Source organism: Triticum dicoccoides, chromosome 1B (genome assembly GCF_002162155.2).
Source record: "Triticum dicoccoides isolate Atlit2015 ecotype Zavitan chromosome 1B, WEW_v2.0, whole genome shotgun sequence".
Taxonomy (NCBI): Eukaryota; Viridiplantae; Streptophyta; class Magnoliopsida; order Poales; family Poaceae; genus Triticum; species Triticum dicoccoides.
Window position 1 is genome coordinate 428,556,243 of NC_041381.1, and position 125,107 is coordinate 428,681,349.

General features: G+C 43.3%; 1 protein-coding gene and 1 pseudogene across 1 annotated transcript; both read right to left on the bottom strand.

Moving 5' to 3' along the window:
* Positions 1 to 7,028: 7,028 nt before the first annotated feature.
* On the bottom strand, positions 7,029 to 13,365 carry LOC119306169. The gene is made up of 7 exons (XM_037582472.1): positions 13,168 to 13,365; positions 9,108 to 9,266; positions 8,645 to 9,018; positions 8,282 to 8,536; positions 7,846 to 8,173; positions 7,588 to 7,743; positions 7,029 to 7,309 (listed from the first exon to the last, which is right to left on the bottom strand). The coding sequence occupies exons 1-6, from the start codon at positions 13,201 to 13,203 to the stop codon at positions 7,603 to 7,605; spliced, it is 1,293 nt and encodes a 430-aa protein (XP_037438369.1). The 5' UTR covers positions 13,204 to 13,365; the 3' UTR covers positions 7,029 to 7,309; positions 7,588 to 7,602.
* Positions 13,366 to 17,008: 3,643 nt separating this feature from the next.
* LOC119350444 lies at positions 17,009 to 106,695 on the bottom strand (annotated as a pseudogene).
* Between the last annotated feature and the right edge of the window lie 18,412 nt (positions 106,696 to 125,107).

The window sequence follows — 125,107 nt, forward strand, 5'->3', positions numbered from 1 at the left end:
CAACGGTGGAGTGGGGGAGGGTGCGGGCCGGGGGTCGGCAGCGGCGGCCGGTGAAGCGGGGGAGGGTGCGGTGGGTCGTTAGCGACGGTGCAGTGGGGGACCGGATCTGGCGAGGTGGGATAGCGATCGAGATGGAGGGGGGTCGATATCGAGTGTCCATGAAATTTAAAAACATTCATGAGTTCAAAAAGTGCCCATGAAATACAATCGAGAAATGAAGACTACGATTTAAATACAATCGATCTTAGCTAGCTATTTGTTCACAATCTTCTTGCCCTTCTTTTTTGCAAATGGAGTTCTTCTGTGGAACGGACGTCCTTTAGGTAAGGTGGTCCTGCTTCTTCTTGTGGTGTATGCTGCTACTTCATCGTCGTCGTGATGTTCGATCTTCGGGTCGCCGTACTTGTCGAAGTCTTGCTCATTGGCTACTCCATCCATTCCGATGATCTTCCTTTTGCCTCTTCTCACGACAACACGACTGGGCTTTGACGGATCGGTAATAAAGAAGCATTGGTCTACTTGAGAAGCCAGTACCCATGGCTGATTTTTCGCGGTGACGTTTGCGCCCGCGGTCTTGGATTTGGCTTCAGGTATAACCATGGTGGTGAAATACCGGTCTTATTTTACGACGCGCTTGGCCCATCTGACACGGAACATCGGGACCTTCTCTCCAGCGTAGCTCAGCTCCCGGATCTCCTCGACCCTTCCGTAGTATCTGTCCTTGTCGTTACCGGTGTAGGATTCCATCGTTACCCTAGAGTTCTAATAACCATCGCTCTTCATGTCCTTGTCCTCGGTGTAGAATGTGTAGCCGTTGATATCGTACGCCTCATAGGTCATCAGGTTGTGCTCGGCGCCCTGTGACAAGGCGAATATGAGTTGTTCTTCCGCGGAAGAATCCTCATGTAAAGGGTACGACAGAAGCTTCTGCTTGAACCAACGCGTGAAACATGAGTTTTGATCTTTGATTATATCTCCGTCCGTCCTCTGTTGGCCTCGGTCATTGTACGTCTTCTCAATAAAGGTTTTGTGCTCTACCACCCAAGTATCGACCACGTCTATGTGTTGTAGCGCGACTAGGTTTGCTCTTTCAAAGTCGGGAAGTCGACCCTCGAAGTCGACATGCATTTCGCGGCGACCCTCACGGTGACCCCATCCAGCGAGCCTGCCGAGGTGCCTATTGACGGGCAGACCAATGGGGCCCTCGATGCCTAGATAATTCGTGTAGTAGGAGATGCACTCTTCGGTCAGAAAGCCCCTGGCTATGCTTCCCTCTAGACGTGACATGTTGCGAATGTATCCTTTGATGACACCATTCATCCTTTCGAACGGCATCATGCTGTGCAGGAACATCGACCCGAGTTGGATGATATCCTCCACGATATGGACCAGCAGATGCACCATAACATCGAAGAATGCGGGCAGGAAGTACATCTCAAGCTCTCATAGTATCACCACGATCTCTTCCTGTAGCCTTCTGAGTTGCCTCACGCCAACCGACTTCCGAGAGATGACGTCGAAAAAGTTGCATAGGCCAAATAGCATTTCACGGACGTGCGCGTCCATGATCCCACGGATTGCAACTGGAAGTATCTGCGTCATCACACGTGACAATCCCAGAAAACAGACCTCGTTTTCCATACCTTCAGCAGCGGCTCTGGCGCCTTTCGCTTCTTTCCGGCTCTGGCGCCTTTTGCTTCTTTCCCGACAGTGGGCAATATTTCCAATTTTTCAATAGTTGGTCTATTTCCTCGCCGCTCCTCGTACGCGGGCATCTTCGGGGTTCGGTTTCACCATCGAACAGATCCTTGCATTTCCTCCGCGGGTCATCGTTGCGAAGCCACCTTCGATGTCCCATGAACACGGTTTTCGAAGACCCGAGATCTCTATCTAGCTGGTGATACATTGTGTCATCCATGCACCTGACGCATCCAGAAAATCCGTGGACCACCTGCCCCGCGAGATATCCGTAACCGAGATAGTCGTGCACCATCGTGAGCAGTGCGGCTCTCATAGGGAAATATTCTTTCTATGCGGTGTCCCACGTATTGGCTGGCGTTTTCCACAGCGTGTCTAGCTCCTCTTTCAGCAGCCCCAGATACAGATTGATATCGTTCCCTGGTTGTTTCAGCCCTTCGATTAGCATACTCATGTGAATGTACTTCCTCTTCATGCACAACCAGGGGGAAGGTTGTACATCCACACAAACACAGGCCAGGTGCTATGTGTGCTTCTCTGGCTGCCAAACGGATTGACTCCATCGATGCTCGCGCCCAACACGATGTTCCTTGGATCCTTCCCAAATTCTGGGTGTTCGAAGTTCAACGCTTGCCACTGGCTCGCATCCTTTGGGTGACTCAGCATCTTGTCTTTTTTATTTATCTCCGGATCATTTGCGTCATCTTCTCGCTTCTTCTCCTCCATATCCGCGTGCCAACACAGGAGCTTTGCTACCTTAGGGTCCGCGAAATACTGCTGCAGACGACGAGTGATCGGAAAGTACCACACCACTTTTCGAGGAGCTTTCTTCCTCTTCTTGTATCGAGTGACGCCGCACACCGGACATATGGTAGACTCCGGTGCTCGTCCCGATAAATGATGCAATTGTTCATGCACACATGGTATTTCACGTGCGGTAAATCCAGAGGACACACAATTTTCTTCGCCTCCTCGAAACTGGTTGGGCACTTGTTCCCCTTGGGAAGACGTTTGTGCCAGAATGACATGTTCTCGTCGAAGCATGCGTCGGTCATTTTGTGTTTTACCTTCATCTCCAGAGCCATGAGCGTTACTTTCAGGCGGGTATCCTCGGTCCTGCATCCTTCATACAATGGAGTAACCCCGTCTATCTCCAGTTGATCCATCTTGGCTTTCTCTCGGGCGGCAGCTCTTGCATTATCCGTCTGCTTGAGAAGCAGCTCTTGAACATGAGGGTCCTACACCCAGCCCATCGATGGTCCATCGTCGTCTGCTCCGCCAGCATCTTCATCTTCATGATCATGCCCTTCGTCTGCTCCGGCATCTTCCTCATCATCATGTCCTGCATCTTCTACATGATGACTGTGTACAGCATCAGCGTCGTGATCATGTCCTGGAGATTCTTCGTCTTCTCGCCCGCCCGAGTCTTGCTCATTTCTTGCCGCCCGGCCCCCATGGACGACTTCATAGTCATCTTCATCACCTTGCCACCGATAGCCATCCATGAAACCACGCAAGAGCAGGTGGTCCCGCACCTGCCCAGAATCCGGGTCCGCAATAAGGCTCTTCAGCTTGCATCTTCGACACGGACATCTTATCTCCGTCTCGTTCTTTTGAAGCATCTCGGCCTTCGTGGAGCTCAAAAACCTATTCATGATGCCTTCGGTCATCGTGCGGACCATGGTCTCCTGCGGGGTAGAGCAAAACGATATTTTAGAACCAAGAAAAAATTTGGCATGACTTTCCCTAAAAATAGGACCAAAAAGAACGCATAGTGCCAAAATTCTCGCCGAAATGGAAATGAATCAACATTCCGGCAAAATATTGGCAACTATCGCATTTCAAATACCGGTACCTGCAAACACAAACATATATGCAACACCACAAACATATGCAACACCACGAACATACATAGATCTAGCTAGGCCACAAAAAGTGCATGTGCACGTTGTTGGAGAGGGAGAACAACATAGATAGCTTCCCCCCTTACTTACCTATCAAAAAAAGGCAATTTAACCACTTAATTTGGATGAATCTATGGTGCAAATGAGGTGAGGAGGAGGAGGCAGCCGAGACAAGCTTGGAGGAGAAGGTGGAGAGAATGAAGTGGGAAAAGTGAGTGGGTAGGTGGGCTGTCCAAAATATCTTGTTGGTCCCAGCTTACTAATAGCGCACCAGATGCAAATGCGCCATTAGTAACTCTGGTTACTAATGGCGCACCCGCTTCTGGTGCGCCGTTAGAAGTTTTGCAAAAAAATAAAAAAAAAGTATACATTCTAATGGCGCACCGTGGCACAGTGCGCCATTGCTAGTTTACACTAGTAATGGCGCACTGTGCCACGGTGCGCCATTAGAATGTTTGGAAAAATTAAAAATAATTGTTACTAGTGGCGCACCTTGTGCCTGGTGCGCCATTAGTGTCTTCCACACTAATGGCGCACCACCTGACAGGTGCACCATTAGTGTCCATCCCATCTATAGCCCTTTTTCTAGTAGTGTTCTGAGGGTAAAAGGATCAAGATTTACTACAGTTGCTTCCCAACTGCATACTTGGTCCAGAAATGAAGATCATGATGGTGCACTTACATGGAGTGTCCACTTGAGCTAAAATTGGGCAAGGCAGAGTCATTTGGTCATATGAAGATGCTCACAAAGTATCATACCATTTGGCAAAGCCAAAATGGTACTTGCTTCACAAACATCTTTTCTAGACAGAAACTTGAAATAATTATGGTGATTAAATGGCTCAATGAAATGATGCCAAAATGAGTGGAGGGATGTTTTATGGGTAGAATAATGATCTGGTAATTTATCAGGATTTTTGAAGTAATATAAAATATACTTGCTTCACAACCTAAAAATAATGCCAGAAACAAAGATTTGCTCTTGTGCTCAGATAGATGATTGGATGGGGCTGCAAATGGGTGGAGGGGGTTAATATGAGAACATTAAGGAGTGTGCAAAAGTTCAACTTATTTGGGTACTCCCAGCTAGTACTTCCTTCACAAAGCCTTCTGTTTGGCAGAAACTTTGAAAATTCACTGAGGAAGATTGGCTAGGCAAATAAATTATAACTTGTGCATGAGGCAATTATTTGGACATATAAACATGACCAAAAAGGTTGGGAGTCAATAGGAGAAATATAAATTACACTTCCTTCACAAAGTGCCATTCATGGCAGAATAGGAAAAGGAATATTGGGGAATTATTTTTGAACATGGCAATGAAATATTTGATCAAGATATGACCCAAAAAAATTATGAGAATTATTTGGGAATTTTAGAAGTAAATATAGGTTGCTTCACAACCTAGGGCAATTGGAGTTATTCCTTTAACAGAAAAGGAATATTCCCAATAGAAATAATATTGGGATCTGGGCTAGGATGGAAATGACAGGGTCTAGGGATGGATTTGGGAATGGCAAGCCACTCTGGAAGCAAAGAAGAGGTCATCTTCTTCAGTTTCCAGACCACAAAGCCACGAAAAAGGAAAACTCAAGCAAAAACCTTGGAAAACCAAAAGAAAAAGAAAAGGGCCAAAAATCAGGCTGTCACACTCATGGTGCAGAGTCTCAGGCAGGTTGTAGAAGCTCATAATGAATAGGGGCAGGCTGGACACGGACGAGTTAATGAGCACCGTTCGGGCTGCCTTCTTGAGCCACCGACCCTGCCAGGGTTCAATGGGGTGTTGTAGCTTACCCACCGTGGGGTGCAGCTCAGCCACCGTGAGCCTCGTGTCGCTAATGGGGATCCCCAAATAAGTCGTGGGGAAGCTCCCAAGCTGGCAATTAATATGGTTTGCGATGCTCTGCCGCTCGTCAAGTATCCCAAGACCATGACCACACTCTTATCGAAGTTGATCCTGAGGCCAGATATCTGCTGAAAGCAGAGCAGGAGGAACTTCAAGTTCGTGATGTCTCTCGCTGAGCCTTCCACCATGATAATGGTGTCATCTGCATATTGGAGGAGGGAAATCCTATTCCCGCCTGCTAGATGCGGGACAATGCCCTTAATATGTCCCGCGGCCTTGGCTTTATCTAAGATGGCTGCCAGAGCATCAACAACCATGTTGAAGAGGAACGAAGAGAAGGGATCGCCCTGATGAACCCCACAGAATGTGGGGAAATATGGTCCAATCTCGCCATTTATGTTAACCGCGGTTCGGCCTGAGGAGACCATTTGCATCATGGGGGTCACCCATCTATCGTTGAAGCCCTTCTGGAGCAAGCATTCCCGAAGGAAGGACCAACTGACCGTGTCATATGCCTTCTGGAAGTCCAGCTTCGGGAAGACCGCCTTGAGGTGCTTCGTGTGCACCTCATGGAGTGCTTCGTGAAACACTAGGACTCCATCAAGGATATATCGGCCCTGGATAAATGCCGACTGATCAGGGTGAGTGATCCGGTCCGCTATGGGGGCCATCCTAATGGCGTACCCCTTCACAAGGATACGGGAGATGCCATTGATCGCCGTAATCGGGCGGAAATGGCGGATATCTGATACTCCAGTTACTTTGGGGATGAGGGTGATTATCCCAAAGTTCAGCCTGGTGAGGTCGACGGATCCTACGTAGGACTCCTCAAAAAGGACCATCACCTCTGGGTTAATTACCTCACAGAAGGTCTGGAAGAACTTCACCGGGAGACCATGTCTGATATGGGGAGCTCGAGCATTTGAGCTCTGGCTTGTGTTTCTTCCTTGGTGTCTCGTACGGATCCATCAATATCAAAGTTGTAATCTACATATCGTTTAACAAATTCTTGGTCAAGAATAAGTTTTGAGCAACACGCTTGCGTTATATTTTTATATGGGGAGCATAATGAGAATGGCCTTTTGGAGCTTGGCCTCCATGGAGGCCCTTTTTTCAAAAAAAAAATCAAAATTCATATTTTTTTCGGTTTCAAAAAATTCTGAAAAAATGTGTACAAATATACAAGGATGTGATGTGTATGTCGGTAAAATTTCAGGATGAAATACCTTGAGATGTGATCTGTGCAAAAAGAACAAATTCATGGACTTTTGAGATAAATAGTATCATGAGATAAAATGTCATAGTTTTGTCTTTTTTGCATAGCCCTCATTTCAACGTATTTCGTCCTAAAAATTTACACACATGTGTGTTATGCCTCCATGTATGTCTGTATTTTTTTAGAATTTTTTGGAAGGTAAAAAATGTGAATTTTTTGGAAGTTTGAACTTTTCAAAAACCGGCATCCATGGAGACCGAGCTCCAAAAGCAATTTTCGGAGATACAGAATATATGTATAAGGCATTCCAAATTAGAAATGAAAGCAAACACCGCTAAAGGAAAATAACAATAGTGCGTGATAGAATCCAGTGCTACAAACTGGTGGCATAAATAAGTCTCATTCTCCGGTCCTAACAGTTTAGATTACGAGGTGGAGGTGATACATCAAATAAACTGACTTGATCCATATGGAATCTCAGGAATATACTTTTTTGAGCTGCTTAACTAGTAGTACTTCAGATAAATCAGTGTCACAAACTACGAAATCTAGAGAAAGCTAAAAGGTTGCAAACAACTGCGTTTCCCAAGCTTTTTTCCTAGGCCAGCGGACCTCAAGTTCGTCATCCTTTTTGCAGCTATGCCCCTGTGACCACATAAAAGGTGAAAGCAATATTAGTTTTTTTTTTGTTTGTTTTCTGAGGATGAAGCAACCTTAGTTAATCTTACGACATGCAATAATCGAAATACATAATGTGTTGACCGAAATTTCGCAGGTCAACACTAGTTACTTATTCTCGGTATCAATCAGCATCACGTGCTAGGAATGACCAAAATGCATGAAAATTGCAAACAGTACATATTTTCACTGATCATAGATTAACTAGCTACACGCGGGTGATCATGATTCGGAAAAAAACTTACCTGCAAGCTGAGCCGTCAATATGGAAGCGTAACGTGCTTCTTGTGCAGTTTCTTCCATTCATTACGTGGCACATGTGCAACGGAGTATGCCATACTCATGACCCCACGAAACAGTTTTGTTATCTCCTCAACGATGAATTCATTACTCCAAGAATCCTAATAATAAAGGAGGCATGCATGTGATTAGAGGTTAGTCCTAACTAATGTTGCTTCAAGGACATACACAACAGAGTAACTTTGAGATTGAGAATAACTTACGAGCTTGAGCGCAAGAGTGTGCTCCTCGTGATGCAGTCTGAGGTTCCTTACAAACTGAACGATGTCACAATAGATGGAATTATTATACGCGCCCAAATTATAGATACGGTCGTATAGGGCACGATTGGGGTCATTTATATAGTAATCTTTGATTTTATGCCCCTGGTACCGATCCAGCAGAAAGTACATGGCATTTGAGTACTCAAGACGTTCTTGTCCAGTCATGTGCGACCACATAAAAATCTCAGCCAATTCATAACTTCCGAGTTTAGCATCAGCGGAACCCAATAGAAGTGGGTGGCCCAGTACATTTGTGTCCCAATGATCACTGAATGCAAAGAGATTGCAGTTAAAGGAAACAATTTTGGCACAATAAACAAGGAGTACTACTAATTCCAAATCCACGGTTAAAATCCACGGTTAAAAGTAATTATACCTGGTCATTGCACCGGAATTGAGAAGACAATCAAGACTTCTCCAATCATCACTTGCTGCAGCCCCGAAAAATTCATCTTCCATGAAATACTTGCTGAGATCCTTTATGTCTTGGGTAACTAGCCATCTACCTGTGTGCCGTGCTACGTTAATCAGTTTCACTGCTCCCGAAGAAACGACATAGCTGGATTTTTTGGAAAGACCATGATGGAACACCTTTCTCACTCTCGCGAAGGAAAGAACCTCTATGAACTTCCTGCAAAACAGGCCGGACAAATTAACTCATGCTGCACCTCCATGAATGTAATTGTTGTTTGAAATAACATACTCTACGGAGAAGAAAGAGTCAGAAATCTATGCTCACCTTATTGTGTTCATCCAAGACTCTGTCAATTCTGTTTTTTCTGCATCTTTAAAGAATTCAAACCCGTCTGTGTTTTCATGAAAGTAGCCATCAAACTTTTCATAAACCACAACCCATCGCTTTATCTGTTCGCAGTAAGCACTGAAATAGGCCTCCACTATCGCGTGCGAGTAATCGGCAAGCTTTTGGGTTTCCTCGACGATTCTTTGGGCAACTACTCCGTCTTCTGCTTCATCTGGTTTTAGAATTACAGCGGTCACGTCAACCTCATCAAAATCCCCAGAGCCATCTTCAATACGCATAGTCCCTTGAGCTATGGTCCGACCACGAATATACTCGAATTTAAACGATCTAACGAACCCACCAACGATCATCTGCATTTTGTAACAGCATGAGACTGTAAGCGGATATATTTTCTGAAGTATACTATAAAAACAGCGATTATATGAACGCAAACCGATACCTTCTTTGGCGTAGTGCGGCCACCCAGTTTAGTACCAGAGAAATGGGAGTCGGCATTATTCCTTCGACGTTGCTGAATTCGCGCTTGCACCACTCGAGTAGCAAACTCTTGTGCTACAGTGATGGAATTCTGAGGCTCGGGCACATTATCCTTCTTTCTCTGTATAAGGTGAATAAAGCAAAACAAGAAAGTTAACCTTAAGGAGATGCCAACTAAAGAGGATTTTTGTGAATACAGAAGCGCGAGATGGACACTAGACTGCTCTTAACTGGTCACGAAACTAATAGCTCAGCTATGTTGCTGGTTAATAATAGCCCATCAATCTACTCCCTCTATAAACTAATATAAGAGCGTTTAGATCACTACTGCTCTTATATTTCTTTACAGAAGGAGTACTATTTATGCATATGGCGTCACAATCAGCAGTCCGTACTCTGTTTCACGTGGGACTGTGGGAGAATTTTTCCTGTAACTAGTGATTTCGATTTTCCCCTCGTTGATTTCCTCAAAAACTAAAAAATAAACTCTATCTCAGGCTCTCAGCACAAATTGGAGACATGAACGACAGAGAGGCAGGTACTGCAAGTCTGCAAGTCGATCGAGTTGCAACACTTTTTTCTGTACTTTGGCATGGCATATTTTTCAAAATATTTACGATTGTCACTTACATGACATATTTTGCTAATATCGTTCTTGCCCTGGAGCTTGCTTAAATCTTTTCCATCCGATCGCAATACAGGATCACGTTCCACTACTATATCCATGCAAAAAAACAAAACTATATACTTCTCCCTCAGTTTTATAATGTAAGACGTTTTTTAACACTCCTCCGTTCCATAATGTAAGGCGTTTTTTTGACACTACACTAGTATCAAAAAACGTCTTACATTATGAGAGGAGGGAGTAGTATATAGGATATATCAAACACGCCCATTAAGTAGGGAGTGCTACGTAGAGACTGCACTGGTACATTGCTTCTACATACGATAGATCAAATACGCCCGTCATTTATGGATGACTTTGTCGTTATGATTTTGTATTTATAAAGTCGGCTATATGACTTTTCTCCAAAAGGACAGTGCTATCTACTCCCTCCATTTCTAAACGTAAGCCCTTTTAGAGATTTCAACACAGACTATACATGAATGTATATAGCGTATTTTAGAGTGTACATTTACTCATTTTGTTATGTATGTGATATGTATTGAAATCTGTAAAAATGCTTCTATTTAGGAACGGAGAGAGGAGGGAGTAGTATATTATACTAAACAATAACAACAGCTGGAAACCAAAAGTCTGACAGCCAAAGTGAAGCTCAAAGCGCCAGAACCAAGGAAAATGTAATCTCGTGGTTTTTGGGACAGCTGTGCATATCGTCCAATCAAATTTTACTCCATGCGGGAGTACTTTCCCCTTTTAGTAGAAAACAACATAATTATCTTCTACAAACAAATCAAGGACTTATCAAATATGTTATGTGTGTTGTGTGACCTTTTGATATTTCGTAAAAGGAGATGAGCAACTCGGACTCATTTATCATTTTCATGATTGCTGTTATTTATATATGTTTATATTTACACGACTCACAAACAGAACTGGGCGAAAGACCACAACCTTTTGTTACTTCTCCGGACGTCCATTCATGCATTGAAGAGTGAATACATTTGACATTCATATTCCATATAAACCCTATCCAATAAGTTCTTTTTTAACTGAACCCTATCCAATAAGTTGGAATTATGAGAAGGCCATAGATCAGCGAGCTCATTGGACATTGATTCAACGTAACGAGCAATCCCTACCACTCTTAGTAAGCGGGATATAATTATAAAATACAATTATTGCTCAATAGATAGATAGATATATGTGTTATGGATAATAATGATTGTAAGTAAATCCACATGTGTATGCATCCATATGAAGAAAAATGGAAATAACTCTGTTCCTGATAGAACACAACCTTATTGAGGTTTGTCCTTGGAAGCCAAATAAAATTGAATAAAGCGGTAGAATAATCCTTGCAATGGAAAAAGCAATACAACCATGAATGCTGTAAAATTATTTTTAAAGTGTGCGTACATATTTAACATAAATATGAAACGCGCAACGCATGCTGACAGATCATGTGATCTACAAACGATCGAGTTGAACAAATTTACTTTACTTTTGTCCTATACATGGAAAGGGATAAGGACTCCAAACTACTACAAGCACATGTTTTACAATTGTTTCAAAAAAAATGGACATAGCTGTTTCCTACAACAGGGACATTTATAAAAATTAATAACATAGTCCCTCCTTTCCCATAATGTAAGACGTTTTTTGACACTACATTATGGGACGGAGGGAGTACATTTTTTATTTGTACTCCCTCCGTCCGGTGAAAAATGTACATCTAAAATTTTCAGGACAAATTATGGAGTGGAGTAAAAAATGCATTGGGAAAGTGCAAGCCACCATCTCTCTCCTCTTTAATTACCCAACACCCAATGAGCTAGTAAGTGCGTGTAGAAATTAAGAAGACTATGTATAGAATGCTATCGGTCTTGATTACCGTGTGATGAGAGAAATTACTTTAAAATGCATTGGAAAGATAGAAGTACACTTTTTATGGATAAATTTTAAATCCAAACGTACACTTTTCACCGGACAGAGGGAGTATGTTTCCACAATTCCTCTCCAGCCATCACATCCAGCAGAAAATAACCCACATCAATTTATAAATTATAACACTACCCACGTTAATTAAGCCCTTCAAGTGTGCACGTCCATCTAAAAGAAGGAAAATACTACTTGGTTGCACATAAGACATGGAGTTCACATGAGTTTCTCTATGGATCTGATGTGTCATATAGAACAATGTTCAAGCTAGAGCTATGCAAGAATACTAATCTATGAACAATTACTGGGTAAGAGAATCTGCAAACTACTATAATATTGGTGAAGCAACACAATACTTGTGAAACAATGCAGAAATATATGAAGTAGTCTTACTATCTCAAAAGCCTACGTGTACATTTGTTACAGTTACAAATTTAAACTTCCATATGTATACAAATAAATCATTTGACTAGGACTAACTGAAGGAATATAATTTCTTTAATAAATAAATAATACTGTACATGTTGTTTAGAATAATGTTCCAAAAATGTGTGTTGTATTTTTTCTGTTTGTTTATATAACTTTCATCTCTACTTAATTAGAGCATATTCTGAATAAATATAACCATTTGGTTTCTAAACAGGGAAAATATATTATGTGTCAACAAACTGTTTTTACACACAATACAACAAAACAGACATAAAAAAAATACACACAAGTTTTAGTATGTTCTTTTTTTACGGAAACAAGTTTTAGTACATGTCCATGTCTGGTTTCTTGCGATCTTTCAAAGAAAAAAAAATGGGCATCTTTTTCATTGTCTTGTTCATGTGATGTTGGACTTAGTTCAATATTTTTTATTCATAGATATGTTTCACTCATTATGGTGTCGAAATAATTGGTAATAGAAAAGCAAATTAGCGTGACATGGTCCAAAACAAGACACGGACCACTGTATTTCGTTTATCACAAGTCAAGCATCAAGTAATGATATGGTGGCTACTTGATATACGTAGGTTAGAGAAGAAAAGTATATCCAACAAATTTGGTTTCACAAACTAGAAGCTTGTTAACCCAGAAAAAAGGTGCCAACTGCCAACACTCCTCTTTTTTGGCGATCTGTAAATGTGGGTTATAATAACGAATGTTTGTCGCGTTTCAGTTAAATTGGCATGTGTATGTGCTCATAAAGAATAGGAGAAGACCACTTTCTTGTGAATAGAATGCGGGTTTTCATTAATTACTTTTTGAGGGGGGCACGGTTCTCCTGCGGGGCTGGGTTTTCATTAACTTTGACCGTGGAATGATACAGTGTAGGGCAAAAAAAAAAAACTAAAGAATGCAACACAATCTATTGAAAAGAAATTAAGCTCACGTGCATTTAACATTTCCACTCATGAAGTATATGCAAACCAATACAAATGGGGAACCCCATGTGTCCACAGATAGAAAATCTCACCCCACGGGACGAGGAGGTGCCTGTCGAGAACGACATGGAGGCGCTGGCGAAGAAGCACTGCAGGCGGGGCGGGTGAGGGAGTGGAGTGACGGCTTGATGGTTGCACTCCTCCAAGGCTCCAAGTAAGCTGGGTGGGAGAGCTGAACGAACAAGCCTCAGGAAGACGAGAAGGAAGGCCGCTCCCCTCTCCTATGCGAATGGTGGCTGAGAACTCCAAGTTTCCTACTAGCCTACCACCGATATTTAAGCCCTGGAACTCTCTGAGTCGTCGTACATGAAGTAGGCACGCACAGTAAATAACACTCTATGCTGAAGATATGGACAGACTGGTTCAAGCGAGAGAGAGAGTATGTGACGTATGGCAGTGTCCAATGGATGTTCAATGTGTAAAGAAAGAGCGGGAGAAAAAGTTCTAGCAACACGCAATTTATGGTGAATGTGTGTGTGGACTGTGGAGAGAGAGAGAGAGAGCGTATGGCATCCAACGGGCAACAGATGTTTCAATGTAGAGAGGGAGGGAGGGGAGAGAGAGAGAGCTACAGCAATGCCAGTGTGCTTGGTGTGTGTAGAGTATGTAACGTATGTCAGTGTCCAATGGATTTTCGATGTATAAAGGCAGAGAGAGAAAGGTATATCAATGCCCAATGGATGATGAATGTCTGTAGAGCGAGAGAGCACGAGTATGTTCAATGTGGAGTGCGAGGGAGGGGGAGGGGGAGAGAGAGAGTTATATCAATGCCCGGTGGATGGCGTGTGTAGAGAGAAAGATGAGTTATGGCAATCTCCAATGGATGGTCAATGTCCGTCTGCCCGGAACAATAGGCCTAGTTAGAGCAATTCCAAGGCGTCAACCCATTTCGTCCGGAGGCGTCCGTTTAGCTCGCCGCGCATAAAAAAGTCGGCCCAATGCGCTGACCCAAACGGACGCGCGTTCGTTTTTGGTCCGCCTGCCGACCCATTCCTGACCCAATTTTGAGCCTCATTTGCGTCTGCGCGGACACGAGGCGGATGCACGCGCCGCGTGCCAACTACTCCCACCGGCCCGCCAGTCGGTGGCAAAGCGTCCACCATTTTCCTCCACTTTCCCAAAACCCCCCGCCCTCTAGCGCTCCCGGCCGCTCGCCATGGACGACGCCCTCAATGCCGCCGCCGGCCTCGCCTCCCTAGCCTCGTCCGGCATCACCTACGTCCCCTCCGGCAAAGGCAAGCCCCGCACCCCCGGAAGACCGCTGACGTCCGAGGAGCGGGCCGCGGAATCGGCCAAGAGGAAGGGCCGGAGGCACGCGGCGGGCGCAAGGGGCGAAGCAGCGGCCGCGGACGCAAGGGTCATCAACGGGGAGGAGAAGTTCAAGGCGCAATATGCCGCCCTCATGGTGCGTAGGGGGAAGAAAGCCGTGAAGGAGGTTTGGGAGGGCGAAAAGCCATGGTCGCGGGGGAAGACCAACTCCAAGGAGGTGGACAAGCAGGATGCGGCGTCGATCGCCTTGCTCGCAAGTGTGGAGGGCATGATGACCAAGAAGGACAGAAGCGACGGCATGACATAGAAGAGCAAATGAACGCCTTCATGGAGATTCAAAGAAGGAGGCTTGAGAGGCGGAGAAAGCCAGCGAGGATGCTTGAGATGGAGGTGGAGAAGCAAGACAAAATGCTCGAGATCGAGGCCGCCAATGCCAAGACCAAGGCGAAAGAAGTGGCTCTCGCTAGTATGATGACGGGGGTAGAGATCATGAAGGTGGACCTCAACACCGTGTCGCCGAGAAAGAGGCCACGATTCGAGCAGATGCAGGCCGATATGCTCAAGTTCGACGACGAGTGATCTATGGCAACGACCGCCATCCCTTTTTTGTATGCCGACAAGTGTGTTGGCATGATCGCGTCCGAGATGGTGTGGTTGAATTTCTCGTCACTTTTTGTGTGTTTTCATGTGTGCCGGCCGCTGGCAAGTGCGCCAGCATGAACTGTGTGGTGTTTTTCGGAGGCTGGCATTGTATGTTGACCACTGCTATAGTGTCGGCATGAACTTTGGGCAACAGCATGGCCGTTGTCCTGATCTATGGCCGCGGGCCTTTTTAGATTTGTGCGCGAACATGAAATGGGTCGCAGGCGTTGAACGCATGGGCGACCCAATAGAAAAACAGGACGGACACCGAGCGACTGCTGACCTAAATAAAAAAAAAGGATAAAATCACCATCCGTTTAAGTCGGTGCGTTGGAGTTGCTCCTAGGCTGGGCAAGCTGATCTGCGAGGGGTAGGCGTTCGAGGCGTGTTCAATGCACTGTGAATGTGTGTAGTGTAGAGAGAGAGAGCGCGAGTATGCCAGGGTAGGCGATCGAGGACCGTAGAGAGAGAGAGAGAACGAGTATGGCATGCCCACACGGAGGATGCAGAGGGTGAGAGACGCGCGCGGCAAGTGGGCTGGCTTTTGGTGGAAGAATGGTGCTGTGTGACAAACCAAATGTCTCGGACACATTAAAACAATTAAAACAATAGGGAAGCCGTTCATTCAACCACTGTATCAAGTGTCCACCTTAGTTCAACCAGACAATTAAAGAAAACTTATGAAATTCATGGAGTTAATTGCAAGAAATTACCACATTTGCAGTTAGGTTTGCAGAAAAACATCAAGTCGCTAATCCATTGCAAAAAACACCGATATTTCTCTAATCTTATTGCAAAAGGCATCAATCGGATGATTTGGTCTGTTTGATCGCTTTCGGACAAGTGGGGTCTTATTGCAAGGAGCCGACATGGCAAAAAATTAACACACACTCCTGAAACAAATAAGAAAACACAATCAACTGCCCGCTCCCGAATTTTTGCTGCCCAAGTAGAGCAGCAACACGCGGGAATGGGGCTCGTCGCCAGGGAGCGGAGGGCATGGGTAGAGTCGTGCGGCTGATGTGGCAGTCGGCGGCGGAACTGGCCGGGCGGGCGGGCCGCGCCTCATCCCTACGGTTCGTGCCCTGCCGCGGCGGCTCGCCTCTGCTCGCTCCAGTGATGCGCGCCGCTGCTTGCATTGCCGCACTGCACGCCACCGCCCCGCTTCTTGCGCCGCCGCCCTGCACGTTGTCGTGTCGTTTCTTGATGCAATGATGTGCGCCGCCACTAGAGCTCGAGCTACGCGTGGCTCGCTGCTTGCACCCTTGTTGCGCACCCCCGGTACTGCTTGCTCCGCTTCTGCACCTAGAAGAAAAGGAGGCGGCGAGCACCTTGGCCCAGGTTGTGGCAGCGATGCAGTTGGCCGGCGAGGGCTTGCGGGAATTGCGGCGAGGGCCTGCAAGAACAGCCGATCCCGGTTGGATTGGCGTAGGAGGATTTGTTTTGGGAGGGAGTTTTATTTATGGAAAAAGACCAGTGTTGACTAAGTTTTGTTTTAGATTCCATGGTGTTTATGTCAATTCTTTGCCAAGTCAGCTCCTTAAAATTGGGTCCCACTTGTTAGAAAGCGATCAAACGGACCAAATCACCTGATCAGTGCTTTCTGCAATAAAATTAGAGAAATTGTGGTGTTTTTGCAACGGATTAGCGACTTGGTGGTTTTTTGCAAACCTAGTCGCAAATGTGGTAATTTCTTGCAATTAACTCAAATACAAACCAGACAATATCTGTTAAATTCCGATAGATTACAACCAAAAGGACAAAATTTCACAAAGTTGAGCTAAACTAAATGAAATTTAAAGTAAATTTAAACTAACCTAAGCAGGGTACCGAAGGGTGACCTCATAGGCATGGTATTTGAGGCCGACCCGTCGTAGCCCTCCCCATCACCATTGCCTTCGTTATCGTTGTCGTCAATGTCCTTCTAAGGGCGGAAGGCCTCCTAGGGATCGCCGCAACACGCTAACAGTGTAGCCGCTCAGCTTCCTCTGCTCCCTGGACCATGTCTGCCTGGACGCGACCGCCGGCCATGGACATGCTCTTGTCCTTGCCCTTGTCGGCGAGGGCGACGACGGTGTGCTCTGGCTCCTCTAGCCTCACTTTGAGTTTGAGGAGCTGGTCAGTGATCCGGATCCGGCGGCGAGTGGGCATCTGCACACTGGTCCTGGACCATTCCTTGGCTCTGGCCAACACGATGTCCAGGTTGGCGGGCACCTTGTCCGGCGCACTGAAAGTGCAACTGGTAATTCATAACAACATGTAGCTCATTCAACTAATATCTGTTCAAGTTAAATATTTCAGAAAGTTCAATGATTGGCATGGCATGGACTAGAGATGTGGGCCCCTCAAAATGCTAAGGACAAAGATTGGCAAAGGCTCAAGACTCTTCATTTTCATTTTAGTGATCCAAGATCACATTGAGTCCATAGGAAAGCCAATACTATTAAAAGGGGACGAGGCATTGCTTAATGGTCTACTTTCTCAAAGTGCTTAGTGATATTGCTCCAAAACCCTCAACCACTTTCTCATTTCCACATTTGTCCAAAACCTAAAGTCAAACTCGCCCCAAAATTTGATCTATCCAGAGCCACCGGGTTCATTTGACATAGCCATAGCCAGAAACCCTAATCAATTCGGTCTCACCGATACGGCTCTCGATCTCACCCAGATGGCTTCGCAAACTCTTTGTTTCCCTTCATAACATTTCGGTCTCACCGAAATAAGCGATCGGTCCCACCAAGTTCGCATTGCAAACTCTATGTTTCCCTTTCGTAACGTTTCGGTCTCACCGGAAGGAGCGATCGGTCCCACCGAGTTTGCTTGACCAACTCTCTGTTTGATCAATTGCTGAAATTGGTCTCATCGAGTTCATGTGATCAGTCTCACCGAGATGTGGTTTTGCCCTAGCCCTAGCACATCGGTCCCACCTGATGAGGACATCAATGCCATTGTTACAGCCACAACCCCTGCCGCAATACATGATGGACCAATTACTAGAGCCCGCACACGCCAAATAAATTACCAGGTACTTTCGTTTCAGTACTATGAAGACACCATAATGAGTGCAAGATGTCTTGGACGAAATATACAAGATGCCACTTCACAAATTTCGTCCAGAGGCTATTATATGTGCTGCGTCAGCTTATTATTGGTCCAGGCCCATGTAATTTCTAAATACATAAGTATAGGCTGTTTTTAGAGTCCGTATGTGTGGGGAAACAAGAGATAGGGTTGGTTTTGGACCCCTCTTCCAAGGGTCACGAAATTCCCCCTACTCCTCCATATATACAACCTTTAGGGAGTCGTTTAGAGTTTGGGTTTTGTTAAGATTAAAAGTTCTCCATAGCTGCAACATCGTGTACTTCGTTTGTGTTCAACGACCAGACAAAGGTATCACAGAACCCCGTCTTCATTAATAAAGCTTTCCTATTATATTCGCAATATCCAGATTGCAATCTCAGTTTCTTGCTTGTTCTTCGTTTGCTTACAGGAAAACAGACCCTCGTGGTCAGGTTGATCGTGCTCCGGCGTGGTCAAGTTGGTTTAGTGATTGCTAAAGCGCGACATCTCGCACGTTCGTAGTCGAATCATCAAGGTCGACTCCCACAGAAAACGATATCCACCATATCATCAAAACATCGAGACACCTTCGCATATATCAAGTGGTATCAGATTTCCAGGTTGCTCGGTGAGATTTTACAGTTTTTTTGTAGTTTAGGTCGAGTCTGTTCTTCATACCTATAGTCCATGGAAAAGCCAAAAAATTAGGGTTAGTTCATCATATCTGAACCAATCTGAGCCTTTGCATAATCTTTTTAGGGTTTTGCATTGTTGAATTTGCGGTTGCATCGTCGTGTCTAGTTGCCGGTCTTAGTGTCTAGTCCTTTAGAGTTTCGAGTTCTGTTCACAAGTTGTCACACCACCGCCGCACCATCGTCATCACCGCTGCCATATACCACCATCATCATCACCGCTGCCATATATATACCACCATCATCGTCACCGCTGCCATATAGCACCATCATCATCACTGCTGCCATGACCACCATCGTCATCACCGCTGCCATATACCAACACCGATCCGAGTCCATATACCACCATCGACCCACTTCCATATACCAGCGCCGATCCAAGTCCATATAGCACCACCGATCCGTATCCATATACCACCACTACTCCGAGTCCATATCATATTAGGTTTACTTCTGAGATCCATCTGTTTCCAGATTTGTGTTTCCTTGTCTATGTAGGTTTCGGATTCCATCAATCATTTGCCGTTCCGTAGAAGAGGTTGGTTTCCAAAAAAAGGTCAGGAAACCACCCTCCGTTTAGGCCCAAAATTTTGCGAAAATACACTTGTCAAAAAAATTCTGGCTGTCCTATTTTTAGGTGTTTCTGAGTGTTTTGAGACAGGTGCCATTATAGAATTTTTTTGAGCCATTTCCAGTTTTTGGTCCGGGCAGTCAAAAAAAAGAGCAAAAAAAATCAAAGATTGCTCCTCCCTTGTTTATGTGTAGTGTCGTGATTTTTTAGTGTTCTAGGTTCGCGTCTCTAGTACGGTCTAGCCTAGGACCAGCAAAGTACCTTCGGTGAGCGTTTATTCAACTTTGCATCTCTGAATTGATTATTGCTGACCCTTTTTGCTACCATATCATAAGCCTTCCTAGCTCCACATATATCTATGTCGTGTGTTTGACTCTCCCTGGCCACTGCTCTATCCAAGCTTTAAGAATTTTGACTACAACGGTTGCCGATCACCACCTGTTGCTGGGTAAGAACTAGTAAGAATTTGAGATTTGCTTGACGAATTTGTGAAACACCACCACCACCACCACTTCCTAGCAGTCTGTAGGATCATATTCTTGTGTGTTTCTATTGCTGCTAACCATGGCAGGATCACAAGCCGATGAGACTGATTGGGAGAACATGATGAACAAACAACTACATGATAAATTTCAGCAAATGATGAGTGGACAGGTGCAAGATGTGCTAAAAGGATTTGAAGAGGCCATGGAGAAGATAGATGGCATTGGGAAGACGTTCGAAACAAAGCTCGGTAACAAGTTCAATGAATTGCTCACGCGTCTTCCACAACCATCGCCGGCTGCACTTGTTGCACCTCTACAACAACAACAACAATGACGACGTCGCCTTCAAAATAAAATGGGACGAGCACTGTGCGTTCCCCTGGTCAAAATTCTAGTGCTACTGCACCTACTATTGATGCTTCTGTGGCTCCTGTTGCTTCTGATGAGGAGGACGTTCATGAGGGCAATTACGAGGATGAGGTTGATCAAAATCAGCACTATGTGCAACCACCAGCACCACAACTAGGCCGTCCTCATGCCTATATTCATAATGGTAGGGCTGCACCACCACCTCAGGTACGAGATTATGACCATGTTCCTAAACTGAAATTGAATATTCCACCATTTGAGGGTCGATACATTCCTGATGTCTATCTTACTTGGGAGTTAGAAACTGAACAACGTTTCACATGCTTACAATATCCTGAGGATAGACGTGTTGCTGTTGTTGTTTGTGTATTCACTAGCTTTGCTTCTATTTGGCGGTCTGAACATTGTAGATTATATCCTATTCCAGCTACTTGGGCTGCTTTGAAAACTGCTATGCGTACTCGTTGGGTTCCACCATATTATCAATGTAAATTGCTTCAAAAATTGCAGTGTTTAAGACAAGGAAAAAATTCTGTAGAAGAATATTATCAGGAATTACAAACTGGCATGATTAGATGTGGTATTCTTGGGATAATTAAGCTATGCTTGCATGTTTTATGGGTGGATTAATAAAAGAGATTCAGACCATTCTAGAGTATAAGGAGTATAATAATATCACTCATTTATTCCATCTTGCTTGTAAAGCTAAATGTGAAGTGCAGGATCGACATGCATTGGCGCGACCTAATTTTTTCTGCAGGTCGATCTTCATCATGAACACCACGTACATCCTCCACTCCCACACGCCCTACTGCACCACCACTGACTTCAGCCGCCAATTCCAACCGAGATATAAGAAAACAGGCACCACCACCACCATCTGCCAGGAGTACACCTTCCGGTTCCGCATAGAGCTCTTCTTCATCCATGGCACCAACAGGGTAAACACATGATATTATTTGTCATAGTTGCAAGGGTGGAGGTTATTATGCGAGAGAATGCCCATCTAAGCGTGTGATGATTGCTACTGAGGATGGTGGGTATGAGTCCGCTAGTGACTATGATGAGGAGACTTTGGCTCTTATTACAAGTGAAGAACACGGTGGAGATGATTCTGATCATGAGATGCAATACATGGTTGCTGAAGATGTTGACATGTATGAATGTTTTGTTGCTCAACGTGTTTTGAGTGTGCAGGCCACACAAGCTGAGCAAAATCAGAGGCATAATTTGTTCCATACAAAGGGAGTTCTGAACGAACGTTCTGTCTGCGTCATCATTGATGGAGGGAGTTGCAACAACTTGGCTAAGATGGAGATGGTGGAGAAGTTATCTCTCACCACAATACCACATCCACATCCTTACTACATCCAATGGTTCAACAACAACGGCAAGGTTAAGGTAACACGTACTGTTCGTGTGCATTTTAATATCTCTACATATGTTGATTATGTTGATTGTGATGTGGTACCTATGCAAGCATGTTCCTTATTACTTGGTAGATCATGGCAATTTGATAAAAATACTGTATGCCATGGTAGAAACAATCAGTATACTCTTGTTCATAAGGATAAACATATTACTTTGCTTCCTATGTCTCCTGATGCCATTTTGAAAGATGATATTAATAGAGGTAATAAAGCAAAACAGGAGAAAAATAAGAGTGGAAATCACATTGTGGCAAAAGAATTTGAGCAACAAATGAAGCCTAATAATAAACCGGCTAGTGTTACTTCTAAAATTAAAGTGAGAAGTGCATGTTTACTTGCCACCAAATCTGATATTGATGAGCAAGATTTCAGCAAATCTGTTTGCTTTGCTTTTGTGTGCAAAGAGGCATTATTTTCATTCGAGGATGTGCCTTCCTCTTTGTCTCCCGCTGTCACTAACATTTTGCAGGAGTTAGCTGACGTCTTTCCACAAGATGTGTCACCGGGATTACCACCTATTCGAGAGATTGAGCATCAGATTGACTTAATTCCCGATGCATGATGCCTGCTTAAACTACGTCAGTATTTCCCCAAAGAGGAAGGGATGATGCAGCACAGCGACGGTTGGTATTTCCCTTAGTGATGAGACCAAGGTTATCAAATAAGTAGGAGAACCAAGCAACACAATGTAAACAGCCCCTGCACACAAATAACATATACTCGCAACCCTTTTGGGTAACGATGCCTCAAATTTGCGATAAGACGTGATAAAGTTGTCATAGATAGGATAAATAGATCCAAAATAAATAAAGTGCAGCAAGGTATTTTTGTATTTTTGGTTTGATAGATCTGAAAATAAAAGCAAAGGAAAATAGACCGTAAAGGCAAATATGATGAGAAGAGACCCGGGGGCCGTAGGTTTCACTAGTGGCTTCTCTCGAGAAAAATAGCAAACAGTAGGAAAACAATTACTGTTGGGCGTTTGATAGAACTTCAAATAATCATGACGATATCCAGACAATGATCATAGGCATCACGTCTAAGATTAGTAGACCGACTCCTGCCTGCATCTACTACTATTACTCCACACATCGACCGCTTTCCAGCATGCATCTAATGTATTAAGTTCATGGAAAAATGGAGTAATGCAATAAGAAGAATGCCATGATGTAGACAAAATCTATTTATGTAGAAATAGACCCCATCTTGTTATCCTTAATAGCAATGATACATACGTGCCGTTTCCCCTTCTGTCACTGGGATCAAGCACCGTAAGATCGGACCTATCACAAAGCACCTCTTCCCGTTGCAAGATAAATTGATCAAGTTGGCCAAACAAAAACCAAATATCGGAGAAGAAATACGAGGCTATAATCAATCATGCATATAAGAGATCAAAGAAGACTCAAATAACTTTCATGGATAAAAACATAGATCTGATCATAAACTCAAAGTTCATTGGATCCCAACAAACACACCGCGAAAAGACTTGCATCATATGGATCTCCAAGAGACCATTTTATTGAGAATCAAGAGAGAGAGAGAGAGAGAGAGAGAGAGAGAGAGAGGAATCCATCTAGCTACTAACTACGGACCCGTAGGTGTACAAAGAACTACTCACGCATCATTGTAGAGGCACAAATGGACATGATGAACCCCTCCGAGATGGTGTCTAGATTGGATCTGGTGTTTCTGGAACTTGTGGCGACTGGAATTGATTTTCGTCGACTCTCCTAGGGTTTATGGAATATTGGGGTATTTATAGAGCAAAGAGGCGGTTCGGGAGGCCACCGAGGTGGGTTGTGCTCCCCTCGGAGCTCTCCTCGGGTACTTTCTTGGCCCACTGGATGTCTTCTGGTCCAAAAAAATCAACAAAAAGTTTCGCTGCATTCGGACTCCGTTTGGTATTGATTTCCCACGATGTAAAAAACAAGCAGAAAACAACAACTGGCAGTGGGCACTATGTCAATAGGTTAGTACCAAAAATGATATAAAATGACTATAAAATGATTGTAAAACATTCAAGAATGATAATATAACAACATGGAACAATCAAAAATTATAGATACGTTGGAGACGTATCAGCATCCCCAAGCTTAATTCATGCTCGTCCTTGAGTAGGTAAATGATAAAAACAGAATTTTTGATGCGGAAAGCTGCCTAACATGTTCATCACATTTTCTTTTCTTTGTAGCACGGACATTGGGACTTTTATATGGTTCAAAGCAATAGCCTAGTTTTGACACGAAGACTTTACTACTCAAGCATACCAACAAGCAACAATGTCTTTCAAAATATCAACACTGAAGCAAGTTATCTCTAGCCCATTATGCTCAACCATTGATCCATTCATGAAACACACTCGTATATTAGATACACCCAATGCTCAAATATGATCGTAGTGCCCCTTAGTTGGTGCTTTATAAGAGAAGATGGAGACTCAAATTCAAAATAAAAATTTCATAAAGTAAAAGAAAGGCCCTTCGCAGAGGGAAGTTGGGATTTGTAGAGGTGGAGAGCTCAAAGCGAAAATTGAGAGATAAAAACATTTTCAGAGGCATGGTTTTCCCACCAACGAAAACGACTTAGAGCTCCCAACACTTTCCATGCTAGATACATCATATGCGGTTCCCAAATAGAAAATAATTTTATTCCTTTTTCCACTTTTAATTTCACTTTCCATGACTAACAGTATCCACGGGGGCCCTCCATACCAACACTTTCCAAGGTATTTATTATTTGACAGCATAAAGTAAATTCATTTTTCATTTCGGGACCGGGCATCCCTAATACCTTTGCCGTACTCTCATGCAATGACAAGTGAATAAACACTCATCACCGCCTCGTGAGCGGTACGAGCACACAGAAGAGAAATTTATTTTGAAAATTAGAGATGGCACATGCAATTTTTCTTAGAACGGCACGGAAATACCGCATATAGGTAGATATAGTGGACTCATATGGCAAAACTGGTTTAAAGGGTTTTGGATGCACAAGTAGTGATCATACTTAGTGCAAAATTGAAGTCTAGCAAAAAGATTGAGAAGCAACCAACCAAGAAACAAAAAATAGCGTACCCAAGCATTAAGCATAAGTAACACCGAATAATGCACCACAAGTAGGATATAAATTTCATTGCATAACTATTGACTTTCGTGCTTGCATAAGGAATCACAAACCTTAACATCAATATTCTCATTCTTACAAAAGCACAATTACTCATCAACATGACTCACATATCATATCATCATATCTCAAAACCATTACTAAGAATCAAGTTTATTTTATCCAATGATCTTCATGAAAGTTTTTATTATATCCTCCTTGGATATCTATCACTTTGGGACTATTTTCATATGTTGCTTTTGATAAACTCAAACAATTTAAGTGAAGAACATGAGTATAATATTTCTTTCTCTCAAAATAATCCAAGTGAAGCAAGAGAGAATTTCTTAAAAAAATGCTAACTCCCAAATAAATCTAAGTGAAGCATGAGAGCATATCTTCAAAAATAACAAAGCACACCATGCTCAAAAAGATATAAGTGAAGCACTAGAGAATTCCATGGCTCTAAAAATTTAAGTGAAGCATAGGAGCAAGCATAGCATAATTTTTGGCTCTCTGAAAAAGGTGTGTCCAGCAAGGATTCAAGACTTAAAACACAAAGCAAAATAATAGAAGACTCATATCATACAATACGCTCCAAGCCAAACTCATAATATGTGACGAATAAAAATATAGCTTCAAGTAAAATACCGATGGTTGTTAGAAGAAAGAGGGGATGCCACTCGGGGGCATCCCCAAGCTTAGTTGCTTGCTACTTCTTGAATATTATCTTGGGGTGCCTTGGGCATCCCCAAGTTTATTCTTTTGCTAATCCTTATTCCTTCATCCATCGTAAGATCACCCAAAACTTGAAACCTTCAATCACACATAACTCAACAAAACCTTCGTGAGATCCGTTAGTATAAGAAAGCAAACCACTACTATAAGTACTGTTGCCAACCCATTCATATTTTATTTTTGCATTATATCTACTGTATTTCAACTTTTATTAGCAACCAACTTCATAAGAGCATCAACTTTTTCACTCAAAGAGTTAATTTCTTCTCCCGAATTGACCTTTTTACTAGTAGGAGCTCTTTTGGTATGCCATTGTGAGTAATTGGCAACAATATTGTCTAGCAATTTAGTAGCTTCACCCAAAAGCAATTTTCATAAAAGTACCCTAATGACCCACAAGTATACGGGGTCAATTGTAGCCTTTTCCATAAGTAAGAGTGTCCAACCCAAACGAGGAGCAGAAGGAAATGACAAGTGGTTTTAGCAAGGTATTGTCTGCAAGTGCTAAAATTGTAAGTAGTGGAGTAGTTTGATAGCAAGATAATTTGTAATGAGCAAGTAGCGATTGTTGGGGAACGCGGTAATTTCAAAAAAAAATCTATGATCACGCAAGATCTATCTATGTGATGCATAGCAACGAGAGGGGAGAGTGTGTACACATACCCTCGTAGACCGAAAGCGGAAGCCTTATGACAACGTGGTTGATGTAGTTGTACGTCTTCATGATCCGATTGATCTTAGAACCGAACGTATGGCACCTCCGCGATCAGCACATGTTCAGCTCGGGGACGTACCTCATACTCTTGATCCAGTTGAGACCGAGGGAGAGTTTCGTCAGCATGACGGCGTGGTGACGGTGATGATGAAGTTACCGGCACAGGGCTTTGCCTAAGCATTACGACGATATGACTGAGGTGTGTAACTGTGGAGGGGGCACCGCACACGGCTAAACAATGTCAACTTGTGTGTCTATGGGGTGCCCCTGGCCACGTATATAAAGGATGGAGGGAGGAGGAGGCCGGCCCTCATAGGGCACGTCCAAAGTGTGGAGTCCTACTAGGACTCCCTAGTCCTAGTAGGATTCCACCTCCCACATGGAATAGGAAAAGAGGAAGGGAGAAGGAGAAGGAAGGAAGGGGGTGCGCCCTTTCCCTAGTCCAATTCGGGCCAGTCCATGGGGAAGGAGCGCGACCACCCTTGAGGCCTTTCACTCCTTTCCCGTATGGCCCATTAAGGCCTAATACGAACTCCCGTAACTCTCCCATACTCCGAAAAATACCCGAATCACTTGGAACCTTTCCGATGTCCGAATGTAGCCTTCCAATATATTGATCTTTACGTCTCGACCATTTTGAGTCTCCTTGTCACGTCCGTGATATCATCCGGGACTCCGAACAAACTTCGGTCATCAAATCACATAACTCATAATACAAATCGTAATCGAATGTTAATCATGCGGACCCTACGGGTTCGAGAACTATGTAGACATGACCGAGACACATCTCTGGTAAATAACCAATAGCGGAACCTGGATGCTCATATTGGCTCCTACATATTCTACGAAGATATTTGTCGGTCAAACCGCATAACTACATACGTTGTTTCCTTTGTCATCGGTATGTTACTTGCCCGAGATTCGATCGTCGGTATCTCAATACCTAGTTCAATCTCATTACCGGCAAGTCTCTTTACTCGTTCCGTAATACTTCATCCCGCAACTAACTCATTAGTCGCAATGCTTGCAAGGCTTTATAGTGATGAGTATTATCGAGAGGGCCCAGAGATACCTCTCCGAAACACGGAGTGACAAATCCTAATCTCGATCTATTGCAACCCAACAAACACCTTCGGAGACACCTGTAGAGCACCTTTATAATCACCCATTTACGGTGTGATGTTTGGTAGCACAAAAAGTGCTCCTCCGGTATTCGGGAGTTGCATAATCTCATAGTCTGAGGAACATGTATAAGTCATGAAGAGAGCAGTAGCAATCAAACTGTAACGATCATGATGCTAAGCTAACATATGGGTCATGTCCATCACATCATTCCTAATGATGTGATCCCGTTCATCAAATGACAACACATGTCTATGGTTAGGAAACATAACCATCTTTGATTAACGAGCTAGTCAAGTAGAGGCATACTAGGGACTATATGTTTTGTCTATGTATTCACGCATGTACTAAGTTTCCGGTTAATATAATTCTAGCATGAATAATAAACCTTTATCATGAATTAAGGAAACAAATAGTAACTTTATTATTGCCTCTAGGGCATATTTCCTTCAGTCTCCCACTTGCACTAGAGTCAATAATCTAGTTCACATCACCATGTGATTTAACACCAATATTCACATCTGTATGTGATTAAAACCCATAGTTCACATCATCATGTGACCAACACCCAAAGGTTTTACTATAGTCAATAATCTAGTTCACATCACTATGGGATTAATACCCAAAGAGTACTAAGGTGTGATCATGTTTTGCTCGTGAGAGAAGTTTAGTCAACGGGTCTGTCACATTCAGAGCCGTATGTATTTTGCAAATATTCTATGTCTACAATGCTCTGCACGGAGCTATTCTAGCTAATTTCTCCCACTTTCAATATGTATCCAGATTGAGACTTAGAGTCATCTGAATCGGTGTAAAAGCTTGCATCGACGTCACTCTTTACGAAGAACTCTTTATCACCTCCATAACCGAGAAATATTTCCTTAGTCCTCACTAAGGATAATTTTGACCGTTGTCCAGTGATATACTCTTAGATCACTATTGTACCCCCTTGCAAAAACTCAGGGCAAGGTACACAATAGGTCTGGTACACAACACAACATACTTTATAGAACCTATGACTGTGGCATAGGAAATGACTTTCATTCTCTTTCTATCTTCTATCGTGGTCGGACTTCTTCTTGGACTGATCCATTTTGAGTTCTTTCAAAAACTTGTCAAGGTATGTATTCATTGAAAAATCTTATCAAGCGTCTTGATCTATCTCTATAGATCTTGATGCCCAAAATATAATCAACTTCACCGAGGTCTTTCTTTGAAAAACTCTTTTCAAACTCTACTTTATGCTTTCTAGAAAATTCTATGTCATTTTCTATCAACAGTATGTCATTCACATATACTTATCAGAAAGGTTGTAGTGCTCCCACTCACTTTCTTGTAAATACATGCTTCACCGCAAGTCTGTATAAAACTATATGCTTTGATCAACTCATCAAAGCGTATATTCCAACTCCGATATGCTTGCACTCGTCCATAGATGGATTGCTGGAGCTTGCACACCTTGTTAGTACATTTAGGATCGACAAAACTTTCTGGTTCCATCATATACAACTCTTCTTTAAAATATCCATTGAAGGAATGCAATTTTGACACCCATTTGCCAGATTTCATACAATATGGCAACTGCTAACTTGATTCAGACGGTTTTAAGCATCGCTACGGTTGAGAAAATCTCATTATAGTCAACACCTTGAACTTTGCCGAAAACCTTTTTCCAACAAGTCGAGCTTTGCAGATAGTAACACTACTATCAACGTCCGTCTTCCTATTGAAGATCCATTTATTTTCTATGGCTTGCCGATCATCGGGCAAGTCCACCAAAGTCCACACTTTGTTCTCATACATGGATCCTATCTCAGATTTCATGGCCACTAGCCATTTCGCAGAATCTGGGCTCATCATCGCTTCCTCATAGTTTGTAGGTTCATCATGGTCTAGTAACATGACTTCCATAATAGGATTAACGTACCACTCTGGTGCGGACCATACTCTGGAAGACCTACGAGGTTCTGTAGTAACTTGATCTGAAGTTTTATGATCATCATCATTAGCTTCCTTACTAATTGGTGTACGAATCACTAGAACTGATTTCTGTGATGATCTACTTTCCAATTCAGGAGAAGGTACAATTACCTCATCAAGTTCTACTTTCCTCCCACTCACTTCTTTCAAGAGAAACTCCTTCTCTAGAAAAGATCCATTCTTAGCAATGATCTTGCCTTCGGATCTGTGATGGAAGGTGTACCCAACAGTTTCCTTTGGGTATCCTATGAAGACGCATTTCTTCGATTTGGGTTCGAGCTTATCAGGTTGAATCTTTTTCATATAAGCAACGCAGCCCCAAACTTTAAGAAATGACAACTTTGGTTTCTTGCCAAACCACAGTTCATAAGGCATCGCTTCAACGGATTTTGATGGTGCCCTATGTACAGTGAATGCAGTTGTCTTTAATGCATAATCGCAAAACGATAGTGGTAAATTGTTAAGATACATCATAGATCGCACCATATCCAATAAAGTGCGGTTACGATGTTCGGACACACCATTACGCTGTGGTGTTCCAGGTGGCGTGAGCTATGAAACTATTCCACATTATTTTAAATGAAGGCCAAACTCATAACTCAAATATTCTCCTCTACGATCAGATCATAGAAACTTTATTTTCTTGTTACGATGATTCTCCACTTCACTCTGAAATTCTTTGAACTTTTCAAATGTTTCATACTTGTGTTTAATTAAGTAGATATAACCATATCTGCTCAAATCATCTGTGAAGGTAAGAAAATAACGATACTCACCATGAGCATCAATACTCATTGGACGACATACATCGGTATGTATTATTTCCAACACGTCAGTAGCTCGTTCCATTGTTCCGGAGAACGGAGTTCTAGTCATCTTGCCCATAAGGCACGGTTCGCAAGCACCAAGTGATTCATAATCAAGTGATTCCAAAAGTCCATCAGTACGGAGTTTCTTCATGCACTTTACACCGATATGACCCAAACGGAAGTGCTACAAATATGTTGTACTATCAGTATCAACTTTGCATATTTTGGCATCAATATTATGAATATGCGTATCACTACGATCAAAATTCAATAAACCATCAACATTGGGTGTATGACCATAGAAGGTTTTATTCATGTAAACAGAATAACAATTTATTCTTTATCTTAGATGAATAATCGTGTCGCAATAAACATGATCTTATCATATTTATGCTCAATGCAAACACCAAATTTATTTAGGTTCAACACTAATCTCAAAAGTATAGGGAGTGTGCGATGATGATCATATCAATCTTGGAACCACTTCCAACACACATCGTCACTTCACCCTCAACTAGTCTATGTTTATTCTGTAACTCCTGTTTCGAGTTACTAATCTTAGCAACCGAACAAGTATCAAATACCCAGGGGTTACTATAAACACTAGTAAGGTACACATCAATAACTTGTATATCAAATATACCCTTGTTCACTTTGCCATCTTTTTTATCCACCAAATATTCAGGGCATTTCCGCTTCCAATGACCATTTCCTTTGCAGTAGAAGCACTCAGTTTCAGGCTTAGGTCTAGCTTTGGGCTTCTTCACGGGAGTGAAAACTTCCTTGCCATTCTATTTGAAGTTACCTTTCCTTCCCTTTGCCTTTTACTTGAAACTAGTGGTCTTGTTTAATCATCAACACTTGATGCTTTTCCTTGATTTCTACCTTTGTCGATTTCAGCATCACGAAGAGCTCGGGAATTTCTTTCGTCATCCCTTGCATATTATAGTTCATCACGAAGTTCCAGTAACTTGGTGATGGTGACTAGAGAACTCTGTCAATCACTATCTTATCTGGAAGATTAACTCCCACTTGATTCAAGTGATTGTAGTGCCCAGACATTCTGAGCACATGCTCACTAGTTGAGAAATTCTCCTCCATCTTTTTAGGCAAAGTACTTGTCAGAGGTCTCATACCTCTTGACACAAGCATGAGTCTGAAATACCAATTTCAGCTCTTGGAACATCTCATATGCTCCATGAAGTTTCAAAAACGTTTTTGAAGTCCCGGTTCTAAGCCATAAAGCATGGTGCACTAAACTATCAAGTAGTCATCCTATTGAGCTAGCCAATCGTTCATAACGTCCGCATGTGCTCCTGTAATAGGTCTATCACCTAGCGGTGCATCAAGGAGATAATTCTTTTGTGCAGCAAGGGGGATAAACCTGTCAGGACCCCGACTCAATGGCACACTGATCTAGCATGTAACACCTTATATCACTTTTCGGCCTCACGCACGGTATTCCCACAGGTGTCTCCTTACCGGGCCCGAGACCGTTTGCGCCTTTTGTCACACGTATATGATAGTGTCGCTAGCATCCATATGACAAGGAGCCCGGGCTGACATGGCTAGTCGTGAACCCAAAGTGGCACTAACTTACAGGGACAGGCATACATGACCCAGCAACGAACGTGTTGGTCATCAGCGAGTGAATCCGAGCTGTAGCAACTGGGCTAGCAGGACTCCGGTAAACCGGGCTGTAGTGAGCTAACAGGACTCCGGTAGACACCGCATGGCATTTACCCGAAGGGACAGACACATGAACGAAGAAGGACACATGCCGGCCAGCCTAAGTGTTCCGGAGCAGTAGAAAGCTACCAGGGCTCAGTGGAAGCACTAGGAGACATTTCCCGGTAACAGAGGCTACCAAGGATAAACAACTAGATAGTTAGATCCCACACATACCAAGCATTACAATAACATACACACAATATGCTCGATATGTGCAAATACAACATGGCATCACAACATGACTCTACAACCCAAGTATATTATTCAATAGGCTCCGAGGAGCGAGATATTACAAACATGGGTCTCATGACCCAACATTCAGAGCATACAAGTCAAAGCACAAAAGGAAGCTTAACATGTCTGAGTATAGACATCTACAAATGAAAAGGCTGAGAATCCTGACTATCTACCAGATCCTACCGAGGGCACAAGATCGTAGCTGAGGTAACAAGCTAAACGTCGAAGTTCACACGGAACTACTAGCGAGACTGAAGTCTCTCTGCAAAAACATAAAATAGGCAAACGTGAGTACAAATGTACCCAGTAAGACTTACATCAGAACTAACTACATATGCATCATTATCAACAAAGGAGGGGTGGGGTTTAACTCCAGCAAGCCAGCTTTGACTCGGTGCCTATCCTGAACTACGACTGCAAGTAACTCTTTTGAGGTGGCGCACATGAGTCCACATATTCACCATATCAATACACCACTATGGATCCGCTCCCGTCTCCCTACGAGAACACCATCCATAGCACTCATGCTTATCTTGCGCATTTTACAGTATCCACTTTCACTTGTCTATGAACTGTATAGGCAACCCAGAAGTCCTTTACCGCGGACACGGCTATTCGAATAGATAATGATAACCCTGCAGGGGTGTACTTCTTCACACACGCTCTCGGCACTTACCACCATGTACACGTCGTGTATCTCAGCTACCTTCAAGCGGAAGCCTGGCGAGGGATTCGGCGACGACCTGACTAACCACACAAGTCTCTCGTCTAGGTTTATCGCCTATTCGGGTTCCAACTGCAAGGAGATCCGGCCGGGGTGTCGCTCACGGCCCCAAATGATGTGTGCAGGGTTACCAAGCCCACCATCCGGGTGCTACTTGGTACACCGGGCCACTATGCCTAGTCTGTCCCAAGCCCACCTGTACCGGGTGCCACTTGGTAGACTACTAACACTACCTACAAACACCATAAACTAGTTGCGACTCCAGGACAAAGATCAAGTCGGTTAATAAGTCGAGAGAGTCAATTAAGGATCCCAGTGTGTGGTAGTAGCTATTCATGGATCACAAACATAGAACTCAGTTCCTAAGGACGGCTTCAATGAGACAACCCACCATGTACTCCTACATGGCCTCTCACCGCTACCGTTACCAAATCGTGTTCTCACACTTAGCTCACACACAGTAGGACATGTTCACACTCCTCCAATTCATCCCCGATGAATCAGACCTGACTCAAACCTAAGCAGTAGCAGGCATGACAAGCAAGCATGTGTGAGTAGGCACATCACGGCTCAAACAACTCCTACTCATGCTAGTGTGTTTCATTTTTTTACCGTGGCAATGACAGGTCATGCAGAGGAAAGGGGTTCAGCTACCGCAGCAAGTAACAAATATGTCGTTGTTGTCCTAATGCAGTAAAAGAGAGCAGGAGCGAGAGAGTGGGATTGTATCGGAATGAACAAGGGGGTTTTGCTTGCCTGGCACTTCTGAAGATAGTATAGTTCTTCATCGGTGTCATCGATCACATCGTCGGTACACGTCTACTGAGAGGGGACAAGCACCGACAACAAAGAAGAAACATAATCAATGCAATGCACAATATGATGCATGATCATGACATGGCAATATGCTGTGGTTTGAGCTAATGCAACTAGCAGTAGGTTAAATGGAGTTGGTTTGAATCTAAGATTCAAATTCAAACTCCATATGTGGATATTTAAATGCCATTTATATGATTTGTGCTAAACAGCAGCTATAAGTTGTTCTAACATGCATGAAAATAGTACAGATGGATAGACTAGATTTTTCTGATCATTTTTCATATATAAATTATTTCATTATGAGCTACGTTTATTTTTCAATGATTTTTAGGAGTTTGGGTATTTTCTGAAATTTATAAATCATTTCCTGGTTTATTTTACTTCCAGAAATACTTTACTGCGTCGGCATGACGCCTGTGTGATGTCAGCAAGTCAACAGGGTTGACCAGAGTCAAACCTGTCGCGTGGGACCCGGTCAATGCTGACGTGGCCAAGTCAAACTGACCGGTGGGCCACGACATTAGCTTAAACTAAGAAGGGAGATAACCCTGTGATTAAATAAGGGCATGGGGCCCATTTGTCAGTCACCTAAGACTATTAGGTTAGCGCCTAATCTGCAGTTAAGCCGGCGTTTAACCGGGGTTGACTCACCGGCGAGGTGCCGTGGCGGCGGGGTGGCTTGGCAATCGCCCACAGGGCACGGCTTGCGACGCGGTTGGGTTCTACGGCGAGCTGGGGCTTGTGCGCATCCAGCGGTGGCAGAGATAGGGCGCGAGGTGGTCTGTAGCGGCGGCATCGGCGAGTTGGGCGGCGGCCAGAGCTCGGGTGTCGACGGAATCGATGACACGACGCGCGGGAGGACCAACGGTTTGCACCTACGTGATCTACGAGAGCTCCCAAACCCAACGGAGGCACGCACGTGACCATTTGTTCACCAGAGCCTCGTCGGCGACGAGCTCGTTCGGCGGCGGCATACGGGACTCGCGGTCATCGGCGTTGCAGCGAGAAATCGACCAAGGGGAGAGCAGGAGATGATGGCGGGGCTCACAAGGAGTTGGATGGGCGACTCGTTTGGCTCGGGGAAGCGTCAGAGCGAGTGGGCGGCGAAGGGGATCTCCGGCGCCCCGAGAAGGAAGAAGGGGTTAGGGACGTCGTCACGGAGCTCCTGGCGGTGCCTGGCTTGGTGCAGAGGATGCGGGGGTCAAGGCGGACCTCGTGGCATATCCGGATGGGCGCGGGGAGGTCGGTGGTAGCGACGAACGGCGATGAACGGCGACGGTGGCGGCGGCTCTGTTCGGTGGTGGGAGATAGAGGTCCAGGGGAGAGGATGAGGACGAGGGAGAGCGAGAGAGCATCAAGGGTCGCGTGGCGTCCTCAGGGCGACGGGGAGACATGCAGGGAGGCAGGAGGTGGCCGGCGCATGGCCAGCGCGTGACGAGCACGCGCCCCTGCCTTCTGGCGCGATAGGGGGTGACTGGCGCTGGCCAGTCGGCTGGGCCGGCACAGTGCCAAGCCAGCAGTGGCCCAGGTAAGTTTTCCCCTTTTCTAAATTGTTTCTGTTTTCTAATTATTCTGTTTTGTTTTGATTTGGTAAAAATACTAAACCATTTATTTACTTCTGTAAATTATTGTATATGGACAAGTGGTATTATTCCAGAGCCCCACAATAATTTCTAAAATTATTGGACATGTATTTCTTTTATAACAGAAATAAAGACAATTCAAATACATTATGATTTAACTCAAAGGCCCAAAATAAATATTTTTAAGCCTCCAAAAATATTGGTTTGAATTTTATTCTTGCCAATATTTTTTAAGGTTTAATAGGAACATTTTCTTGGGCTTCTTTGATGAGATTTTAATGTTGGTTATTTCTGAAATTGTTTCTGAGGGTTTCAACTAACCTCAATTCAACTTTCAGAAAATAGACATGATGCAAGATGCTCACTCATGTAACTGATTACAACCAACATTCTAGGGATGTGACAACTCACCCCCACTAAGGAAGAATCTTGTCCCGAGAATCAAGACGTGAGGTAAGAGGACAAAGGGGACACAAACTAACAGAATCTTCATGATCCAATTGCTCTTCTCGAAGATGTTGATTCATTACAACACCTTGATCTCGACGTTTTGCCTTGAGAACTACATCCAACATGACAATGAGAAGAAAGGGAGAATTTTAGAAGAGTCGATCTTCTTGAAGATCGAGCAAGTCACAGAATGAGACATAGAACCATCTCTCGAGTTGAGACACAAAACACACATCAAGAGGGGTGGAAAGAAACAGATGACGACAGTTCACTAGGTAGACAACAATTCCACACTTGAGTAAGATGGTGCATGGTTGCAAAGTAGCGAGGAGATAATTGTCATGATTCCATAACGGGACACCTCAGGGGAGGTGACTCGTAGAATTTTTCTCTTAAGTGGCAAAAGAATTACTTTGATCCATAGATCATTGAAACTCTTCATACCAGCCTGAGGCAATCCAAAATTGATCGACTGAAGGAATTCGAAAGAATGGCATACCCAGTTTGGAATGGAAACTACGGTTATAGAACAACTCGGCAAAAAGGAAGGCACATTCCAATTGATATCGAGGATATAACCTAGTGTCTGAGCATGCCCTCAAGAACTTGAGCATTTCCATATTCATCAAGGTTTTACCAATATCTGTGTCAAGGATCCTGGCAACACAACGTACTACCATGATGAATACCGGTGGAAGATGTAGATGCAAAGGAAGATAACACCTTCTTAGACTTCACCTTGGCGGGGCCAAGGAAAACAAAATCTGGAAGATCGGCCGAGAGACATTTAGCACTCCGCTTCTAATGTTCTCCTTGATGTGCTAGCGTATCCCATTCATTGAAATGGTTTGGTAACTAGACCATCAAGTAAAAGGTCGGACTTCGGGAGCACAAGAATCCATAAGGAACAATTAGAGAGTAGTTCTAATGAAGTCCTTATGGGGAGGTGTCCAACTTCTTCAATCAAGATATTACAATAATGGGTCTTTCGGCTGGGTGTGTTGGCCACGACATCCACTTTACCGGGTTACAGAGAGACCAATATTATAGTTCTTGGGAAATGTTCCAACCATCAAGGCTGCCTGAAATTCAGATCTAGTTGGTGTCAGAATATTCCAGACTCATCAAGTCTAGAAGGAAAAACGAAAGTTTGCAACACAATTCGACGAGATGACGTTGCGAGATTCTCAGGGGATGAACTATGATAGCAAGCTCCAAAACATGAGATGGTTCTGCTAAAACATGTGATCACGTTGTCCCAGACAAGCATGACCACATGGTAGTCTCATAATGAAACACTACCAAGTTCAGGTGGGGAACCATCTTCGAGGATATCAAAGTCTTTACGCAAGTCAATGATTAGATCCCAAGCATAGACTTCTCTTCCTTGAACAAGTCAATCAGTGGCTTGGTGTGCTAGGGACACATATACAATGGAGGTAGCGAGCCTATCAAACCATAACATACTTTGCACATGCATGACTGACTTGAGATGGTTCCAAGGAAGCAACATTGACTTTATCGAATTCACGGCGGCAACTTGCATCAAATGCACATGAATGAGAGGAAGTCACTTCTTTCATACAAACATATACTTCATGAACAGGGCATGCAGAAAATGCTTACAGAAGTTTCCAACACCAGCTGGATGTTCAACACAAATCATGGTGGAGACAAAATGCCACTGATGGGCTCAACAACAACTCATCGGAATTTCCATATCACTGGACTTCCACCATTATGTGAACAATGCGATAGTATTGGTCAGAACAAAAGATGTAATGGTGTATGCTCGAGGAATCAACCACGAGTAAGACAACATTACGAATATCGTTGGTTCTAACTTGATTTGACGATGGCCCACACTCAAATCAAGGTTTGGGCAAGACGATAGGTCCAACAACTGGTCACGAGGATCAATCGATGAAGATATCATCTTTCTTCAACACACATACAAGATATCCCTTAAAATGAACTAAGTCGGACAAGCTTTCATCTTCCAACTCTCCAATTTGTTGTTTAGCCTAACCAACTCGCTCGGGGTATCCGACACCGATTCTTAGGGAAAGGGTGGTTTACAAGAAAACCAACTTGATCACGAACTCAACATAGCAGTCAGGTGACGACTTGGTGATACTTCCGAGAAGATATTCAGAAAATCACGAACCACCGATATGTTAATAAGCTCGAGAACAATCTTGCCTTTTAGAGAAAGATGATATGATCAACTAAGCAAGGATTGGCACTATTCTAACTCATTGATCGAAAAGTGCACCGGAAATAAGGACTAGGTAGCATGATCAGTCTTAGAATGAGGATTCAATAACCAACACGCTAAGAACGAAATTATTGTACTTTAACTATCAAGCAACAAGGTTGCTGGGAGTATTGGTTTCACACATCATAGTTCACCTGCCGGCATTCCGGTTGCAACAAGACGGGAGCCGAGAAATTAATAATGAAGGCGAGGAGTATCACTGTATCAAGAGTTCATAGGAGGGTGTGCAATTCCCGTGATATTCTTGACATAAATATTGTAACACTCCAAGGTAGAATGGATCAAACACTGGATTGGCATTTGATCTACAAAGTACAACCATTTTGACCCAATCCTGGATATGGATGAGGTACTGGAGTTTGTTTCTCCTAGTCATTCCGTAATAGAATGGACTGACGGACCTCAAGAGTAAAAGGCAACGATGAACATGAATGCACACCTACTCCTTACTATCAACTGATAGACGAAGGTTAGAATACAACTAAAGAGGGACAACTCAAAATAACATATGATTTTCTGAGTTGTGGAGGCATAGGTTAGCATGTCGAACCAAGTTCAACAGGTTTCTTCTAGAGAACCCATGCAGAGAAGGTAGAACTGGCAGAATATCAACATAGAATCGAGTACTCATCAAGAGCACTGTGGTTGTGATCTATCGGTTCAAAGAACTTCTGCCAAGAATGGTTCATGGTATTTGGAAGAACGAAATACCATGGCCTCGAGGACTATCGCAAAGGTTACTAATAACCTAAAGGAACTAGCAAACACTATCAACATGAAATAAGTAGGGTGAATCTCGGGTTCAGAAACCCAGGAGTAGAATACCTACTACTAGGTAGCATCACAGGATGCTTTCGAGAATGATGGCCAGAATCATCACACTGGGAACACAAAACGTGGCTAGATTACCTGGTGATCCTCTAAGACACCTAGGGTCAAAATACCAGCTCCAACATATATGTCGAGGAAATAGAGTACCTCAACTCAGCAATTTAGTGTGGTTAACCTGGCCTAAAAGGCATCAGAACGAAAAGAAGGGATTTGCAAATGCATCAGACTATTTAGAAACCTGGGATGACTCGAACAGCATAACGGCTGTAAATGCTCAAAAAGATTTGAGACATCCTGCAAATGGTGGCATAACCACTCGATCATCACAATATCAAGAATCTGAGGCCAGCTATGAATACACGAAAGTAGTAGCAACTGAACTGAGGCTTGAATCTATCAATCCTATAAGTCTACGGGTTAGTAACACATGATCCTGATAGAAAGAAGAGGAAGCCTAGTTCCTTAACCCCGTAGGGAAGATAAGATGACTCAGATCAGAAGGGCATGAGGTAAAGGAGTAAAAAGAGCCTTATGTTCCCATCCACAATCAATTCCCTTATATAACTAAAGAATTTCTAGACTCAACTTCGACCGGTTTGGCTTGGTAATCCTACAGGCAGTCAAGCTCTGATACCAAAGCTGTCAGGATCCCGACTCAATGGCACACCAATCTAGCATGTAACACCTCATATCACTTTGCGGCCTCACACACGGTATTCCCACGGGTGTCGCCTTACCAGGCCCAGGACCGTTTGCGCCTTTTGGCACATGTATATGATAGTGTCGCTAGCATCCATATGACAAGGAGCCCGGGCTGACATGGATAGTCGTGGACCCAAAGTGGCACTAACTTACAGGGACAGGCATACATGACCCAGCAACGAACGTGTCAGTCATCAGCGAGTGAATCCGGGTTGTAGCAACTGGGCTAGCAGGACTCCGGTAAACCGGGCTGTAGCAGGCGAACAGGACTCCAGTAGACACCGCGTGACATTTCCCCGAAGGGACAGACACAGGAACGAAGAAGGACACATGCCGGCTAGCCTAAGTGTTCCGGAGCAGTAGCAAGCTACCAGGCCTCAGTGGAAGCACTAGGAGACATTTCCCGGTAAGAGAGGCTACCAAGGATAAACAACTAGATAGTCAGATCCCACACATACAAAGCATTTCAATAACATACACACAATATGCTCGATATGTGCAAATACAACATGGCATCACAACATGACTCTACAACCCAAGTATATTATTCAATAGGCTCCGATGAGCGAGATATTACAAACATGGATCTCATGACCCAACATTCAGAGCATACAAGTCAAAGCACAAACGTAAGCTTAACATGTCTGAGTACAGACATCTACAAATGAAAAGGCTGAGAAGCCTGACTATCTACCAGATCCTGCCGAGGGCACAAGATCGTAGCTGAGGTAACAAGCTAAACGTCGAAGTTCACGCGGAAATACTAGCGAGACTGAAGTCTCTCTACAAAAACATAAAGTAGGCAAACGTGAGAACAAATGTACCCAGCAAGACTTACATCATAACTAACTACATATGCATCATTATCAATAAAGGGGTGGTGGGGTTTAACTGCAGCAAGCCAGCTTTGACTCGGTGGCTATATCGAACTACGACTGCAAGTAACTCTTTTGAGGTGGCACACACGAGTCCACATATTCACCATATCAATACACCACTATGGATCCTCTCCCGTCTCCCTACGAGAACGCCATCCATAGCACTCATGCTTATCTTGCGCATTTTAGAGTATCCACTTTCACTTGTCTATGAACTATATAGGCAACCCAGAAGTCCTTTACCGCGGACACGGCTATTCGAATAGATAATGATAACCCTGCAAGGGTGTACTTATCCACACACGCTCTTGCCACTTACCACCATGTACACGTCGTGTATCTCGGCAACCTTCAAGTGGAAGCCTGGCGAGGGAGTCGGCCACGACCTGACTAACCACACAAGTATCTCGTCCAGGTTTATCGCCTATTCGGGTTCCATCCGCAAGGAGATCCGGCTGGGGTGTCGCTCACGGCCCCAAACGATGTGTGCAGGGTTCCCAAGCCCACCATCCGGGTGCCACTTGGTACACCGGGCCATTGTGCCTAGTCTGTCCCAAGCCCACCTATACCGGGTGCCACTTGCTAGACTACTAACACTACCTACAAACAGCAGAAACTAGTTGCGACTCCTAGACAGAGATCAAGTCGGTTAATAAGTCTTGAGAGTCAATTAAGGATCCTAATGTGTGGTAGTAGTTGTTCATGGATCACAAACACAGAACTCAGTTCCTGAGGGAGGCTTCAATGAGACAACCCACCATGTACTCCTACATGGCCTCTCACCACTACCTTTACCAAATCGTGTTCTCACACTTAGCTCACACACAGTAGGACATGTTCACACACCTCCAATTCATCCCCGATGAATCAGACCTGACTCAAACCTAATGCAGTAATGAGTAGGCACATCAGGGCTCATTAGGGCTTTAGCAGGCATGGCAAACAAACATGTATGAGTAGACTTTAGCAGGCTTGACAAACAAGCATGTATGAGTAGGCACATCAGGGCTCAAACAACTCCTACTCATGCTAGTGGGTTTCATCTATTTACAGTGGCAATGATAGGTCATGCAGAGGAAAGGGGTTCAGCTACCGCAGCAAGTAACAAATATGTCGTTGTTGTCCTAATGCAGTAAAAGAGAGTAGGAGCGAGAGAGTGGGATTGTATCGGAATGAACAAGGGGTTTTTGCTTGCATGGCACTTCTGAAGATAGTATAGTTCTTCATCGGTGTCATCGATCACATCGTCGGTACACATCTACTGAGAGGGCACAACTTGCGACGTGGTTGGGTTCTATGGCAAGCTGGGGCTCGTGCGCATCCAGCGTTCACAGAGATAGGGCACGTGGTGGTCTGTAGCGGCGGCAGCGGCGAGTTGGGTGGCGGCCGGAGCTCGGGTGTCGACGGAATCGACCACATGACGCGTGGGAGGACCTATGGTTTGCACCTACGTGATCTACGAGAGCTCCCGAACCCAACAGAGGCACACACAAGACCATTTGGTCACCGGAGCCTCGTCGGCGACGAGCTCGTGCGGCGGCGGCATACGGGACTCGCGGTCATCCTCGTTGCAGCGAAAAATTGACCAAGGGGAGAGGGGGAGATGACGGTGGGGCTCATAGGGAGTTAGATGGGCGGCTCATTTGGCTCGGGGAAGCGTCGGAGCGAGCGGGTGGCGAAAGGGATCTCCAGCGACCCGAGGAGGAAGAAGGGGTCCGGGATGTCGTCACGGAGCTCCTGGCGGCGCCTGGCTTGGTGGAGAGGACGCGGGGGTCGAGGCGGAGCTCGTGTGATATACGAATGGGCGCGGGGAGGTCGGTGGTAGCGACGAACGGCGACGAACGATGACGGTGGCGGTGGCTCCGTTCGGTGGTGGGAGAGAGAGGTCCAGGGGAGAGGATGAGGACGAGGGAGAGCGAGAGAGCGTCAAGGGTCGCGTGGCGTCCTCAGGGCGACGGGGAGATAGGCAGGGAGGCAGGTGGTGGCCGGCGCGTGGCCAGCGTGCGACGAGCACGTGTCCCTGCCTTCTGGCGCGAGGTAGGGGGTGACTGACGCTGGCTAGTCGGCTGGGCCGGCACGGTGCCAGGCCAGCAGTGGCCCAGGTAAGTTTTCCCCTTTTCTAAATTGTTTCTGTTTTCTAATTATTCTGTTTTGTTTTGATTTAGTAAAAATACTAAACCATTTATTCACTTTTGTAAATTATTGTATATGGACTAGTGGTATTATTCCAGAGCCCCACAATAATTTCCTAAATTATTGGACATGTATTTCTTTTATAACAGAAATAAAGCCAATTCAAATACGTTATGATTTAACTCAAAGGCCCAAAATAAATATTTTTAAGCCTCCAAAAATATTGGTTTGAATTTTATTCTTGCCAATATTTTTCAAGGTTTAATAGGAACATTTTCTTGGGCTTATTTGATGAGATTTTAATGTTGGTTATTTCTGAACTTGTTTCTGACGGTTTCAACTACCCTCAATTCAACCTTGAGAAAATAGACATGATGCAAGATGCTCGCTCATGTAACTGATTACAACCAACATTCTAGGGATGTGACAAAACCTTAGATCATTGCTACTATCATCTTTCAATATAGTTATCTCTAGGAACATATAAAAAACATAGGGAAGCTATAACGCGAGCTATTGATCTACAAGATAATTTGCAAAATACTATCAGGACTAAGTTCATGATAAATTAAATTTCAATTAATCATATTACTTAAGAACTCCCACTTGGATAGACATCCCGCTAATCGTCTAAGTGATCACGTGATCCAAATCAACTAAACCACGTCCGATCATCACGTGAGATGGAGTAGTTTTCAATGGTGAACATCACTATGTTGATCATATCTACTATATGATTCATGCTTGACCTTCCGGTCTCAGTGTTCCGAGGCCATATCTGCTTATGCTAGGCTCGTCAAGTTTAACCCGAGTATTCTGCGTGTGCAAAACTGGCTTGCACCCGTTGTATGTGAACGTAGAGCTTATCACACCCGATCATCACGTGGTGTCTCGGCACGACGAACTATGGTGCATACTCAGGGAGAACACTTGAACCTTGAAATTTAGTAAGGGATCATCTTATAATGCTACTGACAAACAAAGCAAAATAACATGCATAAATGATAAACATCACATGCAATCAATATAAATGATATGATATGGCCATCATCATCTTGTGCCTTTGATCTCTATCTCCAAATCACCGTCATGACAACATCGTAACCGGCGTGATACCTTGATCTCCATCGTAGCATCGTTGTCGTCTCGCAAACTATTGTTTCTACGACTATCACTACTGCTTAGTGATAAAGTAAAAACAATTACAGGGAAATTGCATTGCATACAATAAAGCGACAACAATATGGCTCCTGCCAGTTGCCGATAACTCTGTTACAAAACATGATCATCCTATACAATAAAATTTAGCATCATGTCTTGACCATATCACATCACAACATGACCTGAAAAAACAAGTTAGACGTCCTCTACTTTGTTGTTGCAAGTTTTACGTGGCTGCAACGGGCTTCTAGCAAGAACCGTTCTTACCTATGCATGAAAACCACAACGATTTTTCGTCAAGTTTGTTGTTTTAACCTTCAACAAGGACCGGGCGTAGCCACACTTGATTCAACTAAAGTTGGAGAAACAAACACTCACCAGCCAACTATGTGCAAAGCACGTCGGTAGAACCAGTCTCGCATAAGTGTTCGCGTAATCTCGGTCCATGCCGCTTCATCCAACAATACCGCCGAATCAAAGTATTACATGCTGGTAAGCAGTATGACTATTATCGCCCACAACTCTTTATGTTCTACTCGTGCATATAACATCTACGCATAGACCTGGCTCGGATGCCACTGTTGGGGAACACGGTAATTTCAAAAAGTTTCCTACGATCACGCAAGATCTATCTATGTGATGCATAGCAACGAGAGGGGAGAGTGTGTCCACATACCCTCGCAGACCGAAAGCAGAAGCGTTATGACAACACGGTTGATGTAGTCGTACGTCTTCATTATCCGACCGATCTTAGCACCGAACGTACGACACCTCCATGATCAGCACATGTTCAGCTCGGGGACGTCCCTCGTACTCTTGATCCAGTTGAGGCCAAGATAGAGTTTCGTCAGCACGACGGCGTGGTGACGGTGATGATGAAGTTATCGATGCAGGGCTTTGCCTAAGCTCTATGACGATATGACTGAGGTGTGTAACTGTGGAGGGGGCACCCCCCTGTCCACGTATATAAAGGATGGAGGGAGTAGGAGGCCGGCCCTCATAGGGTGCGCCCATAGTGTGGAGTCCTACTAGGACTCCCTAGTCCTAGTAGGATTCCACCTCCCACATGGAATAGGAAAAGGGGAAGGGAGAAGGAGAAGGAAGGAAGGGGGCATCCCCTTTCCCTAGTCCAATTCGGACCAGTCCATGGGGAAGGGGCGCGGCCACCCTTGAGGCCTTTCTCTCCTTTCCCGTATGACCCATTAAGGCCCAATACGAATTCCCGTAACTCTCTGGTACCCCGAAAAATACCCGAATCAGTCCGAACCTTTTCGATGTCCGAATATAGCCTTCCAATATATCGATCTTTACATCTTGACCATTTCGAGATTCCTCGTCATGTCCGTGATCTCATCCGGTACTCCGAACAAACTTCGGTCATCAAATCACATAACTCATAATACAAATAATCATCGAACCTTAAGCGTGCGGACCCTATGGGTTCGAGAACTATGTAGACATGACCGGGACACATCTCCAGTAAATAACCAATAGCGGAACCTGGATGCTTATATTGGCTCCTACATATTCTACGAAGAAGTTTATCGGTCAAACCGCATGACAATATACGCTGTTCCCTTTGTCATCGGTATGTTACTTGCCTGAGATTCAGTCATCGGTATCTCAATACCTAGTTCAATCTCGTTACTGGAAAGTCTCTTTACTCGTTCCGTGATACTTCATCCCGCAACTAAGTCATTAGTCACAATGCTTGCAAGGCTTTATAGTGATGAGTATTACCGAGAGGACCCAGAGATACCTAATCCAAAACACGGAGTGACAAATCCTAATCTCGATCTATGCCAACCCAACAAACACCTTCGGAGACACCTGTAGATCACCTTTATATTCACCCATTTATGTTGTGACGTTTGGTAGCACACAAAGTGTTCCTCCAGTATTCAGAAGTTGCATAATCTCATAGTCTGAGGAAAATGTAACGATCATAATGCTAAGCTAACAGATGGGTCATGTCCATCACATCATTATCCTAATGATGTGATCCCGTTCATCAAATGACAACACATGTCTATGGTTAGAAAACATAACCATCTTTCATTAACAAGTTAGTCAAGTAGAGGCATACTAGGGACTATATGTTTTGTCTATGTATTCACACATGTACGAAATTTCCGGTTAATACAATTCTAGCATGAATAATAAACATTTATCATGAATTAAGGAAATAAATAATAACTTTATTATTGCCTCTAGGGCATATTTCCTTCAGCGATAGTCGTAAAAAAGTGCAGCAAGGTTGCCCAATCCTTTTGAGGGAAAGGACATGCCAAAACGGTCTCTTATGATAAGCAAAGTGTTCTTGAGGGTACACGGGAATTTCATCTAGTCACTTTCATCATGTTGGCTTAATTCGTGTTTGGTACTTTGATAATTTGATATGTGGGTGGACCGGTGCTTAGGTGTTATTCTTAATTGAACAAACCTCCTACTTATAATTAACTCTCTCGCAAGCATCTGCAACTACGAGAAAAGTATTAAGAATAAATTCTAACCATATCATTAACTTTTGGATCCAATCGGTCCATTATGAAATAGCGCATAAACTATGGTTTAAGCTTCTGTCACTCTCACAACCCATCATATAATAACTACTGCACAATGCATTCCCTTAGGCCCAAATATGGTGAAGTGTCATGTAGTCGACATTCACATGACACCACTAAGAGAATGACAGCATACATATCATCAAAATATCAAACACATATCAAGTTCACATGATTGCTTGCAACATGATTTCTTCCACGACCTCAAGAACGAAAGTAACTACTCACAAATGATAAACATGCTCAAGATCAAAAGGGTATTAAATAGCATAATGGATCTGAACATATAATCTTCCACCAAATAAACCATATAGTAATCAACAACAAGATGTAATCAACACTACTAGTCACCCACAAGCACCAATCTATAGTTTTGATACAAAGATTGAACACAAGAGATGAAATAGGGTTTGAGAGGAGTTGGTGCTGTGAAGATGTTGATGAAGATAGCCCTCCCCAAGATGGGAGAGTTGTTGGTGATGATGATGATGATGATTTCCCCCTCCGGGAGGGAAGTTCCCCCTGCGGAATCGCTCCGCTGGAGGGCAAAAGTGCTCCTGCCCAAGTTCCGCCTCGAGGCGGCGGCGCTTCGTCCCGAATGTCCTCTGATTTTTTTTCTAGGTCAAAATGACTTATACACCAGAAGAAGGGCACCGGAGGTGGGCCGAGGAGGGCAGCACTCACCAGGGCGCGCTTGGGCCTCTTGGTGCGCCCAGGTGGGTTGTGCCCACTTGGTGGCCCCCATCTGGTACTTATTTGCTCCAATATTTATTAAATATTCCATAAAAAATCCTTAGGAAGTTTCAACTTATTTGGAGTGGTGCAGAATAGGTTGCTTGACATAGCTTTTTCAAGTCCAGATTTCCAGCTGTCAGAATTGTCCCCCTTGGTGCATACCTTGCATATTATGAGAGAAAAGGTATTAGAATTACTCCAAAAAGCATTATTATACAATAAAACAACATAAATAACAGTAGGAAAACATGATGCAAAATGGACGTATCAACTTCCCCAAGCTTAGACCTCGCTTGTCCTCAAGCGAAAACCGAAATCGAAAAACATGTCCACATGCTTAGAGAGAGAGGTGTCGATAAAAACAAAAATACGGACATAGCAGCATCATGTGACTTATTATAACACTAACAAACTTTAACATAAAACTTTTATCATAGAACTTTTATCATAGGCTTATCATGAACAAGTGACAATTCATCACAACATCAAAGTATAAAGCATAAACTCTATTGGAAACCAGAAACTATGTACTTAGTCAATTTTGCAACTACAATTCATCATATTTTCAGGAAGGGTCACGTATCGGAGTCTTTAGGCAAGTCCACATACTCAACCATCATTTAGTCTTCTATGATTGCTAACACTCACCACATACACATGAGCAAAACGTTTCAACCGGACACAAAGAAAGATAGGGGCTTATAGTTTCGCCTCCCAACACACTCACCTCAAGGGTGATGTCAACAATAATAACTCATGCTACCCATATTCAATTGGACATATGTGCCTAGATCTTTCCTCACCAAATGATGCTTGCCAAAGGAGAAAAATAAAAGGAATGGAGGGAAAAACTTTGCCTCTTGCATAAAAGTAAATACATGAAAGTAACAGATAGGCCCTTCGCAAAGGGAAGCAGAGGTTGCCATGCACTTTTTGTTTGTATGCTCAACCCCTTAGTGTAAGAGAACGTCATGTTATATTGCCCCTTGTGATGCCAACCTTTATTATGCAGTCTATCGCTTTTATTCTTCACCATCACAAGTTCATACAACGCTCAATTTTCCCTTACACTAAATGATCTCATATTTTTATAAGCAATTTGTATTGCCCTTTTTTCACCGATGACAACTTACTTTAAGTATCTTACTCAATCCATAGGTAGGTATGGTGGACTCTCAAACAAGATAGGGTTTAAGGGTTTTGGATGCACAAATAGTATCTCTACTTAGTGCAGAGTTTTTGGCTAGCAAAGATAGGGGCAAGCACCACATGTTGAAGGATCTATGACAATATAACTTGTATGTGAATATGAACAAACATAAATCATTACGTTGTCTTCCTTGTCCAACGTCAACAATTTTAGCATATAATATTTTGATGGATGCTCAGAATCATAAAAAATTTCCATGATAGTATATTTATATGTGAATCTTCTCTTCCCTTATTAATTCTTTCATGTGTTGCATCATTGACCAACGCTATGTTTGTCAATCTACAATAAAATTTTCTACTTATACCTTTCCTTGTGTAATGTCATCACTTACCATAAGATTAACATATAACCTTTTTCTTTTATTTCCTTTCTTTTATTGAAACAAGAAAAGTAAAGAAGGAAAAAATCAAACTAAACTTTATTATATATCTGGCACACGATTACAATGATTGATCACTAAGAAAACTAACAAAAAGAAAGGATCGAACTAAACTTTTATTCATCTAATAGAAAAATATAACCATGGATCCAACTAAGAAAGTAAAGGCAAAATATAGTGGAGATGATATGATACCGGGGCACCTCCCCCAAGCTTGGCGAAAGCCAAGGGGAGTGTCCATTCCCGATAATCATTTTTCTTTTGGTGGTGATGAAGAACATGTTGGTGATGAAGTAGAAGCAATACGGTCTTTAAGGACCAAGAGGCTCTCCAATACTCGGATGACTCTTCACAGGGAAGCAATGTGCTCCATATGTAGAATATTTTCATGATTGAGATACTTATTTTGTGTATGAACCGTATCAATGATCCTGAAGGCTGCAATCTCAGTGGGGGTAAGATGAGCATATTAGGGTTGAAGGATATCTTCCTCTTCCCCATCAGCGAGCAAGGCTTGCTCGTCCATCGGCACTTGATCTCCGGTGGCCTCCTTGCTCTTATCCTCCTTAGCTGCTCCAACGGGGTCTTCTCTCTTCAGCTCGATCTTCGTCAACCAAGCATCCTCTTCCATGCGATCAGAGGGAGAAGAAGACATGATGCCTGGCTCAACAGATCTGATAGAAAACAGCAAGAGAAAGAAAACAGGAGATTTCTCCGTGATATGGAGGTCAACAGGTTCAGGATGTATATAAAGATTTTTTTTATCTTGGGGAACAAGTAGAACAGAAGAAAAACAGAGCCCGAAAAGTACCTGAGGTGGGCACAACCCATCTGGGCACACCAGGCATGCCTGGCGTGCCCTGGTGTATCATGCCCACCAGGGTCAGTTTCCTAGATGTTTCTTATTTTCCTAATTTTCTAAATATTCCAAAACTGACAAAAAATATTTTTGCGGATTTTTCGGAGCTTGTTTACTTACCGTATCATGCACCTCCCTTTTTTCATTATTCTGGAGTGTTCCGGAAGGTCTCCTTTATGCGCTCTTCCAGTGTCAAAGTTTGGATAATATTGCTTTAAACATTAATGGGCGTACCTGAGATATAGTGTTTTATTCGTTGCCCATTTACAACCTTCGGGTTAGTACCTTCAGAATTATTTACTTTGATAGCTCCGGATCAATAGACCTCCTCGATGACATAGGGTCCTTCCCATTTGGAGAGGAGTTTTCCTGCAAAGAATCAGAAATGAGAGTTGTACAAAAGAACATATTCTCCAACCTTGAACTCACGCTTTTGGATTCATTTTTCGTGCCATCTTTTAACTTTTTCTTTGAATAACTTAGCATTTTCATAAGTCTGGGGTTCTCCATTCATCTAATAAGCTAATATCAAATAGCCTCTTTTCACCAGCAAGTTTGAAGTCATAATTAAGTTCTTTAATTTCCCAAAATGCTTTGTGTTCTAACTCAAGAGGCAGACACTACTAGGGAAAACCTTATACACAGAAGCTTACCAGCAGCGCGGTCTAAAATGAGACGCTACTACTAATTCGTAGTAGCGGGGGGTATAAAACCCACGCTACCACTAAGTTGATAGTAGTAGCGAGGGGTATAAACCCGCGCTACTACTAAGTGATCTCCACCATACCCCCCAGGAAATACCATAGTAGTAGCTAGGGGTATAAAACCCGCGCTACTACTAAGTTGATAGTAGTAGCGAGGGATATAAACCCGCGCTGCTACTAAGTGGCCTCCACTTTTGCACCATCCACCCTGGCCCGAACCACTCCCACCCCATCACTCTCTCTCTCTCTCATCCCTAGAAAACTCTCTCATGCCGGCTCCTCTCCCCATGATCTCCTCGCCGCCACCGCCACCCCATCCCCCCTGCCCCTCATCTCTCTTTCTCTGTCTCGACAACACTCGAGCAAATCTCCAACGACGGGCCTCCTTGATTTCGGCGGCGGTGGAGGATTCTGGCATGCGCGGCGAGGCATCCGTCCTTCCATGACGGCCTAATGGGCGGAGCAAGGTGGCACATCATCCACGACATTCACCCCCAGCGGCGGCGTGCGTCGAGGAGTCGGGGGCTCTAACATGAGGCGCGGTGCCGCTCTCCCCTGCACGGCGGCAGTGGCCTCCCACCGGTGGCAGTTACGGATTTTCTCACGGCGGATCTGAGGTCAGCGAGTCTCCGACGCTGCGGGTGGTGGTCGCGGATGCCAACGCAGGGGATGGTCCGGGCTGCGCGTGGTGGTGGTGGACGATGACGAGCTGCGCTCTGGTTTGTTTTCTCGCCAATGTGGATCTTGCTGCACGGACTGCCCAGCCCAGGCGTTGGCGAAGTCTCGTGTCATGGCAGCCACTACTTCTGCTGATGCGTGTGTGGCCAGGTATTGCCACTAGTTTCTCATGATAGCATTTGTAGCGTATAGACATTAAAACCATGACGGTTCACCACTACTTCTGCCTCCCATTTTAGTGTCAATTGATGCTGGTCCGTGATAGTAGTCTTGGGATAGTAATTGATTTGGGATTTTGGATTTGATTCACTATTGGATTGATGCTACTTTTTCAGTTGTGTAAAAACAGAGCAAATTATCACCAACTGACATGGCAATTTTACAGTCTTTTTATAGCTATCATCTTTTTTTAGTAAAACTAAGCCAATGCCCATGCGTTGCAACAGGCAGAACAAATGTTATATGGTGATACATTTAGATGATGCTATCAAGAATTAGCTCAACACAATACTTTATTTGGCTCTATACAACGTCATCATGTACACTGCTTGGCTGGACCTTGTGCTCACGTCCAAACTTTAGGTTCAACAAAGAAAAGCTAAAAAAGAATTTAGCTCATGCAAGTGTGACCACACAAATAGACTTAACAACTGACAGGCTAGGTCCAACATCTCAACAACCAAGCGATTCATATTGGTATTGTGTCCCTAGGAGCGTTTGTCAGGATGCTATCTGTACCCAACGAACTGTCGATTTCTTCAGTTAAATTGCCAACACCTTCAGTTAATGCTTGAGTAATCCACGACAACTCTTTGCTGCCAGTTGAAGCGTGGAAAGCTGCAAGTCGAGGTGGTACTAAGAACAAGCGAGACCTTCAGCCACAACAATCAAGCAAGTGCTAGATCACAGGCTACACTAAGCAAGTAAATAATGTGCTTCACACACACTGCCTAGTACAAAGCAAAAACTAAAGGAGAACCGAACATAACTACATGACCTTCACTTTGCATTATGTGGTAGTCGTCGTGCTTGCAGGGGAGGAGGCCAGATGAGGCAAGCCTGGCCTAGCCGCTGACGACGGCCAAGGGTGCTCGATTGAGCTCATGGATGATGTCTCGTCTCTCGACGGTGAAGTCGGCAAAAGACCGAATGACATGGTTCCTGTCCCTATAAGTAGCAGTGCTCTCTTCCTATAATTGCTAGAATGTAGATTGTATATATGTTCTGATCACCGGAGACTTCTCGACAAGTTGGTGCTGTATGGCCTGGTCATCCAGTTCCTCAACCCCAAAGGTCTGTTATTTATTTCCTTCATGGTTTCTCTGCATACTCGCTGCTTGCTTCTGCTTACCATGTGGAGGTGCAGATGGGGAATACTGACTTGTTTGTGTCCTATTTTCTGTCGATGCAGTGGAAGCGTCCATCACCGCAAACACATGGGTGGTCAGCGGGACTCCCCAGACCAAGAGTACGGATCCATCTCACTTCTCTATCATTTGGCCATGATGATGATGATGCAATTTGTAACATTCTTAGATTGGATTTATGGATGTATCGCTTTAATGCAACAACTAACCCTCATTCGCATCCATTCAAGCGAGATGCACTGGTTGTTATTCCTTAATTATCCTAGTCAATCTGAACAAGTTTATAACATCTCTCTATGCACCCGAATTAGTCTTGTATCCCTGAAGCCATGCACTTTAGTTTGCCCATTCATGACATGCCTGCATCGAGCAATTGAGCAATTGAAAATCATCCTATAAGATTTGTGCTGTCCTATTGAGCAATTGATCTGATGGGTTGTGAGCTTTTTAGCTGTCCAGCATCACCCTATGGCAGATAATCATTTCTATTATGTGTTAATGCTTTCCTTTTAAACTACTTAAAAAACAAAGAAATTGGATTCTTTTAGCCGTATTATCCTTTGAACATCTATATGAAATGATCTAAGTTTAAGTATATTTAGTTTTGAAGAAAACTAAAGGCAATTAATGTGAAAATTAGATATGTCCTATTACATGGAAATATATAGTTCATCTAGGCTAGGTTGGCAATATATATTATCTAGACATTAATTTCATTTGTTTGTAGCTATTACATAAGCGATCTCTTGTTAATAGAAATCACTCACTTTTTTGTTTCCGTATATTTATTCCCATAGCTACTGTACATCACAACATGCAAGGAAATATATGTCTGCTGAAATTTAATTTAATTTGTTCTTTGCTCTTTACATAAATATTGGGTTCATAATGTTGGAAATATGCCCTAGAGGCAATAATAAATAAGTTATTATTATATTTCTTTGTTCATGATAATAGTCTTTTATTCATGCTATAACTGTATTATCCGGAAATCGTAATACACGTGTGAATACATAGACCACAATATGTCCCTAGTGAGCCTCTAGTTGACTAGCTCGTTGCGATCAACAGATAGTCATGGTTTCCTGGCTATGGACATTGGATGTCGTTGATAACGGGATCACATCATTAGGAGAATGATGTGATGGACAAGACCCAATCCTAAGCATAGCACAAAGATCGTGTAGTTCGTTTGCTAGAGCTTTGCCAATGTCAAGTATCTCTTCCTTTGACCATGAGATCGTGTAACTCCTGGATACCGTAGGAGTGCTTTGGGTGTATCAAACGTCACAACGTAACTGGGTGACTATAAAGGTGCACTACAGGTATCTCCGAAAGTATCTATTGTTTTGTGCGGATCGAGACTGGGATTTGTCACTCCGTGTAAACGGAGAGGTATCTCTGGGCCCACTCGGTAGGACATCATCATATGCGCAATGTGACCAAGGAGTTGATCACGGGATGATGTGTTACGGAACGAGTAAAGAGACTTGCCGGTAACGAGATTGAACAAGGTATTGGATACCGACGATCGAATCTCGGGCAAGTAACATACCGATAGACAAAGGGAATTGTATACGGGATCGATTGAGTCCTTGACATCGTGGTTCATCCGATGAGATCATCGTGGAACATGTGGGAGCCAACATGGGTATCCAGATCCCGCTGTTGGTTATTGACTGGAGAACGTCTCGGTCATGTCTGCATGTCTCCCGAACCCGTAGGGTCTACACACTTAAGGTTCGATGACGCTAGGGTTATAAAGGAAGCTTGTATGTGGTTACCGAATGTTGTTCGGAGTCTCGGATGAGATCCCGGACGTCACGAGGAGCTCCGGAATGGCCCGGAGGTAAAGATTTATATATAGGGAGTCCTGTTTCGGCCATCGGGACAAGTTTCGGGGTCATCGGTATTGTACCGGGACCACCGGAAGGGTCCCGGGGGCCCACCGGGTGGGGCCACCTGCCCCGGGGGGCCACATGGGCTGTAGGGGGTGCGCCTTGGCCTACATGGGCCAAGGGCACCAGCCCCAAGAGGCCCATGCGCCTAGGGAACCCTAGAGGGAAGAGTCCTCAAGGGGGAAGGCACCTCCGAGGTGCCTTGGGGAGGATGGACTCCTCCCCCCCTCTTGGCCGCACCCCTTTCTTGGAGTAAGGGGCAAGGCTGCGCCTCCCCCCTCTCCCTTGCCCCTATATATAGTGGAGGGGAGGGAGGGCATCCACACCTGAGCCCTTGGCGCCTCCCTCCCTCCCGTGACACCTCCTCCTCTCCCGTAGGTGCTTGGTGAAGCCCTGCAGGATTGCCACGCTCCTCCATCACCACCACGCCGTTGTGCTGCTGTTGGATGGAGTCTTCCTCAACCTATCCCTCTCTCCTTGCTGGATCAAGGCGTGGGAGACGTCACCGGGCTGTACGTGTGTTGAACGCGGAGGTGCCGTGCGTTCGGCACTTGATCATCGGTGATTTGAATCACGACGAGTACGACTCCATCAACCCCGTTCACTTGAACGCTTCCGCTTAGTGATCTACAAGGGTATGTAGATGCACTCTCCTTCTACTCGTAGCTGGTCTCTCCATAGATAGATCTTGGTGACGCGTAGGAAAATTTTGAATTTCTGCTACGTTCCCCAACAGTGGCATCATGAGCTAGGTCTATTGCGTAGATTCTTTGCACGAGTAGAACACAAAGTAGTTGTGGGCGTTGATGTTGTTCAATATGCTTACCGTTACTAGTCCAATCTTGTTTCAACGGTATTGTGGGATGAAGCGGCCCGGACCGACCTTACACGTACTCTTACGTGAGACAGGTTCCACCGATTGACATGCACTTGGTGCATAAGGTGGCTAGCGGGTGCCAGTCTCTCCCACTTTAGTCGGAACGGATTTGATGAAAAGGGTCCTTATGAAGGGTAAATAGCAATTGGCATATCACATTGTGGTCTTGCGTAGGTAAGAAACATTCTTGCTAGAAACCCATAGCAGCCACGTAAAACATGCAAACAACAATTAGAGGACGTCTAACTTGTTTTTGCAGGGTATGCTATGTGATGTGATATGGCCAAAAGGATGTGATGAATGATATATGTGATGTATGAGATTGATCATGTTCTTGTAATAGGATTCACGACTTGCATGTCGATGAGTATGACAACCGGCAGGAGCCATAGGAGTTGTCTTTATTTTTTGTATGACCTGCGTGTCATTGAAGAACGCCATGAAACTTACTTTACTTTATTGCTAAACGCGTTAGCCATAGAAGTAGAAGTAGTCGTTGGCGTGACAACTTCATGAAGACACGATGATGGAGATCATGGTGTCATGCCGGTGACGATGATGATCATGGAGCCCCGAAGATGAAGATCAAAAGGAGCAAAATGATATTGGCCATATCATGTCACTATTTGATTGCATGTGATGTTTATCATGTTTATGCATCTTGTTTACTTAGGACGACGGTAGTAAATAAGATGATCCCTTAAAAAATTTCAAGAAGTGTTCTCCCCTAACTGTGCACCGTTGCTATAGTTCGTCGCTTCTAAGCACCACGTGATGATCGGGTGTGATGGATTCTTACGTTCACATACAACGGGTGTAAGACAGTTTTACACAGCGAAAACACTTAGGGTTAACTTGACGAGCCTAGCATGTGCAGACATGGCCTCGGAACACGGAGACCGAAAGGTCGAGCATGAGTCGTATGGTAGATACGATCAACATGAAGATGTTCACCGACGTTAACTAGTCCGTCTCACGTGATGATCGGACACGGCCTAGTTGACTCGGATCATGTGATCACTTAGATGACCAGAGGGATGTCTATCTAAGTGGGAGTTCATAAGATGAACTTAATTATCCTGAACATAGTCAAAAGACCTTTTGCAAATTATGTCGTAGCTCACGCTATAGTTCTACTATTTTAGATATGTTCCTAGAGAAAATATAGTTGAAAGTTGAAAGTAGCAATTATGCAGACAGTAGATAGCTTATGTCCTTAATGCACCGCTTAGTGTGCTAAACCCCAAACGTCGTTTGTGGATGTTTCGAACATCGAACATACACGTTTTGATAACTACGTGATAGTTCAGTTAAATGGTTTAAGTAGAGGCACCAAAGACGTTTTCGAAACATCGCGGAACATATGAGATGTTTCGAGGGCTGAAATTGGGATTTCAGGCTCGTGCCCATGTCAAGAGGTATAAGACCTCCGACGATTTTCTTAGCCTGCAAACTAAGGGAGAAAAGCTCAATCGTTGAGCTTGTGCTCAGATTGTCTGAGTACAACAATCACTTGAATCAAGTGGGAGTTGATCTTCCAGATGAAATAGTGATAGTTTCTCCGAAGTCATTACCACCAAGCTGCTAGAGCTTCGTGATGAACTATAATATATCAGGGACATATATGATGATCCTTGAGATATTCGCGATGTTTGACACCGCGAAAGTAGAAATCAAGAAGGAGCATCAATCGTTGATGGTCAGTGAGACCACTAGTTTCAAGAAGGGCAAGGGCAAGAAGGGATACTTCATGAAACGGCAATTCAGCTGCTGCTCTAGTGAAGAAACCCAAGGTTGAACCCAAACCCGAGACTGAGTGCTTCTGTAATAAGGGGAACAGCTACTGGAGCAGCATTACCCTAGATACTTGGTAGATGAGAAGGCTGGCAAGGTCGATAGAAGTATATTGGATATACATTATGTTAATGTGTACTTTACTAGTACTCCTAGTAGCAACAGGGGATTGGATACCGGTTCAGTTGCTAAGTGTTAGTAACTCGAAATAAAAAGCTAGAAATAAAAGGAGACTAGCTAAAGGTGAGCAGACGATATGTGTTGGAAGTGTTTCCAAGGTTGATGTGATCAAGCATCGCACGCTCCCTCTACCACCGAGATTGGTGTTTGCGTTGAGCATAGACATGATTGGATTATGTCTATCGCAATACGGTTATTCATTTAAGGAGAATAATGGTTACTCTATTTATTTGAATAATACCTTCGATGGTCTTGCACCTAAATAAATGGTTTATTGAATCTCGATCGTAGTGATACACATTTTCATGCCAAAAGATATAAGATAGTAATGATAGTACCACTTACTTGTGGCACTGCCATGTAAGTCATAATGGTATAAAACGCATGAAGAAGCTCCATGTTGATGGATCTTTGGACTCACTCATTTTTGAAAAGTTTGAGACGTGCGAACCATGTCTATTGGTATATATGCATGAAGAAGCTCCATGCAAATGGACCGTTCGGACTCACTTGATTTTGAATCACTTGAGATATGCAAATCATACCACATAGGCAAGATGACTGAAAAGCCTCGGTTTCAATAAGATGGAACAAGATAGCAACTTGTTGGAAGTAACACATTTTGATGTGTGCAGTCCAATGAGTGCTGAGGCATGCGGTGAATATCGTTATGTTCTTACTTCACAGATGATTCGAGTAGATGTTGAGAATATTTACTTGATGAAACACAAGTCTGAATTATTGAATGGTTCAAGTAATTTCAGAGTGAAGTAGCAGATCATTGTGACAAGAGGATAAAATGTCTATGATATGATCATAGAGATGAATATCTGAGTTACGAGTTTTGGCACACAATTAAGACATTGTGGAAATTGTTTCGCAATTAATACCACCTGGAACACCATAATGTGATGGTGTGTCCGAACATCATAGTTGCACCCTATTGGATATGGTGCGTACCATGATGTCTCTTATCGAATTACCACTATCGTTCATGGGTTAGGCATTAGAGACAACCACATTCACTTTAAATAGGGCACCACGTAATTCCGATGAGATGACACCGTATGAATTATGGTTTAGAGAAACCTAAGTTGTCGTTTCTTAAAGGTTTGGGGCTGCGACGCTTATGTGAAAAAGTTTCAGGATTAAGCTCGAACCCAAAGCGGATAAAATACATCTTCATAGGACACCCAAAACAGTTGGGTATACCTCCTAATTCAGATCCGAAAGCAATATGGATTGTTTCTTGAATCGGGTCCTTTCTCGAGGAAAGGTTTCTCTCGAAAGAGTTGAGTGGGAGGATGGTGGAGACTTGATGAGGTTATTGAACCGTCTCTTCAACTAGTGTGTGGCAGGGCACAGGAAGTTGTTCCTGTGGCACCTACACCAATTGAAGTGGAAGCTTATGATATTGATCATGAAACTTCGGATCAAGTCACTACCAAACCTCGTAGGACGACAAGGACACGTACTACTTCGGAGTGGTAAGGTGATCCTGTCTTGAAGGTCATGTTGCTAGACAACAATGAACCTACGAGCTATGGAGAAGCGATGGTGGGCCCGGATTCCGATAAATGGCTCGAGGCCATAAAATCCAAGAACGGATCCATGGACTTTGGTGGACTTGCCCGATGATCGGCAAGCCATTAAGATAAATGGACCTTTAAGAAGAAGACGGACGTGGATGGTAATGTCACCATCCATGAAGCTCGACTTGTGGCAAAAAGTTTTTCACAAGTTCAAGGAGTTGACTACGATGAGATTTTCTCATCCGTAGCGATGCTTAAGTCCGTCGGATTCATGTTAGCATTAGCTGTATTTATGAAATCTGGCAGATGGATATCAAAACGAGTTTCCTTACCAGTTTTCGTGAGGAAAGGTTGTATGTAATACAATCAGAAAGTTTTTTGTCGATCCTAAGGATACTAAAAGGTATGCTAGCTCCAGCGATCCTTCTAAGGACTGGAGTGAGCATCTCGGAGTTGGAATGTATGCTTTGATGATGATCAAAGATTTTGGGTTTGTACAAAGTTTATGAGAAACTTGTATTTCCAAAGAAGTGAGTGGGAGCACTATAGAATTTCTGATGAGTATATGTTGTTGACATATTGCTGATCAGAAATGACGTAGAATTTCTGGAAAGCATATAGGGTTATTTTGAAAGTGTTTTTCAATGGAAAGCCTGGATTAAGCTACTTGAACATTGAGCATCAAGATCTATAAGGATAGATCAAAACGCTTAATGGTACTTTCAAATGAGCACATACCTTGACATGATCTTGAAGGTATTCAAGATGGATCAGTCAAAGAAGAAGTTCTTGCCTGAATTGTAAGGTACGAAGTTAAGACTTAAAGCTCGACCACGATAGAATAGAGAGAAAGGACGAAGGTCGTCCCCTATGCTTAAGACGTAGGCTCTTCAGTATGCTATGCTGTGTACCGCACCTGAAGTGTGCCTTTCCATGAGTCAGTCAAGGGGTACAAGAGTGATCCAAGAATGGCTCACAGGACAGCGGTCAAAGTTATCCTTAGTAACTAGTGGACTAAGGAATTTTTCTCGATTATGGAGGTGGTAAAAGAGTTCGTCGTAAAGGGTTATGTCGATGCAAGCTTGACACCTATCCGGATAGCTCTGAGTAGAGAGACCGGATACATATAATGGAGCAATAATTTAGAATAGCTCCAAGTAGAACAGTTATTTGGAATAGGTCCAAATAGAGCGTGGTAGCTGCATCTAGGAGATGACATAGAGATTTGTAAAGCACACACAGATCTGAAAGGTTCAGACCCGTTGACTAAAACCTCTCTCACAAGCAACATGATCAAACATAAAACTCATTGAGTGTTAATCACATAGTGATGTGAACTAGACTACTGACTCTAGTAAACTCTTGGGTATTAGTCACATGGTGATGTGACCTGTGAGTGTTAATCACATGGCGATGTGAACTAGATTATTGACTCTAGTGCAAGTGGGAGACTGTTGGAAATATGCCCTAGAGGCAATAATAAATAAGTTATTATTATATTTCTTTGTTCATGATAATAGTCTTTTATTCATGCTATAACTGTATTATCCGGAAATCGTAATACACATGTGAATACATAGACCACAATATGTCCCTAGTGAGCCTCTAGTTGACTAGCTCGTTGTGATCAACAGATAGTCATGGTTTCCTGGCTATGGACATTGGATGTCGTTGATAACGGGATCACATCATTAGGAGAATGATGTGATGGACAAGACCCAATCCTAAGCATAGCACAAAGATCGTGTAGTTCGTTTGCTAGAGCTTTGCCAATGTCAAGTATCTCTTCCTTTGACCATGAGATCGTGTAACTCCTGGATACCGTAGGAGTGCTTTGGGTGTATCAAACGTCACAACGTAACTGGGTGACTATAAAGGTGCACTACAGGTATCTCCGAAAGTATCTATTGTTTTGTGCGGATCGAGACTGGGATTTGTCACTCCGTGTAAACGGAGAGGTATCTCTGGGCCCACTCGGTAGGACATCATCATATGCGCAATGTGACCAAGGAGTTGATCATGGGATGATGTGTTACGGAACGAGTAAAGAGACTTGCCGGTAACGAGATTGAACAAGGTATTGGATACCGACGATCGAATCTCGGGCAAGTAACATACCGATAGACAAAGGGAATTGTATACGGGATCGATTGAGTCCTTGACATCGTGGTTCATCCGATGAGATCATCGTGGAACATGTGGGAGCCAACATGGGTATCCAGATCCCGCTGTTGGTTATTGACCGGAGAACGTCTCGGTCATGTCTGCATGTCTCCCGAACCCGTAGGGTCTACACACTTAAGGTTCGATGACGCTAGGGTTATAAAGGAAGCTTGTATGTGGTTACCGAATGTTGTTCGGAGTCCCGGATGAGATCCCGGACGTCACGAGGAGCTCCAGAATGGTCCAGAGGTAAAGATTTATATATAGGGAGTCCTGTTTCGGCCATCGGGACAAGTTTCGGGGTCATCGGTATTGTACCGGGACCACCGGAAGGGTCCCGGGGGCCCACCGGGTGGGGCCACCTGCCCCGGGGGGCCACATGGGCTGTAGGGGGTGCGCCTTGGCCTACATGGGCCAAGGGCACCAGCCCCAAGAGGCCCATGCGCCTAGGGAACCCTAGAGGGAAGAGTCCTCAAGGGGGAAGGCACCTCCGAGGTACCTTGGGGAGGATGGACTCCTCCCCCCCTCTTGGCCGCACCCCTTTCTTGGAGTAAGGGGCAAGGCTGTGCCTCCCTCCTCTCCCTTGCCCCTATATATAGTGGAGGGGAGGGAGGGCATCCACACCTGAGCCCTTGGCGCCTCCCTCCCTCCCGTGACACCTCCTCCTCTCCCGTAGGTGCTTGGTGAAGCCCTGCAGGATTGCCACGCTCCTCCATCACCACCACGCCGTTGTGCTGCTGTTGGATGGAGTCTTCCTCAACCTCTCCCTCTCTCCTTGCTGGATCAAGGCGTGGGAGACGTCACCGGGCTGTACGTGTGTTGAACGCGGAGGTGCCGTGCGTTCGGCACTTGATCATCGGTGATTTGAATCACGACGAGTACGACTCCATCAACCCCGTTCACTTGAACGCTTCCGCTTAGTGATCTACAAGGGTATGTAGATGCACTCTCCTTCTACTCGTAGCTGGTCTCTCCATAGATAGATCTTGGTGACGCGTTGGAAAATTTTGAATTTCTGCTACGTTCCCCAACACATAAATGGGCGAAGCATAAGGGAGAAGAAGATGATTGCAAGGATGGAGAGGGAGAAAATCATTTGGAGGGATAGAATGCCACTGTTTGGTGTTTTTATGCATTTTTGTTTGCTTTCAACTGTGTTTGCACTAGCTGGGAATAAGTGACTAGGCAATAAGTGTAGATGCATGGATATGCTCTAATGCTCCTTGTTTACTATAAATCTTTGATTTGGAATGATGTGTAATGCTGATGGTTTATTACAAATCTGGGCTTGTTTTAGTTGTTAGAATTGTATGCATAAAATGGAAATTGTATGCATAAAATGGAATTGATGGATTTTAATTTTTTAATTCCTAATTAGTTAGTAGTAGCGTGGGGGTGAAATGGAGCGCTACTAGTATTCAGGATACTAGTAGCATGTGGTACTATAGGCGCGCTACTACTATTTCGTTAGTAGTAGCGCAGGTGACAACCGCGCTACTAGTAAAATGTTAGTAGTAGAGCGGGTTTACCCCGCGCTACTACTAACTATTAGCTGTAGCGCGATACTAGTAGCGCGGGTACCCGCGCTACTAGTAGCCATTTTACCCGCGCTGCTAGTAGCCTTTTTCCTAGTAGTGAAATGACACGCTTTTCCATAGACCATTTTATGTGGAGACATACCCATAGGATTTTTATAAGCTGTTCTATAAGCCCAAAGTGCATCATCTAATTTCTTAGACCAATTCTTCTGGGACCTATTGACAGCCTTTTGTAAGATTAGTTTTATTTCTCTATTGCCAACTTCAACTTGACCACTAGACTGAGGTTGATAAGGTGATGCAATTCTATGGTTAACATCATACTTAACAAGAATTTTACGGAAAGCACCATGAATAAAGTGTGCACCGCCATCAGTCATTAAATATCTAGGGACTCCAAACCTTGGGAAAATAACTTCCTTAAGCATTTTAATAGAGGTGTATTACGTCTCCAACGTATCTATAATTTTTGATTATTCCATGTTGTTTTATTATCAATCTTGGAAGTTTTATAATCATTTTATATCATTTTTGGTACTAACCTATTGGCATAGTGCCAAGTGCTAGTTGCTATTTTCTACATGTTTTTTACATCGCAGGAAATCAATATCAGACGGAGTCCAAATGCCACGTAACTTTACAATGATTTGTTATGGACCAAAAGGAAGAAGTTGGGCCCTGGTTGCACCTCGTGGGAGTCCCGAGGAGGGGATAACCCACCAGTGCGCGCTAGGAGGCCCAGGCGCGCCCTGGTGGGTTGTGCCTGTTGGGGAACGTAGCAGAAAATAAAAAAATTCTACGCACGACCAAGATCAATCTATGGAGTCATCTAGCAACGAGAGAGAGGAGTGCATCTACATACCCTTGTAGATCGCGAGCGGAAGCGTTCAAGAGAACGGGGTTGATGGAGTCGTACTCATCGTGATCCAAATCACCGATGATCCTAGTGCTGAATGGACGGCACCTCCGCGTTCAACACACGTACGGTTGGGGAAGATGTCTCCTCCTTCTTGATCCAGCAAGGGGAAGGAGAGGTTGATGGAGATCCAGCAGCACGACGGTGTGGTGGTGGAAGTAGCGGCGATCTCGGCAGGGCTTCGCCAAGCTCAGCAAGAGGGAGAGGTGTTACGGAGGGAGAGGGAGGCGCCAGGGGCTAGGGTGCGCAGCCCTCCCTCCCCCTCTTTATATAGGGGCCCTCAGGGGGGGGGGGGCGCCGGCCCCTAGGGATCCAATCTCAAGGGGGGGACTTGCCACCCAAGTCAAGTGGGGTGCCCCCACCCCTAGGGTTTCCAACCCTAGGCGCAGGGGAGGCCCAAGGGGGGCGCACCAGCCCACCAGGGGCTGGTTCCCTTCCCACTTCAGCCCATGTGGCCCTCCGGGATAGGTGGCCCCACCCAGTGGACCCCCAGGACCCTTCCGGTGGTCCCGGTACAATACCGGTGACCCCCGAAATTTTCCCGGTGGCCGAAACTGGACTTCCTATATATAAATCTTCACCTCCAGACCATTCCGGAACTCCTCTTGGCGTCCGGGATCTCATCCGAGACTCCAAAAAACTTTTGGGTTACCGCATACTAATATCTCTACAACCCTAGCGTCACCGAACCTTAAGTGTGTAGACCCTACGGGTTCGGGAGACATGCATACATGACCGAGACGACTCTCCGGTCAATAACCAACAGCGGGATCTGGATACCCATGTTGGCTCCCACATGTTCCACGATGATCTCATCGAGTGAACCACGATGTCGAGGATTCAAGTAATCCCATATGCAATTCCCTTTGTCAGTCGGTACGTTACTTGCCCGAGATTCGATCATCGGTATCCCAATACCTCGTTCAATCTCGTTACCGGCAAGTCACTTTACTCGTACCGTAATGCATGATCCCGTGATCAACTACTTGGTCACATTGAGCTCATTATGATGATGCATTACCAAGTGGGCCCAGAGATACCTCTCCGTCATACGGAGTGACAAATCTCAGTCTCGATCCGTGTCAACCCAACAGACACTTTCGGAGATACCTGTAGTATACCTTTATAGCCACCCAGTTATGTTGTGACGTTTGGTACACCCAAAGCACTCTTACGGTATCCGGGAGTTACACGATCTCATGCTCTAAGGAAATGATACTTGACATTAGAAAAGCTCTAGCAAAATGAACTACGCAATCTTGTGCTATGCTCAGGATTGGGTCCTGTCCATCATCAATAACATCCGATGTCCATGGTTAGGAAACCGTAACCATCAATTGATTAACAAGCTAGTTAACTAGAGGCTCACTAGGGACTTGTTGTGGTCTATGTATTCACACATGTATTACGATTTCCGGATAACACAATTATAGCACGAACAATAGACAATTGTCATGAACAAGGAAATATAATAATAACCATTTTATTATTGCCTCTAATGCATATTTCCAATAGTCTCCACTTGCACTAGAGTCAATAATCTAGTTACATTGTGATGAATCGAACACCCATAGAGTTCTGGTGTTGATCATATTTTGCTCAGGGAAGAGGTTTAGTCAACGGATCTGCGAAATTCAGATCTATGTGCACTTTACAAATATCTATGTCTCCATCTTCAACATTTTCACGAATGGAGTTGAAGCGACGCTTGATGTGTCTGGTATTCTTGTGAAACCTGGGCTCCTTGGCAAGGGAAATAGCTCCAGTGTTGTCACAGAAGAGAGTCATCGGCCCCGACGCATTGGGAATAACTCCTAGGTCGGTAATGAACTCCTTCATCCAGATTGCTTCATGTGCTGCCTCCGAGGCTGCCATGTACTCCACTTCACATGTAGATCCCACCACGATGCTTTGCTTGCAACTGCACTAGCTTACTGCCCCACCATTCGAAATATACACGTATCCGGTTTGTGACTTAGAGTCATCCAGATCTGTGTCGAAGCTAGCGTCAACGTAACCCTTTACGACGAGCTCTTCGTCACCTCCATATACGAGAAACATATCCTTAGTACTTTTCAGGTACTTTAGGATATTCTTGACCGTTGTCCAGTGTTCCATGCCGGGATTACTTTGGTACCTTCCTACCAAACTTATGGCAAGGTTTACATCAGTTCTGGTACACAGCATTGCATACATGATAGACCGTATGGCCGAGGCATAGGGGATGACAGTCATCTTTTCTCTAACTTCTGCCGTGGTCGGACATTGAGCCGAGCTCAATTTCACACCTTGCAACACAGGCAAGAATCCCTTCTTGGACTGATCCATATTGAACTTCTTCAATATCTTATCAAGGTATGTGCTTTGTGAAAGACCTATGAGGCGTCTCGATCTATCTCTATAGATCTTGATGCCTAATATGTAAGCAGCTTCTCCAAGGTCCTTCATTGAAAAACACTTATTCAAGTAGGCCTCCATGCTGTCCAAAAGTTATATATCATTTCCCATCAAAAGTATGTCATCCACATATAATATGAGAAATGCTACAGAGCTCCCACTCACTTTCTTGTAAACGCAGGCTTCTCCATAAGTCTGCATAAACCCAAACGCTTTGATCATTTCATTAAAGTGAATGTTCCAACTCCGAGATGCTTGCACCAGCCCATAGATGGAGTGCTGGAGCTCGCATACCTTGTTAGCATTCTTAGGATCGACAAAACCTTCCGGCTGCATCATATACAATTCTTCCTTAAGAAAGCCATTAAGGAATGCCGTTTTGACGTCCATTTGCCATATCTCATAATCATAGTATGCGACAATTGCTAACACGATTCGGACGGACTTCAGCTTCGCTACGGGTGAGAAGGCCTCATCGTAGTCAACCCCTTGAACTTGTCGATAACCCTTAGCGACAAGTCGAGCCTTATAGATGGTAACATTACCATCCGCGTCCGTCTTCTTCTTAAAGATCCATTTATTTTCTATCGCTCGCCGATCATCGGGCAAGTCTGTCAAAGTCCATACTTTGTTTTCATACATGGATCCTATCTTGGATTGCATGGCTTCAAGCCATTTGTTGGAATCTGGGCCCGCCATCGCTTCTTCATAGTTCGAAGGTTCACTGTTGTCTAACAACATGATTTCCCGGACAGGGTTGCCATACCATTCTGGTGTGGAACGTGTCCTTGTGGACCTTCGAAGTTCAGTAGTAACTTGATCTGAAGTACCTTGATCATCATCATTAACTTCCTCTCTAGTCGGTGCAGGCACCACAGCAACATCTTCCTAGGATGCACTATCTGGTTCAAGAGGTAGTACTTCATCGAGTTCTACTTTCCTCCCACTTACTTCTCTCGAGAGAAACTCTTTCTCCAGAAAGGACCCATTCTTGGAAACAAAGATCTTGCCTTTGGATCTGAGGTAGAAGGTATACCCAATGGTTTCCTTAGGGTATCCTATGAAGATGCATTTTTCCGACTTGGGTTCGAGCTTTCAGGTTGAAGTTTCTTGACATAAGCATCGCATCCCCAAACTTTTAGAAACGACAGCTTAGGTTTCTTCCCAAACCATAATTCATACGGTGTCGTCTCAACGGATTTAGACGGTGCCCTATTTAAAGTGAATGTAGCTGTCTCTAGAGCGCATCCCCAAAATTATAGCGGTAAATCAGTGAGTGACATCATAGATCGCACCATATCCAATAGAGTGCGATTACGACGTTCGGACACACCGTTACGCCGAGGTGTTCCAGGCGGCATGAGTTGTGAAACGATTCCACATTTCCTTAAGTGCGCACCAAATTCGTGACTTAAATATTCTCCCCCACGATCTGATCGTAAGAACTTTATCTTTCGGTCACGTTGATTCTCTACCTCACTCTGAAATTCCTTGAACTTTTCATAGGTCTCAGACTTGTGTTTCATCAAGTAGACATACCCATATCTACTCAAGTCGTCAGTGAGAGTGAGAACATAACGATAGCCTCCGCGGGCCTCAACGCTCATTGGACCGCACACATCAGTATGTATGATTTCCAATAAGTTGGTTGCTCGCTCCATTGTTCCGGAGAACGGAGTCTTGGTCATTTTGCCCATGAGGCATGGTTCGCATGTGTCAAATGATTCATAATCAAGAGACTCCAAAAGTCCATCAGCATGGACCTTCTTCATGCGTTTGACACCAATGTGACCAAGGCGGCAGTGCCACAACTATGTGGGACTATCGTTATCAACCTTACATCTTTTGGTATTCACACTATGAATATGTGTAACATCACGTTTGAGATTCATTAAGAATAAACCATTGACCAGCGGGGCATGACCATAAAACATATCTCTCATATAAATAGAATAACCATTATTCTCGGATTTAAATGAGTATCCATGTCGTATTAAATGAGATCCAGATACAATGTTCATGCTCAAAGCTGGCACTAAATAACAATTATTGAGGTTTAAAACTAATCCCGTAGGTAAATGTAGAGGTAGTGTGCCGATGGCGATCACATCGACCTTGGAACCATTCCCGACGCGCATCGTCACCTCGTCCTTCGCCAGTCTCCGCTTATTCCGCAGCTCCTGTTTTGAGTTACAAATATGAGCAACTGCACTGGTATCAAATACCCGGGAGCTACTATGAGTACTGGTAAGGTACACATCAATTACATGTATATCACATATACCTTTGGTGTTTCCGGCCTTCTTGTCCGGTAAGTACTTGGGGCAGTTCCGCTTCCAGTGTCCGCTTCCCTTGCAATAAAATCACTCAGTCTCAGGTTTTGGTCCATGCTTTGGCTTCTTCCCGGCAACTGGCTTACCGGGCGCGGCAACTCCCTTGCCGTCCTTCTTGAAGTTCTTCTTACCCTTGCCTTTCTTGAAACTAGTGGTTTTATTGACCATCAGCACTTGATGTTCCTTTTTGATCTCCACCTCCGCTGATTTCAGCATTGAATGTACCTCAGTAATGGTTTTCACCATCCCCTGCATATTGAAGTTCATCACAAAGCTCCTGTAGCTAGGTGGGAGCGACTAGAGGATTCTGTCGACCACCGCGTCATCCGGGAGATTAACTCCCAGTTGAGATAAGCGGTTGTGCAACCCAGACATTTTGAGTATGTGCTTGCTGACAGAGACATTCTCCTCCATCTTACAACTGTAGAACTTGTCGGAGACTTCATATCTCTCGACCCGGGCGTGAGCTTGGAAAACCATTTTCAGCTCTTGGAACATCTCATATGCTCCGTGCTGCTCAAAACGCTTTTGGAGCCCCAGTTCTAAGCTGTAAAGCATGCCGCACTGAACCAGGGAGTAATCATCACTACGCGACTGCCAGGCGTTCATAACGTCTTGAGTTGCTGGGAAAACGGGTGCTTCACCTAGCGGTGCATCTAGGACATATGCTTTCTTGGCAGCTATGAGGATGACCCTCAAGTTCCGGACCCAGTCCGTATAGTTGCTCACATTGTCTTTCAACTTGGTTTTCTCTAGGAACGCGTTGAAGTTGAGGGCAACATTAGCATGGGCCATTTGATCTACAAGACATATTGCGAAGATTTTAGACTAAGTTCATGATAATTAAGTTCATCTAATCAAATTATATAATGAACTCCCACTCAGATAGACATCCCTCTAGTCATCTAAGTGATCCATGATCCGAGTCAACTAGGCCGTGTCCGATCATCACGTGAGACGGACTAGTCATCATCGGTGAACATCCTCATGTTGATCTTATCTTCTATACGACTCATGTTCGACCTTTTGGTCTCTTGTGTTCCGAGGCCATGTCTGTACATGCTAGGCTCGTCAAGTCAACCGAAGTGTTTTGCATGTGTAAATATGGCTTACACCCGTTGTATGTGAACGTTAGAATCTATCACACCCGATCATCACGTGGTGCTTCAAGACAACGAACTTTCGCAACGGCGCACAGTTAGGGGGAACACTTTCTTGAAATTATTATGAGGGATCATCTTATTTACTACCGTCGTACTAAGCAAATAAGAAGCAAAACATTATAAACATCACATGCAATCAAATAGTGACATGATATGGCCAATATCATTTTGCTCCTTTTGATCTCCATCTTCGCGGCGCCATGATCATCATTGTCACCGGCATGACACCATGATCTCCATCATCATGTCTTCATGAAGTTGTCATGCCAACGATTACTTCTACTTCTATAGCTAACATGTTTAGCAATAAAGTAAAGTAATTACATGGCCAAATTCAATGACACGCAGGTCATACAGAAAATAAAGACAACTCCTATGGCTCCTGCCAGTTGCCATACTCATCGACATGCAAGTCGTGATTCCTATTACAAGAACATGATCAATCTCATACATCACATATATTTCATTCATCACATCCTTTTGGCCATATCACATCACAAGGCATATGCTACAAAAACAAGTTAGACGTCCTCTAATAGTTTTTGCATGTTTTTACGTGGCTGCTATAGGTTACTAGCGAGAATGTTTCTTACCTACGCCAAAACCACAACGTGATATGCCAATTTCTATTTACCCTTCATAAGGACCCTTTTCATCGAATCCGATCCGACTAAAGTGGGAGAGACAGACACCCGCTAGCCACCTTATGCAACTAGTGCATGTCAGTCGGTGGAACCTGTCTCACGTAAGCGTACGTGTAAGGTCGGTCCGGGCCGCTTCATCCCACGATGCCGCCGAAACAAGATAAGACTAGTACTGGCAAGAAAATTGACAAAACGAACGCCGACAACAATCTTGTGTTCTACTCGTGCATAGAAACTACGCATAAACCTGGCTCTGATACCACTGTTGGGGAACGTCGCAGAAAATAAAAAAATTCTATGCACCCCCAAGATCACTCTATGGAGTCATCTAGAAACGAGAGAGAGGAGTGCATCTACATACCCTTGTGGATCGCGAGCGGAAGCGATCAAGAGAACGGGGTTGACGGAGTCGTACTCGTCGTGATCCAAATCACAGATGATCCTAGTGCCGAACGGACGGCACCTCCGCGTTCAACAGACGTACGGTTGGGGAAGACGTCTCCTCCTTCTTGATCTAGCAAGGGGAAGGAGAGGTTGATGGAGATCCAGCAGCACGACGGCGTGGTGGTGGAAGTAGCAGCGATCTTGGCAGGGCTTCGCCAACCTCAGCAGGAGGGAGAGGGAGGCGCCAGGGGCAAGGGTGCACAGCCCTCCCTCCCCCCTCTTTATATAGGGGCCCTGGGGGGCGCCGGCCCCCTAGGGATCCAATCTCAAGGGGGGGGGGGCAAGGGGGGGACTTGCCCCCCAAGTCAAGTGGGGCGCCCCCCCACCCCTAGGGTTTCCAACCCTAGGCACAGGGGAGGCCCAAGGGGGGCGCACCAGCCCACCAGGGGTTGGTTCCCTTCCCACTTCAGCCCATGTGGCCCTCCGGGATAGGTGGCCCCACCCGATGGACCCCCGGGACCTTTCCGATGGTCCCCGTACAATGCCGGTGACCCCCGAAACTTTCCCGATGGCCGAAACTGGACTTTCTATATATAAATCTTCACCTCTATACCATTCCAGAACTCCTCGTGACGTCCGGGATGTCATTTGGGACTCCGAACAACTTTTGGGTTACCGCATACTAAGATCTCTACAACCCTAGCGTCACCGAACCTTAAGTGTGTAGACCCTACGGGTTCGGGAGACACGCAGACATGACCGAGACGACTCTCCGGTCAATAACCAACAAAGGGATGTGGATACCCATGTTGGCTCCCACATGTTCCATGATGATCTCATCGAATGAACCACGATGTCGAGGATTCAAGTAATCCTGTATGCAATTCCCTTTGTTAGTCGGTACGTTACTTGCCCGAGATTCGATCGTCGGTATCCCAATACCTCGTTCAATCTCGTTACCGGCAAGTCACTTTACTCGTACCGTAATGTATGATCCCATGATCAACTACTTGGTCACATTGAGCTCATTATGATGATGCATTACTGAGTGGGCCCAGAGATACCTCTCCGTCATACGGAGTGACAAATCCCAGTCTTGATCCGTGTCAACCCAACAGACACTTTCGGAGATACCTGTAGTATACCTTTATAGCCACCTAGTTACGTTGTGACGTTTGGTACACCCAAAGCACTCTTACGGTATCTGGGAGTTAGACGATCTCATGGTCTAAGGAAATGATACTTGACATTAGAAAAGCTCTAGCAAAGCAAACTACATGATCTTGTGCTATTCTCAGGATTGGGTCTTGTCCATCACATCATTCTCCCAATGATGTGATCCCGTCATCAATGACATCCGATGTCCATGGTTAGGAAACCGTAACCATCAATTGATTAACGAGCTAGTTAACTAGAGGCTCACTAGGGACATGTTGTGGTCTATGTATTCACACATGTATTACGATTTCCGGGTAACACAATTATAGCATGAACAATAGACAATTATCATGAACAAGGAAATATAATAATAACCATTTTATTATTGCCTCTATGGCATATTTCCAATAGTGCCCACCTCATGTGCCCCCCGGACCGCCTCTTTGCTCTATAAATACGCCAATATTCTAGAAACCTTAGGGGAGTCGACAAAATATTCATCCAGCCGCCGCAGAGTCCAGAACCACCAGATCCAATCTAGACACCATCACGGAGGGGTTCACCACTTCCATTGGTGCCTCTCCGATGATTGCTGGGTAGTTCTTTGTAGACCTTCGGGTCCGTAGTTAGTTGCTAGATGGTTTTCTCTCTCTCGCTGAATTCTCAATACAATGGTCTCTTGGAGATCCATATAATGTAACTCTTTTTGCGGTGTGTTTGTTGGGATCTGATGAACTTCGAGTTTATGATCAGTTATATCTTTTTATATCCATGAAAGTTATTTGAGTTTCCTTGATCTATTATATGCATGATCCATTATAGCCTTGTATTTCTTCACCGATATTTGGGTTTTGTTTAGCCAACTTGATCTGTTTATATTGCAGTGGGAAGAGGTGCCCGGTAGTGGGTTCGATCTTACGGTGCTTGATCCCAGTGACAGAAAGGGAATCGACACGTATGTATCGATGCTACTAAGGATAAAAATATGGGATCTATGTCTACGCAATAGATAAACGGATCTTGTCTACATCATGTCATCGTTCTTATTGCATTAATCCGTTTTTCCATGAACTTAATACACTAGATGCATGCTAGATAGCGGTCGATGTGTGGAGTAATAATAGTAGATGCAGGAAGGAGTCGGTCTACTAATCTTGGACGTGATGCCTATGTAATGATCATTGCCTGGATATCATCCTAATTATTTGAAGTTCTATCAATTGCCCAACAGTAATTTGTTTACCCACCGTTTGCCATCTTTCTCGAGAGAAGCCACTAGTGAAACCTACGGCCCCCGGGTCTTCTTTGTCATATATTTGCCTTGCGATCTACTTTTTCTTTCGTTTATTTTCAGATCTATTAAACCAAAAATACAAAAATACCTTGCGGCAATTTATTCTTATTTATTTTATTTGGCGTTCGATCTAACAATCTACTACATATTTACATCATGTCCTTTTCCTATCTTGAGGCGCCGTACCCCGAAAGGGATTGACAACCCCTTTAACACGTCAGGGTGCGAGGTGTTTTTATTTGTGTGCAGGGGCTATTTACGTTGTGTTGCCTTGTTCTCCTACTGGTTCGATAACCTTGGTTTCATATCTGAGGGAAATACCTGCTGCTGTTGTGCTGCATCATCCCTTCCTCTTTGGGGAAATAATGATGTAGCTTCAAGTGACATCAAGATGTTGTGATCAGCACTACTGGTTGGAATAGCTTGTACCCACTTAGTAACATACTCAACAGCAACCAAAATATGTGTATACCCATTAGAGGAAGGAAAAGGTCCCATGAAATCAAATCCCCAAACATCAAATGGTTCAACAGCAAGTGAATAATTCATAGGCATTTCTTGACGCTAACCAATATTACCTATTCTTTGGCATTCATCACAAGATGAGACAAAATTATGGGCATATTTGAATAGAGTAGGCCAATAAAAACCAGATTGCAATACCTTATGAGCGGTTTTGTCTTCCGCGTGATGTCCTCCATAAGCTTCATAGTAACATTTCCGTAGGATTTGTTCCTGTTCATGCCCAGGTACACAACGTCTAATAGTACCATCTACTCCTTCTTTGTAAAGATGTGGGTCATCCCAAAAGTAGTGTCTTAAATCATAGAAGAATTTTTTCTTTTGTTGGTATGTGAAGCTAGGCGGTATGTATTTAGCAACAATATAATTAGCATAGTCAGCATACCAAGGTGTACTATTAGAAGCATTTATTACAGCTAGTTGTTCATCAGGAAAGCTATCATTAATAGGTTGTGGGTCGTCAAGAATATTTTTAAACCTAGACAAGTTATCAGCTACGGGGTTCTCTGCTCCTTTCCTATCAGTGATATGCAAATCAAATTCTTGTAGCAGAAGAACCCACCCAATGAGTCTAGGTTTAGCATCCTTCTTTTCCATAATATATTTTATAGCAGCATGATCGGTGTGGACAATTACTTTAGAATCAACAATGTAAGATCTGAATTTATCATAAGCAAACACCACTGCTAAGAATTCTTTTTCAGTAGTAGCATAGTTTTGTTGAGCATTGTCTAGAGTTTTACTAGCATAATGAATAACATTCAGTTTTTTATCAACTCTTTGTCCTAGAACAGCACCAACAGCATAATCACTAGCATCACACATAATCTCAAAAGGCAAGTTCCAATCAGGTGGTTGAACAACAGGTGTAGTAATTAAGGCTTTCTGTAGTGTTTCAAAGGCTTCCATACAATCATCATCAAACACAAAGGGAATATCCATTTGCAAAATATTCGTAAGAGGCCTAGAAATTTTAGAAAAGTCTTTGATAAACCTCCTATAGAAACCAACATGACCAAGGAAACTATGAATACCTTTGATATCTTTAGGACATGGAATTTTCTCAATTGCATCAACCTTGGGTTTGTCCACCTCAATGCCTCTTTCAGAAATTTTATGGCCCAAGACAATACCTTCGTTAACCATAAAGTGGCACTTCTCACAGTTCAAGACAAGATTTGTTTGTTCACATCTCTGCAAAACTTGAGGGGGATTGCTTAAACAATCATCAAAAGACTTCCCATAAACAGAAAAGTCATCCATGAAAGCTTCAACAATATTTTCACAAAAATTATAGAATGTAGCAGTCATACATCTTTGAAAAGTAGCAGGTGCATTACATAAACCAAAAGGTGCATACGTCTATAAGCAAAAGTTCCAAAAGGACAAGTAAAAGTGGTCTTTTCTTGATCAGATTGTAAATTAGGTATTTGTGAAAAACTAGAATATCCATCAAGGAAGCAAAAATGTGTGTGCTTGGATAATCTTTCTAACATTTGATCAATAAAAGGCAGAGGATAATGATCTTTTCTAGTAACTTTATTTAATTTTCTATAATCAATTACCATCCTATAGCCTGTGACAATTCTTTGTGGAATCAGCTCATTCTTATCATTAGGAACAATAGTAATACCTCCCTTCTTAGGGACACAATGAATATGACTTACCCATCTACTATCAGCTATAGGATAATTATACCTGCTTCCAGAAGTTTCAATATTTCCATTCTTGCCACTTCTTTCATCTTCGGATTTAACCGACATTGGTGATCAACAATGGGTATAGCATCAGGTTCCATATTAATCTTGTGCTGACATAGAGTGGGACTAATGCCCTTAAGATAATCAAGAGTATATCCAAGAGCAGCCCTGTGCTTCCTTAGAACTTTCAATAATCTTTCTTCTTCTTGTTCTGAAAGGTTACCACTAATAATAACAGGATATATCTTTTTCTCATCAAGATAAGCATATTTCAAAGTGTCTAAGCAATTGTTTTAATTCAAACATAGGATCACCTTTAGGTGGAGGAGGACCTCCTAGAGTTTCAATAGGCAAATTGTGTTTAAGCAGAGGTTGTTGTTCAAAAAAGATTCTACCTATTTCATTTCTCTCACTCATATGCAAATCATTTTCATGGTCTAGCAAATATTGTTCCAAAGTATCAATAGGAGGCACAACAATAGAAGAAAGACCCATAATTTCATCTTTACTAGGCAAATCTTTCTTATGAGGTTGTTTACTAAACTTGGAAAAATTAAATTCATGAGATTCATCAGCAAAGCTAGCACCGACAGTTTGTTTCTCACAATCTATTTTGGCATTGACAGTGTTCAAGAAAGGTCTACCAAAAATAATGGGACAAAAGTCATCTTGTGGGGAGCTAAGAACAAGAAAATCAGTAGGGTATTTTATTTTCCCACACAAGACTTCAACATCTCTAAGAATCCCAATTGATGATATAGTATCTCTATTAGCAAGTTTAATAGTGACATCTATGCCTTCTATTTCAGCAGGTGCTATTTCATCTTTAATTTCTTGATATAAGGAGAAAGGAATAGCACTCATACTAGCACCTAGGTCACATAACCCATGATAACAGTGATCTCCTATCTTAACTGAGACAACAGGCATGTCAACAACTGGTCTATATATGTTTATCTTTTCCTTCAGGTTTGGCAATTCTAGAAGCTTCACCACAGAAGTAAATAACATGCCCATCAATATTATCAACTAAGAGATCTTTAACCATAGCAACACTAGGTTCAACTCTGATTTATTCAGATGGTTTGGGTGTTCTAACATAACTTTTGTTAACCACAATTGAAGATTTAGCATGTTCCTTCATCCTAACAGGGAAAAGTGGTTTTTCAATATAAGAAGTGGGAACAACTGGATAAACATTGTAAATGATAGTTTCTTCTTTAGTTTTTACCGGTTCTGTAATTGGTGGGCGATATTTGAACCACTCCTCCTTAGGGAGATCAACATGAGTAGCAAAAGATTCACAGAAGGAAGCTACTATCTCAGAGTCAAGTCCGTATTTAGTGCTAAACTGTTGAAAAGCATCGGTATTCATAAAAGATTTAACACAATCAAACTTAGGTTCAATACCTGACTCTTTACCTTCGTCGAGTTCCCAATCTTCAGAGTTGCGTTTAATTCTTTCTAAAAGATCCCACCAGAATTCAATAGTCTTCTTCATGAAGGAGCAAGTACAAGAAGTATCGAGCATGGATTGATCATTACAAGAAAGCAGAGCATAAAAATTCTGAATAATAATTTGTCTTGAGAGCTCATGATTGGGGCACGAATATAACATTGACTTAAGCCTCCCCCAAGCTAGAGTGATACTTTCTCCTTCATGAGCCCAAAAATTATATATATAATTCCGATCACGATGTACTAGATGCATAGGATAATTTTTTTGATGAAATTCCAATTTCAAATGATTCCAGTTCCAAGACCCAATATCATCGCATAGCCTATACCATGTCAATGCTTTTCCCTTCAAAGATAAAGGGAAAACCTTCTTCTTAGCTTCATCTCTAGGCAAACCTGCAAGCTTAAACAATCCACAAATTTCATCTACATATATCAAGTGCATATCAGGATGTTCGGTTCCATCTCCTGCATAAGGATTAGCTAGCAGTTCTTCTAACATACCCAAAGGAATTTCATACTCAATATTTTCAGTAGGTGCAGTAGGTTGAGGGGCAACTAATTGTGGTTCTGATCGAGGTGAAGATACCCCGAACAAACCCCTTAAAGGATTGTTTTCCATAGTAGCAAGTAACAATAAATTTCAGCACGTAGTAATAATGTTTCCTTACCAAGAGCGCTTCACTCCCCGGCAACGGCGCCAGAAAATATCCTTGATGACCCACAAGTATATGGGGTCAATTTTATCCTTTTCGATAAGTAAGGGTGTCAAACCCAATGAGGAGCAGAAGGAAATTACAAGTGGTTTTCAGCAAGGTATTGTCTGCAAGTGCTAAAATTGTAAGTAGCGGACTAGTTTGATAGCAAGATAATTTGTAACGAGCAAGTAGTGATAGTAGTAACAAAAGTGCACCAAGGTAGCCCAATCATTTTGAGGCAAAGGACATGCCAAAATGGTCTCTTATGATAAGCAAAGTGTTCTTAAGGGTACATGGGAATTTCATCTAGTCACTTTCATCATGTTGGCTTAATTCGTGTTCGGTACTTTGATAATTTGATATGTGGGTGGACCAGTGCTTAGGTGCTGTTCATACTTAAACATACCTCCTACTTATGATTAACCCTCTCGCAAGCATTCGCAACTACGAGAAAAGTATTAAGAATACATTCTAGCCATAGCATTAAACTTTTGGATCCAATCGATCCCTTACGGAATAGCGCATAAATTAGGGTTTAAACTTCTGTCACTCTCGCAACCCATCATCTAATAACTACTCCACAATGCATTCCCTTAGGCCCAAATATGGTGAAGTGTCATGTAGTCGACGCTCACATGACACCACTAAGAGAATGACAACATACATATCATCAAAATATCGAACACATATCAAGTTCACATGATTACTTGCAACATGATTTCTCCCATGACCTCAAGAATGAAAGTAACTACTCACAAATGATAAACATGCTCAAGACTAGAGGGGTATTAAATAGCATAATGGACCTGAACATATAATCTTCCACCAAATAAACCATATAGTAATCAACTACAAGATGTAATCAACACTACTAGTCACCCACAAGCACCAATCTATAGTTTTGATACAAAGATTGAACACAAGAGATGAACTAGGGTTTGAGAGGAGTTGGTGCTGTGAAGATGTTGATGAGGATAGCCCTCACCAAGATGGGAGAGTTGTTGGTGATGATGATGACGATGATTTCCCCCTCTGGGAGGGAAGTTCCCCCGGCGGAATCGTTCCGCCGTAGGGCAAAAGTGCTCCTGCCCAAGTTCCGCCTCGAGGCGGCGGCACTTCGTCCTGAATCTCCTCCTCTCATTTTTTTCTAGGTCAAAAAGACTTGTACACCACAAGAAGGACATTAGAGGTGGGCCGAGGCGGGCAACACACACCAGGGCGCGCCTGGGCCTCCTGGCGCGCCCAGGTGGGTTGTGCCCACCTGGTGGCTCCCCTATGGTACTTATTTGCTCCAATATTTTTTAAATATTCCATAAAAAATCCTCGGGAAGTTTCAGCTTATTTAGAGTTGTGCAGAATAGGTAGCTTGACATAGCTTTTTCAGGTCCAGATTTCCAGCTGCCGGAATTCTCCCCCTTGGTGCATACCTTGCATATTATGAGAGAAAAGGCATTAGAATTACTCCAAAAGCATTATTATACAATAAAACAACATAAATAACTGTAGGAAAACATGATGCAAAATGGACGTATCATACCCCCCGAGGCGGAATCCAAAAGATTACGAGAAACAAAATTCAATCCCACATATTTTTTTGTATGATCATCAAAAGATTTAACCCATGAGTTGGGCAATTCCTTAGCATGAATTTCATCCTTTCCCAAGATTGTGCAACATTCTCATGTTCAAGTTTCTTGAAATTCATGATCTGGGTTCTAAGGGAAATGATTTATGTGGGCGGAAAATACATAGTAATAAAAGCATCCTTGCACTTGTTCCAAGAATCGATAATATTGCAAGGCAAAGAAGAAAACCAATTTTTTGTGCGGTCTCGCAAAGAAAATGAAAACAATTTCAACTTCACAACATCATTGTCCACATCTATTTTCTTTTGCATATCGCATAATTCCACGAATATGTTAAGATGGGACGAGGCATCCTCATTAGGATTACCGGCAAATTGATCTTTCATAACAAGATTCAGCAAAGCAGTATTAATATCACAAGACTCAGCACTAGTGGTGGGACGAGAAATGGGAGTGCTAATAAAATCATTTTTGTTGGTATTTGAGAAATCACACAACTTGGTGTTCTCGTGAGTTGTGGTGACTTCACAACAAGATTGCAGTCAAAAACAGATCCGACGAGAAAACGGCGAATGAATAGAGGGCGAATAAAATGGCAAATTTTTGTGAAGTGGGGGAGAGGAAAACGAGAGAAAAATGACAAATAATGTAAATTGCGAGGAGATGAGATTTGTGATTAGGAAACTAGTTGATGTTGAAGATCCTCCCCAGCAACAACGCCAGAAATTCCTTTTGATGCCTGCTTGATCTACGTAGGTATTTCCCCAAAGAGGAAGGGATGATGTAGCATAGCGACGGTAGGTATTTCCCTCAGTGATGAGACCAAGGTTACCGAACCAGTAGGAGAAGCAAGCAACACAATGTATACAACCCCTGCACACAAATAGCAAATACTCGCAACCCGACGTGTTGCAGGGGTTGTCAATCCCTTTCGGGTAATGATGACTCAAATTGGCGAGAAGACGTGATAAAGTTTTGATAGATAGGATAAATAGATCACAAAATAAATAAAGTGCAGCCAGGTATTTTTATATTTTTGGTTTAAGAGGTCTGAAAATAAAAGCAAAGGAAAATAGATCGTAAAGGCAAATATCATGAGAAGAGACCCGAGGGCCGTAGGTTTCACTAGTGGCTTCTCTCGAGAAAAATAGCAAATGGTGGGAAAACAATTATTGTTGGGAAATTGATAGAACTTCAAATAATCATTACGATATCCAGTCAATGATCTTTATATAGGCATCACGTCCAAGATTAGTAGACCGGCTCCTGCCTGCATCTACTACTATTACTCCACACATCAACCACTATCCAGCATGCATCTAGTGTATTAAGTTCATGGAAAAACCGCGTAATGCAATAAGAACGATGACATGATGTTGACAAGATATATTTATGTAGAAATAGACCCCATCTTGTTACCCTTAATAGAAAAAATACGTAAGCGTTGTTTCCCCTTCTGTCACTAGGATCAAGCACCATAAGATCGAACCCATCACAAAGCACCTCTTCCCGTTGCAAGATAAATAGATCAAGTTAGCCAAACAAAACCCAAATATCGGAGAAGAAATATGAGGCTATAATCAATCATGCATATAAGAGATCAAAGAAGACTCAAATAACTTTCATGGATAAAAACATAGATCTAATCATAAACTCAAAGTTCATAGGATCCCAACAAACACACTGCAAAAAGATTTACATCATATGGATCTCCAAGAGACCATTGTATTGAAAATCAAGAGAGAGATAAATAGATAGAGAGAGAGAGAGAGCCATCTAGCTACTAACTACGGGCCCATAGGTCTACAAAGAACTACTCAAGCATCATCGGAGAGGCACCAATGGACATGATGAACCCCTCCGATATTGTGTCTAGATTGCATCTGGTGTTTCTGGAACCTGCGGTGACTGGAATTGATTTTCGTCGACTCTCCTAGGGTTTCTGGAATATTGGGGTATTTATAGAGCAAAGAGGCGGTGCGGGAGGCCACTGAGGTGGGCACAACCCACCTGGGTGTGCATGGGCCTCCAGGCACGCCCTGGTGGGTTATGCTCCCCTCGGAGCTCCCCTCAGGTACTTTCTTGGCCCACTGGATGTCTTATGGTCCAAAAAAATCCACAAAAGGTTCCACTGCGTTTGGACTCCGTTTGGTATTGATTCCTTGTGATGTAAAAAACAAGCAGAAAATAACAACTGACATTGGGCACTATGTCAATAGGTTAGTACTAAAAAATGATATAAAATGACTATAAAATGATTGTAAAACATCCAAGAATGATAATATAACAGCATGGAACAATCAAAAATTATAGATACATTGGAGACGTATCAGTGCTTCACTACCCAATCGTGCACCATACCGTACCAATCCAGAGGAGACGAAGGAGATTATGCGTCAAGTACAGGAGCTGCTCAACAAAGGTTGTATACGTGAATCTCTTAGTTCTTGTGTTGTTCATATTATACTTGTGCCAAAAAAGGATGGTACGTCATGTATGTGTGTTTATTGTAGAGGAATTAATAATATACTATTCGTTATCGTCATCCTATTCCTAGGCTAGATGGTATGCTTCATGAATTGAGTGGCTCTACAATATTCTCCAAAGTTGATTTGGGTAGTGGATACCATCAAATTCGTATGAAATTGGGAGATGAATGGAAAACAACATTTAAAACTAAGTTTGGATTATATGAGTGGTTAGTCATGCCTTTTGGGTTAACTAATGCACCTAGTAATTTCATGAGATTAATGAACGTAGTTTTACGTGCTTTCATTGGACGATTTGTGGTAGTCTATATTGATGATATACTGATTTATAGCATATCTTTGGAGGAACATTTGGAACATTTACATGCTGTTTTTATTGCTCTACGTGATGCACGTTTGTTTGGTAACCTTGGAAAGTGCACCTTTTGCATCGACCAAGTATCTTTTGTTGGCTATGATGTTACTCCATAGGGAATTGAAGTTGATAAAGCCAAGATTGAAGCTATTGAGAGTTGGCCGCAGCCCAAAACGGTCACACAAGTGAGGAGTTTTCTTAGCCCCGCTGGATTCTATAGGCATTTTGTGAGAGATTTCAGCATCATTTTTGCACCTCTCAATGAGCTTACAAAGAAGGACCTGCCTTTTGTTTGGGGTACCACACAAGAATAAGCCTTCACGGTACTAAAAGATAAGTTAACACATGCTCCTTTGCTCCAACTTGCTGATTTTAATAAGACTTCTGAACTTGAATGTGATGCTAGTGGAATTGTATTAGGAGGTGCGTTATTACAAGATGGAAAACCTATTGCATACCTTTGTAAAAAATTGAGTGGGCCTCGTATTAATTATTCTACTTATGATAAATAATTATATGCTCTTGTTCGGACTTTAGAAACATGGCAACATTATTTATGGCCCAAAGAATTTTTTATACATTCTGATCATGAATCTTTGAAACATATTAAAAGTCAAGCTAAACTGAATCGTAGACATGCTAAATGGGTTGAATTCTTTGAGACTTTCCATTATTTCATTAAACACAAGAAGGGTAGAGAAAATGTTATTGTTGATGCATTGTCTCGTCGATATACTATGCTTTCACAACTTGACTTGAAAAAATTGGTTTGGAGACCATCAAAGATCAATATGTGCATGATGCTGATTTTGAAGTTGTATTGCAGAATTGTAAAGAAGGAAGAACATGGAACAAGTTCATCGTTAATGATGGATTTGTGTTCTGTGCTAACAAGCTATGCATTTCCAGCTAGCTCCGTTCGTCTTTTGTTGTTGCAGGAGGCGCATGGAGGAGGACTAATGGGACATTTTGGTGTGAAGAAGACGAAGGACGTACTTGCTACACATTTCTATTGGCCAAAGATGAGACGAGATGTTGAGCGTTTTGTTGCTCGCTACACTACATGTCAAAAAGCTAAGTCACGACTCAATCCTCATGGTTTATATATGCCTTTGCCTGTACCTAGTGTTCCTTGGGAGGATATATCTATGGACTTTGTTTTAGGTTTACTTCGAACAAAGAAGGGGAGGGATAGCATATTTATTGTCGTTGATAGATTCTCGAAAATGGCAAACTTTATACCATGTCATAAAAGCGATGATGTTGTTAATGTTGCTGATTTGTTCTTTCGTGAAATTATTCGCTTGCATGGTGTGCCAATAACTGTTGTTTCAGATCGTGATACTAAATTTCTTAGCCACTTTTGGAGATGTTTATGGGCCAAGTTGGGGACTAAACTACTTTTAGTACTACTTGTCACCCCCAAACTGATGGACAAACCAAAGTAGTAAATAGAACATTGTCTACTATGCTTAGGGATGTTTTGAAGAATAATAAGAAAATGTGGGAAGAATTCTTGCCTCATATTGAATTTGCTTCTAATCGTTCATTGCATTCTACTACTAAGATTTGCCCTTTTGAAATTGTGTATGGTTTCCTACCTCATGGGCCTATTGATTTGGTGCCTCTTCCATCCTCGGAGAAGGTTATTTTTGATGCTAAACAACATGCTGAATTGATCTTTAAAATGCATGAGTTAACTAAGGAAAACATTGAGCGTATGAATGCTAAATATAAACCTGCTGGAGATAAGGGTAGAAAACATATTGAGTTTGCACCTGGATATCTTGTTTGGTTACATTTGCGTAAGGATAGATTTCCTCATTTGCGCAAATAAAATCTAATGCCACGTGTTGATGGTCCTTTTCAGGCGTTAGAGAAATTAAATGATAATGCATATAAACTTGAGCTGCCTGAAGATTTTGGGGTTAGTCCCAGTTTTAACATTGCAGATTTGAAGCCTTATTTGGGTGAGGAAGATGAGCTTCCGTCGAGGACGACTTCATTTCAAGAAGGGGAGGATGATGAGGACATCAATACCATTGTTACACCCACAACCCCTGCCGCAATACATACTGGACCAATTACTAGAGCTCGCGCATGCTAATTAAATTACCAGGTACTTTTGTTTCTTGGTAATGATCCTAATGTTCATGAGAATATGATGCTGCCTAAATTGGATATATTTGTTTTGCTTACAAATGAAGGGCCTAGCTTGGAGAAGGATGAACACTAGAGCAAGAACTAGCATGGAGATGATGGCATGCACATGGGGAATAAGAACGGAGTTTCAAGTGATGATTTCAGGACTATGAAGCCTCCATAATGAGTGCAAGAAGGCTGGGACAAAATATACAAGATGTCACTTCACAAATTTCATCTAGAGGCTATTATAGGTGCTGCGTCACCTTATTATTCGGCTAGGCCCATGTAATTTTGAAATACATAAGAATAGGCTGTTTTTAGAGTCCATATATGTGGGGAAACAAGAGATAGGGTTGGTTTAAGACCCCTCTTCTAAGGGTCATGAAATTCCCCCTACTATTCCATATATACAGCCCTTAGGGCGTCGTTTAGACTGTGGGTTTTGTTAAGATTAAAATTTCGCCATAGCTGCAACTTCGCGTACTTCGTTTGTGTTCAACGACCAGACAAAGGAGTCACATAACCCCACCTTCATTAATGAAGCTTTCCTCTTATATTCGCAATATCTAGATTGCAATCTCAGTTTCTTGCTTGTTCTTCGTTTGCTCGTGGGAAAACATACACTCGTGGTCAGGTTGATTGTGCTCCCGCGTGGTCAATAACCCCTCGGAAGTTGGTTTAGCGATTGCTAAGGTGTGACGTCTCGCATGTTCGTAGTCGAATCGTCAAAGTTGACTCCCACAGGAAATGAGAGCCGCCATCTCATCAAAACATCGGGACACCTTCGCCTTTGTCCCCACCGAGTTGATCTCATCGGTCCACCGACATTTCTAACATTCGCATTTTGAACTAAATCGGTCTCACTGAGTTCTTCTATTCGGTCTGACCGAGTTCAGTAAGAAGTGTGTAACAGTTGAATTTTTTGTGGAGGCTATATATACCCCTCCACCCCCTTCTCCATTTGAGAGAGAGCCATCAGAACGTCCCTACACTTCAACTACTCATTTGCTGAGAGAGAACCACCTACTCATGTGTTGAGACCAAGACATTCCAATCCAACCACAAGAATCTTGATCACTAGCCTTCCCCAAGTTTCTTTCCACTCAAATCATCTTTCCACCATAGCCAAATCTGTGTGAGAGAGTTGAGTGTTGGGGAGACTATCATTTGAAGCACAAGAGTAAGGAGTTCATCATCAACACACCATCTATTACCTTTTGGAGAGTGGTGTCTCCTAGATTCGTTAGGTGTCACTTGGGAGCCTCTGTCAAGATTGTGGAGTTGAACCAAGGAATTTGTAAGTGCAAGGAGATCGCCTACTTTGTGAAGATCTACCCAAGTGAGGCAAGTCCTTCATGGGCGATGGCCATGGTGGGATAGACAAGGTTGCTTCTTCATGGACCCTCCATGGGTGGAGCCCTCCGTGGACTCGCGCAACCGTTACCCTTCATGGGTTGAAGTCTCCATCAATGTGGATGTATGATAGCACCACCTATCAGAACCACGCCAAAAATCTCCATGTATATATTGTGTTTGCCTTCTCCAAACCATTATGTTTACCTTCATATGCAATGTTATACTTTGCGCTGCTACACTCTTAGAATTGCATGTGTAGGTTGATTACTTGATTTGTGCTAATTTGCTAAAATCTGTCAAGACTTAAAATTGTGAAAGGCTAGATTTTTATTTGGTCAAGTAGTCTAATCACACCCTCTAGACCTACTTTCGATCCTACAAGTGGTATCAAAGCTTTGATCTCCATTTGCCTTGATTTCCATAGCTTTTGGTGATCATAGCCTTGGTTTCACAACCTAGGAGAGTATGGCATCTAGCGAGGGAAATTACCACTGTAGAGGTCCTTACTTTAATGGTACTAATTTTTCTAGTTGGAAGGATAAGATGAAAATGCATATTCTTAGTCATAACCCGGCCGTTTGGGCTATTCTGTGTATTGGTTTGCAAGGTGAATTCTTCAAGGATGGAAGAGAATCAAATCTTGAAGCAACTGCACAAGAATTGAAGATCTTGCCATACAATGCACAAGCTTGCAATATCCTGTTCAATGGATTGTGCCCCGAAGAATTCAACAAAACCAGTCGTCTTGAGAATGCAAAGGAAATTTGGGATACTTTGGTTGATATGCACGAAGGTACCAAGTCCGTCAAGGAATCAAATTGGATGTACTTTAAAGTCAACTTGACAAATTCAAAATGAAGGATGGTGAAGGAGTCGCTGAAATGTACTCTAGGCTTGCTCTCATTACAAATGAGATTGCTGGCTTATGAAGCAAAGAGATGACCAAAGGATTCATCACCAAGAAGATCCTAAGAGCCTTGGATGGAAAATATGATACCGTGTGCACCTTGATCCAAATTATGCCCAATTACAAAGATCTCAAGCCAACAAAAGTCATTTGGATAACTGTTGCTCATGAGATGTCACTCAAGGATAAGGAAGAGCTGCATAGCAAGTCTAGTGGTGCTTATAAAGCTTCATGTGATGCCCCTACTACATCAAGTGAGAATCAAGTCTTCAATGAAGAATTGGGCTTAATGGTGAAGAACTTCAACAAGTTCTACAAGAATAGAAGCAAAAATAGAAGCTCTAGGTCAAGGTACTACAAAGACAAAATATCTTCTAGTCGTGATCGAAATTGCTACAATTGCGGAAGACCCGGACACTACTCCAATGAGTGTACGGCTCACCACAAAGAAGAGAATACTCACCAAAAAGGAGGAGTAAAATAGATGAATCACCTCCAAGAGAGAGAAGGAGTAGAGATGATCGTTATGAACGAAGACCCTCTCATAGAAGCAAGGATTCGGAAAGGAAGGGCAAGTCATCAAGGAGCTACACAAGACGAAGACATCAAGCTCATGTTGGTGAATGGGTTTCCGATTCCGACTCCGACAACTACTCTAAGAGAAGTTATCACTCCGACTCCGAATATACTCAAGATGAAGGTGTTGCCAGTCTTGCACATGTGTCAACCAACTCCTACGACATATTTGACTCACCAAATGAAGGATTTGGAAGATGCTTCATGGCTAAAGGCCCTAAGGTATCACACCCCGAGTATATTGATTTCAATAGTGATGAAGATGATTTGCTTGTTGACAATACTAGTGATGAAAACTATGATGAAATTGCTATTAGTCATGCTAATCAAGATGAAACGAATGACAATGATTAGAAGGAGATTGAGCGACTAACTAAAGAACTAAACACTCTTAAGTTAGCTCATGAAACAACTTTGGAGGATCATCCAGAGCTTTTAAAAACTCACGAGAAGCTATGCTTTCAAAAGCTCAATTTAGAGCAATAGCATGGGTTCTTAAAAGCAACAATGATGATCTTCCGAAGAAAAGTTCTTCTTACATTGCCAAGCGTTAACTCTTGTCTACTTACATGCCACAAGTAAAATCTAGCAACAAGAGTAAAAAGATTCTTCTTCTAGTAGTAATAATAATCATGCTAAACCCAATATTGTTACACCTAGTAGTTCTCTTGATTCCACTAATGATTCTCTTAGCCAAGTTACACTTGAGATAGAAAATAGCTTATTGAAGGGAATTATAGAGAAAGGTGTTTACAAGAGCCTTGCCGGAAGTAAGCAATTGAGGAAATTGTACACAAGCAAGGAAGGCACCGGAAGAATCAATGTGTTGGTTTTGAATGAAAGTTCAATGCCAATGGAGTTGAGTGGGAAGAAGATCAATACCCCAAGACGAAGTTTGTTCCTCAACAAGAGAAGTATGACCCTACTTCCTTCAAGGCAACACAAGCTCAAATGATCTTTCACCACAAGACCACAAGCTAAAAGGCAAGGACAAGATTCAAGAAGAGACTGATGCATTTGAAGAAGCTCCAAAGGCCTTGGTCAAGTGGGTTCCAAAGACTGCATCAAGTTCTACTTCATCAAGTATGACGACAACTCCAAAGGTTCCCATCAAGTTGATGTGGGTCCCAAAGAAAAAGAACTAGATATTTCTTGAGGGTGACTCCGCCAACATACTTCACTCATATTCATTTTGGCAAGGACAAGTGCAATCAACTTCCATATCTTGCACTAGTTCAAGGAGTCACAAACCCTCTTATTGGAAAGTCAAGGGACAAGGTAACCAAATGCTTCCATGGACATCATCATACGGGTACATCACTCTATGTCTATGGATATCCTTGTTGTTCCTTGTGGGACTAACCACTACTGCAGGATGCTGCTAACACGACACTACGATCAGAGACCCTTCAACGAAACTGTGTGCGATGCAAAATAATCGCAAACGGTGGTGTAAAAAACCATCAAAAAGGTGCAAAACATTTGCGATGGCGGATGCATCAAACACGGTTTAGATTTTGGTTGTGTATGGGATGCAGGGCATATGGTTCCGTTCAATTAACTATTTGCGATGAGGAGGAACAAAAGAAACGGGCTGCCAGATCAAGGTGTGTGTAATATACATCATACATTTCACTCAGATGAACTGTTTGTGATTAGGCAATACAAAAGAAACGGTCAGCCAGATCAAGGTGTGTGCGATATACGGCATGCGGTTCACTTGGATGAACTATTTGCGTTGAGACAAGAGAACATAAACGGTTCAATATAACAAGATGTGTGTGATACGCGGCAAACATGCCTGTAATAAAAAATGTTAGACCAATAATAACACATACGATTGCTTCTAATAAGATGTATGTGATATTCTTGGTCTACACAACATCCATTGGCCATTGTGAGACGGGTGGTCATCCGGATACGCCATAAGGATGCGAAGAGGCATGCTATATCAACAAGGACTAATTGTTCCACCAATAGCTCATGTAAGAGAACTCTCAAGTTAAGTGTGCTTAGGCTGGAGCAGCTATCAGATGGGTGACTGGATGGGAAGTTGTGTTGATGTTAAATTTACTAATGGGATGGGTCATATCTGTCAAATTAAACGACCGATATGACCCACCCCATGAGTTAATTTAACCTCAAGGTCCCCATTTTTTATTTTTTTTATTTTTTAACACATGTGCGATACATGGCATATAGTTGATCCATCCGACCTGTTTGTTATGTGGGGAAATGCTTGCTAGTGTACAACCATTTGTGATTGATGAATTCATCATCGACGGGTGGTCCATGTTCATCTCATCACTGTATACTTCTTGTGCTAGCTCGATGTTCCTTATATGATAAGTTTCCATAAGTTGATGGCGTTTTATGAACACGCCACCATGTCCCACCATTTCCTCACCTGTTTCCCGCCACCCAGCGATATTGCACATAAACCTAGGCGGCACGCGACGCATGGAGGAAAAAAGCATAGCCTATAGGACATCCACCTTTTCCAAGCATGCCAACCCACCAAAGCGCCGACTCTGCCATCAACCTCGTCGACGAGGAAAACCAGAAGGTGCCACGGCCCGTCAAGGCCACGGCGCTCCTCGGCAACGTGATGGACGACGCTGTGATGTGTGTCATTGCCAAGGTTGAGCAGACCCTTGGTGCATGGTGCTTCAGCACCACGGATCATGTTAGGCATGTCAGTGCTGTGAGGCTGCAGCTCGCCACACAAAATGATCAATGGCACGCCGCAGAGCGACAGGGCTCGCAGCTGGGTACACGTGCCGTCAGTACCCCCATTCCTCGCCAGGAGTGAGAACATGCCCTCTGCGCCTTACTTGCACCAGAGGTCGGCCGCGCCGTACTCGCACGAGACACCCGCCACGCCGTTCGCATGGGTCGCATCATTCGCCTTCTCCGCGGCCCGCTTGATGCCAACGCACTGGTCGGTAGGCTCGACCGCCACCTTGGCCCAGGTGTCCCGCTGGGCGCAGTAGAGGAACATTGCCGTCGCATCCTCGAGGTGGTTCTCCGATGAAATAGCCAACTTGCGAGCACGTGATCGCGCTCCAAATGTGCCGCGAGCGTGTCGACCGTTTGGTGATACATCCATTTTGCATCATGCTTTTATATCAATATTTATTGCATTATGGGCTGTTATTACACATTATGTCTCAATACTTATGGCTATTCTCTCTTATTTTACAAGGTTTACATGAAGAGGGGGAATGTCGGCGGCTGGAATTCTGGCTGGAAAAGGAGCAAATATTGGAAGCCTATTCTGTACAGCTCCAAAAATCCTGAAACTCCACGGAAGTTATTTTTGGAATTAATAAGAATTATTGAGCGAAAAAAACACTAGAGGGGGCCCACACCCTGGCCAGGAGGGTGGGGGCGCGCCCACCCCTACTGGGCGCGCCCCTTGTCTCCTGGGCCCCCTGGTGGCCCTCTGGTGCCCATCTTCTGCTATATGAAGGCTTTTACACTGAAAAAAATCATAAGCAAGCTTACGGGATGAAACTCCGCCGCCACAAGGCGGAACCTTGGTGAAACCAATCTAGGGCTCCGGCGGAGCTGTTCTACCCGGGAAACTTCCCTCCGGGAGGGGGAAATCATCACCATCGTCATCACCAACGATCCTCTCGTCGGGAGGGGGTCAATCTCCATCAACATCTTCACCAGCACCATCTCCTCTCAAAACCCTAGTTCATCTCTTGTATCCAATCTTGTATCAAAGCCACAAATTGGTACCTGTGGGTTGCTAGTAGTTTTGATTACTCCTTGTAGTTGATGCTAATTGGTTTACTTGGTGGAAGATCATATGTTCAGATCCTTAATGCATATTAATACTCCTCTGATCATGAACATGAATATGCTTTGTGAGTAGTTAGGTTGTTCCTGAGGACATGGGTGAAGTCTTGCTATTAGTAGTCATGTGAATTTGGTATTGGTTCGATATTTTGATGAGATGTATGTTGTCTCTCCTCTAGTGGTGTTATGTGAACATCGACTACATGACACTTCACCATTATTTGGGCCTAGAGGAAGGCATTGGAAAGTAATAAGTAGATGATGGGTTGCTAGAGTGAGAGAAGCTTAAACCCTAGTTTATGCGTTGCTTCGTAAGGGGCTGATTTGGATCCATATGTCTAATGCTATGGTTAGGTTTACCTTAATACCTCTTTTGTAGTTGCGGATGCTTGCAATAGGGGTTAATCATAAGTGGGATGCTTGTCCAAGTAAGGGCAGTACCCAAGCACCGGTCCACTCACATATCAAATTATCAAAGTAATGAACACGAATCATATGAGCGTGATGAAAACTAGCTTGACGATAATTCCCATGTGTCCTCGGGAGCGCTTTTTTCATTATAAGAAATTGTCCAGGCTTGTCCTTTGCTACAAAAAGGGTTGGGCCACCTTGCTGCACTTTATTTACTTTCATTGCTTGTTACCCGTTACAAATTATCTTATCGCAAAATTATCTGTTACCTACAATTTCAATGCTTGCAAAGAATACATTACTGAAAACCGCTTGTCATTTCCTTCTGCTCCTCGTTGGGTTCGACACTCTTACTTATCGAAAGGACTATGATAGGTCCCCTATACTTGTGGGTCAACAACACTCTTTTCTGGCGCCGTTGCCGGGGAGTGTAGCGCCTTTGGTGAGTGGAACTTGGTAAGGAAACATTTATATATTGTGCTGAAATTTTCTGTCACTTGTTACTATGGAAACTAATCCTTTGAGGGGATTGTTCGGGGTATGTTCACCCCGACTAGTAGAGCAAAGAGTTGCTCCTCAACCTTCGGGTATGATGCAGAAGCTGCTAGCTAATCCATTTGCAGGAGATGGAACATTGCATCCCGATTTACACCTTATCTTTGTGGATGAAGTTTGTGGATTATTTAAGCTTGCAGGTATTCCCGATGATGTTGTCAAAAGGAAGTTCTTCCCTTTATCTTTGAAGGGAGATGCATTGACATGGTATAGGATATGTGATGATACGGGGTCTTGGAATTATAAATGAATGAAGTTGGAATTTCACCAGAAGTTCTATCCTATGCATCTTGTTCATCGTGATCGTAATTACATATATAATTTCTAGCCTCGCGAAGGAGAAAGCATCGCTCAAGCTTGGGGGAGGCTTAATTCAGTGTTATATTCATGCCCCAATCATGAGCTCTCAAGAGAAATGATTATTCAAAAAATTTATGCTCGGCTTTCTCTCAATGATCGCACCATGCTCGATACTTCCCGCGTTGGTTCTTATATGCTGAAGACTACTGAATTCAAGTGGGATTTATTGGAAAGAATTAAACGTAACTCTAAAATTGGGGTTCCGACGATGGTAAGGAGCCAGGTATAACACCTAAGTTTGATTGTGTTAAATCTTTTATGGATACCGATGCTTTTCATGGATTTAGCGCTAAGTATGGACTTGACTCTGAGATAGTAGCTGCTTTTTGTGAATCTTTTGCTACTCACGTTGATCTCCCTAAGGAGAAGTGGTTTAAATAAAATCCTCCTATTGAAGTAAAAGTAGTTGCACCTATTATAGTTGAAGAAAAGACTGTCACTTATAATGATCCTATTGTCCCTACTAGTTATGTTGAGAAACCACCTTTTCCTGTTAGGATGAAGGATCATGCTAAAACTTCAACTGGCGTTCGTAAGAGTAATACTAGAACTTATACACCTCCCGAGCAAATCAAAGTTGAACCTAGTATTGCGATGGTTAAAGATCTCTTGGATGATAATTTAGATGGGCATGTTATTTACTTCTGTGAACAGGCTGCTAATATTGCTAGACGAGATGCTAAGATACATAGACATGTTGTATGCATGCATGTTATTTCTGTTAAAATAGGAGATCATTGTTATCATGGCTTATGTGATATGGGTGCTAGTGCTAGTGCTATAGTCTTTGACTTATATACAGAAAATATGCATGATATTGCACCTGCTCAAATAGAAGATATTGATGTTAGTATTAAGCTTGCCAATAGGGACACCATTAAGCCAGTCGGGATTGTTAGAGATGTTGAAGTCTTGTGTGGGAAGGTTAAATACCCTACTGATTTCCTTGTTCTTGGTTCCCCACAAGATGACTTTTGCCCCATTATTTTTGGTAGACCCTTCTTGAATACTGTTAATGCTAGGATTGATTGCAAAAACGATGTTGTTACAATTGGCTTAGGGGATATATCTCATGAGTTTAATTTTGCTAAGTTTCATAGACAACCACGTGATAAAGAACCACCTAGTAAGGATGAGATTATTGGTCTTGCTTCTATTGCCGTGCCTCCTACTGATCCGTTAGAACAATATTTGCTAGACCATGAAAATGATATGTTTATGAATGATACAAGAGAAATAGATGAAGTGTTCCTTCAACAGGGTCCTATTCTGAAACACAACTTGCCTGTTGAAATCCTAGGGGTTCCCCCTCCACCCAAGGGTGATCCCGTGTTTGAGCTCAGACCATTACCTGATAATCCTAAGTATGCTTATCTTGATGAAAATAAAATATATCATGTTATTATTAGTGCTAACCTTTCAGAGCAAGAAGAAGAAAGATTATTGAAAACTCTGAAGAAGCACCGTGCTGCTATTGGATACACTCTGGATGGTCTTAAGGGCTTTAGTCCCACTCTATGCCAACACAAAATTAAAGTGGATAAAGATGCCAAACCAGTTAGAGATCCTCAACGACGGTTAAATCCTAAGATGAAAGAAGTGGTAAGAAAGGAGATATTAAAGCTCCTTGAGGCAGGTATAATTTATCACGTTGCTGATAGTGAATAGGTAAGTCCTGTCCATTGTGTTCCTAAAAAGGGAGGTATTACTGTCATTCCTAATGATAAAGATGAATTGATCCCGCAAAGAATTATTACAGGTTATAGGATGGTAATTGATTTCCGTAAATTAAATAAAGCTACTAAGAAAGATCATTACCCTTTACCTTTTATTGATCAAATGCTAGAAAGACTATCCAAACATACACATTTTTGCTTTCTAGATGGTTATTCTGGTTTCTCTCAAAGACCTGTGTCAGCGGAGGATCAATCAAAAACTACTTTTACTTGCCCTTTTGGTACTTTTGCTTATAGACATATGCCTTTTGGTTTATGTAATGCACCTGCTACCTTTCAAAGATGCATGATGGCTATATTCTCTGACTTTTGTGAAAAGATTTGTGAGGTATTCATGGATGATTTCTTCGTTTATGGATCCTCTTTTGATGATTGCTTGAGCAACCTTGATCGAGTTTTGCAGAGATGTGAAGACACTAGTCTCGTCTTGAATTGGGAAAAGTGCCACTTTATGGTCAATGAAGGCATTGTTTCGGGGCATAAGATATCCGAGAGAGGTATTGAAGTTGATAAAGCTAAAGTTGATGCTATTGAAAAGATACCATGTCCCAAGGACATAAATGGTATAAGAAGTTTCCTTGGTCATGCCGGTTTATATACGAGATTCATTAAGGACTTTTCTAAAATCTCTAGGCCTCTGGCTAATTTATTGCAAAAAGATATTCCTTTTGTCTTTGATGATGATTGTGTAGAAGCATTTGAAATACATAAGAAAGCTTTGATCACTGCACCTATTGTTCAGCCACCTGATTGGAATTTACCCTTTGAAATTATGTGTGATGCTAGTGATTATGCTGTAGGTGCTGTTCTAGGGCAAAGAGTTGATAAGAAATTGAATGTTATCCAGTATGCTAGTAAAACTCTTGATACTGCCCAGAGAAATTATGCTACTACTGAAAAAGAGTTCTTAGCAGTCGTATTTGCTTGTGATAAGTTTAGACCTTACATTGTTGATTCCAAAGTTACTATTCACACTGATCATGCTGCTATTAAATATCTTATGGAAAAGAAAGATGCTAAGCCTAGACTCATTAGATGGGTTCTCTTGCTCCAAGAATTTGATTTGCATATTATTGATAGAAAGGGAGATGAGAACCCCATTGCAGACAACTTGTATAGGTTAGAGAATGTTCTTGATGACCCACTACCTATTGATGATAGCTTTCCTGATGAACAATTAGCGGTCATTAATGCTTCTCATACTGCTCCATGGTATGCTGATTATGCTAATTACATTGTTGCTAAATTTATACCACCTAGTTTCACATACGAGCAAAAGAAAAAGTTCTTTTATGATTTAAGACATTACTTCTGGGATGACCCACACCTTTATAAAGAAGGAGTAGATGGTGTTATTAGACGTTGTGTACCCGAGCATGAACAGGAACAGATCCTACGCGAGTGTCACTCCGAACCATATGGAGGACACCACGCTGGAGATAGAACTGCACAAAAGGTATTGCAATCTGGATTTTATTGGCCTACTCTCTTCAAAGATGCTCGTAAGTTTGTCTTGTCTTGTGATGAATGTCAAAGAATAGGTAATATTAGTAGATGTCAAGAAATGCCTATGAATTATTCTCTTGTTATTAAACCATTTGATGTTTGGGGCTTTGATTATATGGGACCTTTTCCTGCCTCTAATGGATATACACATATTTTAGTTGTTGTTGATTACGTTACTAAGTGGGTAGAAGCTATCCCCACTAGTAGTGCTGATCATAACACCTCTATTAAGATGCTTAAATAAATTATTTTTCCGAGGTTTGGAGTCCCTAGATATCTTATGACTGATGGTGGTTCACATTTTATTCATGGTACTTTCCGTAAGATGCTTGCTAAGTATGATGTTAATCAAGAATCGCATCTCCTTATCACCCGCAGTCTAGTGGTCAAGTACAGTTGAGCAATAGAGAGCTCAAATTAATTTTGCAAAAGACAGTGAATAGATCTAGAAAGAATTGGTCCATGAAACTTGATGATGCATTATGGGCCTATAGAACTGCATATAAAATCCTATGGGTATGTCTCTGTATAAGATGGTTTATGGAAAAGCATGTCACTTACCTCTAGAACTTTGAACATATAGCATATTGGGCTATTAAAGAGCTTAATTATGACTTCAAACTTGCCGTTGAGAAGAGGTTATTTGATATTAGCTCACTTGATGAATGGAGAACCCAGGCCTACGAGAATGCCAAGCTGTTCAAAGAAAAAGTTAAAAGATGGCATGACAAAAGAATACAAAAGCGAGAATTTAACGTAGGTGATTATGTGTTGCTATTCAACTCTCGTTTAAGATTTTTTGCAGGAAAACTTCTCTCTAAATGGGAAGGTCCGTACGTTATCGAGGAGGTCTATCGTTCCGGTGCCATAAAAATCAACAACTTCGAAGGCACAAGTCCGAGGGTGGTGAACGGTCAAAGAATCAAACACTATATCTCAGGTAATCCTATCAATGTTGAAATTAATATTATTGAAACCGTAACCCCGAAGGAATACATAAGGGACACTTTCCAGAATGTTTCAGACTCCGAAAAGGAATAGGTATGTGGTACGGTAAGTAAACCGACTCCAAAACAATTCTAATGGCAATTTTTCTCTGTTTTGGAATATTTAAGAATTTTAGGAAGCAAGAAGTAATCCGGGAAGGACACGAGGCCTTCACGAGGGTGGAGGGTGCGCCCACCTTTACTGGGCATGCCCCTGTCTCATGGCCACCTCGTGTGCCTCCCGGACTCCATTTTCTTGCACATTATGTATTTTGGTCGGTAAAAAATCATTATATAATCTCTCGAAGGTTTTAACCACCGTATCACGCAAATATCCTCTGTTTTTGTTTCGAGCTATTTTTCTGACAGATCTAGAGCACCATGACGTTGCCCTCCTTCAACAATGAAGACAAGGATGCTTGGCTATTGAAGATAGAGATGAAAAGAGAAGAACCGGAGGAGATTAACAAGGATGAAGGGATCAAGAAGGCCATGGAGGATCAAGCTCCAGCGGTGGAAGAAGAAGACATCCCTCAACCTCCACCTAACCTCTTTACTCCAACTGAGATTGAAGCTTTCAAGATGATTGAGTTAGCTCGCATACAAAACAAGTATCTCATGCAAGAAAATATTTTGTTGAAGGATCATATTATCAGACTCAAGGGCATCATCCGCAAGTTGGAGGAGCTTTTACGCTTGATGTGCGATTATCCACCATCATCATCACCACCTCCATCACCTTCGAGGACATAATCACATGGGTATGGGCACTCCCCTTGGCAACTGCCAAGCTCGGGGGAGGTGCCCCGGTATCGTATCACCATCACACTCCTATCTTTACCGTTTTAGTTAGTTCGATCCTTTTAGTAATATCTTGATCTAGTAGATTGAAGTTTTGGTATGAAGTAGTTTTGAGTTTTGCTTTGTGATCTATTTATGTAATCGAGTTCGTGAGCTTTCTATAATAAAGATTAGTGCTGAGTCAAGGGCTTTGCTATCTTGCTATGATCTTGAGAAAATAGAAAGAATAAAAAGAATAAAAGAGTTCATATTGATTTTATGGATAGTAATGACTTCACATATAAAAAGTATAAGGCATGAAAGTTGTTGAGAGTTGACAAACATAGTTTTGGTCATCTTGCAATTAATAGGAAGTAATAAGGAAAGAGTGGTTTTCACATACAAATATACTATCTTGGACATCTTTTATGATTGTGAGCACTCATTAAGTATGACATGCTAAAGAGTTGATGTTGGACAAGGAAGACAACGTAATGGTTTATGTTTTCTCACATCTCAGTTAAAGTATATTGTCATTGATCTTCCCAACATGTTGAGCTTGCCTTTCCCCCTCATGCTAGCCAAAAATTCCTTGCACCAACTAGAGATACTACTTGTGCTTCCAAATGTCCTTAAACCCAGTTTTGCCATGAGAGTCCACCATACCTACCTATGGATTGAGTAAGATCCTTCAAGTAAGTTGTCATGTTGCAAGCAATAAAAATTGCTCTCTAAATATGTATGACTTATTAGTGCGGAGAAAATAAGCTTTATACGATCGTGTGATGTGGAAGTAATAAAAGCGACGGACTGCATAATAAAGGTTCATATCACAAGTGGCAATATAAAGTGACGTTCTTTTGCATTAAGATTTTGTGCATCCAACCCTAAAAGCACATGACAACCTCTGCTTCCCTCTGTGAAGGGCCTATCTTTTACTTTATGTCTTTTTACTTTTTGCAAGAGTCAAGGTGATCTTCACCTTTCCCTTTTTCATTTTATCCTTTGGCAAGCACCTCGTGTTGGAAAGATTTGGATATATATATCCAACTGGATGTAAGTTAGCATGAACTATTATTGTTACCATCACCCAAAGGTGAATACATTGGGAGGCAACATTATAAGCCTCTATCTTTCTCAGTGTCCGATTAAAACTCCATAACCACAAGTATTGCATGAGTGTTAGTAATTGTAGAAATCTATATGATAGTTGAGTATGTGGACTTGCTGAAAAGCTCTATTCTTGACTCTTTTTGATGTTATGATAAATTGCAATTGCTTCAATGACTGAGATTATAGTTTGTTAGTTCCCAATGAAGTTTCTGAACCATACTTGACATTGTGAATTGATTGTTACTTGAGCATAAGAAATCATATGACAAAATCTATATATGTTGGTGTTATAAGAATGATCATGATGCCCTCATGTCCGTACTTTATTTTTATCGACACCTCTATCTCTAAACATGTGGACATATTTTTCGATTTCGGCTTCCGCTTGATGAAAAGTAAGTTCTAAGCTTGGGGGAGTTGATACGTCCATTTTTCATCATGCTTTTATATCAATATTTATTACATTATGGGCTGTTATTACACATTATGTCTCAATACTTATGGCTATCCTCTCTTATTTTACAAGGTTTACCATGAAGAGGGGGAATGCCGGCAGTTGGAATTCTGGCTAGAAAAGGAGCAAATATTGGAAACCTATTCTGTACAGCTCCAAAAATCCTAAAACTCCATAAAAGTTATTTTTGGAATTAATAAGAATTATTGAGCGAAGAAAACACCAGAGGGGGACCACACCCTGGCCAGGAGGGTGGGGGGCGCGCCCCCTGTCTCCTGGGCCCCCTGGTGGCCCTCCGGTGCCCATCTTTTGCTATATGAAGGCTTTTACCCTGAAAAAATCATAGGCAAGCTTACAGGACGAAACTCCGCTGCCACGAGATGGAACCTTGGTGGAACCAATCTAGGGCTCCGGCGGAGCTGTTCTGCCGAGGAAACTTCCCTCCGGGAGGGGGAAATCATCACCATCGTCACCATCAACGATCCTCTCATTGGGAGGGGGTCAATATCCATCAACATCTTCACCAGCACCATCTCCTCTCAAAATGCTAGTTCATCTCTTGTATCCAATCTTGTATGAAAACCACAAATTGGTACATGTGGGTTGCTAGTAGTGTTGATTACTCCTTGTAGTTGATGCTAATTGGTTTACTTGGTGGAAAATCATATGTTCAGATCCTTAATGAATATTAATACTCCTCTGATCATGAACATGAATATGCTTTGTGAGTAGTTAGCTTGTTCCTGTGGACATGGGTGAAGTATTGCTATTAGTAGTCATGTGAATTTGGTATTCGTTCGATATTTTGATGAGATGTATGTTATCTCTCCTCTAGTGGTGTTATGTGAACGTCGACTACATGACACTTCACCATTATTTGGGCCTAGAGGAAGGCATTGGGAAGTAATAAGTACATGATGGGTTGCTCGAGTGACAGAAGCTTAAACCCTAGTTTATGCGTTGATTCGTAAGGGGCTGATTTGGATCCATATGTCTAATGTTGTGGTTAGGATTACCTTAATATTTCTTTTGTTGTTGCGCATGCTTGCAATAGGGGTTAATCATAAGTGGGATGCTTGTCCAAGTAAGGGCAGTACCCAAGCACCGGTCCACCCACATATCAAATTATCAAAGTAACGAACGCGAATCATATGAGCGTGATGAAAACTAGCTGACGATAATTCCCATGTGTCCTCGGGAGCGCTTTTCGAATTACAAGAAATTGTCCAGGCTTGTCCTTTGCTACAAAAAGGATTGGGCCACCTTGCTGCACTTTATTTACTTTCATTGCTTGTTACCGGTTACAAATTATCTTATCGCAAATTTATCTGTTACCTACAATTTCAGTGCTTGTAGAGAATACCTTACTGAAAGCCGCTTGTCATTTCCTTCTGCTCCTCGTTGGGTTTTACACTCTTACTTATCGAAAGGACTACAATGGATCCCCTATACTTGTGGGTCATCACTTGGACGAACGCCTGCACGAGTTCAGGCAGAGCCAAGAGCTACTGTAGGCAAGGGCTGCTGGTCATGGTCTCATGGACGCGTTTTATTTTGTTTAGTCGTTTCGACTTGTATAGCTATGTATTCACAACAATCATAGTATTTCTCCGTTTCAATGTGTGTACTCTATTTTCCATTCTTATATGTTCTGTTTCAATGTGTGTTTATACGCTTTCCATTCTGTCCATGTGGATGATAACAACTAGATTCAAATTAGTATACGAAAACAGATAGAAAATGGAATTCATAATATTGAAACGGAATATATCTAATATCATCACATATACGTGATGATACTTAACTACTACGTACAATGCATAAAATTGAAAACGAACAATACTAAAACTAATATTCCCTCCTGGGGTAGTATTCCGGCAGCCCCTCGCCAGCAACTCCCTAGTGCGCGGCGTCTTCCCAGCACGGAGGCAGTACTCCACCTCCTCTGCCTCACAGCGCTTGACGTACCGATCTGCCTCTTGCAGGCGTACAAGCGCGAACAATCTTGCCATTTCGTTGGGCGCCCACCGGAGCTCCTCGTCGGTGGCACGCTGGAGCTTATTGGCCCACCTCCATGCAGCGATGAGGCGCCTAGCACCTTTGACCTTCCTCGTGAAGTACCTGTCTTCGTACACCTCCTCCACACGATGAGCGCCCACCCCCAAAGCTCCAATGCCTCCTTTTTCCAGGCGGCATCATGGGCTTCACAGGCTGCCTGGTACCTAGCATCCTCCTCCGCCATCTCCTTATTGAAAGCCACTTGCTTGGCTTTCTCAGCCAGCAACAATGACTTCCAAATACAAAGATTGTACTGGCCGCAAAACCAATCCAAAGTTGTGGGGTCCGGCGCAACCTCGTCCACCGGCGCATAGAGGTCCTCGTCGCTGCTCTTCAAGTGAGCATCCTCGGGGGCGGTGACTCCTCCTAGGCACGTGGGCAGACTGGTGGCGCCATGGCATAGATTTGAGAGAGAGAGGGAGAGAGAGAGAGCAAGGGGAGGATGTAGATGAGAATGCAGGCGGGACGACATGAGCAAGGTAGTATTTATTGGCGGCCGGAATCTAGATCGACAGGAATAGTACACACATCGGTCGGAGGAATTTATGAGTACTGTAGTTTGAATTACACACAATTCCCATAGAAAAATTCATGTGTGAACATATAGCTGACGGTTTCCAATACAGAACCATGTCTGATTAATAACCCCCGCCAATCAACTTCCAAATCTTGAGGCGCAAAATAGAGTGCCAATCGTGCGGGGGTTGGTTGTCTTGCCAAATTTTACATTTCCTTTTCTCAACACCAGATATTTACATAGTGTGATGATTTTTTAACTCGCACACAAGTATACAAGTATGATTTTTCAAACTGTTATGGTTAGCCATTGCATGTAGATGTAGTTCAAATTTAAATTACGGTCATTAAATGGCTGGAAAATCACTTAAATGTCTTTAAAAGGTCAAATGACCACTGAAATTTTCCAAATTTTCACATGACAGTTGTATTAGTGCACATTAAACGTAGAAAAATTTTCAAAGCCATAAGAGGAATCTATCTCTCATTCGTCATCGAACATGCATTGTTCCCTCTTGGAACCACAAGCCTTCTAGTGAGTTGCTCTGGTTTGTTAGGGGTGTGTGTCCAAACTTTCGTCAAACGTGCCAATTTTTTTTACCACATCATCTTGGTGGCATGACATTACATCAAGCAAGGTTTCATGTTTTTCTGATCATTTTTAATTTTTTTGAATTAAAATGCCATGGCATTCCATGCACGTGTCCATGCCGTGAGACCAATATGTTTGAAATTTCCTTCTAATTTACTGCACATGGAATTAACTCGCACACAAGAACAGAAATATGATTTTTCAAACCGTTATGGTTAGCCGTTGCATGCAGATGTACTTCAGATTTGAATTACGGTCATTAAATGGCTAGAAAATCACTTAAATGTCTTCAAAAGGTCAAATGACCCCTGAAATTTTCCAAATTTTCACATGACAGTTATATTAGTGGACGTTACACGTAGAAATATTTTGAAGGCCGTAAGAGGAAGCTATCTCCCATTCGTCATCAAACATGCATTGTTCCCTCTCGGAACCACGAGCCTTCTAGTGAGTTGCTCCGGTTTGTGAGGCGTGTGTGTCCAAACTTTCGTCCAACAAGCCATTTTTTTACCATATCATCTTGGTGGCATGACATTACATCAAGCAAGGTTTCATGTTTTTCTAATCATTTTTTAATTTTTGGGATTTAAAATGCCATGTCACTCCATGCATGTGTACATGTCGTGAGACCAATATGTCTGAAAATTCCTTCTAATTTACTGCACATGGGATTAACTCGCACACAAGTACACAAATATGATTTTTCAAACCGTTATGGTTAGCCATTGCATGTCGATGTAGTTCAAATTTGAATTACGGTCATTAAACGGCTAGAAAATCACTTGAATGTCTTCAAAAGGTCAAATGACCCCTGAAATATCCCAAAATTTCACATGATAGTTGTATTAGTGCACGTTACACGTAGAAAAATTTTGAAAGCCGTAAGAGGAAGCTATCTCCCGTTCGTTATCAAACATGTATCCTTCGCTATCGGAACCACGAACCTTCTAGTGAGTTGCTCCGGTTTGGGAGGGGTGTGTGTCCAAACTTTTGTCAAACAAGCCAATTTTTGTACCGCATCATCTTGGTGGCATGACATTACATCAAGCAAGATTTCATGTTTTTCTACTCATTTTTTAATTTTTTTGAATTAAAATTCCATGGCACTCCATGCATGTGTCCATGCCGTGAGACCAATATGTTTGAAATTTCCTTGTAATTTACTTCACATGGAATTAACTCGCACCCAAATACACAAAGACGATTTTTCAAACCGTTATGGTTAGTCGCTGCATCTACATGTTGTTTAAATGTGAATTACGGTCATTAAATGGCTAGAAAATAACTTAAATGTCTTAAAAAGGTCAAATGACCCCTGAAATTTGCCATTTTTTCACATGATAGTTGTATTCGTGCATGTTACACGTAGAAAAATTTTGAAGGCCGTAAGAGCAAGCTATCTCTCGTTTGTCATCAAACATGCATTGTTCCCTCTCGGAACCGCAAGCCTTCTAGTGAGTTGCTCCAGTTTGTGAGGGGTGTGTTTCCAAACTTTCGTTAAATAGGCCAATTTTTTTACCACATCATCTTGGTGGCATGACATTACATCAACCAAGGTTTCATGTTTTTCTGATCTTTTTTTAATTTTTTGGAATTTAAATGCCATGGCACTCCATGCATGTGTCCATGCAGTAAGACCAATATGTTTGAAAATTCCTTCTAATTTACTACACATGGAACTAACTCGCACACAAGTAAACAAATATGATTTTTCAAACCATTATGGTTAGCCGTTGCATGCACATGTAGTTATAATTTGAATTACGGTCATTAAATGGCTAGAAAATGACTTAAATGTCTTTAAAAGGTCAAATGACCCCTGCAATTTTCCAAATTTTCACATGACAATTGTATTAGTGCATATTACACGTAGAAAAATTTTGAAGGCCGTAAGAGGAAGCTATCTCTAGTTTGTCATCAAACATGCATTTTTCCCTCTCGAAACCACAAGCTTTCAAGTGAGTGGCTCTGGTTTGTGAGGGGTGTGTGTCCAAACATTCGTCAAACATGTAAATTTTTTATCACATCATTTTGGTGGCATGACATTACATCAAGCACTACTAGGAAAAGGCTAATTAGTGGCGCACCTGTTTTGGCCATTAATGGCGCACTACAGGTGCGCCACTATCATCACGCCACTAGTAACTAGTACTAATGGCGCACCCCTGGTGCGCCATTAGTATACCAGACAATAGTGGCGCACCTGGAAGTGTGCCATTAGTATGTCAAACGGTGCGCCATTACTATGCCTCCCGGGGGACATATTTACCTTGTGCTCTGGATTACTAATGGCGCACTTCTAGTTAATGCGCCACTAGTGTGTTTTTTGCAGTGCGCCACTAAAGTGCAGTATGATGCGCCACTAGTATGAATATTAGGATTTTTTTCTTTTCTGATATTTGCACAGGTTACAAAATATATTACTCCACAGAATATAGACGACACAACATATAAACAACAGATTTATCGAATACAATTGAAGATTAGTCTCCAAATACAATCAACATATTAGTCTCTGAATTCAAAATACCAAACAAAGTTAGAACATTACAAGTCTCAAGACCGCGAATAGCGAGTTTGTATTCACATTACAAGTCTATATCGATCATCTAAACTACCATCACATAGAAGAGAGTTGCGGTCATCACGATGAGCATCATCGCGATGAAACTGGTCTTCATCCAGTTCCTCCAACGCTCCCTCCTCTCTCCCGCCAGATAGCACGCGTATCAAGCTTCTGCCTCCGCCCTAGTGGTGTACCCTTTGTAACAGTTACCGCTAAAACGGTGAACCTGTCTCCGACACTCCTCCCAGTCGTCATAGACTCCGGGAACCTTACCCTTGTACACGACATACGACGGCATCTCTATGCACTAGACAAACAAAATGTTAGTAGCAATTCACAGACAATACATAAGCAATATATAAGTATGCAACAAAAGGATCGGAATAGAAAAGCAATACATTAATAGCACGATTCATGGTCCTACTAATAAATAGCATCGATTACATATAAGTTCAACAACTGTCCAAACTAAAGAGACATACAAGTTCATTAAAGTTGAATTACAACGTGAGCTAATCGATATTTCAGGACTACATAGCATCACTACTTTCAACTCGACTCAGGGACCGGAGCATGGATGAAGCCGCCGTCTATCGTGATGGTCATGAAATCGCGGTTGTTGTTAGCCTGCATTTGTAGCGTTGTTTCTATCTCACTGTTGGATGGTTGATATCTGAGGTAGAACTGCCCCAAGGTATGAAGGACATCTTGATGGATGATTTCCACAAATTCCGACTGGATGCAAAAGAATTCTTGTCTGATGTCCGCGTCCTGGATTGCCGACAAGTGTGTGGCCCAATCTTTGAGATTATTTGGTAGCAGAAGGTGATTATGGTCTCGTACGATCGCCTGCATGTGATGGAGGGCGTAGTAGGCATCCTTTTGACCGCCAGGAGGCTGCTTGACGCAGGGGAACATCGTATTGTGGGTGAACGCGTCCTTGCCATACCTACGAATTGGCCTGCTGAAGGTGCCTCCAGATCTGGCGTAGCCGGGGAGAGCTTCATCAAGAACTTTCTTGATATTTGTGTAGTCTTTCTTCGACTGACAGTCTGAGTCGAAATACATGGACATGGAATATTTCGTGCTTAAGAGGATGAGTGTGTAATGTGTGTCACTGCACAAAACACGGAATGTTAGTAAAAAAACGATCGAAATCTAAGAAATCATATGTTACGGGCGGTGAGGGAATGACTTACTCGTGAAAGTAAGGCACGAGGAAGTTATCCTTATCTGGGTTTGCCAGAATGACGCCTTCAAGGTATGAACTCGCGACTTGCCGGTCCCGAGTGCTGCCCAAGATCTTGGCACGCATGTAGAAGGGGTCGACTATCACGATGTCCGGGGTCTTGTCTCTAATGATCCGCATATCCATACTCAGTGAAAATAGCCGAATGAAGGTGTAGTGCAGTGGATGAAGGTTAAACATCACGAAGATGTCATCAAACCACAGGACGATCATACCCCCGATGGTGCTATCGACAAAGCCCTTTCCCTCTGGCAACTTGACCATGAAAACCGGGTATGCCACATCATTCTCGGAGAGACGCTGCTTCTCCAAAGAAAGAACACTGTCATGCAGACTTCGCATAGCACCGGTTGCAGCATTGAGCAGATTAGTTGGTAGCATCGGCCTACCCCCACATGTACCCTCCTCGAGATATCCTTAGGTGAAGGGGGCCCGTCCTGAGCACGGATTGTACTCGGTGCCGGCTGGCTCGCACCCTTGTTATTCTTTCTTTTCCGTCCCTTCTTCTTCTGCTGTAATGGGATCGAGTTCTGCTCAGAGACCACCTTCTTGAGTGTGTTGGGGCTGATAATATTTCACACCTCGGCTATCTGAGGCACGGTGAAGGCGGCAGTTGGAGGCGTCTCCTGAGAACTAAACGCCAGACGACGCCTGTTGCAATTAGGTTTCTCCGCGGTACCAGCTAGATCGTGGTCGTCTTTTGCAGGGTTGGGTTCTTGAGTAGGAGGCCCCAAGAATTCATCACCGTACCGATGTTCGTTGAAGTACTTAACGACGTTGGTAAATGTACCTCGTCGTCATCGTCGTCCAGATCCTGGGCCATATGCATGTCCAGCATGTCCGGTAGCATTGCGGCGGTCTTGCCATGGCTTGGCGCCGGCACGATTGGCGGTGTTGTCTGTGGGGTGGTGTCGCCCGCCCCCAAATGAATCTGGCTCTTCGGCCAAAGCTGGGGCCAGTTTAAGCAGGCGCTGAGGGTCATCACATCATCTTTGTCGGCCCCAGCGGGTTGAAACGGAGGTAACAAGTCATCGCAGCCCGGCAGCACCCGAACCAGTTGAACCCTATACACGGTGGATGGCATCGTATTACCGTGAAACACGGGGTTGCCCGGTTGAACGATTCTGCCCTTGGCCACATCGATCAACTCGCTGCCCACGAAGTGCAGGAGAGTGCATGTAAAGTCGGCGGCGCCCTGCGAAAACATGTAGGGCGTCAGGGATGCCCAGTCAAAGGCAAGGAGATGAAGTCATCCGCTGAGACGCTTAGTTACCGTGATGGCATCGAGCTCGGCTAATGTCGAGGCACCGCCAACGGCGGGCGTGCAAGTGGCGGAGGGGCCGCTTGCTGCCGAGGTGCCGGCCGGCATATTCTTCCCACACCCGGGTGCATTAAGCTCCAATGCCCGCGCCGGCGCCGGAGACACCAATAACGCCTCCGATGGAGACACCAATGGCGCCACCGGTGCGTTGTGCGAGTTGCTGGCCGTGAAGCAGGGAATGGGGGGCGGCCCCTGTTGGCCCCCCGCAATCCACGCCTGTAGCCCAGAAACCAAGGTAGGCATAATGGCGGTGATCGTCGCTCCCTGTTGGTCTCGCACTTGCTCTTGGACCATCTCCGGAATCCGCACCACTTGTGCCTTGAGTTCTTGAACCTCGCGCTCCTGGCTTTTTGAGCTGGTCTTTCTCTCCTTTCGCCCACCAGCGTTATAGTATTCCGACCATTTCGTGGACAAGCCTTTGCCGGCCACACGACCAGCTGATGACGGCTTACTGAACTTATCCTTGTTTTTCATTATGTTTAGCGCCCTATTTAAAGTGTTGTCCCAAGGGGAGCTCTGAGATGACCCCACGCTACTGCTTTCAGTGTTCCGTGGAAGGAACATGAACCATTTAGAAATTTGGCTTCATTAATTAGAATCCAACCATATGGAGCTAATTACGCGGGGGTGTATTCCTTACCAGAAGAAGCTCAAGCGCCTTGGTCTACGGATCCGTGGTAAGCTCCTTTCTTACCGGGTCCACCTTGTACCGGGCCCTGACATAGTTCCTGGTCTGCTTGTCACGGTATTTATCAAAGAGGGGCGGTAGGCCTTGCTCGGCACGCTCCGCGTCCTCCTTGTCCCATATAGGTTCCACCACTCTGTAACCACCGGGACCGAGTTTGTGGACCCCTAAGTTCAAGTCCCGCATATCTTTCCCCCACTGACTTGATTCCGCGATTGCGTTGCTCTCGCACTTGATCTTGAACTCCTTGTAGTCATCTTCGCTAATCGAAGGATTTGTCTCCTTGATCTTCTCATAACTATACCTCTTAGAATCCTTCTCCTCACCGCAGCTCTCCAAGTAGCCAGGGCCGTGCTCATCTTCGTGAGGGCGGCATTGTTCACTTTATTCCCTGAGAGGCGTGTGTTTGCAACGTCACTAGGGAACTTGTATCATTCATGCAGCTTCGTGAAGAGGAGGTTGCGCAAATTCCCTCGGTCACGATGCCTTAGGTTCTCGGTGTTGATCGAGACGGTGCTCCGGAGAATGCACCCGAGTTGTCCTGAGTATCCATTGACTAATTCTTTGGGCGCTGTTGGATGCCCACTGGAGGACACTTCAGTAAATTCCTGCTTGACGGTGCCGAGCACGTTCGGGCGCCGGTCCTTCCGTTGCCTCTTCGCTTGGCTGCCATCTGTGCGTGCGCTGCCATCATTAGTGGTGGCATCCTCGGCGGCACCATCAGTGGTGTCATCCCCGACGCCACTAGGGGTTGTGTAGTCGGGATTGGTGTCTTCCACGGCGTCCTCATAGCGGTGAGGTTCATGTTTCTCTCTAAATAGGAAAAAAGTTTGGTCAAAAAGTTGGTTATTGTCAAGGAACAAGATCTCTAAGTTGACCAAATAACCAAATTCTCGAGGAATGTCACCAAAAAGTTGGTTATTGTCAAGGAACAATTGGGAGATGTTTGTGATATTGCTTAGGTGTTTTGGGATGGAACCTGTTAGTGTGTTGTTGCTAAGGTCCAAGTCCCTTCCTAACCCCCTTCTTCTTGTCTCCTCTCACTATCTCTCTCACACACATGGCAAGCAAGGGGTGTCTGGGTGTGTGAAAAAAATACTAAACTAATCCAAGGGCTGAAAATTGATCATCTGTTTCGGATTGCAGTTTTCCTTCTTGGGGCTTCGGTGTGCGGTACAAAACTAAATTTTGGAAATCTACAGAATGAACAAGCTAAGGGCTGCGAATGCCCGCAAGGCTTCAAGGGTGATGACATAATGGCTCAGTGTTATTTAAGGGTTGGTTTGTGAGGAATTATCATGGTCTCATCATTTAGGGTTTGTCGACACCGAGGCATCCTAAAAGCTAAGCTTTTATCATTTAGGGTTTGTCGACGCCGAGGCACCTTAAAAGCCTAAGCTTTCATCATTTAGGTTTTTATCGACACCGAGGCACCCTAAAAGCCAAGGTTTTATCATTTAGGGTTTGTTGACGTTGAGGCACCCTAAATGCTAAGTTAAGTTTTCATCATTTAGGGTTTATTGATGCCGAGGCACCCTAGGTTGATTGATATATATGGGTATCTTCTAATAATATACCATATCAAGTATGGTGCAATAGTTAAAAAAATAGCCAACAGTGACATGCAAGTGCTGACAGAAAAGGGTAGGAGAATTCTAAGTTTGGCCTAATCACTTGGCTCTATTGCCACCTATGGTAGTTGCATATTAGTTGTGCAAAAAAAATGTAAGAGCGGGCAGTAATAAATAATATTTAATGGGATACCTCAAAAAGCTAATCTAGTATCTCCATTTAACAGTTTTCAACTAGAAAGTGCACAAAGTGCAACAAACAGATTATTTCAACCCCCAAACAATAATGATAACATTCTTTTCCTGAACTATAAACGACTCATGGTTTCGTCTGTCCACACATGAATTCAGCATATGTGTTTAATGCAGCAAGAATAAAGGGACACCACATGTCAAAAATCTCGCATCCAAAATTTCACAATTGAGCCTAACGTGAGAGTGCATATATAACCAGGCTTATAGTGCATTCTACTTTCTACCTGTCCAAATTGTATTTGTCAGACTTAACTAAGTTAACTATTATCTACACACCCTTATCTTTTTATCTGATTAACACAAAATAGACATATCAACACTTGCATTTGCAAATATAACACCATGAGACACTTCAACTAGGCACTTCTCGAAGGACAAACACCAAGAGACAGTAAACATATCAGCCGTTGATAGAAGATTCAGAACTAGTCCTTAGCTTGAGCTTCTGAACTAGTACTGGCAAACCTAGAATAATGGCTCAAATGCTAAACTGTTTGAGCTTCTGAACTAGTACTGGCAAACCTAGAATAATGGCTCAAATGCTGAACCTAGAATAAATCATACCATTAGTAATAACTATGCATTGCTCATGTTGTAAAAAGGCACAGAAAGAGAGCAACTGACACTAGTAATAACTACGAGTTGATATCACACTTCTATATGTACAACACAAGAGGCAGTTGATCCAACTTAATTAAGTACTAAATACCCCGGCCCATGCATTAGTCGCAAGTACCCCATATGTCCTATTTTTAGCAAAGTCATGCTAAAATTCACGGAAAATTTCAGCATGACCTTTGCTGAAAATAGGACATATGGAGTACCCAAATTTGCCGGAACGGAAGTTAATCAACATTTCGGCTAACTCAAGGGCCTCTCGGGGTACCTACAAAATCATTATCCCACCCCGCCCCGCTGTAACCCCACAACACCCCACAATATCATCATGACACGATGGTATTAGACAAAAAACCCCAATATCATCACGACACTATGGTCGGAGACAAAACCCAGCAATATATCTTCTAGCCATGAAACCCTACCTTGATTCTCCTTTCTTCGTCTTTTTTCACTTAAACCTGCAAACATGTAGGGAAAGCAATTAATACAAGGCACAAAAAGGGCATGCTATGTAGCCTTAATGCTATAGAAGATATGAAATACATGCCAGCAATATATATCATATAAACTCCAATAATTTTTGAATCCACTTGTTGTCTGGCTAAGAGGTTGAAGTTGACACTGATTAGTGCTGAAGTTGGCACTCTTTAAATTTAGAAAAGAAAAGGCACCACATAATATTGATTGACAGGGGAAAGCTTTGCAATTGCACCCACAAGTGTCAAGCACCAACTTAATAGATCCACAGATCATGGAGGAGGGAGGTAACCAAGTTGAAGAAGTAGCTGCTCTAGTTGTATCATGCACGAAACTAAGAGTGGAGGAACGACCAAGCATGAGGCCAGTCGAGATGACACTAGAATCCCTTCAAGAACCCAAGAAGCATGTTTGGGTTAGGGATGATATGCTGGCAGAAACAAGTAAGCAAGTCATTTGGCAATGAGATATACATATAAACATGTAAGAAGGGAAAGCTTGGAGAACGTAAGCAAACAATACAGTCAAGAAGAAGAGTTTGCGCTGTCCGCGAGCTACCCTCAATAGTCTTGTGTACTCGTACATGTGAAAGATTCCTCTACATGGTTGATTGTTTTATAGCATGCATATGTCTTCAGTAAGTTCAGAAATTGTGGGTGCTTTTGTTGTTTCCTTAATAGTTATGTTCACATATCATTTTTTGTTTGTTCCATGTATGATTGCTTTAGCATTGAATAACTCGTACAACAGGCAGAGTAGTAGTGTGGCGGCAACAGAGAGCAGCATCAGCAGCGGGAAAGAGCAACGCCAAGGCAGCAGTGAGCAGTGGCCAAGCAGCGAACATCAACAGCAGCAGTAGTGCAGTCAGCAGAGCAACAACAGCAGCGAGGGCGGCGCGAAAACAGTAAGCATGGGAGGACGAGCACGAGCGAGGGATGGCCAGGGGCGCGCAGGCGGATGCGTGCCCAAGGGCAGGAGCAGCGGGGAGGGCGTGCGCCGGGGCACGGCAGAGGAGCCCGGGGGCATGGGCCGGCTGTGGGGTGAGGGCGAGGTCGACGGTGGCGGCTTACAGCGGCCTATGGAGGCGGATCGAAGGGGGGAACGGGTGAGGAACTCACCGCGGAGATCATGGCAAGCTCGGTGAAGGTCGAGGTGGACCGGAGAGACGGTGGCGACCGCGAGATGGCGACGGCTGGAGGAAGAAGAAGGACTCCCCCTCCTAGTGCTCCGGCGGCGACTCTGGCGGCAGAGCGGTCGCGGGGGTCGTCGGGTGCGGGGTGTCGTCAGTGGCGGTGGAGAGCAAGAGCGGGCGAGGGGGATCTGGCGAGGGAGGGGGATCGATATGGTGAGGGAGGGTTAGCGAGGGGGGGAAGGTTCGCAATGGCGCACCTCCTAGGGGTGCACCATAAGTACTTTGATAGCAATGGCGCACCTTCCCCTGGTGCGCCATTACTAACTTGTTTTTTTGGATTTTTAGTTGCATCTAATATTTTTTATTTCAAAATATCAACAAATTTGTTATTTGAAAACATTTATGAATGTGAAAAAATATCAACAAATTTGTTATTTGAAAATATTTATGAATATGAAAAAATATCATCAAATTTGTTTTTTGAAAATATCATCAAATTTGTTATTTGAAAATATTTGAAAAAATATCATAAAAATTTGTATACCAATGGCGCACCTCCTATGGGTGCGCCATAAGTACTTTGATAGCAATGGCACACCTTCCCCTGGTGCGCGATTACTAACTTTTTTGGATTTTTAGTTGCATCTAATATGTTTTTAGAAAATAACGATCATATTTGAAAACATTTATGAATGTGAAAAAATATCATCAAATTTGTTATTTGAAATATTTATGAATATGAAAAAATATCATCAAATTTGTTATTTGAAAATATCATCAATTTTTTTTGATTTTTAGTTGCATTCATTTGTGAATTGGTAAAACATTTATGAATATGAAAAAATATCATCAAATTTGAAAAAATATTCATGAATTCAAAAAGTGCCCATGAAATTTAAAAATATTCATGAGTTCAAAAAATATTAACAAATTCAATACTTTTTGTGAGTTAGAAATTCAATACCAGAATAAACATAAATAAATATTCATGAGGACTAGAACAGAAGAAATATCATTTCAATATGTCGAAATACAATCAAGAAATGAAGACTACAATTTAAATACAATCGATCTTAGCTAGCTATCTTTTCACAATCTTCTTGCCCTTCTTTTTCCCAAATGGAGTTCTTCTGTTGAACGAACGTCATTTAGGTAGGGTGGTCCCGCTTCTTCTTGTGGTGTATGGCACTTCATCGTCGTCGTCATGTTCTATCTTTGGGTCGCCGTACTTGTCGAAGTCTTGCTCATTGGCGACTCCATCCATTCCGATGATCTTCCTTTTGCCACTCCTCACGATAACACGACTGGGCTTTGACGGGTCGGTAATGAAGAAGCGTTGGTCCACTTGGGAAGCCAGTACCCATGGCTCATTTTTCGCGGTGACGTTTGCGCCCGCGGTCTTGGATTTGGCTTCGGGTATAACCATGGTGGTGAAATACCGGTCTTCTTTTAGGACGCTCTTGGCCCATCTGACACGGAACACCGGGACCTTCTCTCCAGCGTAGCTCAGCTTCCAAATCTCCTTGATCCTTCCGTAGTATCTGTCCTTGTCGTTACCGGTGTAGGATTCCATCGTTAGCCCGGAGTTCTAATAACCATCGCTCTTCATGTCCTTTCCCTTGGTGTAGAATGTGAAGCCGTTGATACCGTACGCCTCATACATCATCAGGTTGTGCTCGGCGCCCTGTGACAAGGCGAATATGAGTTGTTCTTCCGCGGAAGAATCCTCATGTAAAGGGTACGACAGAAGCTTCTCCTTGAACCAACGCGTGAAACATGAGTTGTGCTCTTTGATTATATCTCCGTCCGTCCTCTATTGGCCTCGGTCATTGTACGTCTTCTCAATAAAGGTTTTGTGCTCTACTACCCAAGGATCAACCACATCTATGTGTTGTACCACGACTAGGTTTGCTCTTTCCAAGTCGGCGAGTCGACCCTCGAAGTCGACATGCATTTCGCGGCGACCCTCTCGGTGACCCCATCCAGCGAGCCTGCCGAGGTGCCTATTGACGGGCAGACCAACGGGGTTCTCGATGCCTAGATAATTCGTGCAGTAGGAGATGCACTCTTTGGTCGGAAAGCCCCTGGCTATACTTCCCTCTGGACGTGACATGTTGCGAACATATCCTTTGATGACACCATTCATCCTTTCGAACGGCATCATGTTGTGCAGGAACGTCAGCCCGAGTTGGATGATACCCTCCAAGATATGGACCAGCAGATGCACCATAACATCGAAGAATGCGGGCGGGCAGTACATCTTAAGCTCGCATAGTATCACCACGATCTCTTCCTGTAGCCTTCTGAGTTGCCTCACGCCAACTGACTTCTGAGAGATGACGTTGAAAAAGTTGCATAGGCCAAAAAGCATTTCAAGGATGTGCGCGTCCATGATCCTACGGATTGCAACTAGAAGTATCTGCGTCATCCGCACGTGACAGTCGTGAGACTTCATCCCGCTGAACTTCTGCTTCGCTGAGTCTAGGTATCTGCTTATCTTCCCCGTGTAACCGTAAGGAAGTTTTACTCCTACGAGGCAGGTGAAAAACTGGATGATCTCCTCCTGACTTAGAGTGAAGCACGCGGGAGAGAAGTCATTTCTGATCTTCTTGGCCTTTTTGCCTTTGCAACGACTTTCCGTGTCCTTCGCCTCATCATCATCATCATCATCATCATCATCATCATCATCATCATCATCATCATCATCATCATCATCATCATCATTAGCGTGAAGCTCCTCCCTGATGCCCATTGATTTCAAGTCTGCCCTTGCTTTCGGCCCATCCTTTGTCCTCTCTGGCATGTTGAGCAGGGTACCAAGCAGACTCTCGCACACGTTCTTCGTGATATGCATGACATCAAGGATGTGAGGCACACGGAGGATCTTCCAGTACGGCAAGTCCCAAAAAACAGACCTCGTTTTCCATATCTTCAGTAGCGGCTCTGGTGCCTTTCGCTTCTTTCCCGGCTCCGGGCACTCTTTCCAATTTTTCAACAGCTCGTCTATTTCCTCGCTGCTCCTCGTACGCAGGCGCCTTCAGGGTTCAGTTTGCACCTTCGATGTCCCATGAACACGGTTTTCGAAGACCCAGGATCTCTATCTAGCTGGCGATATGTTGTGTTATCCATGCACCTGACGCATCCAGAAAATCCGTGGACCACCTGCCTCGCGACATATCCGTAACCGAGATAGTCGTGCACCGTCGTGAGCAGTGCGGCTCCCATGTATTGGCTGGCGTTTTCCACAGCGTGTCTAGCTCCTCTTTCAGCAGCCCCAGATACAGATTGATGTTGTTCCCTGGTTGTTTCGGCCCTTCAATTAGCATACTCATGTGAATGTACTTCCTCTTCATGCACAACCAGGGGGGAAGGTTGTACATCCACACAAACACAGGCTAGGTGCTATGTGCGCTTCTCTGGCTGCCAAACGGATTGACTCCATCGGTGCTTGCACCCAGCATGATGTTCCTTGGATCGTCACCAAATTCTAGATGTTCGAAGTTCAACACTTGCCACTGGTTCGCATCCTTAGGGTGACTCAGCATCTTGTCTTTTTTATTAATCTCCGGATCATTTCCTTCATCTTCTCGCTTCTTCTCCTCCCTATCCACGTGCCAACGCAGGAGCTTTGCTACCTTAGGGTCCACGAAATACCGCAGCAGACGAGGAGTGATCGGAAAGTACCACACCACTTTTCGAGGAGCTTTCTTCCTCTTCTTGTATCGAGTGACGCTGCACACCAGACATATGGTAGACTCCATGTGCTCGTCCCAATAAATTATGCAATCGTTCATGCACACATGGTATTTCATGTGCGGTAAATCCAGAGGACACACGATTTTCTTCGCCTCCTCGAAACTGGTCAGGCACTTGTTCCCCTTGGGAAGACGTTCGTGCCAGAATGACATGTTCTCGTCGAAGCATGCGTCTGTCATTTTGTGTTTTATCTTCATCTCAAGAGCCATGAGCGTTACTTTCAGGCGGGTATCCTCGGGCCTGCATCCTTCATACAATGGAGTAACCGCGTCTATCGCCAGTTGATCTAGCTTGGCTTTCTCTCGGACGGCAGCTCTTGTGTTATCCGTCTGCTTGAGAAGCAGCTCTTGAATATGAGGGTCCTACACCCATCCCATCGATGGTCCATTGTCGTCTGCTCCGGCATCTTCATCTTCATGTTCATGCCCTTCGTCTACTCCGTCATCTTCCTCATCATCATGTCCGGCATCTTCTACATGATGACTATGTACTGCATCTACTTCGTGATCATGTCCTAGAGATTTTTCGTCTTCTCGCCCGCCCTCGCCGCGGTTGTCTTGCTGCCCTTCCTCATTTCTTACCCGGCCGCCATGGACGACTTCATAATCATCTTCATCACCTTGCCACCAATAGCCATCCATGAAACCATGCAAGAGCAGGTGGTCCTGCACCTGTACAGAATCCGGGTCCATAAGGCTCTTCAGCTTGCATCTTCGACACGGACATCTTATCTCCGTCTCATTCTTTTGAAGCATCTCGGCCTTCACGGAGCTCAAAAACCTATTCACGATGCCTTCGGTCATCGTGCAGACCATGGTAGCCTGCGGGGTAGAGCAAAACGATATTTTAGAACCAAGAAAAAATTTGGCATGACTTTGCCTAAAAATAGGACCAAAAAGAATGCATAGTGCCAAATTCTCGCCGAAACGGAAATGAATCAACATTATGGCAAAATATTGGCAACTATCGCATTTCAAATACCGGTACCTGCAAACACAAACATATGCAACACCACAAACATACGTAGATCTAGGCCATAAAAAGTGCATGTGCATGTTGTTGGAGGGAGAAAAAAGTAGATCTACAACATAAAGAAGCTTTCCCCTTACTTACCTATCAAAAAAAGGAAATTTAACCACTTAATTTGGGTGAATCTATGGTGCAAATGAGGTGAGGAGGAGGAGGCAGCCGAGACAAGCTTGGAGGAGGAGGTGGAGAGAATGAAGTGAGGAAAGTGAGTGTGGTAGGTGGCTGTCCAAAATATCTAGCTGCTCTCAGGTTACCAATAGCGCACCACATAATAATGTGCCATTAGTAACCCTGGTTACTAATGGAGCACCTGTTACGTGGTGCGCCATTACTAGTTTTGCAAAAAAAAAATAAAAAAATATTGTTAGTAGTGGCGCATCGTGGTTGTGGTGCGCCATTACTAGTTTGAACTAGTAATGGCGCACTATGCCCTGGTGTGCCATTACTAGTTTTGAAAAAAAAGAATTTCTTAGTAGTGGCACACCGTGGGTGTGGTGCGCCATTAGTGTGATGGACACTAATGCCGTACCTACACATGGTGCGCCACTGCTATATAGCAGTGGTGCACCACATATGTGGTGCGCCATTAATGTCCATATTAGCTATAGCCCTTTCCCTAGTAGTGAAGCAAGGTTTCATGTTTTTCTGATCATTTTTTATTTGTTGTGCAATTAAAATGCCATGGAACTCCATGCATGTGTCCATGCCGTGAGACCAATATGTTTGAAAATTCCTTCTAATTTACTACACATGGAATTAACTCGCACACAAGTACATAAATATGATTTTTCAAACCATTATGGTTAGCCGTTGCATGTAGATGTAGTTCAAATTTGAATTAAGGTCATTATATGGCTAGAATATAACTTAAATGACTTCAAAAGGTCAAATGCCCCTGAAATTTTCCAAATTTTCACATGACAGTTGTATTAGTGCATGATACACGTAGAAACTTTTTGAAGGCCGTAAGAGGAAACTATCTCCCGTTCGTCATCAAACATGCATCGTTCCCTCTCGGAACCATGAGCCTTCTCATGAGTTGCTCCGGTTTGTGTCCAAACTTTCATCAAACAGGCCAATTTTTTTTACTACATCATCTTCGTTGCATGACATTACTTCAAGCAAGGTTTCATGATTTTTTGATCATTTTTTATTTTTTGGAATTAAAATGTCATGGCACTCCATGCATGAGTCCATGTCGTGAGACCAATATGTTTGAAAATTCCTTCTAAGTTACTGAACATGGAATTAACTCGCACACAAGTATTGTTCCCTCTCGGAACCACGAGCCTTCTAGTGAGTTGCTCCGGTTTGTGAGGGGTGCGTGTCCAAACTTTTGTCAAATAGGGCAATTTTTTCACCACATCATCTTGGCGGCATGACATTACATCAAGCAAGGTTTCATGTTTTTCTGATCATTTTTTAATTTTTTGGAATTAAAATGCCACGGCCCTCCATGAATGTACGTGTCCATGCCATGATACCAATATGTTTGAAAATTAATTCTAATTTACTGCACATGGAATTAAATTGCACACAAGTACACAAAATGTGACTTTTCAAACCGTTATGGTTAGATGTTGCATGTACATGTAGTTCAAATTTCAATTACATTCATTAAATGGCTAGAAAATCACTTAAATGTCTTAAAAGGTCAAATGACCCATGGAATTTTCCAAAATTTGACATGACAGTTGTATTAGTACTACAAATTTTCTTGTCCATTTAAAACACCATCCGTTGCCAGTTTACTCCAAATTTTTCTTTCACAGCTAACAAAAAATATCTACAACATCACACACAATTGTTTTGTAGGAACCGATTGCGATGACAATTTCTGGGTCTGTTTTAGTCTTCCTCCTTGAGCTTCGCCTGCTCGTCTGCTCCAGTGCCGGTAACCCCACGAATCCTAGTCCCCATTCCCGCACCCCCTTCTTGCAAAGATGGCGTCGTGGAAATGCTTCGTGAAGGCCCGTACGATGGCCGCGTCCTCCCAAGCGCCGCCACCTGCGCCGAGAGCGCCTCCGCCTACGCCGAGTGTGCCGCCGCATCCGCACTGAGCGTGGCCGGTTCCGTTGAGAGGGCGTCGACGGCAGCAGACAGGGCAGCTGCAGCAGTCGAGACGGCTGGAGTTGTTGCTATGATGGCGGCTGTCAGTGTCAGAACCAGCGGATCTCGAGTAGGGGGTCCCAAACTGTGCGTATAAGGCTAATGGTAACGGGAGGCGGGGGACACAATGTTTACCCAGGTTTCGGCCCTCTCTATGGAGGTAATACCCTACTTCCTGCTTGATTGATCTTGACGAATATGAGTATTACAAGAGTTGATCTACCACAAGATCGTAATGGCTAAACTCTAGAAGTCTAGCCTATGAGGTTATGATTGATGTCCTATGGACTAAACCCTCCGGTTTATATAGACACTATAGGGGGCTAGTGTCGTGGAATTAACACGTCAGATGTCCTAGTGAGAGGACTTAGTCGTGGAGCCATCGCAACGAGATTAGCTTAAAGGGGTTAAACCGGACAAAGGACATGGGGAGTTTATACTAGTTTGGCCCCTTGCGGTGAAGGTAAAAGCCAACGATCCAGTTGTGGTGGAATTGATGGGGTCTCGATGATTAGGGAGTGAATCCGCTTTTCCTGTCTCTCGAGTTGTTGTTTCTTGTCGCTGAACCACCGTCGGGTCGTCCCTTTATATACACAGGTTGACGCCGGCGGTTTACAGAATCCCGAGGCCGGCTCATACATGTGTCCGGCTCGGTTTCTACCTTTCCCTATCTTACAACACAAGTTACATATCTCATGGCAGTTTATGTCTATGGGCCCTAATCCGCCCTTGGGCTCTAGGCCTCTAAGTCTCTATCGTAAAGCTCCTTATTCCTTGTCTTCATGGGCTTCAATACAGATGATTCCTTGTGAGCATAACCCGGCCCCTCCTGGGAGGTTTATACAGTAGTTATATCCGCAACATTAGGCCCCAGATTGATTTGAACATGTTCATGTCAATCCTCAACACTTAGAAAAACTCCTTGAGCACCTTCGTATGAACCTTGTAAACCGCCATGACATCATCTCCATATGAACTTGGTAAACCACCATGACGTCATCTTTCAAGATTGTAGTAAATCGCCATGACGTCACCTGCTTATTAAAAACATGTAAATACCTCCCTTTTATTAATGAACCTCCGAAAACCAAGGCGACAGCTGTTTCACATATCCATTTATTGGGTTCCTCGATTCCCGCACTTGTCACTTATCCCTTCGCCTTATAAATATACCCAAGGGTCATTCTTTCTCTTCCCCTTCGTGCCCTTTCACCTCATCGTCTTCCCTGCGTTGCCATAGTGCTCGAGCGTGATAACCCACAAGTGTAGGGGATCGCAACAGCTTTCGAGGGTAAAGTATTCAACCCAAATTTATTGATTCAACACAAGAGGAGCCAAAGAATATTATTGCGTATTAGCAGTTGAGTTGTCAATTCAACCACACCTGGATAACTTAGTATCTGCAGCAAAGTATTTAGTAGCAAAGTAGTATGATAATAAAGGTAATGGTAGCAAAAGTAATATTTTTGGGTTTTGTAGTGATTGTAACAATAGCAACGGAAAAGTAAATAAGCGAAGCACAAGATGTGAAAAGCTCGTAGGCATTGGATCAGTGATGGATAATTATGTCGGATGTGATTCCTCATCTAATAGCTATAACATAGGGTGACACAGAACTAGCTCCAATTCATCAATGTAATGTAGGCATGTATTCCGAATATAGTCATACGTGCTTATGGAAAAGAACATGCATGACATCTTTTGTCCTACCCTCCCGTGGCAGCGGGGTCCTAACGGAAACTAAGGGATATTAAGGCCTCCTTTTAATAGAGAGCCGGAACAAAGCATTAGCACATAGTGAATACATGAACTCCTCAAACTACGGTTATCACCAAGAAGTATCCCGATTATTGTCACTTCGGGGTTGTCGGATCATAACACATAATAGGTGACTATAGACTTGCAAGATAGGATCAAGAACACACATATATTCATGAAAACATAATAGGTTTAGATCTGAAATCATGGCACTCGGGCCCTAGTGACAAGCACTAAGCATAGCAAAGTCATAGCAAGATCAATCTCGGAACATAGTGGATACTAGGGATCAAACCCTAACAAAACTAACTTGATTACATGGTAAATCTCATCCAACCCATCACCGTCCAGCAAGCCTATGATGGAATAAATCACGCACGGCGGTCAGCATCATGAAATTGGTGATGGAGGATGGTTGATGATGATGACGGCGACGAATCCCCCTCTCTGAAGCCACGAACGGACTCCAGATCAGCCCTCCCGAGAGAGATTAGGGCTTGGTGGTGGCTCCGTATCATAAAGCGCGATGAAACTTACTCTCTGATTTTTTTCTCCGCGAAACGGAATATATGGAGTTGGAGTTGAGGTCGGTGGAGTCTCAGGGGGCCCACGAGAGAGGGGGGTGCACCCAGGGGGGTGTGCGCGCCCCCACCCTCGTGGACAGGGTGTGGGGCCCCTGGTCTTGATTCTTTCGCCAGTATTTTTTATATTTTCCAAAAAGTGCCTCCGTGGATTTTCAGGTCATTCCGAGAACTTTTATTTTCTACACATAAAACAACATCATGGCAGTTCTGCTGAAAACAGTGTCAGTCCGGGTTAGTTCCATTCAAATCATGCAAGTTAGAGTCCAAAACAAGGGCAAAAGTGTTTGGAAAAGTAGATACGTTGGAGACGTATCAACTGCCCCAAGCTTAAGCCTTTGCTTGTCCTCAAGCAATTCAGTTGATAAACTGAAAGTGATAAAGAAAAACTTTTACAAACTCTGTTTGCTCTTGTTGTTGTAAACATGCAAAGCCAGCATTCAGGTTTCAGCAAATATTATGAACTAACCATACTCACAATAACACCTCGGTCTCACAATTACTCATATCAATAGCATAATCAGCTAGCAAGCCATAATAATAAAACTCAGGCGACAACACTTTCTCAAAACAATCATAACATGATATAACAAAATGGTATCTCTCTAGCCCTTTCTGAGACCACAAAACATAAATGCAGAGCACCTTTAAAGATCAAGGACTGACTAAACATTGTAATTCATGGTAAAAGAGATCCAGTCAAGTCATACCCAATATAAACCAATAGTAATGAATGCAAATGACAGTGTGCTCTCCAGTGGGTGCTTTTTAATAAGAAGGTGATGACTCAACATAAAAGTAAATAGATAGACCCTTCACAGAGGGAAGCATGGATTTGTAGAGGTGCCAGAGCTCGATTTTCAAATAGAGATTAAATAACATTTTGAGCGGCATACTTTCACTATTAATGCAACAACTATGAGATGATTGTATCTTCCATACTACATGCATTATAGGCAGTTCCCAAACATAATGGTAAAATTTTATACTCCCCCACCACCAACAAGCATCAATCCATGGCTTGCTCGAAACAACGAGTGCCTCCAACTAACAACAGCCATGGGGGAGTTTTGTTTAATTATTTTGATTTGATTTGATCTTTTTGGATCATGGGACTGGGCATCCCAGTTACCGACCCTTTCTCGTGAATGAGGAGCGGAGTCCACTCCTCTTGAGAATAACCCACCTAGCATGGAAGATATAGGCAGCCCTAGTTGTAACATGAGCTGCTCAAGCATACAAAACAGAATTTCATTTGAAGGTTTTGAGTTTGGAACATACAAATTTACTTGGAACGGCAGGTAAATACCGCATATAGGAAGGTATGGTGGACTCATTGGAATAACTTTGGGGTTTAAGGAGTTTGGATGCACAAGCAGTATTCCCGCTTAGTACAGGTGAAGGCTAGCAAAAGACTAGGAAGCAACCAACTGAGAGAGCGACAATAGTCATTAACATGCATTAAAATTAATTCACACAGAGTACAAGCATGAGTAGGATATAATCTACCATGAACATAAATATCATGAAAGCTATGTTGATTTGTTTCAACTACATGCGTGAACATGTGCCAAGTCGAGTCACTCAATTCATTCAAAGGAGGATACCATCCCATCATACCACATCATAATCATTCTAATAGCATGTTGGCACGCAAGGTAAACCATTAACTCATAGATAATCAAGCATGGAACAAGCAACTATAATCTCTAGATGTCATTGCAAATATTTCTACTTCATAATAAACTGAATCAGGAATGATGAACTCATCATATTTACAAAAACAAGAGAGGTCGAGTTCATACCAACTTTCCTCATCTCAATAAGTTCATCATATATCGTCATTATTGCCTTTCAGTTGCACGACCGAACGATGTGTATAATAATAATCGTGCGCATGCATTGGACTAAGCTGGAATCTGCAGGCATTCAACTCAAGAGAGAAGACAAGTAATATGGGCTCTAAGTTAAATAAACAATCATGTATATGAGAGCCACTAAACATATTCAATATGGTCTTCTACTCTCGACCCCCAAAGAAAATAAAAGAAAATAAAACTATTTACACGGGAAAGCTCCCAACAAGTAAAAGAAGAATGAGAAATCTTTTTGGGTTTTTCATTTTAATTCTACTACAAGCATGGAAATTAAACTAACTATTTTTTTGGTTTTTCTCAAAGTTTATCAAACACACAAGAAGAAAGCGAGAAAAAAGAAAACTAAACTATCATGGATAATACAATGAAAGAGTATGAGCACCGACGACTAGAATAGTGTGTGAACATGAATGTAAAGTCGATGAGAAATACGTACTCCCCCCAAGCTTAGGATTTTGGCCTAAGTTGGTTTAATGCCAAGGATAGCCTGGCTGATATCCGTAGTTGTAACTGGGGTCGTACTGAGATGCAGCAGCAAATGCCTCCTGAGCTGCAGCATGTTGGCGAGCCGCCTCCGCTCTCCCCTTGTGTTCAACTGCTTCCTCCCTGGTAACAACATATCTTCCTTTTGGTTGGTAATCAAAAGGAGAGGAGCAGGAAGAGTAACATGGTCATTGTTGCGTCTGTCATAGATTAGTCGATACTGGAGGAATTGTTCATTCGTCTTAAGAAAATGATGTTGGACCATAGCGTCATAATCTAAATAAGAAGGAGGTAACATCATATCCCCCTCTCATGGGGCTATACCAAGATAATTTGCCACACGGGTAGCATAAATTCCTCCAAATAAATCTCCAGCTCTACCATTATTATGCAACCTACGTGCAACTATTGCCCCCAAGTTATAATCTTTATAACCTAACACGACACTCTTGAGGACACAAAGATCAGGGACACACATGTGTCATGCTTCGTCTTTACAATTAATGCATCTACCGTTGAAAAGAGCAAAATAATGTATAGCAGGAAAATGAATGCTCCCTATGGTAGCTTGTGCAATATCCCTAGATTATCCCACAGTAATACTAGCAAGGAAATCTCTAAATTCAGATTTGTGCGGATCATTAATATTGCCCCACTGTGGAAGTTTGCAAGCAGTTGTAAAATCTCTAAGTCCATGGTATAAGATGTATCATAGATATCAAATAGGACACTCGGAGAATTACGTGTACATTTATATTTAAACCTTCGCACAAATGAATCAGTCGATTGATAGTACTAAGGACACTTATCTTGTAAGAAGTCCTCCAGATCAGCATTACGCACATACGCATCAAATTCCTCCTTGAAGCCCGCTTCGATCATAAAATCGTCGGATGGCCACTCACAAGCTCGTACTTCTGTGTCCCTCGGTAGTTCCTCGTCTTGTTCACGTATAGCAATCCTGGGTCCTTTCTTTACTGAGGAACCACCTTGGTACATTCTCCTAGACATAATTCTTTTTCTGTAAAATTTCTGAAATTTTAGTAATTTCAAAATAAAAGTGAATGAAACTAAACAAGATTTGTAGCAACTACTCCTACAAGTGCCTAGAGCCTATATCATGCATTAGAATTGCTTGGGACCTCTTAAATTTAACATGCAAGCTCAAGAACATGGTCACCTATGCAGCAAAAATTTGCAATGAATAAAGCACTAGAACAAAAACTAATTGGACCAATGGAGGAGTCACATACCAAGCAACAATCTCCCAAAGCAGTTTTGTGAATGGAGCTTTGAGCAAGGAGATCGAAAATCGCAGCAAAGTGAGCTAGAACTCGTGCTTGAGCTGGATGGGGATTTTTGGGAAGAAGATGGAGAGTGTGGCTGCTAGCATAAGTGGAGGGGGCCCACCAGGGGTGTTGGAAATATGCCCTAGAGGCAATAATAAAAGGATTATTATTATATTTCCTTGTTCATGATAATTGTCTTTTATTCATGCTATAATTGTATTATCCGGAAATCATAATACACGTGTGAATACATAGACCATGATACGTCCCTAGTAAGCCTCTAGTTGACTAGCTCGTTGGTCAACAGATAGAAATGGTTTCCTGACTATGGACATTGGATGTCGTTGACAACGGGACCACATCATTAGAGAATGATGTGATGGACAAGACCCATTCCTAAGCATAGCACAAGATCATGTAGTTTGTTTTGCTAGAGCTTTTCCAATGTCAAGTATCTCTTCCTTAGACCATGAGATCGTGTAACTCCCGGATACTGTAGGAGTGCTTTGGGTGTACCAAACGTCACAACGTAACTGGGTGACTATAAAGGTGCACTACAGGTATCTCCGAAAGTGTCTGTTGAGTTGACACGGATCGAGACTAGGATTTGTCACTCCGGATAACGGAGAGGTATCACTGGGCCCACTCGGTAGTGCATCATCGTAATGAGATCAAAGTGACCAAGTGTCTGGTCACGGGATCATGCATTACGGTACGAGTAAAGTGACTTGCCGGTAACGAGATTGCACGAGGTATTGGGATACCGACGATTGAATCTCGGGCAAGTAACATACCGTCTGAAAAAGGGAATAGTATACGGGGTTGTTTGAATCTTCGACATCGTGGTTCATCTGATGAGATCATCGAGGAGTATGTGGGAGCCAACATGGGTATCCAGATCCCGCTGTTGGTTATTGACCGGAGAGCTGTCTCGGTCATGTCTGCATGTCTCCCGAACCCGTAGGGTCTACACACTTAAGGTTCGGTGACGCTAGGGTTATAAGGAAGACTTGTATGTGATTACCGAATGTTGTTCGGAGTCCCGGATGAGATCCCAGACATCACGAGGAGTTCCGGAAGGGTCCGGAGGTAAAGATTTATATATGGAAAGTTGTCATGCGGACACCGGAAAGTTTCGGGGGCATATCGGTATTGTACTGGGACCACCGAAAGGGTTCCGGGGGTCCACCGGGAGGGGCCACCCCTCTCGGAGGGCCTCATGGGCCGCATGGGGCAGGGAACCAGCCCCTGGAGGGCTGGGCG

Bases quoted from the DNA above. Each gene is read 5' to 3' on its own strand.
- LOC119306169 (XM_037582472.1), bottom strand. From the start codon at position 13,203: ATGTCGTTCTCGACAGGCACCTCCTCGTCCCGTGGG. The intron at 9,267-13,167 runs GTGAGATTTTCT...CACCTTATACAG, and splicing joins GCACCTCCTCGTCCCGTGGG to AGAAAGAAGGATAATGTGCC. The intron at 8,174-8,281 runs GTATAATTACTT...CTTTGCATTCAG, and splicing joins AATTCCGGTGCAATGACCAG to TGATCATTGGGACACAAATG.